Source organism: Orbicella franksi, chromosome 11 (assembly GCF_964199315.1).
Source record: "Orbicella franksi chromosome 11, jaOrbFran1.1, whole genome shotgun sequence".
Lineage (NCBI taxonomy): Eukaryota > Metazoa > Cnidaria > Anthozoa > Scleractinia > Merulinidae > Orbicella > Orbicella franksi.
The window spans coordinates 23,898,880-24,003,879 of NC_138155.1; the positions used below are offsets into that span (position 1 = coordinate 23,898,880).

General features: G+C 39.6%; 8 protein-coding genes across 11 annotated transcripts; 4 read left to right on the top strand and 4 right to left on the bottom strand.

Moving 5' to 3' along the window:
• Positions 1–16,962: 16,962 nt before the first annotated feature.
• On the bottom strand, positions 16,963–29,878 carry LOC145460468 (uncharacterized). Its single transcript, XM_081445300.1, has 9 exons — positions 29,777–29,878; positions 29,574–29,699; positions 27,707–28,184; positions 26,942–27,212; positions 25,765–26,667; positions 25,204–25,361; positions 19,520–24,313; positions 18,735–18,787; positions 16,963–18,372 (listed from the first exon to the last, which is right to left on the bottom strand). Exons 1-9 carry the CDS (start codon positions 29,869–29,871, stop codon positions 18,261–18,263), a joined length of 6,990 nt encoding a protein of 2,329 aa, XP_081301426.1. The 5' UTR covers positions 29,872–29,878; the 3' UTR covers positions 16,963–18,260.
• Positions 29,879–30,294: 416 nt separating this feature from the next.
• On the top strand, positions 30,295–38,422 carry LOC145460472 (queuosine 5'-phosphate N-glycosylase/hydrolase-like). The gene is made up of 2 exons (XM_081445306.1): positions 30,295–30,629; positions 36,127–38,422. The coding sequence occupies exons 1-2, from the start codon at positions 30,297–30,299 to the stop codon at positions 36,838–36,840; spliced, it is 1,047 nt and encodes a 348-aa protein (XP_081301432.1). The 5' UTR covers positions 30,295–30,296; the 3' UTR covers positions 36,841–38,422.
• Positions 38,423–38,450: 28 nt separating this feature from the next.
• On the bottom strand, positions 38,451–41,336 carry LOC145460470 (transmembrane protein 168-like). The gene has a single exon (XM_081445303.1). It carries the CDS (start codon positions 41,120–41,122, stop codon positions 39,056–39,058), a length of 2,067 nt encoding a protein of 688 aa, XP_081301429.1. The 5' UTR covers positions 41,123–41,336; the 3' UTR covers positions 38,451–39,055.
• Positions 41,337–41,346: 10 nt separating this feature from the next.
• Positions 41,347–47,624, top strand: LOC145460471 (S-adenosylmethionine sensor upstream of mTORC1-like). Its single transcript, XM_081445305.1, has 4 exons — positions 41,347–41,507; positions 43,595–43,877; positions 43,982–44,096; positions 45,195–47,624. The coding sequence occupies exons 1-4, from the start codon at positions 41,423–41,425 to the stop codon at positions 45,942–45,944; spliced, it is 1,233 nt and encodes a 410-aa protein (XP_081301431.1). The 5' UTR covers positions 41,347–41,422; the 3' UTR covers positions 45,945–47,624.
• Positions 47,625–47,751: 127 nt separating this feature from the next.
• Positions 47,752–59,806, bottom strand: LOC145460469 (uncharacterized). 2 transcript variants are annotated; one of them, XM_081445302.1, is made up of 8 exons: positions 59,269–59,806; positions 53,530–55,155; positions 52,679–52,912; positions 51,015–51,292; positions 50,244–50,364; positions 49,706–49,866; positions 49,064–49,301; positions 47,752–48,285 (listed from the first exon to the last, which is right to left on the bottom strand). In XM_081445302.1, exons 1-8 carry the CDS (start codon positions 59,360–59,362, stop codon positions 47,774–47,776), a joined length of 3,264 nt encoding a protein of 1,087 aa, XP_081301428.1. In that variant the 5' UTR covers positions 59,363–59,806; the 3' UTR covers positions 47,752–47,773. The 2 variants fall into 2 exon arrangements, with proteins under 2 accessions (XP_081301428.1, XP_081301427.1); XM_081445301.1 differs by having other exon boundaries at positions 53,530–55,158.
• Positions 59,807–69,890: 10,084 nt separating this feature from the next.
• Positions 69,891–86,317, top strand: LOC145502027 (uncharacterized). The gene is made up of 10 exons (XM_081481329.1): positions 69,891–70,118; positions 73,795–73,954; positions 76,923–77,062; positions 78,220–78,337; positions 78,979–79,037; positions 80,000–80,116; positions 81,299–81,385; positions 82,150–82,219; positions 82,858–82,944; positions 84,678–86,317. The coding sequence occupies exons 1-10, from the start codon at positions 70,008–70,010 to the stop codon at positions 84,776–84,778; spliced, it is 1,050 nt and encodes a 349-aa protein (XP_081337455.1). The 5' UTR covers positions 69,891–70,007; the 3' UTR covers positions 84,779–86,317.
• On the top strand, positions 86,318–92,908 carry LOC145502025 (uncharacterized). Of its 2 annotated transcripts, XR_014051282.1 has the most exons (4): positions 86,318–88,310; positions 88,766–88,862; positions 89,209–91,642; positions 92,824–92,908. XR_014051282.1 is itself a non-coding variant. In XM_081481325.1 (3 exons), the coding sequence occupies exons 1-3, from the start codon at positions 87,361–87,363 to the stop codon at positions 90,415–90,417; spliced, it is 2,256 nt and encodes a 751-aa protein (XP_081337451.1). In that variant the 5' UTR covers positions 86,318–87,360; the 3' UTR covers positions 90,418–92,575. The 2 variants fall into 2 exon arrangements, 1 of the variants encoding a protein (XP_081337451.1); XM_081481325.1 differs by lacking the exon at positions 92,824–92,908 and having other exon boundaries at positions 89,209–92,575.
• On the bottom strand, positions 92,665–100,086 carry LOC145502026 (uncharacterized). Of its 2 annotated transcripts, none has more exons than XM_081481326.1 (5): positions 99,530–100,086; positions 96,429–96,722; positions 95,770–95,986; positions 95,200–95,318; positions 92,665–94,700 (listed from the first exon to the last, which is right to left on the bottom strand). In XM_081481326.1, the coding sequence occupies exons 1-5, from the start codon at positions 99,665–99,667 to the stop codon at positions 93,735–93,737; spliced, it is 1,734 nt and encodes a 577-aa protein (XP_081337452.1). In that variant the 5' UTR covers positions 99,668–100,086; the 3' UTR covers positions 92,665–93,734. The 2 variants fall into 2 exon arrangements, with proteins under 2 accessions (XP_081337452.1, XP_081337453.1); XM_081481327.1 differs by lacking the exon at positions 99,530–100,086 and adding an exon at positions 97,083–98,508.
• Positions 100,087–105,000: the final 4,914 nt, after the last annotated feature.

The following is a 105,000-nucleotide window of genomic DNA, read 5'->3' on the forward strand; positions in this document are numbered from 1 at the left end:
TTGAAATTCGAAAGAGTACACCGCATGTCAACTAAACGCTCAGCAAAGATACCCACGAATAGACCAAGACCTATTATAGCCAAGCTTAGTTTTTACAAGGGCAAGGGCCGTATGTTTAAACAAGTGAAGAAAATCGACCCTTAATTAAAGATCGGCGTCGCAGATTTCTATCCCAAGGAAATAAATGAAATGAGAAAGGCGCTGCTTCCAGTGCTAAGGAGGGCCAAGAGCGAGAAGGGTTCAACCTTGTTCAACGTCGACAGACTTGTAATTAATGGTCAAATCTACCATGGTCTCGAAACTGAGAATTTCTCTTCCTATGCTATAGTTTTGTCTTCGTAAAATCGCTTTCTGATCTTATTTAAATCACAAGACAGCTTCGACAATCCAACTTGCACGATAAGCCGTCACATTTTCAAGGGAGTTGTTTACTCCCTTGCCTCCCATACTAATTGTTAGTAAAGTAGTCAAAAGTGCCAGTTTCTAGTTTTGCCGTCGTTAATTGTTTTGTACTAGAGTTTCCTAAATTCGTGCGGCTTTAGCTGGTTTTCTTGACAAATTCACTCAATTTATACTGGCACTTTTTCGTTTAATTGTGTTTGGGTTAGTTTTATTTTTAAGTGCCGATTTTCGTTTACATACCAAGAATGAGTACCCAATCAGGTCTTATAGTTTTCGTCTCATTGTCCACTACAGAAGATATAACAATTTATATACACCAATTCTAATTCTAATTACAATGGTGGCTTTGTCATAACTGCAAAAATATTCCAATTGCAACCAAACCAATTTATTAAGATTCCAATATGACAATCCCGTTTAAAGCATCTTTTTGCTCATTCAACGCCAGAGGTTTTTAAAGGTTTTTAAACCAAACACGAAAGAGACGACAGTTGCTTGGGTGGCTTCTTAGTTATAAATTTGACGTAATATTCCTACAAGAAACTTACTCAACACCAAATGTTGAAGCGATATGAATTGGGAGGGAACATTATTTACATTTACGGAACAAATCATTCAAAAGGTGTCGCAATCCTCTTTAACTCTGGCTGTATATATTGAAAGGTTTGAGGCTGACAAAAACAGAAGATATCTACTACTAGAAGCTTCTATATTTGAGTCTACATTTTTTGTTTTGTAACATTTACAGCCCAAATGACAATGACGGTCAAAATACATTCTTCTCAAAGCTCAGTGACAGTCTAGGTAGCACTCCGATATACAAATTGTCGCAGGAGGTGATTTCAATTGCGCTCTAGCACCTTTGGATAAAACTGGCGAAACGTCAACTGAGAGAAAAAAGACAGTAATTAACAAAATCAATTTGTGCACGAATTTCGACCTCCAAGATGTGTGGAGATTACAACTCCCCAAAACATCACAATACATATGGCGCAATAACTCGTTGAAAGTGCAATGCAGGCTAGATTATTGGCTGGTTTCTAAAGAGTTGTCAGTGCTTGTGACAAATTCCGGAATCGTCACTTCTACAATATCAGATCATTCTGCAATAACTCTTCACTTACAATCAAGGGAGTATGTTCAACGAGGTCCAGGTTTTCGGAACTGAGATAAATAAATAATTCTCTCTTAAGTGATGAAAAGTCGGCACAGGATCATTCGAGTAAGATACCCGAGTTCAAAACAAAGCACGATTGTCTGGACGACAAAGGACTACTGGGACATGATTAAAATGGAGGTGAGAGGTTTCTGTGTTCAATATAAAAAACGAAAAAAGATGGGAACGCCGAAATACCGAAAAGCACCTCCAACAACAAATTGATCATTTGATGAACCTGGTACAGACTGACAGGACAAAAGAAAACGTATCAAGATTTAACCGTCTCAGAGCAGAATATAATGCGATTGCTGAATACAGAACAAAAGGTGCTGTAATAAGAAGCAGGATACCCTGGCACGACTGAGATGGCGAAAAAAACACTAAATATTTCCTGGATATGAAAACAAAGACAACATTGTAAATCATACGTTTTAAACCTTAAGACAAGATATGGAGATCAACGATCCTAAAAACAATCCTATAGAACAAGGAAAATGTTCTGTAAAAACCTATATACTGCGGCGCCCTGTAATGACTGGAATTACTGATAAACTATTCTTTGAAAAAACTCGAAGCAGCTCAACAAGAAGAAATGAAGCGTCTACTTCTCATTCATATTAAAGCAGTGTTCCAAAAATAAAACCCCAGGAACAGATGGGTTTTCTGAAGAATTCTATTTGCAGTTCTGGTCTCTTTGCTAGGAGAAAAAAATGGTACAAAGTCTCAACTACGCGTATAAACACGGACAACTGAACATAACGCAAAAACAGGGTATTATCAAATTGATACCAAAATCAAGGAAAGACAAGTCATTCCTTGAAAACTGGAGACCCTTAAGTTTACTTAGTGTTGACTACAAAATCGCTGCCAAAGCCATAGCACACATGATTTCAAAGGTTCTTCCAACCAATGTCAAGGAAGATTAAAACGGATATGTCGAAGGCCGGTACATCGGTCAAAATATTAGGCTCATTACATACATCATGAAAGTAACAGAATTAGACAGTTTACCTGGTTTGGCCATTTTAAATTGATTTAAGAAAAAAAAAAATATAATACAGTAGATTGGAACTTCCTTTTTAGGGCGTTACCCTTGTATTCAAAAGTGGATTAGAACTTTTGCTACAGCTGTTTTATCAACAACGGATACGCATTTGAGTTTTTCAAACTAGAAAGGGGTGCCCGTCAAGGTTGTCCGCTCTCAGGTTCTCTTTTTGTTCTATGTGCAGAAATTTTAGCTAAGTCATTAGAAATGACAACACCATTAAAGGAACGAAAATTCATGAATTTAAATTGTCCCAGTATGCTGATGACACAACTGTCTTTGCGGAGTCTGACACGAAATCTGCAACAAATGTATTTAAACTTTTGTCAAACTTTCAAGAATGTTCTGGCCTGGAAATACAGTCGAACCTCTATTAAGCGACCACTCTCGGGGACGAGACAACTGGCTGCTTAATAGAGATGGCCATTTAATAGAGGTTCACCCGAAAACAACGCTGGGCTTGGTCCAGTTTTCAGTTTATCAAATGGAAGCACAAACAAATGCAAGTGGAGAAAAAGTAGAACAATGATGGTTATAACACGGTCCATAACGTTAACAAAAGCACAAGAAACAACTACGTTTTCACATTGTCATTCTTTTACCTTCCTTTGGCTAGAAACGTCCAGCTTCAAATCTTCTTAGCCGTTTATATCATAGAGGTGTAAAACAAAACAAAATCACACTTGCGACAGCAAGAAGCTGGCCGCGGCCGCTTGATAAAAGTGGCCGTTGAAAAGAGGTTTTTATTACAGTGTATAGTTGACAATTTTTCCGCGACTTTGGCTGCTGTTCTCAATTTAGAACGCTCTTGTTCAGTCCATTTAGGACGTTTGTATTGATTTAGACGCATTTTATGTTGAAAACACCCTTAGAAAAGAGGGAGAGCGTTTTTGATCTTGTCAAACTTCGGGCATATCAGAGATATCCTTTCCTACTACAAGTAATATATTCATATCGCTTTGAAGTAGAAACTTTTTAAAATACAGAGTAGCTAGTGGTAATCAAAGAATATGAGAGTGCGTTCGACGCCGTCACTTTAATATATATACACCTTAAATAAATGATTTGTCTATTCAACATTTTTCATCAACACCAACCGAGGTTTTACAGACAGATATATCAGTGTCAAAGTTCATGCCATTTAAGAGGTCCCCTGCAGGGTAGTACGTTGCTTAACGGTGCCAGTTTCCGTAGACTCACAAGTTGAATGGAACTAAAATATTTACATTAGCCTACAAATTTCGTGCTAACTATTCTCACATTAACTGGTAATGTTTAGGCGTAATAGCTAATATGTAAAAGTATATTTTTTTACATACATTATTCTAAGCTGGAAGGACAAATGTGAGCTAACATTTGCAATCGGTTGCTCGTTTATCGTAAACAAATTCCGTGAGACTGATTTGAACATTTCCCCTGATGAGTAAAGTAGACAGTATTTACGTTGCCGTTGCTTGGTTCAGGCTCACTCTAATGGATCTTGCCTTCAGAGAATTTTTCCACCGGTTCCAAACAATATTCGACCGGATAAAAATCAGCAAATGCAATCAAAATAGGGCACAAAATACAGCCAATGAAATATAGCTGTTCCCGCGGTTAACATCCCAAACCCAAGGCGATTCAAAGTCGTGTTGGTGAAGATACAAACTGAACATGGACAATTCTCTCAGATTTCGATAAATGCTACCGTCGAAGCGTTTAAATTCACCAAAATCCAATGCTGAGAGCACAAAATAGCGAAGCCTACGGAGCTCACATAGCCTGCTCACATGCTCATATGTCCGTGACACGTCATATCATGGTACCAGTTTACTGGCTGTGACATTTCCCTGCAAAAATCAAGCAGGGTGGCCATTTTGGTGTCCTTACAGGAATGTGGATTTTTTTCTGCGTGTAACTGTGCACAGGAAAATCAACTCTAGAAAGCCACAGGTAAAAATTAGGCTTGCGTTCTCCGTACGCAATGATCACGCACGAGCTGATCACAGACCTTGTAGGTTAGAGGGTAGTCGGTAGGCTTAAACATTTATTCAACTGCGTGGCTGGAGCGACCCGCATTTGAGGACAGTATATTTTTGGTTATAATTCAGATTTCTTGTTAAGAAAACTGCGCCTTAATTGTCAGCAATTAGGATACTGGGTGCATCCTTCCGCCGAAGGAATTGCTAGAAGACTACGGGGAAGTTTTGGAAAATGATATACCCAACCGCTGTTCATCCTAAGCAAAAATGAGAGAAAAGAAATGGGACAAAAAGTCCTTTACAAAGGATTTGAATCACGGGCCTCAAGACGGAAGACGAAAACTGCACTCTAGCGTCCTACCAACTGAGCTGTCGTAGGGTGGCATGAATATATGATGCAATTATTGACTGTTTAACAATGATGCATAGTTGTTAATTGCTCGGTTATAAAGTATTCAGTCCAAAAAAAAAAAAATGATACAGAAATAATGTCTGCGAAATTTGAGATCCATAGTTGTAATATTCGAGCTTCACGAATGATTTGTTTTTTATTACACACTTTTTTTTCCATAAGAATATAATTAATAAGAATATCGGAGCTGAACTTTGCGAAATTTTAAGGATATTTTAACAATAAACCTGAGGCTGAGATTTTGAAAAGAATATAATTTTGTGAGTTGAAAGTTTAACTAAACCGTACAAAATTTTTCCTTTCCCTAAACGGCATAACAAGTCAAAAAACAATAAAAAACCAGCACTAGCCGTATGTTCGATGCCAATAACATTTCTGCAAGACGTTATGTGACATATCAGGTTTTAATGCCAGCAGGCCTGCTCCAAAATTACTGTGGCACCATCCAGACACCAAATACATTCGAAAAGCAGGAATGACATACGTTGCTATCTAAAAATATTCACAAGAATATTTCTAGCCTAAAATCGACCGAAAAATAAGTGTCTATTGTCTAAGTGTCTATAAAGCGTCTATTGTGGAAGACGAAAATAGTGGTACCTTGTACGTACTGTCCTGTGATCATGTGATGAACGATGCTGATGAGTCAGGGATAATTCATCCAGGATTGGATGTCTACCTCGGTTGCTTACGTTTCAATTTGAAAGGATACAAAGATCGGATAAACAGAATCACTGACGTTGATCTCCAGCTACCTCCAATTTCAGATGACAGCTGCGAGGAAACTGAATTACAGAAGATATTCGATGACCTAAAAACCAAAAAAGAGATGCACGTTGACCCCAAAGGATGCCCCAACAGTGCCATGGGGCAAATTACGATATTCGAAAGAAACCTCGAGGAAGCTTTCGGTAAAAGACCAAGAGTCATAGCAAGCTACAGTGCTGGTGTCAGATGCAATGTGCGCTCAGAAATGAACAGCAGAGAACATTTTATCGATGCTGTCATTTCTGAATTGAACGACGACGAAGTATAGAATTTAAAAGCTGAAAAGTTCTTGCAAATAGTTGATACAACACATTACCCAAGCGGTATGTGTATCCCAGCAACAACAAATGCAACAATGGATGTTGAAGAGGTATTTAAGAGTGGCAGTGCTACAGGCTTCACCGAATCAAACCGTCTTCTTGGCATTTCCCAAAGAATACCAACATTTATCAAAGATTTTCGGCCAAATGGTGACTGTGCATGGATTGATGTGGATTGTATCAATTGCAAGAAAAGGAGAACAGCTCAATCCCAAGTTCAAGAGCTGCCTGATCCATGTGAAGAGTGACAGGAAGATAGATGGCTTAAGAGATACTTGTGCATCCAACAGCATGGACGGAAACCGTTCTCTGATAAGGGTGACTCTGGAGCTGTGATTTTTGAAAAGCGTAGAAAAGAGAACCGAAATGAGTATCAGCTTTCGTCTCATGGGTTTGGAATAATCTTTGCAGAACTTCCAAGTCAAAATGGCAATTTTTGCAATAGCCTTGCCATTAGAAATTGCACTCAAAGCACTGTCCCAGAAAGTCTCAGACTCGAGACCCAACGGTAAACCTTGCCAATTAAGACTGGCTTCAAGCTTTAGTTAATTAAAACAAACTGTTACTGAAGAGAGTATTTGAAGCTGCAAACTTCGTCAGGAGTGTCTGAAAACTCCGTCTTTTTGCACTAAATCAGCGTTAGATGCGCGTTCAATTTTAATGTAAGAACTCTTTTATCTTGTGTGATGTAGTCAGGAGAAGGCTGCCGTTAGTGACTGACATTTTGACAGTCTAATTGTGTAAAACTAAAACGAAATGCTACAGGATGTGTATAATTGATTGTTTTGTGCTCATCGACTAGTTTAAAAGGCTCCGAAAAATTACAGGTGCTGGTGAAATGGCTACAAGAATTTTTCATTTCGTTTAGAGGTACATTTTGTCCTGTTTGTATAAGCTGGGTTAATGCACTGTTAAAAAAACAGAAGAGCAGTCAGTAGGTGAAAATTAATTGGTTCTAAATCGTGGTACAAAATCGCAAAAAGCTAAACGTGAATACTTTAATTGATATTATTATGTTCGAACTATTAGTTTTCTTTTTACTACATTGTATTTATAATGTATTAGAATGTCATTAGAGTTTTGTAATTAAGGCCTGATGCCTTAATTACAAAATTGCTTGTATATCACGTTTAATTCATTAGTAACTGAATGAAAAGAAAAACAAATGATTAGCCCTTCTTTGATAAAAGTGCATGCCAGGAAATCGTCAAATAACGTTTGTACCAAATATATACCCGCACAGTTTACATCAAACCATTAATTAACATAAAAGTATGAAGGAAAAGTAGTAGTTAAAAATATATTGCTTTTGTTATAGGGCTTCTAGAAACCTTAGAAGTCACTAGACTTAAGGTAGGTATGTTCACTGTACAAACCAGTTTCAAACGGTAATAACTTGAAAAGATGTCAAGCTTTGGTGCACAGAGAGTACTTGTAAGACTTAGTTAGAAATTACTTTTCAAATATTTGTAGGAAGCAATTCTTAGCATAATGTTGGGCCTGTGTATCAGATGAAAGAAAACAAATTAGCTATATTTAAGAAATAAGACATTTGCTTGAAATAATCTATCCTTGGACACTAGCGAATCTGTAACAAAATACATGTAATTTATATGATTGAAAATAAAAGAAGTGCTTTTTAAGATAAAATCACATTGTGCTACGTGTAGATGATTACACTACCATAGTGAACTATGAAATATTCATGTAGCAGGGCCCGTAGAGACCATTTTAAAGTGGTAGGGCTTAAAAACAAACATAATGGGTTGACGACCACCGTTCCGCTGTTTTGTTACTTTCAATTGGTAAAATTCATACATTATGCATGTAATCTGGAGCCGTAAAAAATCAACCCAAGCGAAAAAGTGGTAGGGCTTAATATGGTAGGGGTGGGGGATTCCTTGGATTTCTGGTGGGTTTGTGCCTCTGGTTCCCTAACTTTTGACCCAGTTTCAGACTACAGGGAGCATCTGTTTCCCAGATCCTCTCCGGTGTCCATATCAGACCTAACTTCTAAACACTACTTATTTTCTGACCTACTACCACTATTGGAGAATCAAAAGTGTTAAATTAACTGTAATATTTTGAAGAGCATTGTTTGGTTTTTGGGAGGACAGAATGAGGGAGATGTAGATATATCCTGTGAATGGTTTACCCTTTGAAGAGGAAATCACTATTTGCATCATATATCCCTGGCGGTATGGGTGTGAGGGAACGGGGCGGTAGAATCAGAACTCTCCTATATGCTACTCTTTTTTACTGTGGAGATCGATACCCTGTTCCAGGCTCTCGGTCAGTAGAAACCTTTTTCTTTCCACAGACCCCTTGTTTTCTTTCGCCCGTCCGCTCTTTGGCGTCATCCCGTGGACTTAATTCTTTATTTGTCTTTGCGTGACTAGATCAATGACGTCACGCAGAGAATAGTTTCGTACTTGAAATATGATATTTTTAAATATCAGATTTCAAACGTCTGAAAACCTCTGAATTTTTGCATACATGAATGAAATATTCTGAACAGTTGATTGCGGCGGAGACTGCAGGTTGTGTACTAGCAACAATGGTATTTGGCTTTCCGCGAATTCTGAATATTAAGTAGCCTTTTTTCTGGGAAACAAGTAATTAACAGACAGCTCAACGGAAAAGCTCGTTGCTGGTTGATCGATCATCAACAAGCATGGCTGATGTGACTCCGTTGCGAACGTGTACAAATGTAGAAGAGTTCAATGCTTTCTAGGCGAAAATTGCAGATGAAATTACAAAAGATGAACTGCGTCAGATGAAGTTTCTGTGCATGGAACAAAACAACAATTTACCAAGAGGAAGACTTGATAAGATCACTGAACCACGAGAGTTTGTAAATTTCCTACGACAAAGAGGCCAAATTTCTCCTGAAGATGTCGGGTACTTGATATGGCTACTGGACAAAAGTGGAAATACCAGGCTGGCCGATATGATCAGGGAGAGAGGTAAGAAATTGATTCAAACTATTTTTATCACCTGTGCAATCAACCGTCGGTTCTGGGGCCCGCTGTATGCACAGGCAGCCCAAGCTCTCCCTATGAACCACACAAGCAACACATTATGGCATCGAATTATGAGGGTTTATATGGGATTTTCTACAAGATATCCATGGAGGTAGTTAAGAGTGAAAATTCTCAATAAAACTGGTCTACCTCATTCCATACGTGTGTTGTTTGCTCCTGGTGTGGTTATTTTACCGATTGAACTTGATTTAAGCGACTTTTTTGAATTCCGAGTTTCCCTTTATAAAGAGAGGACAAGGCGAAACACCTCAGTCGGAACAGCCTGTCGAACGAAGTCAAAAATCCCAGGCTAGAATGTACCCACGGCCACAAATCCACCGCAGAATTCAAGGGCAAAGGTTGATCTTTCATTTCAATCCTCTAGCCACACAATCGCAACCCTGCGAGCGACGCCAGGCGGCTCTTCATGTCCCCAGTGAAACGATAAAACTATGGAAGAGCGGGTGCGGTGTATTTTATCGAGATCGGAGTTACCATAGCAATCCAATGACGTCGTTGCTGTTTTTACTCACGATTGATTTTCTTGAAATCTAGAGGTTTTCTTTCTAAACTGTCTACTGTACTTGTAGTTTAGATAGTGTGCCTAATGTGTAGTGAGTTTAAAGAAATTCTATGAGAGTGATTTTGAGAAACCTTTTGCTGAAGTTTTCGACTGTTAACATGAAACAAATCTAATCGAGTCGCTCCAGTATATGTTTGCCGGGCTCACGGAAAGCGCATTTGGAGCACGTTATTTTTATACACATGAACCACATTTCCTGAAAAGTGGAACAAAATTGCTTCATTTGATTTCGAAAAATATGAACTTGAATAAGGTGGCTATTTTGCTTTTTTGTGAAAACTTGGCTATGTTTTTACACTGAGGCGAATATTAAAAAAGTTCTTGACGAATTTCTTTTAAACTCAGCCCTCAATGAGATAAATTCATATTCAGCGTAATCCAGGAGTTTCAAATTAATTAAAACATTTTAAGGCTGCTATTTTTCAGCATCAACCCGGGAAAATATTGCGCTGATTTTCACTCATGCTGGTTGTTGTCTTTATTATAATGTTCTTTTGTCTCGAATCACCATGCTATTGTACATTTCTGTATATCATGAATTCATAAAGCGCGCAATTGCTCTCCGGCGATTTTCCTGTAGCATGCTAAAAATTGTATGAGTGGTGAGTGCAAGAGGGAAAATCACTATGCTTGATATCTTGTTTATGTTTAACATAAACGTAAACAAGACGTATATTTTATTTGCTATTGTAGAGCTAGCATGGAATATTTTAGCATGCTTTGGAAAAGCGCCGGAAAGCAATTGCACGTTTTATGAATTCGTGATATACAGAAATGTACAATACCATGATGATTCGAGACAAAAGAACATTATAATGCATGCAGACAAGAAACAACATGAATGAAAATCAGTGCAATATTTTCCTAAGGAGACACTGAAAAATAGTAGCCTTAAAATGTTTCAATTAATTTGAAACTCCGGGATTATGTTGAATATGAATTTATCCCATCGAGGACCAAGTCTCCCAGTTTAATAATTTTAGGGGCAATTTTTGATAGAAAGCAAAATAACACCCCACACTTGTTGATATTCAAGCCAATGTTTCTGAAAGTCAAGCAGAGCAATTTCTCTGAGATTTTCACTCGAGGTAATTAGATGTTATAAGATTCATTTAAGACCAGAATACCATTTAGTCAAGTCTTGAAGACATAGTTTACAATTACATTTAAAACGGCTTTGTTTTGTTGTATTTCGACACCTTGAAATTATAAACTTCAGTCGCGATTTTCTCGAAAACGCTTTCATGGATTTTTTTAAAAATTTTGCCATTGTTAAGACAACTATGTCAAGTCTGAGATCCCAACTTCGCATTTTCAAATTTATCCCTGGTGGCAAGTTATTCCGTGTTATGTAAAATGGGGCATAGTGTCATTTTGTTGCTATGGTAACTCAGATCCTGGTGAAATGTACCCCATTTGAGACTTTCATCTTTCTCTAGCACACCAGTAATGTTCGATTTTCTGTTGGATTGATTATGGTGTTGCTTTAGTCACTCTAAGTTGAACGGTATCGTTACTCAAATTTGATTTAGCCACCTCAGAGCAGACATCAAGGTACGATGATAACTAGAAAAGTGAAAAGAACTTAGCCAATCCAGACCTTGGACTCGTGTGAATCACGTGATACTTCTTAATCGACATATCATAGTTTGGATTGGCGGAGTTCCTTTTATTTACTGGAATTAATTAATTTTTAGGTAATTAAAAAATTTGGATCGCCAGTCATTTAGTGTTTTGACGACCTCAACCAGCCACTAGTCATTAAGTCACAGTTATTTTATTACCTTTTCTTTAACTTTTATTTCTGAGCATATGGGTTAAGGTGGCCGAACACAGTTTTCAAGAGCCTATACCTAATTCACCATTACTTTTAATCTATTTATGCTTTTTCGCCCGTTTTTTGCAAGGGTCGAGGTTAACCACAGAAAAGTTTATTCTCGCATTTTGGCTAAGGTGTATGCTGTTGCCATGGCAACGGGGTTGGTTAAAAACAAGGCTTAACAAATGGTTTTTGTTTATTTAAAAAAAAATCCAGTTATTAGATTTTTTTCATCTTTTGCCCATTACGAATTGACATTAAATACCTTCTGTCAACACTGTTCTAATAAAATTTTGACATAGGCGATTTTCGTAATTCGCCGTAAACCGTTTTCACCGCATGTTCTGTATTATTAAAAATTCCCTATGTCAAAATTCAGATTTTTTGCGATAGATCATTCACGTGGTTTCTGAACTATTTTTTGCCAAATTTCTTGAAATTCTAACGACTGGATGGTCAGAAATCAGCAATTTTCTGCAAAAGTAATCGGTCTCAATTTTTCGAGCAACTGCGCATGCGCTGCATTTAACTGGGTTCTTTCGGTAACAAAGAAAAAGCTGAGAATTGCTGGGTTCTTTGCGTCGTTATCTTTTCTAACATATCTTTGTAATAAAAGACTAAAGCCATCAATACACTGCGTTCTGACATTTCACAAGTTCAGCTGCGAGCTAAACTGGTGGTGCTAAGCTCTTGTCACAGTGCCTGCGGACAGATTAGATCCGAGGGAGTGATTGGAATAACTGAAGCGTTCTTAGGATCTGGTGCACGCTCAGTTCTGGTGGCATTAGGGGCATTAAATGACGGAGCAACAGAGCAGCTGATGTGTCATTTCTATGAACATCTTGTTCGTGGGGAGAGTGCCAGTGAATCTCTTCACCAGGCCATGAAATGGATGAGAGGTAACGGCTTTACCAAGGTTTCTGACTGGGCACCGTTTACTCTGATTGGAGATGACGTGACATTTGACTTTGGAGAATAAAAGTAAGTTTGTTATGCTGCTTGGGGGTGTTAACAAGTCAATAACCCTTAACCTGAGGGAGTTAACTCACAATTTAAAGTGCGTAGGTCAGAATCCAAAACCCGGACTAACGTTTGTGCTTTTTTCCTTCTGCCTCCTAATTGGCTTCACGCTACAGAAGGGAGGGAAGCCATATCTTGTAGAAGCTTAGTTACTAGACAGTCTATTAGTGAGAGCTTTTAGAAGGAGTATAGTTTGGCATCTCATAGCAGCCTCCAAGCCTGAGCTCTCCCTGTTTATCAGCCATTGTTGACCCTGACTCTCATGCCTATTGTCACGTGCCATTTTTTCACTCAATATCTTTTCTTTAATCCTCATCCTAATGAGAACGTTACTGAATCACAAAGCGAATACCTTAGATGATCAAAATGGTTCAACATCTAATTAATATGCAAGGTTTAACTTATTTCTTGTGTCAATCAATCAATAGAGCGATCAATCTTTTAATCTTGTTGCTTAGGAGCTTGTGGGCTCCTTAAAAAACATAAGTTTCTTTTTATTTCAAAAAGAGTTATCAGCCTCAATTGATGAGAAATAAGAGCCTAAGTTAAGTTGAAAATTGTACAGGGGTGTTATTAAGGCAGTAAATTAGAAGCATGAACCCATTATTACTCAATAAGCTAAAGAGTTGTCTTTATGACATGGTGGTCAACGTTTTTTTCTCTTTCTCTGTGTGTGGCTAGCTGTTTTGATACCGCAATTGTAACAGGAATCCTGATTATTAGCTCATGGATGATGTCATCCATGAGCTTTAGCAGGCAGTCAGATGGGCACTCGCTCGCTCACTCACTCACTCACTCCATTCTAATTAAATTATTCATTAAACCTGGATTATACATTTTTCCCCTTCCTCCCTTGCTAAGTATTGTTTTTGTGAAAGAGTCTTCAGCCCATGTTTGGCAGGTTTTAGGGGGGACTAGAAAGGCATACATTTTGGTCCGATATCAGGGAGAGCCTGGGTACGAGGTTCTGGAAGGATCAGCCATTTCAGTTTCATGTGTCTCGCTTTTGTAAATAGGTAGTATTCTGCCTATGGGCTTTTGCTTGCATATAGATGAAAGCTGAGAGAGGTATTTATGACTATGATCCTGTATCGGTCACAACAGCGTGACCAACGAGGTCAAAGAATTGATACAAGACAAAGTTAGAAAGTGAGATTATGTTTAGCAAACACGAGAGCTTTTTTTTCTTGGCTAACTAGAGAATTTGATGGTTTCCACTTGCTTTCTCTCCTTGTAGAGTCCAAGGTAAGCCTAAGTTCTTGTTAAGTTTTGGCTTTATTGTTTCTGTATTGTATTGTTTTTTTGTACAAATTGAAATTCTGGCGGTGCTCGTATTGAAGTTTTTAAATTTGTATTTGAAAATAAGCTTACTTAAAGCAAAAAATTGCTTTATCATTTAATTTTGTTGATCACTCTACATTTCTGTATTCTATGCAGTTCGACCAGAGTGAACATTTCTTCACGGATGGTATATAAGTCAGCCTCCATGACAGAGTAAATATAATCTAAAATTTGAGAGAGGGATCTTGGTTAGACCAATGAATATCAAAGGGACTGTGTAGATCGAGCGTCGATAAAACCAGGAACCTGCAACATTCTGGAACATCCTGCGACATCGAATAGTTATAATAATTATGAGAAAAATATGTTAAACTAAATTTAAAAATTTGAATTAAACAAAAATAAACTGGTATCAGCTCGGAATATAAAAACAAAACAAAAACAAAAACATAAGAAAAAAAGACAGAAAAATGAAAATGACTGTTATGAGTGAAGGATACCTTCCAGTCATTCGCCATCAATTTAATCACGTGACTGTCCCTTAGTCCCATATTTCGTTCATAGAAAACCGAGATGGTGGCGTTCAAACTCTTTAATCAGACTGAAAAATATGGGTACCCGACTGTGATCTTTATTCAATTCATTACGTCAATTCAAAGATATGCGCATACACGATTTCTCATGAAGAAATAGTTTCTCCATGAGATAGAAATAGAAACTCTTTAGTATTGAGTTTCTTGTCTTATTAATAATAACTTGCTTGTTACTCAGGCTTCTGGAAAGGCTGAGTCTGCACTTGGTGGGTCATAGTGCCAGGCATTTCTAGTGGAGAGCACAAAACTGGGAATGATAACAACATTAACAAAGGAAATGCAATGAATTACCTCGCATTGATCGTCCGAATCGTCCATGTTTGTGTTGAAAAACAGAGTGCTGTAAAGCCACATGACGCAAATGGCGGGAAAGAAGAGGACCCTGTACTCATTGGACTCCCCTACCCCCAAAAATCTCTTTTCATATTTTGAGCTGATACCAGTTATATATATTTTTTTATTTTATTTATAAAAATTTAATTTTACATATTTTTCTCATAATTATTATAATTTTTTGATGTTCCAGGATGTTCCAGAATGCTCCATGTTCTGGGGTTTATTGACATCTGTGTAGATCTACTTTTTGCAAGAGAGATTTACTGTCCAATCATGTCAAACACAACTCGTGTCAAACACGCATGGTGGCTGGTGATGTATGTAGAGTTCTATTTTGCTTCTAGAGACAAGATATGTAAACAATTAGAATCAAAGCTCGAAATAAATATAAATAGTGTACCTGTCAACAATCGTTTTGAATATCTATGCATCGCTAGTGAAATTAACACAAACAATTGTAAAGATAGGAATAAAACACTCTGATTTCCATTTCCAGGAAAGAAAATTATGGTTATTTTTGTCTACATTACAATCTGCAATACCCTTTTTATTTTGTCATAGTTGACTGAAGGTGCACTTTTTAGGAGGAGGTAAAAAGGCAGGGATTTTAAACATTAATTGCAAATTTATTCATGAAAAGAGATGTAGTGGGTCTACTGTGGGTATGTGAAAGGGGTTTCAAGTTCGAGGCCACATGTATGTGACAGGTAACCTTTCTGGAAAAAACACATGGGCAGAGCCTCCTTGTTTAAAACTTTTTTAAGTCCCTTCCCTCCCCGCCTGGGTATAGCTGTATGGAGAAAACTTATATTGTAACTAAGAACATCCCCTTCACTTCAGGTTCAAGGTCAAAACCAAATTGAACTTTTTTGGTACAAGATTTAGCAGGGGGTTTTCATGGCAGAGTGTTATTTTCAACCAAACTGTTTCAAGTAGCCCTTTCTGGGAGGGATGCTGGAAACTGTCTGAAATGATTCTTAGAATATTTCGAGAAATACTTTTCTCTCTATTCCCATTTACCAGCTAGCTAAAACCAGATTGTTTACATTTGCGATGGCATGAAATAAACAAGAGTTTGGCAATATCTGCGTCCCAGTAAAGTAAAATTGTGCAAAATATTCTTGGCATTCTCAAGCTGATTGTCTTTAAATTATAACTGTCTAAACAATGTGACATACTGTCTGTATAGTTGCAATATAGCCATTTCATAATGCAACAGTCGAATGTTGACTGGACAAGGACCACGATCAAATTACCTTGACCCAAAATGCACTGCAGACTCACTAATACATGTATTATACATATTATAACCAACTCCTCTGACTGGGTGAATATGGTGAATTCTCATTGAATGGCTTCATTGTGCAATAGATTGTAGAAGTTATTTGACACTATTCTTGCAGATGAGAGCTAGGAACTATGATGGCATTTACAATAACGATGTTCCAGTGCCAATCAAAATAATATATTCCATTTTAAAATTTATAAACGGTCTGTATAAACAGCCTCTGATTTAATTTTTGTATACTTAGCTAGTTTCACTGTACATGTACTCCTTGAGCTTTCAGATAGGCGTTCAAAAAGTCATTTCAAAAATTGTCAACTATAAACTAACTATATGAACTAAATGTAAGCAGGCACACGTGTGCTCTGCGGACCTATATTTTGCCTTGCCGTGGGTTCTTCAACGTTCCAAATAACTTTCAATACTCCCAACCCACCAATTCCTCTTTATTATTCGACTATTTTTTCTAGACTAATCCAATTCATCCAGAGCTGGCTCACAAGAGCCTCTGATTCCATTTAACACTATTCCTGATGGCGATTAATTCTTCTATCGTCGTCCATTCGCGTGCTCACCTTACCCTCAAGCCGGAGGAGAAGTTACTAAGTGAGAATCTGGCCAAGTCCGATTGATTCTTTTCTGTGAATGGCTATTCAAATTTCCTTTTAAGTAAAGATGCGCGCGAAGGTTAAAACTGCTCGCTCAAATGTACGACTACTACGCGACCAAACGTGCGAAATGATTGTATTAGGTCCACTGTATTAGGTATTAGGGCCACTCCTAAACAAATTTCACTCTGAAGTTTACCCAAACAAGGAATGAAAAGCCAATCGAAAGAAGAGCCTGGTTGGTTTTTGTTGCTCGTCAGTTTATATTTTCCATTTCTCTTGTAATTAATTAGTTTAAATTCAGTATGCAACTTAAATTGTTCTTCAAAGGGATTACGATAGAAAACCACTTTGAATAAACTTAATTTATTTTGAAAAATTCTATACAAGAAATTAAAATGATACTCATGATACTAAGATGTTTAAAACAAACTTCACCCTTAAATTAACACGCCTGCTGCTTGCAACACTGATTGAAGGAAGTCTGCCATTACAAACCAAAACTATGCTTTGTAACAGGAAACAGAAAAACACGCAATCATTTAAAAACGTAAGTGAGGCTCATTAAAAGGAAAACTCAACGGAAAACGGTCATCAGCCTGGTGAATACAGTATTAGTTTGTTTCTACAACATTCCAATATGACTCAGCCTGTTGTCCAGTTGGAGAAGGAAGAACATTGCCCGAGATACAGTGTTTAATGTGAAGTCAGATCACTGAAAGATGTATGATTGCTTCTCACTAAATTTTCGCGGTCTGTTATCAAACTCAATTCACTTCGCTACAGCTCTAATTTGTTAGAGTACACTGACGTTTTATATGGATATTTTTCCATGGCCACAGGCGGCACATCTTGAAAACCTTACACTATATTTTTCAAGCTCGCCGTTTGTAGTCTAAACAATCTTCTTTAGTCTTACTTACGCTTGCTTAGGTATACATCTACGATCCCGATGTCAATTGTGATTAAAAAAATATTGCTAGGTTTCTTAACTCGAGAAATTGTGATCTCGGAAGCAAGATTTTACGGGCATTACTTAATTTGACGTTTGACGTTTGATTAACATATACTGCTGATTTCGCACCTTGCCTGCACTCTTCGAATGGTTCCTCTAGTCCCGTCGGGGGGTGGGGGGAGGGGGACTCTCATGTGAATACGTCGGGGATGCGCGTCGTCACCCTTAGGGGTGTAAATCACGGATTTTGGTCTCACTTAGGATGTTGACGACAAAACGCCACAATGCTTAGCCCTCAAGGTATCTTTCAGGGTTGCACTCGAAATAATAATAGAAAAACGCTGTCTGTCCTTTTCAAAGTGGTATCTTGTAGGGGTTAAATACAGCTCGAGCCACTTCCAGAGTGGTCTCTTTTAGGGGTTTAATTCAAATTGTCCGAAGAGCATCCCAACCTTGTCACATGAGAGGCTTCCACCAGTTGTTCTTCATGACATGGCAACTACACTCTTCGGATCGTTTAATGTCTTTAGTTGCGGTTACCAATCAATTAGTGTGTTCAACTGGACGACAAATAGCAACAAGGTACTGATCCTATAGGCCTAGACCATTTGTATACACCAAAAATATCTAACGCAGGACTGGACTACTGGAATGGAAAACCAAACATCTTCGCCAATAGAGGTAATACATTCAAGATCCAGGACGAACTTGTTTCTCCAACTCTTGCACGCATCTTCGTCCCATATCCTGCAAGCTACGACGAACAGCATTCTGTAAAAGTCCTTCCAGTCTTGGATCATTGCTGCAAAAGAGAATAAATCCATTGAAGACGTGAGCGGCTCAAAAAGGTGTGCGACTCCTCGGGCCTGACGTATTTTCGCCAATATGGAGGGAAAGGGTGCGGAAGGGCACGTCCTTCCTTCATCCGCCACTGTAGAGCATCCGTAGCGGCAATTCTGCTCCGAAAAGAACTACTCCTATGAGGAGAACGATTCCATTGAATGCTTAAGTTTTTACAACCTATATCACGCTAGATGGAAAATCCTACAGACAGTCATCGCCAATTCAGGCGGTTTTTGCAACTAACACAGTGGAGGTTGAGGAAAAGGCCCGCAGAGAATCAACGAGAAGACTCACTCAGTGAAGACTGACTCAACCACTTACCTTACCAACATCTTAACCACATTGACAACAGTACGACATTCCCTTTTGTACACCTACGACAACAATGGAAAAAAAGCGTCATGAATCCAATAACTGTAAGATGATCATGTCGAGTGTAAAGGAAATGTTAAGACAAACACGTGCCGAAAGACTGACAAGCATGCTGTAATGTACCGGAAGTAGCGAAAGTAGCGACCTCGAATGTAACTTGATAAACAACTCCCCCCCCCCCCCCCTCCCCACTCTTTCCTTCCCTCCCCCAGCGATGTTTCCCTAGCGTACGCTTTAAGAAGCGTACTGCGCTGGCGACAAAGAAAAAACTTTACTTTGTTGCGGGGTTAATTCGGTTGGACAAGCTATATCCTTTACCATTTGGAATTACCAGAATTTTCCTTTAAGCAATGCTACTCTCCCAGTAAAAAACCTTACAAGACCTAAAATAAAAGTACTGTAAATCCTGATGAATTTTCACCTTGTATGTAAAGATTACAGATTACTGAACCTGTGTTTTTTAATAATCCTCCACGGTGAATATGAAGAAAGAAATCAATGTTGATCAAGAGCAAAATACCTGGCCCAAGTTTTTCCAAAGGGGGATAACGCTGTCCAACAGATAAATCACTGTCCAGCAGATAGAGTGGTTAACAACCATCATCCCAAGAGCGACTTCTGGGAATATTGCCCAAAATGTCCTTATCAGGCCCCACCCAACCCCCTCTCGGTTTGTCAGGACATAATAACCACAAGCACTTGACAACAAGCACTTGACAAGTAGACATGGTTACCTGCTCTATTTCTTCTTTCTTTCTCCTAAGTCGTTCCATCCTTAAAGCGATGTACTCACTTTCGTTTCCACTGCAGCTATTTGCTTTCTTTTCCATGATATTCGTATTTTCATTGGACGTTTTATACGGCGGACTATGAGCTGTAAATGGTGACGTATTTCCGGTTTTACAAGTAGGGGGTGGACAGTCAGTTGTAGCAGGGGTACCGCTTACCGCGGGTGATAAGCTACACGCCAACTCCGCATTCTCGCTGTAAGTGTCTTTTTCTGTCATCGCAGTATATTTGTCACCAGAGAACTTATTGATGGATGAACCATCACCTTGCAAAATCTTCAAAGAGTTGCTCTCTGGAACCATATTCACACTTGCATGAGTAACTGTAGACGTGCTAGTTTTCTTGAAATATCTCCCGCGGTGAGCAGCTTGAGGTGACCTTTTGATATCGTGATTAAACAGTGGAGTGGTTGGTATGATAAGCTTGAGCGGCTTACGTGGTACTTTACAAGGACGAGATGCATCTCTTGTAGAATCGGGGTGGGTCCTCTTGTTAGCAGAGCAAGACGTCGAATTGGAAAGCGTTTGCTCATTTCCATGAGGTAAAACTTGCTGCTGAATTTCCCTCAAGCATTCACTTTGCGCATCTTTTTCGTTTTCACCTTCTATTTCTAAAACTGTACTTCCTGGTAGGACAGAACTCTTTGGCATCGACGTTCCCTGATCACTAAATCCAAAATCCTTATTCTCACCAGTAGACGCAAAAGGTCTCTTATCAGTAACATCAGATGTCCCTGGAATCTCACTCATGTTACTGACATTAGATCTTCCCCAGTTAGTCTCACTTCCTGTTATTTGACTTGGTATCTGGTCTGTGCTAAGACAATGTTCATTAGGCACATGACTTTGTCTCAAGTCCAATGGCGGCTGTGTAACTAATAACCCATCACTTTCTGGAAGATCTCCCGATAGAAATGTGTCTTGATTTGCTTTACAACACGAAGGTAACGATTCTTTGGCAACACTAAAAGCACCGCTTGTCCCACCACAGTCGATGCAATTATCAGGTCCTTCTTCAGACCTTACACTCTTGGGTGCACTGTTGATTTTGACGACTTCCTGGTCATCATCGTGAGCTACAAATTTCATCCTTTTCAAAGGAACATCACTAATGAAAGAACCATCTGGAAACATTGGTCTCAAGTGACCATCAGTATCTCTCCCATCCTTTCGTTTCTCTACTTCAACAGTCGAGATCGCTTCAGCAACAAACTTTGATTGCTGATCACAATCAACTGGGCGATTGTTAGAGTTCTCGCAGAGAGGCCAACCTTTTCCTAACGCTGTATCCAGAGATAGAGACCTCACAGGTCTAGCACTTTTATCATTGGTTGCATAAAGTATGCGGGGTTTATGTTGAGTGACTCTGTGAGTATTAAAGTCGTACGTCTTGGCAGCGGTCACATACACTACCTTAGGTTTTGCATCCATGGAGACAGTTGCTGGTAAACTTTTCGTTCTCTTTTCGCTTCTTAACAAAGGCTTTACATTGTGTTTGCTCCCTTCGTCTGTCATGGAATTATCTGAACAAACCTCACTATCTTTGGCAACACTCTTCCCGTCTTTATCGCTGGTAGCAACTATGTGATTTTTCATCAGGTCTTTGGTTGGCAAATTCCCATCAATGAAATATTTGGCTGGCGAAACGCTTTTTCTTGGAGCCCCAGATTTAGGTGATCTAAAATACCTGGAAGACCTTGGGGTTGTATCACTCATACTATCACCCTTGACTATATGATTGAAATGCAAAACCTCTTCTTCCTCGTCAGCAGCCCTGCTTCTTGATTTGTTCTTACATACTTCAGGATGGACAACTTCTATCGCTTCACAAATAGGTGCATCCGTCTCATGTCCACCACCCTGGTACGACACGTCCTCATTGGTAATACATACCTCAAAATCACCTCCACTCACGTTTGTCGGGTGACTTGGAGAATACGGAGATGTATCATTTTTAGGAAGTGGGGAACGATGTTCGTCACTAGTCCAAGTTGGGCTGCTCGGAGAATAAGGCTTACCACCATCACTTTCTATACTGCTGGTGCTGGTATTCACACAGACTGATGACCCAATGAAGTGATCTGGAGGTTCCTCCTCCGAGGATATCTCCATATCGACGTGCTCAAAATCTTCGGTAATCAAATGATGTTCTTTCGCTTGCGGATTGACACTACTGATACTAAAGAAAGAAGCGCTTGATTTAGTAGCATCAACATCAGTCGTTGAGTACTGAGCTTGTGCCGCACTCAAGTTGCAAGGTTCTAAGCTTGTCCAACTCGGATGATGTGTTCCAATATCAGCAGGTTTGCCTTTTGATGCTATTTCGCTCAGCTGAACCTCTTGACTACTGAATTTTAACCTTACATCCTCAGTTGTGTTGTTTGCTATGGATCGAGTCTCTTGTTTTATTTGAGCATCAGCCATGTTATATGAATTCGTATCCACGTGATAACTTTCCTGGTCTGTATCTGTCTCATTATCTCCTCCATTGATCTCAGTGTGGTTGTCCTTTCTCGTGTTATCTGACCGATTTCCATCGTTGGAGCAATACACATCCTGTTGCATGACACAACCATCCACCATGTTATACACTTTATGCTCTATGTCATCATATTTCCGTTGTTCGCTGATAAAATAACCGTTATTTGAAGTGTGCTTTTCTTTCTTTGCATTGTTAACACCATTCGTGACATCATTACTCTTCGCATCACAAACCTTTTCTGTGTTAAATCCATTAAATCCAGCATTTTCAGAGTTGTGTTTCTTGTCTTTCATGTTCCAAACGTTATTACTGTTTTCCTCTCTACGCATGACATCGATACTTTCTATGACACCGTGTTCTTGATCTAGGCCACTGGCATCAACCACAGCATCCTCCACATTGGTACCCTCTCTGTCAGGAATATCCTCGCCAACACTTACCTTGTTAGACAGGTTTTGTTGTGTGTTATTGACACTAGTGACGCAGACTTGTTCTGTGTTAGTGACATCAAAATCAGCATCATTTCCTTGGCACTCCTGATTTCTAGAATTACAAACGTGATCAATGTCTCTGATGTTATAAACCTCTCGTTTTGTGACCTTGGCACCTTCAAGGATATACACTTCTTCGATAATATACGTAACCTCCTGGCATTTGAAGAAACTAACATCATCTTCCAATTCATGAGCTTCTTGCACCGCACTAATCACATCAGTGATATCTTCATTGTCGCCATCGATATATTGAGGAATTACCTCACGGCATTCTGTTTTGCAAGCCCCAGTGTCGAAATTATTTACTTGGTGGGATTGAGTACGGTATTCATTCTCAGAGACATACTGCTCCTTTCCTACGTAGATGGCATTATCTTGCACTTTTTCCATGGTACATGCTGCATATATTCCACTGTTATTACACTTAGATTGCTCCGTGTTATAACCTCCCTGTTTCAAGGCCTTTGCATTGCGTACAATACTGCAAACATCTACTTCCGGGGGTGGGACTTCAGATCTTGTGGGACTGACGTTGTGACAATCATTACCTAATTCGGAGGTATTGTGCTCTGCTTTTGTAATATCAGGACTATCTTCCTCGCCCCTCTCAACCATAGCATTTTCTGTGTTGTTCAATTCCATAGGATGACAAAACACTTTGTTTGGTAAAAGAACTCCTGGCGAAGTCTCGTCAGAGGAAACACTCCTTTGCAAGTCCTTCCGACAGACACTACCATCAATTTCCTTGCCAACTTCAATTATGGAACTGTTACTTGTTCCAAGCTGGTTTTCGCCTTCTCCGCAAACACTAAAATCCTCTGGCAGCCACGTTTCTTGAACTAAGTCCAGTTTAGGTATGTTTTCTTCAGTTGAAGAAATTTCCATGTGAGCATGTTGCAAATTGGTTGACAATATCTCATTGGATGTGTCGTTTTCTGTGTAAATCTTACTTTCTTTCACGGGGCTCTGGCATAAGGCGAAATCGTAAGAATTAGGAACCGGTTTTTCAGCCGGATGAACAGGTTTTTCAGCCGGTTCATTAGTGGTCTTCAGTTCGTCCATGTGACAGTTTCCTTGCAAAGAGTTTTCTTTATCTTCCATTTCCGCCATAAAATCCGCTTTACTTGTCCTTTGAAAATCAGTTTCAGGAACCTCCACTCTGTCCGTTGTCTTAGGGTCATCTACAATAAAGGTAGAGTTTTTCTTTACATCCATAAAGTCATCGTTCTCTGTTGAGATGTCTTCAGTCCGAGCGTTTTTCTCGGTATAATCTAAATTCTCTTTCGACAAGTCATAACCGCTGTAATCTTCTTCAACCTCGCTCATGTCCTGATCTGAACTGCCTTCGCAGCAGGGGACTGCTAGGTGACTGGCGTTGTTGTCAGGGGTAGTAATGTTTCCTTCAGGTGTCCCTCCTACAGCCCACTCCTCAACTGGTGTTTCATTCGTACACCGATCAACCTCAAATGTATCCAGCGATTGCAGATTCTCAGTGGCCACAGGCTGGGCATGCTCCAGGCGACTCTTTTCACTGGGACGATATTCTTCAGATTGTCCAGCGGGCTTCGTGGTGTAACCTCTTACACTGTCAACACCTTTAAGTGCGACAGAAGTAATACTGCTCGATGTGCCTTCTTTAGAGGAACCTTCTTTACTTCCTGGTCTTCTCAAGAGTATCTTGCATTCTGTCAAAGTGACAGCTACCGCATTCAAAAGGCGATCTGCTCTTTTTTTGATGGAATAGTCTGTGACATGCTGTCTTTGCTGTGGACAACAAGAACACGAGCACAAATGTCAGTAGATTTGGAAAAAGTGGTTGTAAATACAAGAACTTAGGTTGTCGTGCTTTATCAATATAAACAATTTATACACGTAGCCAAATAATATGTCAGACCTAATCATGACGCCTAGCACAATTTTTGGCTACATGTGTTGTCATCAAGATGTTCAGCGCTTCTCCACCAAAACAAAACGTGCAAACGGTCGTCTTCTGTGAAGAGCACTATCTACAGGAGAATCTTCTTTTCAGTAAAATATTTGCCTCATCAGCATAAGCGAAACAGTTTCTGATGGAGTTGCAAAACATTAGTTGTGAATATTGAAAGGGCACAGCGCGATTAACTGTCGCAAAAAATTTGAGCCCGATGTATTGAATACGTTTTGTGCGACGCGGGTTTAGAAACTCAAAACTTGAATGTATGAGCTCATTAGCGCTTTTACCACCCAGAAATTCTGCAGTTTTGGAAAGCCAATTTCTCCTCGAATATTAAATCCAAAGACCCAAATATTTCACCAACTACTAAGTTTCACAAGCTCTTTAAATGTTTGTAGTCAATTCGTGTCTGGCGTGATGACTTCTCTGCGCAAAAGCGTAATTTATTGAGGAAAAATGTAAACAGTGATGTCAGCAAAGTTCGCCTGTTGAGAAACTGTATAGAGCGTTTGGACATGACGTCATGGCAGCCATATTGGTGTTCCAAAACAATGAAACAGCGGCCATGTTGGTCTCCTGGTCACGTGAGTGAAAACGTTCTTTTCCTGCAAGTGCACTTGCCATGTGTTATTGCTTGTTCGCACCATTACAAGCATTTCTGGTGCAACGTGGAGTGAGGGAATAGCCATGTATCATTGTCCAACTAAATTTCAATACTTACCTGTCCTGATTTTCTTTTTTGCTCCTGAGGAAGTAGTTTCTTGATCCTACTTTCATTTGTTGTTTTTAGCCTCTTCTTCCCGGTGGAATCCCTGTTTCCGTTTTCTGGGTCAGAATACGTTGAGGCATTATCTGAGTGATTCAGGCTCGTTTTTCGTCCTGTAAAGGAATAATTACAAAGAAACGAGAAAACATAGATTTTAATGCTGCGAAACTTTTGGTGTCATTCAGTTTTACCTGTAACTACTGAGAAAAGAGCGATGGAATGTTTTGTGCCATGTACATTTTGTAGAAGTATCATCACTTATTGTTTTTTCATTTCTTGTTTGTTCTTATCAGTTTTTTGCTTCTATATATTCGCTCTATCGATGACGGGTTCAAATTAAATTGTCACTAGAAAGACTAAAAAGGAATTTTTTTTCCAGAATGGCAAGAGAAGGTAACAGCAGATCACAACAACTTGGAGTACTTATATTTTGAAGTCATAATCACGTTTACCTGCTCTTAACCCAGAAATAAGAACGTTTCCAACTAATTAACAATAACCCAGAAGCGAACTTACTTCTTTTAATAGTCTCAACGTCATCTCGTCTTTTTTCATCATCGTACTTATGCCGTTTCCTGTTTGTACCTTGATTGGAAGAGGAAGACTCGGCCGAGCTGTAGGAACCCGGTGATTTATCACGTTTATCTGGAGAGGTTTTTGTGGCTCTTTCCGAATACTTTATACTGTTCTCTCTACTTCTCTCTCTTAATGAAGAATGTTTTCTTTGTTGGTGTAACATCAGAGAACGTCGCAGATCAGTCCCTCTTCTGCCACCATTTACATTTCCATTCTCGACACTTCTTTCTCTCAACAATGGCACCTTGGTATTTGGATTTGGGGAGTAACTGCGACTCTCCATTTTTCTTCGATCTAGCCGCTGTTTATTGAAGGCCTGACTTGATCTTTCGCTGCCCGTTGAGGTTCCCTGATGTCTAAAATCAGAACTCCTTTCTGCAGACAAACTTCTACTGCTTTCCCTTTTCGCCGAAGAGTGTCTATTTCTGGCTGGCGAAATGCTGCCACGACCTCTTCTTGAATGAGCAGAATTAGAAGTTATTTCTGGGGAAACTTTTAACGTTTTGTCCAAGAGATGGGGCTCTCGGTCACCATAGGCCTTCGGACGTACATTCACAGGCGAAGCACTATGACGACCTCTATCTCTGAAATGTCTGTGAGTATTGCTTACCCACTCATCTGATCGTGACCTTTCGTCTGACAATGCTGCAGCTCTTCTACCGGTGAACTCTCTAAGCTTGTTGCAGGATCTTGGGTTCTGTACCCACGGACTGTCTTTGGGTGTGTCTGTGATGACGGCTGGGTCAGATGGCTTCTTCCTATTTGGGCTGCTAGGTGTAACTGCCTCCCATCTTGGCCACTGCCTTTCTTTATCGAATGAAGGGAAACTGTTATGATTGCCCTCTATAGAAAAATGGTAAGTGAGATAGTAATGCTGTTACAACAGAAATGCGGAACCAAAATTTGGCAATTTTAAATCTGTAACTTCCAAGACTGAAAATAATCAATTCTCTCCGCTGATTTCTTAACAATCTCTTCAAATATTAGATCTGGGAATTTGGTGGTAAATCAAGAAAAAAAGCCTCTATTTATGATATTCAATATTCTCATAACCTGCCTGCTTGACAACATAGTGACACTGCAAAGAGAAATTAGATCTTAATAACCCTCACTGTACCTTGATTTCTGCAATCTTGTGTGTTGATGCACTCCCTGTCATCATACCACTGTCTGTTCCTTGGCATCAGATCTTCACCTCTATAAGGTGGTTCTTCCCGTGTATCTTCAAACAGTCTCTCACTGTAGGCATAATGGTTATCCTCACACTCTTCTCTCAGGTGATCTTGATATATCTCAGGATAATTGTCATATTGACCAAAATCTTGCTCTCTTTCATGATCTTCTTCCCTTTCTGGCCAAATATCTCCCTCATGAGCATGTGACAATTCCTAACGTACAAATACAATTTCAGTGGTGGATCTAGGGGGGAGCCCAGGGGGACCCATCTCCCCCCCTATTTTGGGTAAGAAAGAAGAAATCACAGAAGGAAGAAAAGCCGACAGGGCAAGCAAAACAACCCCCTTCCCCCCCCCCCCCCCATAGCTCAAGATCTAGTTCCACCACTTCCACCACTGAATTCAGATGGGTAAACATCACAATTAAGATAAAACTCATTACTCCATAGTACACTGTGGCACAAGATATCAGTGTTATGATGGTAATCACATCACTTATGAAATGACATCATTTGACGAATAGTTCACCGTCATTTACCTCTGGTGGAACAATATTATTGTATTTAGCGATATTAACAGGGATACTCGATCTTCCATGGAACATTCACATAACTGTTACTATAGCAATTAGTAAAAATTCTTATTTTGAACCTGGGACATTTCCATGTGAAAATGCACAATGTCTATTGCATGTAGGTTGCACAAACCTCTTCTCTGTCATAGTATTCCCTTTCCGAAAGGTTTTCATTTCTGCCGCTGAAGTCAGAGTCCCATCCAGCCCTGTTCTCATCAAATATTGGATAAGCTTCTTCTTCTCCTTCATCACCATTCCAGTATTGTTGTGAATACCCATTGCAGTGTTCTTTATAATTGAAATTCTTTCTTCTTTCAGCAAAAGTTCCTTCAGGATACCTTCTATTATCTTGATCAACCCTAAACTCCTCTTTACCATCATAACCCACAGATTCTCTTGACACTGTAGGCTTTGTATTAGTCTCCCTTGAAAAGTCGTTGTTATGCCTTGAGGATTTTTCTGTTGCTTCCTCAAAGCTTCTCTTGTCGTCCCATCTTCTGCTGTTAAGGTTATGATTATTTCTTTGAAATCTTCCTGATTGTGCCAAGCTCTTAGGTACTCTCCAAAAACTTATCTGTACTTTATGTCCCCAAAGATATTTTCCATTGAACCTTAATAATAAAAATATAATATCTCATTATAATCCATCAAATAGTTTCCCTCCTGTGCATTGGTCTAAGTGCATCACTTGACTGAATATTCCCCAGCTAAAACTGGGGAATATCCAAATAGTATTCCCCAATTTTCAAAATCATGCATGTTGCAAAAATATTTGAAGGATAAAATTATAAACAAATAACCTCACGCATGTTGCAAAAATATTTGAAGGATAAAATTATAAACCAATAACCTCCATCTGGCACGAAAATACGCTCGGATAATTTGTCCATACACATTATCTGTTCCTCAAAAGCTCACAGTTTCCTTGAGCTGCACTCTTGGAAAACTGAGTGCTTCTCGGAACAGATAATGTCCGCGGACAAATATCCAAGCATATTTTCATGCCAAATGGAGGCTATTGTTTATTTATTATCATATAATCCTCCCACAAGGAAACATAAAATATTTGTTAAGGCTAGTGTGTCCATTTTGGTGAAGAAATCATAGATCATGGTTTTAAAGCTAAAAGAAAAATTCCCATTTTCTACACTTCCAAAAATTGTAAAATTTCAAGAAAACCAAGAAAATTGATTAACCAGGGTGAAATGGGAAGGGCTTATAATTATTTTTAGCAGGGAAGGTCTTATTGAAAAAGATTCTAAAGATTCTACAGGGGAGTGGAGTTCAAGATGATGATTTAAGTTTGCTGGCAACAGTTTCTGGCACTTTGCAGTAGTTATTTATTATAGATAAATCAGTTTAGGAAGAATTTAGATAAGTTATGGGGTCTTTTCAACAGGTTGTGCTGTTACTATGGAAACCTATTATGCAGGAACACAACCAGACTTGTTCTGAGGTAACATCACTTGATATTAAAGAGTGGTAGTATTGATCTGTCAGAGTATAACTGCTGCGGTTGCCAGCGTCCAAGTGAATAAAGTTTTTACAGTCGTTTTACAATGTGACGTCGAGGGGCTTTAACAACAGTCTCTTGGGACAAGCAATATGGCTGCCTTAAACAACGTTGAAAACATCTTTCATTGAATGAAAAATTGGAAGAAGACAATAGTTAATCATTTAATAACTGCAGAATTAAATACAACATTGACGCAAGGCGATACAAGTAATAAATGTGTCTTCCTCAATAATGTTCATTGTAGGAAAACGGTTCAGCAAAAACTGCTGAATCTGACACTTTGCGAAAACCGCGTGGTCATTTTCACGAATGCATTTATTACCGGCTTAACGTACTGCAAACAACTAGAAATCAACTCGTTAATGAGACACTGGAATTTTCGTGAATTATGTAACCGTGCAAAGCGTATATTTCGATAAACAAAAGGGCTATTAGCCTTATTTCAGCCAGCACGTTCTGAAGTTTTACTTGAGCTCAACTTTACCTGTCAATGGCATCTTCAGCAAGCGCATTCGAGTCAAACTTGAGAGTGATGAAAGCCCAGCGCTTGTCCTTCGAAAGAGCAGTCATTTGAACGCAACATTTTCCGACTTTGTTTTCAAAATACTCCCTAAACAAAGCATAAGCACAAATCAACAATGAACAATATACATGCCAAAAATTGAGATGCGAGGCGCTCAGATTTACCTCACGTCGGAAACGTCGATTCCCGAGTCCGATGGAAATCCTTTGATGAAGACACAATCTCGAACTTCTAAGAAGTCTCCACCTATTGAGGGCATTATTTATAATGTCATAAGAGAGCTTGGAGTTGAACGCCAATGAACTTCTGGTCCGATCGTCGACTGCACAAATGAAACACGAAACTTCTTCACGCCGGAAGCTCTGGACTGTGTCACCTTTTATTTTTACGGATCGATTTTCACACGTACCAAACTCCGACTGATTTGCGCGGCCGATAAAACTAAATTCATAATTCTCCTTCTTAAAATAATTTTAAAACTCTCCCATAAAGAAAGTGAAATAGGGGGATTCCCAAATCTCAAGCTTTTTAATATAAAATCATTAAATATACAGATTGCTAATATCACTGATTACACCTCACCACCCCTCTCTAGAGAACATTTTTGTACTTAGCCTCCCTCCCTTAAAAAAGCCGGTTTTTGACTGCTTATGGGAAACCACGTGTAGTATTGTGCAAGTGAAAATGCGTATGAAACCGCTAAGTCCTCGAGAATCAGCTAAATTGATCTCCTATAAGAGCAAGGACGTTTCTATATGCCAAAAAGGCGTAGAGGAAGCGTCTAAGATCCTCTTTGACTGCTTCAAATCGAAGAAATACAGTTTTAAGATATGGAAATCACACGAATTGCACCCGAGCGAAATGACGAAGGAGACTCTAGACTGGATTGTTGTATTGGATACGTTAAACTTTTCTTTTTGGACCGATGAAGATATCGAGCCGTGGACGGTACGCTACGAAGGAAAGGATTACACAGGTTACTGGGCCCTTTGTGCCTCCATAAACAGAGCTCTTAAGGTATGAAGAAAGTAACTTTGAACAGTCTTAACTCTTATTAGTATGTTGTGTCAGGAAGAACATTGCGTCATCACAATTTTGTACATGTGAGTAGTAGGAGTAGTAGAGTAGGACTTTATTGAAGTGTCAAGGTCACTTGTTGTGTGTTAGTTATCTTTGCTTTTCTCTGTTCAAGCAGTTTAAGGCCTGGGTCAGAAATGTAAAGTAGAATTGTGGTTGGGCAGCTGTATCTCTTGTCAGTATAAATACTAGCGTTCTATCACGATCAATGCTGTTCTCGGATTGGCTACGCTACTCACTATCTATTTAATAAATAGATACCATATGCATGTTGCCGTGCATCTGTTCAGTAATAGATCACAGATGATGTCAAAATGTGGTAAGAATAAATAAGTGGCACACAAGGCGATAGCTGAGTGTGTCACTGATGTTCTTACCACATTTTGACATCTTCTGTGATCTATTACTGAACAGACGCACGGCAACATGGAATCTTTTTGTTTTATATAATAATGAAACAAACCACTACAGATAAAGATCTTTTTATTTCAAAATCTTTCAACATAACTCAAAAGCCAGCATTTGCCCACTTTGCCAAACATGAAAAAAGCCATTTGACATGATCTATTATCTATACAAAATGAAGCAATCTCACTGGTTGCTATGTGTAGCAAAGAATTGTGATTGGTCCAGGAAAATCATGCTACTGTCAAACTTCAGTCGAAAATCGCTTCTCGTGGATTGAAAACTTGCAGCAAAAGCAGAATTGAACTGCGAGATCTAGAAATGTTAAAGAAAGTGCCAAAAAGTCAAGGCAGTTTTTGTCATTAGAGCAGCCCTGTGAGCCAAAAAGCTTGGATGTTGTCTTGAATATTGGAGCTGGGATACAGTTGGCCGTGAGCTGGTAGTGAGCTCTACTTTTCTCGCTACTTTGCCCTGAAACGGACTGGAACTTTCGCGTTGGAAAACAAGGTTAAACTTAAGGTTATGTGGTTATTCATCAAACTGATGATGTTTTGATGTTATTTCCTGGAATCAAACCGTGTCAACAATTGTGAGACTGACAAAAGTTGAATTTTTAAATAAATTAATGACATAAACACTTTGCTTATTGGTTATGTTAAATTTGAGACAAAGCGATGGTTTCTTACCTTAAAGTAATTTCAACACCAATTTTGTGTTTGGGTTAGTCTTGCTCGACTGCACTGACTGAGACTGCTCGAGTATTTTTGCACGACTGAAAATATTGATGGATTATACTAAAACAATTAGATTATTTGTTCTCAATTTCTATGCATGATAGTTGACTTGGGCTGTGCCCTCATCAACTATCACATGATAGAAATCTCGAGCTCATAATCTTTTGACTATTATAATCCATGAAATATTTTTGCTCGCGCATGATTGGTCTAAACATGTCACGAGAATATTCCCCAGTTTTCAAAACTGCATGTGTTGCGAAAAATATTTGAAGGATGATAAACACAATAGCCACTATTTGGGGCAAAAATAGGCACGGATATTTGTCCTTGGACATTATTTGTTCCTTGAAGCTCACAGTTTTCTTTGAGCTACACTCTCAGAAAGCTGTTTGCTTCTCGGAACAGATGATGTCCGCAGACAAATAGCCTCCATTTGGTGCAATAATAGGCATGGATGTTTGTCCTTGGACATTATCCATTCCTTAGAGCTGACAGTTTTCCTCAAACTACGATCTCGGAATGCTGTTTGCTTCTCGGAACAGATAATGTCTGCAGACAAATACCTGGGCATATTTTCGTGCAAAATGGAGGCCATTGTTTGTTTATAATAATATTATTATTTGCTTCTCCAAGCTGAAATTTTCCCTGATTATAAAACTCAGTGCCCCACCTTGCCTGAACATATTATTTTGATCACGTAACCTGTCACGTGATCATTTTCTTAAATTTGGCAAAATGGTGGCAAAATTTAATTGTATTGATCAATAAATGAGCATTTACAATGCAAATTTAAATTATCTACCTTCCAACGTTTGGAATGATCTCCTTTGATTTGGTTTTAGAAGATATAAATGATCAAAGGTCAAATTTTGTTGGAAAAAAACGACCTTTGACCCTATAACACTTTTTTGCAAAAAGAGGAACGGTCATTTGGCCAAACATGAGAGGAAAAGCGTTATTGTTGGATGATTACTAAAAAGCTTCACCAATTCCTCAAATAATGGCTATTTTCCGCTAAACATCATGTGACACATCACATGACCTGTCAGAAGTACCAATTCTACCTTTAAATTTTGAGGATGTTAAAACCGAACTGTGTGCTAGGTTTGGTTTCACTGTCATTTATGTCGTCAGAAATATAACTAATAAATTATTTTTACCAGTAAAATTCTTTGATCCAGGCCTTAAAGTACTTGAGTGTACAAGGGTTGTTATGGAAGACACTGGGTACTATAAAACCTTTCTTGAGGCACTTGTCATTTGGCCTTTCAAGAGGAATGTTCCTCTCAATTTCAACGAAACTGCTTTCTCTTCCCTTCCCTCCTATTTCTTCTCTTTTCAGAAATTCTATTAACCACCTTTTTTTTCAACCTGCAATGGTCTTTACAAACCTTTTTTACCTGGGACACTTCCCCTTTTGATGAAAGGGTATAGTTCTGGCGGGTCTTCCATCTTTAACAGGGTAGTGTGTCAAAGGGGGGTAAAAAATGTATTTTATTGGTCTGTGAATGTATAGTTAACAAGTAAAGCCTGTTTGTCCAGCGAGGCTTAGGGTTTTTCAGTTTCCCTTATATGTTAGCTTTAGAAAATGTCCCTATGATAATATGCATGCTGATTGGTTTAAAATCTTGTCTCTATAACTGGATGGAAACACAGAACTAGCACAAGCCGTTGATGTAATGAGGGTGCAAGCAAAGGGAATTTACATTTTGATGATCAAAGTAAACAAGTTTTTTTTTTTTGTTAAAAAATTTTCTAAAAGAAATAGAGAACGTGTTCTCTGTGTTTCTCTTGAGTCATAGAGACACTTGTGGAAGTTTGGGAGAACTCAAAAAAAAACTGTGGAGACACTCGCCTGTCGACTTGTGTTCCCAGAGCATTTCTCATTCTCCCAAACTTCTACTCGTGTTTCTTTAGCTCGATAGAAACATGGTTCATGTTTTCTGTTTCTTAAATATAGGTATGAGTGGTCAAAGGGTATCCTTTATTTTGGCAAATACTGGCCAGTGAGGTACACAAATTAAAGGGATTTTCCAGTGTTTTCCCTTATTAAAAAGTGGAATTTGAAGCAGCCCTGTAAATGTTTATACAAATTAAAACCATTCATGACTATATGAGTTTACAAATAAGAGATGTGAACTGAATTAAGAGGTCTGAAAAAGGGTATTAAATTTTAGATCAGATCTGAAACTGCACAGCCCAGTCATTTTATTGTGTGCAAGCAAAGTATGAAGATGATATTGATAAGCTATTCCAGGCACTCGGCTGGCAAAAACTTAGTCATCAAAGGCTTAGTAGTAACCACCTCTGTTATGATGTTCAAAACTTTACATGCATTGACCCCTGAATATCTACAATCTTGATTCGCATCTAGAAATGATGTTCCTGCATATCGACTGAGGAATATAACAGCCCCGCAGCCTTTCTCATGAACTCCGGTGTACAGTTTCTTTTAAGCAAATTTAAACTTAAACTGTGCCATTACAGCTTTGAATGAGACACGGCATCCTTGAAAAGCAGCTTTAGTGATATGATAGGTTTTTATTTCCTATAATACTGTATTAATTACTAGTAAGTTTATAATCGTAATTGAATTGAATGGAGTGCAATTTGGTCTGAAATCATACGCGTGATTTCAAAATCGAACCAGCGTGCAGTGCGAGTTCGATGTGAAATCACAAGTATGATTTCAGACCAAAATTGCACGACCCGAAGTTCAATTGCCACTTTATTAGATCCATTTTTAAATTGCACAATTTTTTTTTAGATTTTTGGTGTATTGTTCCAGTAGCCGGTTTGTTTAAAAAAGTGGAACCGGAAACGCCTTTACGTCTCATTTAGTATGCAAAACGATGTCATGTGACGAAAACTCATTCAAGCATGACAAAGAAACAAGCAGTTCTGAAGTCAGAACAAAAATAGTCAACTTCAGGTATAAAAGTTCAATTCTCGTCGCCTGAATCAATTATGGAAGGCCTTCCTTTCTTCTGTGGTTGAGGCTGAGACTTTTCATTGTCTTTGGAGAAGGAATTTGAAGGTGCATATCCTGTGTAATTCTGCGATCGATTTCTTTTGAGTTGTGAAATTCCCTCGAATGTACAATGCCCAGTGGATAGTACGTTTTTTTTTTCCTTTTAAATACCGTTCAATGGCATGATTTTAAGGGAGTCCAGCTCGTTATCATCTCCGTTTCTTTTTGTGACCTCGGCGTAGGACTCAGTACTCAGCACCTTGTCAAGTTCTTGCAGCGCCATTTGTTTTAAGATATTTCCAAGATGGCGGGACTTGCACGGGCTTCCTAAGACATTCATTCATTCACTATTTGTGCAGTGTGGCGTATTTTGACTATGTTTATTCACAGCGACAGAGTTGAGCTCTTTTGTTGCTTCGTTTGAAACTACCGGAAACCTGGAAACATCTACCTTCTTGAGATGGCTCTCAATTTGTTGTTGTGTGGTTTTTGTTTGTTTATGTTTTACTGGACTCGGTATCATACGGATCTTGAGCAGATGTTCAAGAAAAATCACCAAAATATTCGTCAAAATGGACACTGAAAGTTGGAAGTTTCCATTAAAGTAGGTCTTCAGCCTGAGGGAGCTCATAATCGTCATTCAGAAACTGTAATTGATTAAATTCGTCAATTTTTTTGGAAAAAAACTACAATAACAACAAAGTTTTGGCAATAGTAGTTGCAAAATTCTCCACACAATGGCTTTTTGCCTTTCATTTTCCTGAAATTTTATTGATTACTTTAAACCAATCTTGAAATTTGATTGGTTGTTTTGTTTTACTGTCCCATTCTCATTAGCTGAGAAAAAGATGGGATTTAGAGCAAAAAATAGTGCGATTCGTGAATAAATCGCACCAATGAGAGCCAATCAGATTGCAAGGATAACCAGTGATTTCAAAATGGATTTAATAAAGTTAGGAAGACTTAGCCATTATGCTATTATCATAATAAAGTTGTCAACTCAACTCAACTCAACTCAGGTTTTAAGGTGTCCCCTATTTTGTTATACATAGTTGTAGGTGTCTCCTATTAGCAGAGGGGAGCATTCTAGACACATCTATAATAAATTTATTTTATTGCTTCTATTTCTGATGTAAAATGAAATATCTTGGTCTTAAATAGAACAAGCTTGTATGGAAGCACGCCCGACACCCCCATAAAAGAACTTAAGTATGCTGACTGAGCAGGGGAGTTAGGGAGTTGTGAAGTACCACCCATCTCAGGCACCTTTTTTTTTAATTCCACAAGGGTTAAAACTAACCTGGTAGTTTATTTGTGTTGTCAGGAGGGAATCCCCATCACGACACCATCATATTATGCTAACATCACCAAAACTCAGTGTCAGCACATCTTCAGATCAGAAACACCAACTGAAATACCTCTTCTGGAAGGAAGGACAAGCAATTTAAATGAAGTTGGCAAAGTGCTAGTGAAGGACTACAAGAACTCATTTGTAAATGTGCTGTCACAATGTGACCACAGTGCAGAGAAGCTTCTTGGCCTAATCACAAGCACCTTCAAATGTTTTCAAGACGAGTCAGAATTTGATGGTAAAAAAGTGTCTTTTTACAAGCGTGCACAGATTTTGGTTTCTGACATCTGGGCTTGCTTTGAAGGGGAATCCCTGGGGAAGTTCACTGATATTACTTGCCTGACCATGTTTGCTGATTACAAAGTGCCGCAGTCGCTGTTGCATTTGGGAATCTTGAAATATACTGACAAATTGATGCAAAGGTTACAAAGTGGAGAGATCATTCCTGCTGGTGACAGATTAGAATTGGAGATCAGAGGAAATTCTATCTGGGCTGTGGAGCTAATTTACCAAGAAGTGAAAGCAAAGGCAAAGATCGATGCAGAATTCAGTTTGTTGTCACCTGAGAAACTAAGTTTGATTATAAATTCTGTTATCATTGATTTTTACTTGTGGGACTTTGCCAAAGAAAAGTTGGAAGGGTCAACTAACTTGCCATGTCATAAAACAAGAACCATATTTTATTAATAGTATGGTCTTATATATGTTGAATTTAAATGTTCTTAAATCTGGTTAGCCTGCATTGCAGGTGTAAAACTGGGACATAAACAGGAGAGAGGCAACTGAAGGGAATTCACCGTTCGAGTTTCCCCGTCATGTTTTTCAGTTCTGATCCCCTACCTCCTCCCTTTTAGACTCCTGCCATGTGGGCTAAATGTTATTGTATAAACTAAGACTTCTAGGCCTTGCAAAGATGAAGAGTTTAACTGTACATGTATATGACAGATATTCTGTTATTTGCTTGATGGAACTAGTCAGGCTGTGACATCAAAACAAGAAGGTAGGCCTACATATCTTTCGTAAATGTTTACAATTTTGACCCAAAAATGGAATAATGCCTGATTACCTAATGCCTAGGATATTTCACTTATTTTTTCATTTGTTTGGTTCATTCTGTTCTTGTTTTAGCATCAAAGCCTGCCTAGTCCCAGTATTTAACCCCCCATGGTTTCTGGCTTAACCGGAAGTGAAATTTCTTGTTTTTAGACGGCTAAAATGTGGCGAAGAAAACAACAGTATCTTTTGTTTTCTGGTTTCCATATAACGATCTTGTGTAGATTCCATAAAAATTATAAATTAAAAAAATATACGTCATGTACAATTTAAGTTCTGCAGACATTACTCCCTCAGAACTTATAACCTACATGGTTGTTAATATTTGTGTTACTTTCTTTTGTATTCTTCTGGTGGTATTTTATACGAGTTTTAATTGAAAAAGAGTCAGCAAGTCTGATGTCATTTTTCCCAGCCAGCATTGATCGTTTTTCATTTTGTCAAATGAAAATGACATCTGTTCTGGATGTATTCTATGATCATGCAGTTGCTGATTGTAGCACATTGTAGAACAGATAAAAAGGTTTATGTTGAAACCCACTGTAATAAGCAGAGGCCTCATTGTTTGTTAATAAATAAGAGGTTATAAGTGATGGTTATTTAACAATACTGGAACTTTACTCTTGTTTTCAACATTTTATTTATTTATTTATTTAAACATTTGAAATATGGCTGCTATACTTTAATAATAATGTCAACCCCATGTTAAATATTTTTGTGTGCAATATCAAAGCATTCTCAGCTTACATTTAGATAACATCGTGAAAGACAGTGGAACCTCACCTTACGGCTACCATGTTAATATGACCACCTCATTATTGTGGCCACTTTATTCTGGTCAGAATAAAAGCTCAGTTAGTCGTTTTTGTATTTAAAGAATTTTTTTAATACAACCAACCCATTAACACAGCCGTATAAATTATTTTAGGCCCGTAGGTGACCAGACTAACAGGGTTCCACTGTATGCAGAACCTGATATAAATTGAGCATATATATAAAAGTTCAAACCATAAGTTTTTTTTTTACTTTAGGAATAACAAAGCATGTTTTCTCAGAAATTTCCTGTTTTGCAACCTCTAATGTTAAAATATCGGATTTCACACATCTGACTCAGCAGATAAATAATTATGATCTTCAGGCCTTTGTGGCCTGAAGGGAAAAGATATGCCTTGATATCAAGATGAAAAATAAACACAATAAGGCAATAATAATATTGGTAAATCACAACAGCTTTTTCCAAATCAATCTAATACCTGTCTAAACAGTGTTAATACCATTCTGTACAATACATGAAAATATACAAAGCAGGTTTTTTTTTTTATTAGACCAATCCTTCGTTTAATTTCCTAACAAGTTGTACTTATTTTTCCTTTGTTAAATTAAATAAACTGTGTTTTAGTTTTGGTCATGACTTAACAAACCCTGGGATTGTCACAATTTCTGTCATACCCTGATGATCAATGTCGTCCAATTTCTCCCAACAATACAAACACCTTTAAGTTAACAGGTGGTAGGAGTAAAAAAGATAATCAAGTTTGGAATGTTTTATGTAACTGATGCACCAAGAAATTCTCATAACTAGCATGAACATAAATGTATAACAATCTGTAAGGAGAATTGAGAATTTGACCAGAAAAGAACAAAAATGGCCTTAAGTGTACATGTAGCTCTTGCTGATTTTCAAAAAGCACCATTTCTAGGAGGCCAAAGGGTAACAAAAACTATTTTACGGCTTATTAGCATACGCATAGCCTGAAATGTCAGTCCTCTCCCACCCTCAGCATTACCCCAGGCTGATGGCTGGCATTTCAAATGTCAGTCAGTGACTAGTTAGCATTGGCACTAAAATTTATCGAACAAGTTTAAATCCGTGACCAGTATCATATACTGCTGGAGGGAACCACCGCATCTTCAGTCGACGACAGCCACGTGTAAGCCAGTCAAAGACACTGAGCACATTTGTGTTGCATGGCAAATGAGTGAATATCTTTGTTATTGGTTTGATAAATCTAGGGAAGTTTTGTTCCACGTGCTGAGCTATATCTTCCACTGTTGGTTCATGGAACTTAAAACAACACCATTCTCTTGAAACACCATAAACTGGTTTCACTTTCATGCTGTTCTTGTCCCAGAAGTCTCCAGGCTTGCCGCTGACAGCAGTAGTGTTGAAATCATCCCACATTTTGGTAAGTTCACCCAAAGGAAATGAATTCCCTAGCTCAGCGTCAAATGTGGCTGTCAGCTTTCCAGTTTGGATTGCTATAAAGTCTTTTTCAACTTTCCAAATATTGTCCACCCATTTATCTGAATGAGCAGTATCTAGAAACAACAAAAGTCTGGCCCCTGTTGTCGCATTTGTGTTCCTCCACCACTTCAAGATGCTATCAAATGAGAGGGTTTTGTCTTCTGTAAGGGCCCAGTCTCCATTGCTTATCACATGGCCACTGTAGTACAGAATGTAAGTGTCATAATGTAAGCCTGGAAGAACACGCTGCTCAAAAAATGACGTGATTTTCTTTTCAATGTAGTCAGCCGAAATGCCACTTGTTGAGAAGTCTGTGCCAAAGTTGTGAATCATGTGACTGGAAAAAAATCTTGACACAATAGTTATTAGTTCCATTGCTTTAGTGTTGACAGCTTGGAATGCATTCTCGGCAAGAATCACAACATCGCCAGTTGGACTGTACTTGTGGGCAGGTGCGACCATGGCATAACCAATGGCTGTTCCCCCAACAGATTTACCAAGCTTGGCCAGGATGTCGTACATGAGAAGTTCAACTGGAAGAATGGCCAAGAGCATTCCAATGAATACAGGGTTGGTTTCTTGCCATCCTGAAGCTATGACAAGAAATGTCGACAGCAGCGTATATAGCGTGACAATCTGCGACACCAGGCAGAAGTGACGGAGCCCTTTGGATGCCATTACCTCTGACATGCTGTTGTCACTAAATTCTCCCCTTGCTTTCAAGACATTGGAACATTCCTCGAGTTTTCCAACAAATCCCCAGCAAGTTACAATAAACATAAAATGAAACCACACCCATGGTATGGACAAAAACACAAATATGGGTAATCTGTAGACTGGCAAGTCAGGTTCTTTGATAAGCTGAGTACTGAATGCATAAAACATTGCTTCCAGAACTAATACCGCAAGAATTTGCAATCTGTGAATGCACCGTCCTTGGAAGATAAACTTTTTCCAGGTTTCCAAAAGAGACAACCTGGAGAAATAAATATCAACCAGTGATTCAAAGGAAAGGTGGACAATGAAGGCTGATAAAATGTACGGGTTGTAGTTGACATCACTGGCAGGAAAGAAGTAAACACTTCCAAACAAACACAAACAAATGGCACCCAGGAGAGAAATGCTAGACTTCATATGAAAAGCCATTAAGTGCATAGTTACTGCAAGGATTATTGTTACCATGCTACCAAAATGCAGCGTTCCCGTTGCGCCTGAGAGAAATCCTAGTAGGAACAAGCACTCTTCAAGAGTAAGGAATATCGACTCGTATTCTGGCGAGGAACATGTTCGTTGAACCAAAACCTTGAGACAATGTACACCAGTGCTCGCCATAATAAGAATGTCAGTGACATCTAAGTCGTGCAAAGAATCGATTAAATGGTCGAATGCGATCTCCGTGAAGGATAACACACTGAAGAGAACACCCATCCAAAGATGAATAAATCCGCGTCCAAAATCTCTGTACCCGTACAAACAGCTCACGATTGAAATCAATACTGCAAAGGCTACCGCAATGGCGAGAAAATGAATGCTTCCATCTGTAGTATGATGCAGCCAGCGCTCTCTGATGCCATTTGCAGCTCCGACGAAGAAAAGGAGAAAACAAAGGGCAGACAAATACTGCGAAAGCTTGCTTGAGACTGTCGGCAGCATGTTGAACGTAGCAAACATTTAAAATTTGAAGAAAAATCACATCCGTTGCAAATGATGCTTTCTCTTTTAAGATTGTGTAGGGCCTTCGAGTTTGATCCTGCCCCTTAGGCTCTATACGTGCAACTCGCCGTTCCTTCCTGAAATCTGGTGTGGTCAAAGCTGAAACACACTTATTCAAATCAAATGGTTCCTATTTTTGACGTTTGCTTTGACACGTTGAGCGTCCGCCATTTTTAATTATATCACTTCTGACTGCGCACGTTTTAGTAACCAGTGACTGCTGTACATTTCCTGTCGTTTTGCAGCTCATGGTCCAAGATGGCGGATGGTTTGGGCGATCAACAAAAACTTTCAGATATCGTGAAAGGATTGCACGGCAGACTAAGAAAACAACTAAGAGAAGGTTAGAAATTAGTTTTTTTAATTTATCAACTAACACTAAGATGCGGAAATGATTATCCCTGCACGAAATAAGAAGCGTTAAAAACGCTGAACAAACAGCATGGCTAGCCAGGACATTTCACTGATCATACTACTAACTACGCACTGATGTATTAGCAATAAGATTATGAGCTCGAGATTTCTATCGCGTGGCGCTCTCGTCAACTATCACGCGATAGAAATCGAGAGCGAATAATCTAATTGTTTTAGTATAAATCTACTAGTCGTTCAAAACTTTATCTAAATCCTCTTCACAGACACTTCAAAAGCGCCAAGAAGCGGCCGTCATTTTGTTGACAAGCACACCGCTACGCTACTCACTATCTATCACAGAATAGATAGTGGGTAGCGTAGCCAATCAGAGAACGGCATTCGTGATAGAACACTAGTAGATTTATACTAATGTCTGATAGAATGTCATGGTTTGATTATTCTGCTTTTCAAGAAGAAGAAGAAGAAGAAGATTCCCGACAAAAGTTTTAAAATTAAAAAATCTGGCTGATGCAAAGTAGTTAAATGCCATAAAGACAGAAATTCATGGTTGTTGGCCCTTTTACCAACCCCACCCCCTCCCACCACCACCACTCCTCTGTCTGTCATAATCTTTGGCATGAACCAAATTACATAAGCTGGCTTATAGATGACTCCTTTGGCACAGAACTTGAGAACCCTTGGGGTAAGGCTTCCTGAAAGTCATTCAGTTTTTGCTGAATAGCTACTTCCAGTGTAAATTTGAGCTCCTCTACCTCATGCCATTTGCACCATCACAGACATCTTTCTCTTTGCAAGCTCCACCTTAGTAGATCAACTTGTGGCTAAATTAACCTTAGCATTGGGGTATCTTGCATGTGGGTGTACATGAAAAGTAGCCCACCACTCTCTCACCCCTCGCCCTACCCCCCTCCCACTCCCCTTTTGTGTATGCACTTAAAAGGCACATTGACTCCTGAATTGTCTGAGACTGGATTTTCACAGTGCTACTCCGACTCTACTTGGGAGGAAAAATAGGTTCATGTGGAGTGTTAGGGTAACTTGATATGGGATAAAATGCCGGGGCTTGGGGAGAGTGGTCATCTGCAGTAGCCTACAGTGTTACAACCCATCCAGCATTAGTCCTAACTAGCTGTTTTATGCTATGGAGATCTGGATAAGCTGATGCTCCAATGGTGGGTTCACTATCACCCAAGTTTACCCTTTTAAAATTCCTAAGTAAAGTGAAGCCTTGGAGCCGACTGGCTCATAGCTACCGGAGCTTATCCTGGTTTCCATAGCATGAAGCGACTAGGAATATTTCTACTCCCCCCTGGATGGGATGCTAGTCCATCGCAGGGTTACCCCCAGCATTAAGTTTGCTGGTACCCATTTATACACCTGGGTGGAGAGAGGCACTGTGAGAGTAAAGTGTCTTGCCCAAGAACACAACACAGTGTCCCCAGCCCCCCAGGGGAGGGGTACTCCCTTATATGGGCTATATAGGTGTGTGCAGCCCCTAAGGGTATGGTTTTTCAGCTGTTTTGGTCATAAATAGGGTATCGATTTTAGCTTATTTTGGCCATTTTGGTCATATATAGGGTATGGTTTTTGCACTCTAGCCTTGATATGGGTGTGTTTTTAAAAAGAGGCCACTTTCTCGTCATTATCGAAAAGAAAATCAACAAAAGCCCTTCACAAATTATGTTTACAGTAATTTAACATTGGTCTGAACTAGGGGACTTATTATAACACAGGTCTGAAACAGGGTTTTGATTTAAGGGTTAGGTCATAAATATGGTTTCAAATTTTTGGTCAGGTTATAAATAGGGTAGGGAATATCGCAGATTTTTGGTCATAAATAGGGTAAGGGATTTGGGAAGCGGGCCGCACACCCCCATCTGATTTTTCTGGGAGTTGCCCCCCTCCCAGCCCCCAGCCAGGGCTCGAACCTGGACCGCTCAATCTAGGGATGAGCACACTAACCATGAGGTCACTGCGCCTCCGCTTTTTAAAATTCCTATACCCCATCTAAAATTATTATTATTATTTGTTCTCTACTGTCTGCTTCTCCTGAAGCTAATGGTGACCACAAAAAAGTCTGGGAGAACCACTGCAATGACAGGGAAACCCTGGAGGAGTATGCTTCAGCCATGTGTAAGCTGGCCGTCAATCACTGGACGAAACAGGCCCCTGAAGGGAGGGTTGAGTGGTGTTACAAGTCGGCAATTGAATTCTTTAAAGGGGAAGGACTGAAAAAGTTAATGGAGAAACAGAGGAGGAAGAGGCAGTTTTCTGGAGATGTGAGAGAGTGTTGCTGTTGCTTTGTTACAGAAAAGACTAAGATTTGTTCAACTACAGTGTAGGTACATTTTGTTTGTCCAGTGAACAGTCTGTTATCCCAAAATGATAACCTTTGTCCCAAAAGTTTGAGCTAACATCTTTTCCTGATGAATCTACCACCAGATATCCGGCAGTCCGTGAAAAACTTTTACTTCTTGATGTTGGAAGCTGTTTTGATCCTTTTTCCGCGTATGAGGTTGTTTATTCAGTTGCTATAGACCTTCAGCCGGCAGAGAAAGTAAGTTAAACTTGAAAATCACACTACGAGGGGTTAAGGCTGGTTTTTACTAACGAATGAATATAAACATAAGCCGATATACGCAGACATTATAAGATGTTGGTACCTTCTTCGATTCACGCCTGAGCATCAAGCATAGCCTGTGTACATCCGGCTGTACACAGGCTAATCAAGTACTTCTTGTATGGGCATTTAACGGTTGCTGTTAAAGATCTCCTTTCCAGAAGAAACGTTAACGTTGCTGTGATCCTCGGTGGACTAACTCCAGTTTTGTAGCCCTTGGATAAGTCATCAGTAAGCCGTTTAAAGCGAAGGTCTGTGCGCAGTATGAAGCTTGGATGCTGAAAGGCCCGTTTACCTACACGCCTTCCGGAAAGAAGCGGGCGCCCAGCAGAGGTCAGTGGCGGATCTAGGGGAGGCCTGGGGGGGGCCCCCGGCCCCCTCTTATTTTGGGTAAAAAAATCGCAGAAAGAAGAAAAGCTGGCTGTGAAAGAACCACCACCCCTCCCCCCCCCCCCCCCCCCCTTCCCAGCTCAAACTCTGGATCCGCCACTGGAGGTGGATCGATCAAGCATGGAATGAAATCCCAGCAGTGCTGATTTCCAAATCCTTCACATCCTGTGGTATCACTATGCTACTGGCATTACGAGGACGAGGAGGGAGAAGAAGCAGAAGATCCAGAAGACGCAATTGACAACGAGTTCGATACGGAAAGCGAAACCGAGGAAAACGAAGGTTCTTTTCTGAACCACAAATCTGAAAAAGTCAATGACCAGCAGTATTTGTTTTATGTTTACGGTATTTAGAGTACTTGAGTCCTTTGACAGGTTTAATCATCAGGGAAATTTGGCAAATTTTATTTTTTGTGGCGCGACCATACTCGGCTATAAGACACACCCCGAGTTTAGAACAAATTTCGATTGAACAGGCATATTTTCACAAAACGCTGCGCCATATAACCGAAAAAATACAGTAGTTAGCAACACCTTACCGAGTCTGTGTATGTTGTCTATACTTATGCTAGTGTGCTTGTGACAATTAGCTAAGGGTTGATATTAGATATTTGAACGTATTACACTTTTTCTTTTATCTGCACAGATGGTATATGAATGTGACTTTCTAAATCTGGAAATTCAAGATGTGCCACACTCACAGCAAGACTTACACTCTGATTGTGGGGTTGATGTAACAGAGACAAAATATTCCAAACATCAGTACTTGTCAAATGAACGCTCTAGACTTGTCACGAGCCTTGAAGAAAGCAGGATAATGCAACAGGGAAGTACTGTAACTTCACATCCAAATGATGAACATGAAACAAACTCATGTAAGTCAAACTTAGCGGATTCTCCTCTTATAGACAGAACAAAGATTGTGTACTTGGAGAGCTTTTTGACAGAAGGAAAACAAGTCAAGATTTTACCATCTGAACTGTTCCATGTTGTTGTATTTTCTCTTCTGCTGTCCTATTTTCCTTCTACTGAACAAAGATGGAACTGTTGCCGTAAAGCTCATCAACTCTTACGCCCTAATGGGCTCTTATTGATAATAACACCCGACTCAAGCCACCAGAATAAGAACGCGACCATGATGAAATCATGGAAGGCTGGGATTGAGTCTTTAGGATTTGTGCGATGGAAATATCAGAAACAAACTCATCTTCATTGCATGGCTTTTCGTAAGGTGGCTCCGTGCCACTCCTGTAACCGTAGCAACGGTAACGCTGAAATGATGTACATCCCGCAAGATTTCCAAGAGGAAGAAGATGGCGGCTCTTGTGTGAGTTGGCAAAGAGAGGATGACGAATCGGTAGTAATGGAGTGTTTTAGCGAACTTCCGGATTTATAATTCTAGCTGCTGTGAGCTGATTTTGCGCTTTTCTTTCCTCTGTTCAGCTAGCTTGAAACAACCCCTGGGGGACTTCCATATGAAAAGGACGGGGGTGCTTGTCGTAAGGCACCTTTTAAGGGTTAAAAACGCTGTTTTCGTACCTCTTAGTGTGGTCAGCCTCAAACGGTCCACAGCGGGAGCTGTTGTGGTACTATTGAGCCGAAAAAAATATGACAGGCGATATTTGAAAACAAACTGATTTTTAACTTCGTCTCAGAGTTGGTACCTCTTAGGGAAGAAAAAAATTTCAAGCCACGCCCATAAAACAGGATCTTGGTACCTCTTAGGGGTTCTTTTCAAAATTATCCGACGAGCAACCCCGTCCTTTTTTTTATGGGAGTGCCCCCCGGGGAAACATCTTTACTTTCTTTGAACTCTTGTCTGTTGCATTGGTTCGCATGTCAAGCTCTGTACATCGGGTAGCCGGGATATAAGTATCAGCTGACGGAAAATTCCGATCTCCAACACTGGATTGAGCCGCAATCTTCTTCCTGAAGTAACTAAGCAACCGATCAAACCGTGATGACGTGACATACCTTCGTGGCACTCTCGTATGGTCGTTCTATTCTTTGAATGAAGAATAAAGATCCGAAACCGTAGGAGTACTGAAACGAAGATTTAACAAAAACTGCAATTCTTCTCCTGACTTTTGTATCACGTGCGCGTTTTACAAGGAAACGTTAACACCCGAAGAATTGAGCTTGTAGATAGAGGAGAAAGACTGTGTCGCAAAATGTTGTTAAAATCACAAAAGATTCAGCAAGTCATCTCTTGTAGGTGTTACTCCTTATCGGTACACATGCTAGGTGTCATTAGGCGAGCAACGTTGAATAGAACGGTTTTCAATGGAGCGTCGTTCTCAGAAACTGCCCCTGATTTTGTATATACAGAAATTAAATACATGTTGAAATTGTTGCGCGCAAAGTTGTGGAAGTGGAACGTTTCTGCGATATTGCGCGTGACAACTTAAGGGATGGCAGATAATGAAATTTAGCCATTACTTGCAATGATAGATGGTGGACACATTTAAATCGTTGCACTCAGTGTTGTACGCGTAGATTTCGAGATATTGCGTGCAACAGCTTTAGGAATGGACACATGAAATTTGGCCATTATCTTGCGCGTAACGTTCAGACAGCGGACACGCGTTGAAAACGTTGCACGCAAAGTAAATAAAATCAATTTACAATATTTAGAGAGGAAGCCACATCAGCCCTACCTGGTTTTCATGCAGGTCCTCTATCCTGGTCGAATTGGAATTTGGAGATGTTGGTTTTTGTGGAGGGAGGAAAACCCGAGAACCCGGAGAAAAACCCTCGGGGCAAGGCGAGAACCAACAAGAAACTCAACCCACATATGACACCGGGTCACATTGGTGGGAGGCAAGCACTCTCTCACCGCTGCGCCATCCCTACATTCTACGCGCGAAAGTTTTCGTGATGGACAAACATCTGATGAAATGTAGCCTTTGCACGTAATTGTCAGCCCCTTCTACTTGCGAAATGATCGTAATGACAAAATACGCCGGCGTAGAACATAGTAGATTTTTTATTGAATATCCAGCATACAAAGTATTTATTGTTCTCCAGCCTTAAAGAAATAAATTTACATCAAAGAGCAGAAATTAGCAACATGTTTACATGTATCTTGATATTGTGTTTTAATTAAAATGTTTGAAATTAGGTTGAAATCAGAACATTTTTCTATCCAGCAGAAATTGAAAAAAAAACTCGCAGGAAATAATTGATTTATTGGAGATCAGAATCAAGGTCAAATCAGTTCAGAGTTTAGCTATGGTTTGTAGACCAGTACAAACTCAGGATCGCCAGAAATAGGAGAAGGTTATGATGAAGACGAATCCGGTGACTTTTGTTGAAAAACGGCTCATGGTCATGATGACCGTCTCGCTTCATTAGCCGTTTAACCTTCAGTGACTCGGCTCTGGGTAAACCAATCCCTTCCGCGCGGTCTTTAATGACAGCGACAGCAAGCAGCGCTTTGGCGGGCTCCACGTCACTTTTGGCGGGAGAATTAATGAACTCAACAGCTTTCGTCGCCACCTGCTTGCACGTGTCCTCATCCTGGGATGTGATTGGTTCGTAAACCACTGAAATGTCGTGGGTGTCCACAAGATCTATGGTCAGCTGACACATATCAGCATGACTTGTCTGGTCAAACAGGTTTTTTAGGTCGGTGAAGATAGCATCGACTCGGTTAAGGTCTTGAGGTGGTTGCACTTTGGCGTTCAAGCTGATCATATCTTTTGCTGCAGTGTCCAATCGAATGCTTATAGCAGTGCCTGTTTGAATGAAACTAGTTAGAAACGACTACAATTGAGTATTCGCTTTAACGCCCATCTACACTACGCCGGAAAATTTTAAAAAGGCGTTTTCATTCTGAAAACGCATCAAATGTTTTCCGTCCGTACTACACCGGAGGAATTTGATAACGCAACAACCACCACCGGTCATTGTGGATTTGTGTTTGAGGAAAACTCGTGCAGGGATTCACATGATTATTGTGATGTAATTGCTTTCGAAAAGCTCCCTTTTCCAAATATTTTCCGTCCACACTAGAACACAAAGCCGGCATTTCCAAATAGCCCCGTTTTCGAGACGGGTTGGTGTGGACGGTAGGCCTAACCATAAAAATAAAGCTGCCATTTCAAATTTCTCCCGTGTAGTATGGACGGGGCCTGAGACAAATGTAGATTACATTCTGTGCAAGAGGGTTTTTGAAATGGTTAGTAGACTCGACACAGCTTTAGTTGCGCGCATGCACTCTTTGGCTAAGGAAATATAGAATATAAAGGAAAAATGGTGCTTTATGCTTTCAGGTCGGTATACATCTCTATCACAAAAATCTAAACAGACCAACTTTGGCAATTGGAAACAATTGAGACAGATGAAAACTTTTACCTTATGATTCGCGCTTTTTACATTTCCCTCGCGTTGTAGAATTCCTGCCCTGTTTTATGACCAGACCAGTTTAATATCAGCCCATGTCTTTGGCTTGTTAAATTTGTCGACTATTTTTATACTATTTTTAAATGTTCACTTTTGGGATGAACTCCTTACCACATATGGGACAACAGCTTCCCTCAGGAATGACAGGATTTTCACAGGCTGCTCCAGGACATCTAAGGAGTTCTGAGACAGTTTTACAGCGAGCGTTGAAATGCCCCCCCAACGCGCTGTTCTGAAAAGGGTTGTTCGTCCGATACACTTCGTCACACTGTCCGGGGTAGTCTACGTGACTGTTGTGAAGAGATGCGTGACAGGAGCTCTGATACGTCACACCATCTACACCACACACCTGAGAATGAAAGGACGTGTAAAGAATTTAAACTCAATTTAGAAGTTAGTTCGAATTTCACCCAGAAAATGACAAGAGCTTTCTAGCGAACGTGGAACGTGAGAGTATGAAACGTGCGTGCGAGACACGAGTATTGCGCTAAGGAACAAGACATCTCTAGCTACCTTGTTGCACGTCTGCGGACTAGGCCACCAAATATTTCACGCGTTTGATTAAAAAATTCTCCTTACAGGTACTGTAAGAAAAGTATAGATACAAACAAAGAGAATTTTGATATTGGATCAGCTCGTCAAGCGTTATAAACAATCTCCTTTGCAGGCGTCTGATTGACTTATTTGCTTAGTATTGTTGCGTGACTAATCTCCGTGACTCACGCAAGTCGCACATAATGAAGATAATCTCACCTTTGCTTCAGTTTTGAGACATTCGTCTTTACACGGTCCGTAATAAGCCAATGCCACTCCTCTGCCGAACATAGAACACTTGCTCATGTAAATGTTGTGGTCCTCTCCACACATCTTTTCCACCTTCGCCATGCTGCAGTTTAACTTGTCTTTGGGGGTGACTGGAAAACAAACAATACGAGAAGTGTTTCACATACGGTTGCGGCCAATCACGACAGACTGAAGTTACGCATTGAACCAATCAAAACTCTCAGCAAAAGTATGCAAAGAGCCGGTGCTAATACCAGTGTTAATATACGTGCGGGAAAATATGTAACTGGTTCTAAGCGCGAGAAAAATTACAACCGGTGTGCCAAGCGCGGAAAAACGCGCGTCAGCCAATTCATGATTGGTTTCAGTTTTTTTCTGTGATGTGATTGGAAGAGGTCACAGCATGTTTCTTCTGATTGGTTAGAGTATTGCGTGTGTTTTATGAACCGGCAAGAATTCGAAGCCGACGCAAAATTAAAGTTAACGCATAACTTATCTGATTTCTTACCACACCGATGTTGTGGGCATTCAATAACATCTCCATCCCTTGAGGTAGTCGCTAGGCAAGGTTCTCGCCTGTCTATAATGCAAATCTCGTGGTCTGCACATTTGATACCATCGCAGGGGTGCTGAAATAACAATTTAGTTTTGAAAACATTCAGGGGCCAATTTAAAACAAAGAAGAGACCAGACTTCCTAAATAACAAAAAAAATCCACCAATATTTCCTTGGCCAGCTTGTTTCAAGAGTAGTGGATAAACTTATTCAGAGAATGAAATTGCAGCATTGAAACAACGCCATAGCAAAATTTCAGTCGCTGGTCAAGGGTTTTCTATGAACAACTGGATGATAGATAAGCGTCCTGGTGCAGTTCAGTAAGCAAAATCTGAAAATCTTGAAGCTGGGTCCATAGTCAGACAAATTTTTCTATTTTTCTTTCTTTCCCTTTGAGTTTGTGGCGCTGTTGCTCGTTCATTAACTGGTAAATACGGCGAAAAGAAGAAAGAACTTTCTGGTCAGAACTTTTGTTACTTAAAACAGACCCGCCTCAGTGAATACCGCAGAGTGATCTGTCTTAATTTAATTGGGTCTGTTCGCCGTCTCTAAACGTTTCTGTCTAGCCAGTTTTTCTTAATATATAGAGAACAGACAAAAGGTCGCATTTGCAATCTGTTTTCAAAAGAGAACGAAGCAGCAACGGTTTGGAAAAGCATTAGTACACAAATAAAACAGACCGTGTGTAGCATTAGACTACATTAACAAAAAAAAAAACACTTACGAAATTCTCGCACTTTCCCTGTCTTACATCCTCGATGCTATATCCTCCGCAGTGGTGAGCATGGCAAACTGATCGATACGTTTTCCAATTAGGGCCACACACAGGGGAGACTAGAACATTATCGCATTCCATGCACCAGTCCTTGCCTCTGACGACCCCTTCGTTCACAATGGCCAGGAGCAGGTTTTCCGGAGTGCTTTTATTGTCGGAACCCGTTCGGTAATTGGTGTAGTTGTAATTAACGGCGGCGCAGCGAGTACGGGTGCATAGCAGCTCGCCTGAAAATATATAATTGATGCCCAGGATTAGAACACATCGTTTGTATTCAAAATTCAGGTCGTTTTCAATACCTCTTCCAGGCCATTAATTTCGTTTCCAGACTTGGGTTATGAATCTACAGATCAGAGGTACAAAGCTCAACAAACGTTGAACCTCAATGTGATGGACTGCGAACGCACAGTAACCGTGACACAATGGTCAATCTCTAACGGAGCAAATATCAAAGGGGTGGGGTGGAGAGGGTTTTTGAGTTTCTGCTATTGACCGTTTAGCAATTGACCACTCAACATTTAAGCCCCGGGGGATACTCCCTACAAATGGCTATACGGGGAAACTACGCCCTAAGGGGGTACCTTTTTCAGGCTTCAGGTATATAAAAGGTTAGGGATTTCACAAGATGAGGTGTATGAAAGGGTAGGGAAATCTGTCATTCACGTGTAACGTTAACGGGAACTGAATAAATGATACTTATCTTTTGGTTAACATCTTTTCTGGTATTGCTTGATGTTCACCTGTAGTTTTGTTCACTGACTTGCAAGGATGCAGTGTTCTTAATAGGTACGTGAGAGGGAGACCTTTTTTCCATGAAAGGTATAGAAAAGGGTACCTTTTTTGTCTTAATTGTGGTATACAAAAGGGTAAGGGGTTGGACCTAGGGGTGGAGCCTCCCCGAACAAAACCTCTGTAGAGTACCCCATCCCCCACCCCCGGGTATTTTAAGCACTTGTCGCAGTCTGGAAAAGAGTCCATACCGGTCATTATCGTTATGTTCCATACTCTTTCCTGGTCTAGGTATCTTTTTTTCTAGTGTGACAAGGTCACTTTAGTTCATTTTCAGTTCTAATTTTCAAACTTTTTTATTAGTGTTGTGTTATTATTTTCCTTCTTACTATTTGGGTTATTTTCCTACATTAGTTTGGTTTCCTTACACACCTTATTTTGGTATGTGTTGGTGATTCATTCCCACACACTTCTCTTAGCTAAATCCTGTTGTGTAGGAGAAGTTACCTCCTAGTTCCCTTAGGTAAATCCTGTATTCGTGGGCAACAAATACACTCCCTAGCCTTATTTGGTTTAGAGTTATTCCTACAGTTTCCTCAAATCTGTTATAAATTGGCAACCATTTGTTCAGCAAATTCAGTTGATTCAGTTGGTTTATTCTGAGCTATACTCAACTTCTCAAGTCAAGCACTGGTTTAGTTCGAATGCTATATTCTCAATAACCCTTGTGTTACTCGTTCCGGTTTATTTTGTTCCTGTTGTTATTGTCTCCGCTATTTTTGTCAATAAACTCGTAAATCGTACACTCGTATTTGCCGTTGTTACGTCGACCGTTTTGGCCGTCTTACACTAGTTTAGATTCCAACGATTTTTACATCTCTTACCATTACGACAAACGCAGTTGTTGCATCCATCAAAGTGCCTTGCGCCATCGAACAGTTCTCCCTTTGACATAACACACGGCTTAGCAAGATGTTGATCACAACGTTCAGGCTTTGGATTGCAGATGAGCTCACCCATTTTACACTGGCACAAGCGGCATTCCGTTCGAATGTAGACTATGCTTTGGTCTGCTATCTTCTCACCGAGGGCTTGGTGAGAACAGAAGGTCGAGGATTCTGTCGCAGAAATGAAATCATGGTTCAATATAAGAAGGCAACTATCAAGGTAAATTTTTTTCAAGGCCTGGAAAGACATTGCAATATTGCTACAAGGTCTGAATTTCACAATGTGTCAACCCCTAAAATTATCTCCCGTAGAATCATAGCTATGACATTATGCGCGGCATTTTCAACGCGTCTTCGCAATCTTCAACATTGCGCACAATAACCTGGCAGAATTGCTTGCCTTCTAGCTATCCAATCTCTACCTTTAACACCACTATCTATTTTTCGATTTTTCTCCTCTGAAAGGAAAAGTACCAAGCTTTTGAAGCTTTTTGTTTCTCTTTGTTAGTTAATCCAACTTCGATAGCGATTCTGGCTACGTGATTTTTAACATTAGGATTTGCCTACTGCGTCAAAAATAACGGAAAATAGAACATCTTGTGTTAACACGCCGATTGAAAACACAATGCGTAATGTGTGTTGGTCTCCCACAGGCATCGATTGTTAAACAAAACCGTTTAAACCCGTCGTAGAACGAATTGAAAGAGTTTCAAGCCAGTGCTATTATTGCTTAATTACTTCGGAAAACTTTTCCGAAAAAAAAATCATGTACCAAATATGCCACTGACCTGGTAAGGCATTAAAAGGATCACTCATGTTCATGAACTGCAGTAGATGTCTAGAGTTGCCTCTCCTGAACTCCTGACCACGCTCAGCTTTGCCATCTTCAGTCTGCGCTCGTTTGTTGATCTTTCGATGTCCTGGATTGGTATTCTCGCCATGGTCCTTGTCGTTCTTGACGTCTTGCACCTCAACAGCAAACATTCTCTCTTTTGGTTTATCGCTTTCATCAATGTAAAAGTCCTCATCGTTGTTTAAATCGTTTTCTGCTCCTATTTGAGATTCCACGTCCCTAATCTTCGGGGTTTTTCGAGTTTTAAAGACATAAATTGCATCTTTCGGTTTTTTGCTGGTCTTTCCTTTGGGAAATAAATGGTTTTTCCTGTGCGAGAGATCGATTTCTGCGTGAACTTTAAGCTTTTCAGATTGATGCGAGATTTGATTGTTAACTGCAGGACCTTTCTTTTTACTCGAAGAGGGTTTTTTCTGTTTTTCTCTGATAATGTTTTTCTTCGGGATCTTTGTTTTGTTACCGAATTTGTTCCCCTTCCTGTTGTTTTTGGTTTGCCGGTGTGGGTCTACTTTGTTCTCTTCTGGGATCCCTTTTTTGCCTGATTCCTCTCTCTTCTTTCTGGCTTTTTCTGCTTGCAACACTGTGTCTCCGTCGTCCTCTTCTAGGATCTTGTCTTCGTCTCTAACAGAAAGGCCTTCTGCCCCGGATAAATTCACCACATCTTCTTCGTCTTCGAAGATTAAGCTCCCCTCATGATCCTCTGATTCATTGTCTTGCTCGATGGTTTGTAAATCCCGCCGATCGTAAATCCTGTTGAGACCTCGGCCGTCTCCGGAATGTCCATCTTCGACTTCCTCGTCCTCTTCTCCCACGATCTTGCCCATCACGTGACTATCACGTGCGTGTTTCACCTGCTTCGATCTGCGATGCACGTGCAAGGTTTTGATGTGCGCGTGATCGTCGTCCCGTTCACCTGAGAGTGATTCGTCGTCGTTTTCTTCAGAATCATCTTCCTCTTCTTCATTGGTGATATAACCAAACTCATCGTCGTTCTTTTCGTGGGAATGAAGATGCATTTGAAAGTGTTCCCATTCGGTTCTTGTGTCTTCGTCGTCAACTGGGCCATGGCTGTTAAAGTCACGGACCTCCTTGCCATGGACATGAAGCTTTTTTGGATTACCGTCTTCTCCAGAGAATTCATGCCCACCATCTTCGGGGTCGATCTCTTTTCTTTCTTCCAGACGTTTCTCTCCACGAGGATCACTTCTATGGATATTAAAATGAGCGTCTTTGACCTCAACACGGCTCTCATCGCCAGAATAACTCTCTTTCTCCGCTCCCTCTTCTCGCCCAAGCCTGTCCGACACTTTCACATGAACCTCTCCATCTTTTTCAGAATGGCTTTCATTTTCGATGCTATTTTCGTCATGTTTCTCGCTCCCCAGGCCTGGCTCCTTAGCATGGTGAATAACCAGTTTTTCCTGTATCTGACGTTCGTGAGTGTGGTGATGTTTCGCATGTTGAAACGCAGCGGCTACGTCACGAATCAGCTTTGTTTCGTCGTTTTGTTGAAATGCCTTCTTTGACGAGCCCGCTATGACACTGCCATCTTTATCAACATCTGCTTTGAAAATAAGGTGTATTTTAGCCTCAGGAAATTTTCTCCCGCTCGAAACGAGCGTCTGAAATTTGGCCCAAAATTCCTGTACTTCTAGCAAAGTTGTACAGGGATCAGTGTCCCATGACTTGTTATTAAGAGGGAATCCACCAGAAGGTCGTGTAACAAGTGGACAAAAACTTTGTACCAAGATGATTTGAATTGTATCGCAAAATTCGCTGAGGCTGTTTTTAATATCTTCTCAAAAGAGATCATTTCTAACAACACTAAATGTAGAAAACAAATTTTGAAGTTCATATGAAACATTTGAAAGTATTGGTGAAATGACACTGATGATGAAATTTTACCTGCGGTTGCACACTTTCTCTGAACTTGGAATTTATTTCCTCGACTTTCCATGAAATTATTTTTGGTGTCATTTCAGGCAAATATTTCTATCTTTAGCTTTTAGAAAATTAAAAAAAGGACTGTTATATACCTAAAATTATTCTAGAACAAGGTTTTTGTTCACTTAAAACTGAAATTGTTCGATTTTCTATTGGAGTTCATCTTAAAATGTAAAATTCAAAACGGATGAATCGCTAGTCAGAGACTCTGCACCAATCCCTCATGACCTAGCAAGGAGACGCACACCTCTTTCCAGCCGTGGAAGAATATGAACTAGCGAAAAAAGACTTTCGACAATAGGAAAAGATAGGATTGGTCAAACTCAATTACTTAGAGATTCAACTATATGATTGGAATTTTCCTTAGTTCCCTTCAGAAATAAAAATTAGGAGATAATGATATCTCGGGGAGATTGAAGTGTCATTCGAATTTCTTCGCTTAGGTTCCCCGCCATCTCGGTTGATACAAGTACTTATTCGGTTCACGAGATACGCGGTAAATCTAAAAAAAACATTAGTCAGGTTGCGCTTCAAAATTTCTCAACTAAAAATCGCAAGATAAGGACGCAATCTATTCCAAAGACGTGGCGTAAAAATATTTTCTTTTCTAGAGCATTTTGGCATGTTTTTTTACCAAGGCTTCCGTAGGAAAACCTGAGTCTAAAAATGCAAGCCGTTCGTCGTCGTCTTCGTCGTATTTGGTCGCCAAATAGGGGTCATGGTCCCAGGCGTTCCTAGCGTAGTGCGAGGAAACTGGGGATGAGAATGCGGCAGCTCTCGCTCTTCGTGAGAATGCTGTGATTTGCAAAGAAAAAGTTTGGGATTGTTCGGGATTGTTTTCGGAACGGGTTGGCCCACGAATTATATTGCTTGACAGCCTGCCGGATAAGCAAAGTTCATGCTCCTTCTCACGAGATAACAAAGGAGCCATTTACGAGTTCAAACTAAGAAAACACAGACAAAAACAAATCATGATGCCTATGATTTAACGTTGAATCCATGAGCCACCGGTTATATTACATGGTACATTTTCTAGCATAGCATTTTAGTCATATTCTGCACGTATTTCTTGTGGGTGTTTTGTTGTTCACATCCTACAGTAGGAGCGTACTTTGTACTAACAATGTTAAGTATAAAATAAGTTCCATCTTTGTATCTTGTAGTTTAATCCTGACGAAGTCTCACTAGCCGATGAAACCGGTCGATTAATAAACTCAGTTGTACAAGATCATTAGTTGTTGCTCTGTGCTGCCCCAGAAGTATTTTTATTTTAAAATTGATTAGGCAACGGACTAAAATGTACTAATCCTCCACCTCTCTGGGAAGGCAACGCAAAAATATGAATTAATCCCCCACCTCCTCGGGCAAGGCAAAGAGTCAAAGACCCCACAAAGCCCCACCCATGCCCCATGATTCCCCGGGGTAAGGGGCTGGGGGTTCACAGTGACAGGTGTATAACTGTAACTCTTTGTGTTAAAAAAGTATCCTGATCTGATTCTGTTATTTGTTTTTAACCGGCAGCTGGGAAGTGTTTTCGAAAAGCTAGAGACCTGGCAGTCTGAAATTATTATAGAATTTCCACGGAATAATTCATCTAATTCTTAGAATACAGTAGAATAATAGATCTGCCGTAACTAAGTAGGTCTTGGTATCAACAATGTCACGCACCGTGTGGCGGACTTTCGATGTGATGTGGTCAATTGCAGTTCGGAAATCCATTGGTATTTCTACACAGAAATCGAGCATTCTCAGCAGGTTTGAATGGACATTTCGGTGGAAAAACAGAAAGAATTTCTGACTGCCGGGTATATATAGTTTTTTTGAAAACCGTGCCTGTGAGTCACACAAAGTTCATCGGACAACTTGCCAACTCAAATCATTGAATAACATGATCTCGTGATGTTTATGACCAAAGATCAAAATACTCAAATACCCGCTGGAGGTTTCAAATAATAACGATAATCTTTGTGGAAATTGATAATCTATGAAGTTTTGACCGCCGGGTAGCTAGTATTTTGAACAACCTTGCCCGTGAGTCAAGATTTTTGTAGTATGGCTGGGAGAATTCGTCCACTACAAAACCAAAACATTATTTAGAGTCGCTTGGCATTTCTGAAAAAAAAAAATATTTTCATTGTGGACAAAATGTCAAAACATCGAGATTTTATATTTTGCCCAAGCTCGAAAATTTCCTCAACTACAAAAATAATACCTGGAATCGCTTGACATTTCTAAACAAAGATCTACTATTCTAAGCAATGAGTTATTTCGTGGAAAGTCTATAATAATTTCAGACTGCCGGGTATCTAGTACTAGTTTTTTGAAAACAGTTCCCGGCTGCCTGGTATCTAGACACAATGTAAAGTTTTTATTGTGTTCGGTACGCTTACTTGCGGTACGAAGCCCGAGTAAACGCTCTTAAAGCGTCAAGTTTAAGTTATGAATGCTATCCCATTGTCGTAATTCAAGGCAATTTGAATCTGAACAGAAAGCGACTGTTTAGAGGTAAAACTATGTTAAAATATGCATTTTGCATTTATCTTTTTTTTGTAAAGAAGTGTTATTCAACATCACACCTTATATTCATGTGCTGATTCATGTGTTATTTTTGTGCACTTTTCATATTTTATTATTTTTGGCGTTAGCTGGTGTTTGATTTTTGAGAGATTGCTATAGAATTGTTACGAAACTATCTCATTACTTGTTACGAAACGGTCAAATTGTTGGTTCGAACTAGTTTCGTATCAAATGAAGTTCTCGAAACTTTGGCTTGATTGTGCTTCAAGATATTTCAAATAATTGTGGTTACTCCGGCGTTTATTCAATTACGATTAGGCAGCAAGAATTTTCTAGTTTCTGCTATAAGGATTGTTCCGTACATCAACAAATAACTACAAATCAAAGGCCGGGTTTCTATTACCAAAAGAAGTATACGAGAGACTTCTCAACAGAAATGCAAAAATCGTATGCAAACCCAAAGTAAGCAAGTGGTAATTTCTGAAATGTCAGCTTTTGAGAGCATTTTTTCAGGAATACAGTATTAGAATATCGATCCCTTCCAGTTACTTAACTTGTGTTTGTGTTCCGCTAAAGGTATATTTTCGAAAGGTAGTTAGAAAGCAGAACGCTGAAAGTGGTTTCAGGAAAACTTTTTACCGTTTTCTTACTTTGAAATTGTCATTCGCAGCTAAATCCTTCAATATTTCGTTTTTTGGCCTTTAAAAACAACCAACGTCTCCAAATCTCACACAATTTATCTGATTAGCTTATCTTTCTTGTCAACTTTCTGCCATTGCTCAAATTTGAATGGTATCTTGTAATTGAATTCAGTTTGCAATATTGTTTCGTGAAACTTGCAGTCCACATAGATGAGCCTCTTTTTTAAAACAAAATTGGGCAGAAAATGGATAATTTAAGAATTCCAGGGTAAAAATAAGCCACAAGCCATTAAACATAAGCTTAAGGCTCGAATAATTTACGATTTGGATTGAAACTAGCTATTTTTTTTAACGCCGGTCGTTGGTTTCGATTCCGACAACAACGACAAAAACAACTGGAAAAACAGCGAATCTTAAGCATTGTATTCTGCATCTATCAAATTTGGACGTGAATTAGGCCCGACGTGAAAAATCTTATCAGAAAGAAACCATTTAAAACCAAAGAGATATATTTTCTTCAATATCTTTACACGCAAAAGCGTGTGGTTTACTAGCCAACTGAAATAGCTCACCTCGAGTTCCCCGACTTCCGTCGCTGTCAATTCGACTCGGATTTAAAAGGACCACAATAAGAAGAAGCGTGGTTAGGCGTCGTCCATGTAACATCTTGTGGTTAAATACTATGAACCAAACTAAACCAAAAACAAAATCGGCGGATTACTCTCGATGCGAAATCGAAATTGTCCGTTTCCTTGACTAACGTCAGCGTGACGTCACACGCTGAATTCCCGCGGCTACGCGAGCGTTTTCTTCGGGGGGGGGAGGGAAAGAAGGTTTTTTTTTTTTAAAAAAGAGTTTTCTTGCAGTGAAATGCCTATCACAGAGAGCGATTTTCCTGTGTCGGCAACGATGATAAAACAAGTCATGGAAACAACTTTTCATCAATGTCTCACTCACACTGTTGTGTAAAATCCAGGGGGAATTAATCACAAACCTCAACTATCTCGTCTACTATACTGCGCGCGCATCAGCCGTTTTGTTTGCATACGCACAACGCAGGACTGACGTAACGGCTACCACTCTAGGGCTGTATGTATATTATCGCCAGCCATTCACAAATCTGAAATTATTATTTTTCAAATGGAATACCATTTGAATGCGCGGTTACATGACCTCATATTGCTTTTACACTAAAAAATTGTCTAGATTTCAATCAATTAAATTAAAATGCCTCGATAATCATATTTTACAATAACTGTCAAATTTCTCGCGCGCTGATTTGCTCATTTTTATCATCAATAAGAGTACAGACGGATAAAATGTTAATTTATGCAAGTAGTACTGGGACGAGAAAAGAAAGGGCCTCCACAGCCATTGCAGGCCAGAGTATGTAAAGAGCCTCTCAGACCTAATAAAAATATTAGAAAACTTCCAAGTGATCCTTAAAACGTTCATTCAGTTGGTTACTTTATGATGCTTAAGTCGAAGAAGATGGTTAAGAAATGAACCAGTTGTTCAAAGGGTGAATAGCGCTATCTACCGGATAAATCTCAGTTTAGTGAATGAGTGTTGACAAAACAAACTACGCTATCCAATTGATAGAGACTCAGCCAGTGGAGAGTGTTACCCACCCTTTGAACAACTGGGACCTGTGTATAGTGCACGTGCAGCGCGCGTTAAATCATGTGACGTTCTCGTGATGCCGTTGTTGCCTAAAATCTCTGTGGTTCTTTTTACAGACATACAATTGAGTTCTGAAGTGCTGTTTTTGTTACTGGCTACATCAAACGAACAGGTTGTTGAAGTTGGCCAGTCTGAAAGTGACACCGGCTAATTGAGCTTAAGTGACTTGCAGGTTTGTAACTACAGAGTCAGTTATCCTGGCTCGCTTACATATAAGCAGAATTTCAATCAAGGTTCTAGATAACAGTCATTTGTTTATGTCAAGAGCCGAGAAGTGGAATTGGACGAAAAAAGACACATCAAGACTGTTTTGTCATTAAAATTTTATTTCTACCCGCAAAACCAGGATAAACACGACAATTTTCTCTGAAAGCGACCAGAAATTACACACGCCTTCCCGTTTTTAAATTTCCTCCCATTCTTTGGTCTAATAATTATAATTAAACCATAAAAAATAAGACAAAAAACACCGGTCATATCTAAATGTATTAACAAAATGTAAAAATTTGTGAATTAACACGTACAAGTTACAATTTGGAAAGCAATATGTCTGCTCTGTGATACAAAACGGAATATTTCGACTTGTTCCTATTCTAAAAATCTCTAGGGCGATGTAGTTTACAACACGATGTTAGCACTGTAAAATAATTCGAAAACTATCGTTATATCTTAATTTACAAATAAATTTGAAAAAAAAAACCCCGCATGTTCATATTTACATCAATTTCTCTAAGGTGTGGTCGCTCGAAAATTTAGACGCATCAAAACTGCAAATACGAATCTTGACATTTCTGCTCCCAAAAGTTGAACATTTCTGCAAACGATTATAATATTTCTCGCAAGTATCCTTTGCTAGCTGGCACAATTGTCTTCAAACTCCAAGAAGATGGTTTGTGTGCCACGAAGTTCTCACGAGAAATTCTCCTTTTTGTTTGCAGTGTTTTCAACTTCTAACTACGCACCGACAGCCATAAAAATGTTCATTACCGTTGGCTTCTTATTGAAGCAGAGCTCAGCAAATGTTTCTTCACTGTTGTTTATTCAGTCCTTTTTTCTAAGATGATGGTGATGAAAGTCAGCTAATAAGTTTAAAATTGAGGTCCATAAGGATTGTTACACTAATACACAACAGCAGCCCTGCTCCTCTTCTTCGATTTTTTTCTCTTCGTCTTTCTTTTCGTCGCTAGTCTTGTCATCCGTAGATTCAGTCGGTTTCTCCTCGTCCTTTTTCTCTTCCGCTTGGCCGCCGTCTTTAGCATCGTTATCCCCTCCGGCTTCTTCGTTCGCATTTTCCTCGGCGGGTTTTTCCGCTCCACCTTCCTCGGCGGCAGGTTCTGCAGGCTGTTCTCCTTCGGCCGGCGGCGTGGCTTCAGGCTGGGGTTCAGCTTCGGCGTCTGCCATTGTTAAAACCTGAAGCAAATATGGCCACTTCTAAGAACTTACGACTTGTCGACTGCCTTATTCCAATGCTTGTTATGTTGTTTATAGTTGAACAGCTTCGTTATGCTCTTCACCCACGCGCGAAATGACATAAAATATTTAAAAAGCGTTCAGTCGACGGGTTGCTATAGTAATGCTTCTCAACACTGGAAATATGACAGCCCGTGCAACCTCTTTACCAATCACATTGTGTTATTCAGCTTTCTGCATGGAGCTTACAAGGGACCACCTGTTATTTCTCTCTGCATATATGGTTGTCTAAGTTTGGCGCGAGAATGAAAGCTTACAATGTAAACTGTTGACATAGCTGTTCGAGCCAAGTTTTCACCCACAGATACTTTTGTCAACGACTGCTCTTGAAATATGTCACTATGAAAATTTCACAGTACAAAAACTACTTTTATTAGCTTCTTGAGAGGTAAAAGAAAACAATTTTGTTGTATTCTAAATATACGTGTTACCAACCATTCAAAGTGGACCCCTGCTATTAAAACCTGTTGCATTTTATTTTGCGATTAAACTCCTCACCCAAATTAAATCGAACTGCAAAGCTATTTTGCCCACGTTTGCCATTAAAATAGAACGTTTATTGGTGAAGTATCTTTCGAAAAAGCTAAGTGAACTGCTATTAAAATAGCTACTAGTCTTTGAAAATATACAAATATCTATAATTTATAAGTTAGTACTTAATTCAAGGGCTTATTTAACTTGTTGGGTAAACTAATTCGGGTCTTAGAAATAGTTTTGCTGGATAATTTCCAGTCAAAGTTTTTATTTTTTGAAATTCAAATTATTGATTGCTTGCAATCGGCACTTGATTTTCACTGGTCTTTTCTATCATTAAAGTGTTTTCTATTAGGAAAGATTAAGTGTTTGTTAAATAATGAGTCAGTGAGAAAGGGCGTATTATTTTCAAACGGTAATGATAGATGCACCAATCACGTGCTTTCTGCCTTTTGCTGTCACGTAATCATGTCCCCAGTCCCTGGGCGGTTACTCTGATCTCGTTTCCATGCCCCTATATTTTTGTCGAAGCAAACACGATTACGTGAGCTCGCGCCATTAGGATGCGTAGGGTTACTAAGCAACCCCGCTGCCGAAACGAAACGCGGGCCCAGTATTTTTTCTCTGAGACGGTCTGATGTCAAAGTATAATTTCGACAAGTGTTTGGTCGCTTTTATGGCATATGTCATTTATTTTATTTGCATATTATCGCATTCTTTATAGTCACTCAAGATAGACAGCTCCTACAGACCTCAATTTCCGCTCCGCGATAACGGGATTGATTACAATAGAACCACAGAAGTCATAGGTTCGCAGGTCATTAAAACCTAATTCAGTTTTTAGGCTTTCCTACCAATTGGTTTCAACAGTAACAACAACTTAATTGGCAAGTCTTTCAGGCGTCCTAAAACCCATTTTGCTAGTTAAAGATGTTTTCTTGAGAAACAAGCGTCGATCACGAGGTTGCGTTACGCTTGTTTAGGATTCCCGCTGCCCTGTATGTTGTGCAGTCTTCGCTCCATCTTTGTCACCGATTTCATCAAGACACTTGGCTAACTGGTAGTACCCAAATGGTTTGTCAGGCCTTAACTTGGTGAGCTGAAAATCAAGCAAGATAACTCAATAAAGTAGAGAGTAGTGAGTTCTAAGGATCGGTCAGAGACAGGCTATGTGATGATGGAAATACAAATTGAGTTTAACAAGTATAGGACGACAAGTGAAGCAAGTGAATAAGATGAAAGACTAGTGTTGTATCGTGTTGCAGCAGTGACATGTGGTAGCTAGCGTCTCCTCTATTACTGTTTGACCTTTCCGTTCGGTTTACAAAATTTAATCTAATTACCAGTTTTATCTTGTTCGTGAATTCCTTTGGGATTTTTAGATTGCTTCGAGCAAAAAAAGAGACTGCTCACGGTCTAAAACCAACCCCGAGGACTGAATAAGCCCACGTAATTTGTCTGTTGCTTATCAAAACGCAACATCGTTGCCAGACTCTCTCTCCTCTGCCCCCCTTGTACGGAATTGGATTTTTCCAGCGCTTTTCTAGTCTTCACTACTCAGAAAGATGAAAGAGGAAAAACGAAGGATTAGAGTTTAGACTCCAGCTTTTTGTGAGAAGTTTAATTCGTTTATATACTTACTTGTCTGTATTGGCTTGCTGCCTTTCCATAATCACCCTGACAAGACAAAAGGAAGCAATTCAAGAACCTGTTTCTCGCTCTTTCATTTACAAAACTTTTCATAACTACTGACGTTAAGTCTGAAAAGGAGTCAACGCGACAATTAAACACACACTTTTAACTGAGATTATTTCAAACTGCCCATTGACGAGGTTAAAAAGCGATGAACTCGAACACCTTGTCATAAAGAAATTCTCCATGGTGAATGTGTCTATCAAAACTGTCAGGATGAACTTCAATGGCTTCTTCAAATGTTTATTCTGCTTTTTCGTCGTTTCCATGGTGACTGTAATATCTGGCGAGGTCGAGTTTGGCTATTACAAACAAAGGATCCATTCGCACAGCCTTCTCCAGTGTCTGTAAAGGAAACAAAGGAGGGACTTACTTTCTTTGATCATTATGTCAAGATATTTAGGGAGGCCTCCTAGGTGGGTTAGGGAACAAGGGAACGCAATCATTTATTTCAAGGAAATAAGGGATATGCTCACTTTGTCGAAATATTTCAGAGACCAATGTGATATCGATGGGAAACAAGGGGAAAAGTGCGAAATTTTAAGGGATCAAGGGAACACGTATCCCCCTAGGAATGCCCCTAGGAGGTGCTCACATAGCCTTGAGATTCTAGCTCATGTTACAGTTTACTCCAGTGTTTTGTCCGATTTCTAAAATGGCTTTTATCGAGTTCACACAACTGGGGGCTCCCCGCTTCGTAGTCCGAGGTCGGGATGTGGAACAACACCCTGTGAAAAACATTTAGAGCTACTTTGGCTATTAATTTTACAACATGCGTCGCTTTACCTGTCTTCCTTTCTTCTTATTTTCCCTGGTATCCTAGCCTGTGTACATCCGCCCCTATTCCTGGTTTTTTTTATGGGAGGGGGCGGATGTACAAGGGCTATGGTATCCGAAGGACAAAACGAGTTCGTGGAAGGCTAACATGCGCCCGCGAAGCTCCTCAACTTAGTTTACAAAGATTGACATGGTGCGCATTCGAAATATTTTTTGGTCCAAGCTTTATAAATTTAGGTACAGCAGGTATCGTGTCGCGTTTCGTGTAAAACAGAATTGGACAAGTCACATATAAGCTACTACTACTACTTAGCAACCTCCTTGCTAGCCGAGAAGAGAATTGCAGGGTCAATTCTGGGAGCGGAAATGCGTCATCGGGACCGACTAACTACTTGCTCTTCCAGTTGCATAAGAATAAAGGCAAGCTTCAAAATAACTGCAAAACCCTTTTCAAATACTTCCTTATTCCTACTGGACTTACCAAGTAGAGAATTTCCCCTTCTTCTTGAACACACTGGTAGCTACTTGGTAAGTCCAGTAGGAATAAGGAAGTATTTGAAAAGGGTTTTGCAATTATTTTGAAGCTTGCCTTTTTTCTTATGCAACTGGAAGAGCAAGTAGTTAGTCGGTCCCGATCCACTGTTTTTTTTTTTTTTCTAATTTAACTCGTTTTTGTTATGTCCCCGTATTAGTAGGGGAGTTTTTCCCCAGCTAGGTGGTTGATGACATTCTTAATAAAGTTTCTATCTATCTACACACTCAAATGGTTTGTATTTCGGTGGCAAGTTAGGATAAACTTTATTGATCCAATCCAGTTGAGAAAAACTTGGCCAAAAACCTAAAGTAATATTTATGAACCGAGCTAAATTATCCTTCATAAACTGAAAAATTCATAAAATATTGTCAAGGTTACAGAAGGTAACCTTAAGAACAGACTCGTTTCTGACCGATGGGCCAACCAGAAATTGATGTTTATGTTTTTGGCCCGCTTCGGGTCTCACCAGTGACCACTGAGTAAAGTTCCCATTTAGCATTTAAAACTTGATGATGAAAAGCTTAAGTTGACGATGGTTACCAGAAAAGAAGGTATTTGACTTTTGTTTGCTGTTCGGGGTCACTTGACTTTTATACCTAATCGTACGTTTTTTGTACGCTTCGGCGGTATATCGGGCGAATGGTTGAGCCATGGTTCGTATTTTAGCGAGACGCAGTCGAGCCAAAATTCTCATGGAGAGACCAAATGAGTCTGATATGCCACTGAAGCGTACCCAAAAGGGTATGATTAGGTACTTACCATACCCAAATTCGGCCAAGTGACCATGATATCGTAACCTTATCAGGTCAGTGACTTGATATCACAGGATATCAGCACAGTAGATACGGCTTCTAATTGGCTAATTTCGAATTTGGGTAGGCTAAAACTCCTGAGGATCCTAGTAAAAGCCACAGGTAGATGATAACTTTCAACGTTGTCTGCTACATGAGTGCGCGCTCCACCTTACCTCCTGATGGTGTTTTCTGAGGTGGATAAAGAAACCAACGTTTTCGTCCGAAAATTACACCATTCCAAGCGTCCGCGTGCTTATGAAAACTGACGCCGGAACCAGATCCACCAAGAAAAAATATACTGGAGTCCACTTCATCCTGAAAAGAAAGATTTAAACAACAAACAAATTTTTTACAATGAATATACCGTATTGATCGATTAAGTGCCCCCCTTCGAATAAGCACACCCTTTCTAATAAGCGTCCCTCTCAAGCGCCGTTTTTTTTTTTTTTTATAAGCGCCCTTATTCCAGTCAGTGACAAAGAATAGGCTGAGTACACGAATCAATTATGAAGTCTGCTTTATCTGAACGTAATATTGAACATTGTGGCTATCAGAGAACCTGTTGTTATAGTTCTTGAATTTAAGTATCCGACTGTTGTTTTCCATTACGTATTGTACCGCATCAAGAGACGATAATCTCTTGACCACACTCAGATGCATATGCTCAAAAAGAGATAAGCGCTAACTCTCCAATTAACCGCCTCCCTTGAGGTACCAAAAGTAAATTAGCAGCTCTTCAGAAAGTTGTGCAAGACATTTGCGACTTGGAGAATGGAGATCCTTTTTTTCATGTGGTAAGGGTTATGTATAGATAGATTTATTTGGATGGAGTGGAGTGTTGTCTATAGAACCAGCCGGTGGAGGCCAGAAGGGCCGAAAAGGAACTGACGGTGTGGAGTGGTTGAGAGAGAGGGGGGTGGGGTGTGTGATTGGATTGGGGGTTGGGGCGATCCCTCCTCTCTCTTCCATTCTCTTTCTCCCCGCTTTCTCATCGTCCCATCCTCATTAGAGAGATTGTTAACAGGCTAGAGAGGGATACACCCTTTTTTTTTTTGTTAGGGTCAGGATAGGAGAAGCATTGCATGTGGTTAGTACCGGTTGTGCTTGTAATCAGTTGAGGATGACCTCTACTACGGGGTACCCTATGGCCGGGCTTGTTTTGAATACCTTGATGTTGAAATAGTCCGGTACTTTGATACTCTTAGGTACATCAGAATCGTTATAGAAACCCCTGTCAAAGACGTACCTAAAGAGATTAAAACAGAATTGCGAGTGAATAAACAGCGGGTTTCAAAATTAATCAGACTGCGAGGGCCGTTTGCTAAGCCGTGTTACCGAATGACGTCATCTGTCATGCTCGTCTCATGTGTTTTATCTTCAATCATTTTTGAGCCTACTGCTCTCTTGCCTAAAATATCTGAATTTTCTCATCGACATTTACGACTTTCCTTCCGATCGAAAGTTTGGGATTTGAGCCGAAAACTCTTGTCGTGATGACTTAGCGCCGGCTCACGCATTTGTGCATATGTACTCTCTGATTGATTGACAGGTTCTTACTCGCGAAAAATTAAAACATAGTGTAACAATCAGTCAACAGTTAACATTGCAAAGATCTCTCTCGAGCTGCGCCAAAAGTATAGAATTCTTTTTAGCTTCATTCGATGTTTCTTCTTGTTTCGTCCTGCAATTACAGCCGAAACCCAGGGTTTTTCCTTGAAATTTGAATGGGACGCCCCGTCCAAACTTTAATGGAAAAGCTCTGGGGGCCAGCGAAGTCATCGATAGTAGTGTACGTAAAACAATTGCGAGCTGCATTTGGTTCCTTTACTTCAATAATTTTTTAAATAAAAAATTGAAGTTTACTTACATAGATTCGTCATTATGTTACTTTTTATGCATCATGTCTAAATATTCCTTAAACGATGTTTGTGTATCTTCATTGCCTCCTCTCCGTACAATATCCTCTGATGTCCCGCTTAGAATAGACCACTGACTGTACAACCTTAACAGACTTGACTTTGTCCATTTCATGGGATCTGTACAATCAGCGGCGCCGTTTCTAAAGTGCACTATCGATGGTTTCTTACTTGCCGCGTCTCTTCTTTCAATCGTGTAAAAGTTGTGTTGTATTTCATGGCCCCCTCTTATGCTAACCTTTTTCTAGGTTATTTCGAAGCCAATGCTTTGGAAAATGCCCCATTTCAACCCCACACTTGGCTACGATATATCGATGATATTTTTATGATCTGGACCGGAGTTCCAGATAACCTAAAAATTTTCATCGATTATCTTAACAACATTCACTCCACCATTAAATTCACCAGTTCACACTCTTCTACTAACGTACCTTTTCTTGACGTTAGTGTCTCTTTGACTAACGACGGTAGTATATCTACTGACCTCTACACCAAACCTACAGACAAACACCAACATCTACTCTATTCATCTTGTCATCCCCTACATACTAAAAAAGCCATTCCTTTCAGTCTCGCACTCCGCTTACGACGTATCTGTTCTACCGACGCCACGTTTAATACTCGCGCTGCTCAACTTACAACTTACCTCCTTAAACGAGGTTACAACCGTAACTTCGTCACCAAACAAATACGACGAGCCGCCAACATCCCCCGCAGACTCACTTTACAAACCAAAGACGTCAACAAACCTAAATGTATACCATTTATAACTACCTTCAATCCATCACTTCCTCACATCTCTAACATCAACAAAAAAACATTACAATTTGTTGCTCTCTTCTAACCGCTGCAAAAACGTTTTTCAGCATTTGCCTGTTGCAGCCTTCAGACGCTCCCTTAACCTTCGTGACTTACTAGTTACAGCTAAACTCTCTTCTAATTCTTCTAATCCCCAACTCCCTTCTGGTTCTTTCCGTTGTAGCAAAACTGTGCTACTTGTACCTACATTTCTCACGAACTTACTATATATACCTTCTCTTCTACCGGGGAAATTCACCCCATAAAATCTAACCTGACCTGTCACACTAAAAACCTCATCTACATGATTCAGTGTAACCGCTGTAATTTAAAACACATAGGAGAGACGAAACGATGATTACAAGACCGATTTAATAAACACCGCCGTACCATAGATAACCCTAACAACAAATCTAAACCTACTACAGCCGCCGAACATTTCGTTTCCTCCTCTAACCACACTGCTAACGACATGCAATCAATCCCCATTGAAAAAATTTTTTCCAACCGAAAGTCTATCCGTAAGGCCAGGGAAGCTTTTTTAATTCAAAAAGGCAGAACAATTGATCCTGATGGTCTGAACATCCGTGAAGAAACATATTAATTGTTTCCATTTGTTTCCTTTTATTATGTTCTTTCATTATGTTCTTTTATTTTACCGTCTGCTTATCTTTAATTTACACTGTCAATTAGCTTTACGTATTCCCGGTATTACGAAAATATCGGCCACATAAAAACACGTCCCAATGTAAAATTCTCATTGTACCTGAAGAAGGACCTTCAAAAAATCATCCTACGTTGCGTCGGTTTCTGCTTTTGTATTCTTCATCTAAGAAAATACCTAAATATTTTGACTGCAAACGTCCTTTGAAGCCCCTATCTACATTACCTTACGATCCAGGAAAGGTGATAAAGGAAAGATTTTCCTTATAATTATGATATGACAATGATGAAAAGTGGTACAATAATATTTCTAAGCTGCACGTTTTGGCAAGGCGATATCATGTTCAGACATGAACGCATTGCGGACCCACGTTGTAGTCAGCCGCCTGGGATCTGGTTTGGTTTATCCACGTGACTAGTCACGCTCGTCACGAAATGTTGTTGCTGCACTGAAAGCTGCACGATTTTTTCTGCCTGGGAAACCGAGAAGAGCAAAGGTGCTTGTTAGGATGTTAAGCTCTCGTGACCAGATTGTTCGGGAAGATGAGGAAGAAACAGATAGCTTAAGATGCTCTGAAGACAGTCTTAAAGAGAAAACGACTGTTACAACGATTGGAAAGGTGAATCAAATTTGTAATTTTCAATATATCCATTCATGATACCAACTACACATGCAGGGATCGGTGGAAGCACGACTGTTTCTGCTGTTTACATGGATTTGTAACCTAACATAACTTAACTCCTTCGTTGGGTATTTTGTAGCCATGTAGGTCGATGTATGTGCTGTTTCGATTGCGATATTTACATAACCATTATTATAATTGAATATTTGCAATTTTATAAGTTTACTTCTTTTAGTCAAAACATAATCTTAGACGTAAAGCTCACATGACTGGCTCACTTTAGAGTCTATGAAAATTGTATTTTTTGCCATTCGATCGCCAAGACACATCCCTGTATAAATGCAAAGGCCAGTGAAGTTGAAGGGATTTCATTATCCAAACTTCCACTTCCACTTTCTGTCCGCTCATCCTGTGCCTCTCATAGTCAGAGTTCCCTGCTCCTTTATCCCACCCGCCGGACCCTACCCCGATGCCTCGGTACAAGCTTGCTGATGCTTCATACAAGAAATATTTGCGTTATATTCTAAATGTTGTGATACCAGGTTTTTTCTGTCTACACACAGAATGCAAGACTGAATATCAAAACATTCCACTTTCACAGCAAATAAAGTTAATTTTAATTTTTTTTTTTGGAAAGTGAAGTGCAATGGTAATTCAGTTTCAGATGAACGCTCATTGTTATAAGGAACATAATTTATTTAGGTCACAGAAATTTGCCATTTCTTCCTGTGCAATTTCAGTTGAAAAGTGTGGAAAAGTAGGATAGCTATATTTGACATGAAAATATAGTTTTATAAAGATATGAAATAATTTAAGCAGAAGGTTGACAAGTTAGGGACCGTTCATTTTTTATGAGGGAGGGGGGGCTGGTGGGATTTGGGAAGCACCATTTAAAAATCGCATGACCCCCCCTCAGCTTACCAATTTTTTCACATGCCCCCCCCCTTTATAGCGGTCATTTTTTGGGATGACCCCCCCCAAAAAAAAATTGAACAAACAATATTTAGATTTCAACTTTTTTAATATTTCTGTATTATCCCCCTACTTCACGTTATTGTGCTCACTATGAAGACAATATTTACAATCTCTATACGACAGAGAGCTGTTGTTTAAAAAACAAATCAAAAGAAAGAGAAGTCAATTTCGGATCTCGTAGTTATGGCTCGCCCTGAGCGTGTGGCATTTGGCCTCTCATTGGCATCTTCCTCATCTGAATTGATGAATGCAAGAATGACGTCACTTGAGTCATCTTCTCCCCCAGAGTCAATGGCATCACTGTCATACTCATCATTGTCACTTTCATCCGTTTCACTGCTGTCAGCACTTGCCCTGTTGTCATTTTGTGTCAATGTCCTGGCATTTCTCAGTGTTGGTTGGCCAGCTCTGAGAGGACTCTTCTGCTGCAAGCATGAATGTCTTACAATTGCCTTTACTTTCTCACTCTTGCTGCTTTTCAAATGCTGCTTCAGCCCGTGGTGGTTTGAGTACTTGTTTAGTTCTGGAACACGTAGCTTTTTGAGCTTGGTTAGATCTTCGCACAACTCAGTCCAAGGATAATCCTTCTCCCTACTTAACTTTGCCTTTTCTTCTGCTCTTTTTTTCCTTTTAAATTCCAGCACTTCAAGATGCTGAAGATAATCCACCACAAACTTCGATTTGACAATAAACTTATCTGCAAATAGAGCAACGCTCTCTGGGTCAGATAAAACCAGCCTGCCACTTCCATGCTCTTTCTTCTTTATATTGTTAATCCAATCGGGGAAAGAGCGCATTACTACATGAGCATCATGAAAGAGGATCATTCCAAAATGCACAATAATGGCGAAAGCGACGAGTCGTTTAAGAAAAGGTTTACAGCTGAACGATCCAGGCAGTTTGACATCTTACATGCAAAAGAAGCAATTTTTCTAGGTGCGGATGGCTGTTCAGAAAGGGCGAGTGAGTTTTCCATGTAAAGGTACCAGTTGAAGCCCAGTGATGGAAGAAAACTGAACTTCTCCATCAAAGAGCACAGAGCAATGGTGGAAAAGTTGAATGTCATATTGAAAGATGTAAAGGAACACGATTCCACACTCTTTCAGTCCAGCGGGCTTGCTTTAAAGCAGGGAGAAGAATTTGCCCCCAGTTTTAATGTAAAACAGATCAAATGTACAGAAGCTAGGTTGACGAAGGTCACGCAGGACATGGAAGCACTAGAAAATAAGAAGAGCAATTATAACAGCATATTCAAAGGCATACTCAAACAGCACATCAACAAAAGGAGAAGGAAAAAAGAAAACCGCAGAAAGTCAAATGAAAGAAAGAGGAAGCGGACTGAAAACAACGTCCAACGAGTCTATGGAATCTGTGTTGGAAACCCGCTAGCAAATGATCTTCCACAATGCCTTGTGTACCCTCCTAGAACGGCCGTCCCGGAAGAGTGTCTTAAAGTTGAGGATGTTGCCACGTCGATATTTGGAAGCGATGGGCCATACATCGCACAGCTCTTGGAAAGGAATTATTTCACCAATGCTGCAAGAAGCAGAATTACCACCAACCTTGAGCGGGAAGTCAGAGATTATGTTTACACCTTCATGTACCCTGAAGAGTACACTCTGACGGAAAGCATTGCTGCTTCTTACAGCATTGGTGAAACAGACTCCCATAGCAGCACAAGCGGCGACGAAGAACTCGACGACAGCGGAGATGAAGATGAGTGCCAGTGAAAGTTGCATTTGAAAATAACAGTGTTAAATACTTCTTTTCAGTAGCTACAAATACTTTTTGTCGCCAAACGTTTTTTTAAAGCAGAAGGAAAGTTTGTAATAAATTTATATCCTGCCTTCTATGTTTATTCTATAGCAATTTTTTTGATATTCAAACATTATGCCATTTTAAAGTTTTACTAAAATATTTCATGTGACCCCCCCTTTTTCCCTTATTTTTTTGGGATGGCCCCCCCTTGAAAGCTATTTTTTTCGCATGGCCCCCCCCCCCAAATCCCACCAGCCCCCCTCTACCTTATAAAAAATGAACGGTCCCTTAACTGAAAACATAAAATGATCCATTTAAGTATGCAACATTATTCTTGAATTGAAAAGTGCTTATTATATTGGTTAATAATTATGTTTTCTGTGTTAACTGTAGTTCAGTCTAAATGACATATATTTGATACTTGATAATAATTGTGTTGTTCTCTGAGAAACAATTATCCTTACCCACCCCTAGGAAGGTCATTAGAAATTTCAAGAGGGAGAGGGGTCTCAGAAACGAATGATGCTTAACTGGAATTTCCAGAGGGGGTGGGAGAGGGGGGATTCAAACCAACATTGTCCTTCTATGGGGATAAGGGAGATAATGATACTTTTTATATGGCTAAATGTAATTTAGGTAAAGTTTGACTCAAGCCAATGCTGGTTAGTGGTCAGCACGACCATGCTTTGAAGGGTCTCATACAGGGTTTTGCAGGGCTTACGTGTTTTGCTTGCCAGCTGTGTGAGAACTAGGCTTGATTTCCGCCACTCTCCCGCTTCTGGTCTTTGTAGAGGAATGCGGGCTTGTTTCCTGAAAAGTAGCTGAAAATCAAACCTATGTGAGAATGAGCAATTTGCCTTGACATTAAGTGCCATTCGTGCTTGTAGCATGCTTAGTTTGCACATTTTAATATTTTGTTACATGACTTTGATGTTTTTAGGTGAAAACCTTTGCTGGGCTGGAGGTCGATGAGGTGGCATTTCTTATCATCTCTGTAATAAATGTGTTGGTTGCAATTGGTCTCACAATTGACAGATTAGTGGAACTAAAGAAAGATACGCCAGACTACACGTTTGCCATCATCCTCTTCATCAACATAGGTACGACTTGACTCTTAGCACCTCTTTACAGCTATAATAATGACAAAATAATTATAACAGTACTGTATTTACACGGTTGTACTACAGTAATTGGGGACTCTGTAAATAAATAAAAAAATATTACAAATAGAACATAAACTATATCAGTAGATCAGTTGGCTATTTACACAATGTGGTAGAGGAGTTGAACTCGTAACTAGTGAGAACAAATCTATATAACAGTGGGGTGGGGGATTTGAATTAGGAACCTCCTGATTTCAAATCCAGCACCCTAAACTACTCGGCCACGCTGCTTTCCTAATTCTTCCTCCCTAGCTAATTATCAACTCTTTATTATATTAATCAGTGGTAGATGTCTCTCAGTTTTTACTAACATGCTCTTAGTGTAATAGCCATGTTGTCTGTGTGATAATTAATGTGCATTAATCCATAACGACTCTCAGAGCTTTTTGTCTAAAATGCATTTTTTGGACACTTTGGAGATTTTCAGGCTGGATATGGGCCAAATTAGCTCCAATCTACTCAAAAAGGCATTTTGCAACATGACAGCATGCCTTTCTTTCCATTTAGCATGGCATTTTACAACATTTTTGCTTGGGCATGCGCAGAAATCAAAATTTTGAGTTTTTTTGGATGAGAAAGAGACCTACATCTTTAGGCTTTTCTTTTTTTTTTTTCATTTTTTTGCCTTTCCTTTTTCTCCTTTTCTTATCTTTTTGCTGCAGTGATTGACCTTCTACTGGGCTTGGTTCCAGTTCAAAAAATTCTGAGAAAGCATCATCAAGATGGGCAATTTTTACCATGCAGTAACCACTTGTAGTTGCAGGAAACTTTGCTCTAAGTTTTTCACTCAAATTTCTGAGCACTTTTGTGCATATTTCAGGCTCAAATTGAGCCAGTCACTCTGATCTGGGTATCATTGGAAAGATCTCTTCCTCCTGCAGAAGTTGAGTATAGATGATGTCAATTTTGGTCAAAGATGATGATGCCAGAAGTGGAACAAAGGCCAAAGCTTTTCACGGCTGGTTACGGGCAGCACAGGGGTCAATGGGTTAAGGCTGGATCATTTAAGAACAAGATGTTGCAACAAGAGTTCTGAACAAATCAAACTCTTGTATTCATTTGAACACCAAATGACTAAAGGTCGACACACACCAGGAGAATTAGGTTGTAGGGACAATTGGCATATAATTCATGGTAGGCCACATATAGTTGCCCTCCCTTTCACCCCTTAAATCCTAACCGCAAGCAAACAGCAGTAATAAAATGTTAACCGCAAGCAAACAGCAGTAAATAAATGCTAACCGCAAGCAAACACAATATTTAAATGCTAACTGGAAGCAAACGGCAGTAAATAGAAGCAAACTGCAGGGAGACTATATGGGTGGCCTAACATGAATTATATCCTGGACAATTGAAACAGGACTTGTTTTCCTCGTTTTGCAACATGTAGCATAAGATTCAGCTGGTTTGAGTTTGTGTGTCATGAACCAGGTACAAAATGGTGTAAGTTTTAGATGTTGCATCGTATGTGTTGTAGGTCAAAATGAAATTCAGGTTAAAATGAAATTCCTTTGTCTCTTAACCCTAATTATTCATGGATCATGAATAATTGGGGTTAGAAGACAATTGAAATTGAGAATCACACGAGGTTAAAATCATTTTAACCTGAATTTCATTTTGAACTACAACATATGTATGCACTGCTCTTGTAAACTGTCCCTGTTACAACATAGAAATCAACCAATATTTTCTTTGTGTGCACCAGCTTGCATACTGCCTCAGTAATGTGCATCCTACGCATACAGATGAAGAGCTTGTTGTCTCTTCACACCCCCACGACATGTCCCCTAGTTTATGTCATCCTTAATACATTCTTGTTAACTTTGTGGCCTGGGGAAGAGTGCAGTTCATGTTTTACATGTGCTTGGGGTTTATCTTTCTCTTTTTCATTACAAGGTTTAGATTTCAGCCTGCTAAGTTTAACTTACATGTATGTACAACTCCTCTTATTCCATGGCTTCAAAATATAATGATCACATGACGGTTATTCTTGTTACTTGTATGGTTGACCCAGGGGTTTCATTAAGGGCCGGGCACCCTACAAATTGACTGGCTGTGAGGACTATTTTGCCCAACTGGTTTGATGTCTATCTAACAAAAGGTTTTTCTTATCAAGAAATTCAGTTTAAATAGTTTTGCCTGCCTGTGAAAACCAGTAGCACTCCTGCTGAAAATGTTAATAAAACCCCTGGTAACCAATTTTTGAAACTGTAGAATGAAGTCAATAGACTAGACAGTGTGATCGGTGTTTTTACCGTTCATGAAGTGGTCATATGAGATCAATAGCATGTCCTTGTCATTTGATATTAACTTGTTGATAAGCAATGTTCAAAATGGAGGGTAGGTGCCAAATGACAGCAAAGCAGGCAATGAGCGAGCAAGTGTGGGCAAAATACAAATAAAGGGGGCAACCCACGGGTCACCTCCCCCTGGCACCTGTCACACTGAATTCTCAGTAGAGAATGAGTATGTATACTTACCTGGACACAAGGGTCCACCATGAACCAAGAGACGGGTGGGAGGGGGCAAACCAAAGGCAAAGCGACAGAGCTAGGCAGAGCAAGACCACGAGGGCAAAACTACACAGCAATGACACAACTATGCATGCCCGTGGCAATCATCCGCTGGCCAACAACAGATCTCCTAGTTAACTTTGATTATTGATAATCTCATTTAACTGGAAAAAAAAAACATTTCAGTAAGTGGCTTGAGTGGATGGGTATTCATCTGGTGGTTTGTTTATTGTGGATGTCTGCATGAAGTTGCCAACAGTAGTCTTTTCAGAAATTATGTTACCCTCATTGATACCTGGATGATCACACTCTAGAGATGAGCAATAAATTATAATGTCTTCTACATGTAGAAGAATGGTTCTTGAACCGTTAACTTCAACCTTTTTCTGCAGGTTTCTGTCTGTTTTATGCAGTTCATGGTGTTTTGAGGGAGCGGGAATTCGAGCTGTATGCTTATATGGTGGGAATCCTCGTGCTCTCATGTTATATTATTATTGATCTCAGTGTCAATTCCCGAACAACTCTGAAATGGGTGAGTACAGTCTAAATGTAGTTAATTGTACACTCAAACCTTACATGTATGTCAGTAGACACCCTTGAGACTATGATAAAGTTTGTCTTAGGAGAGCTGTCTGTGTATGGAAGAGTAACGATGTAGTCTTGGTATGGTGCTGGGACCAGTGATGACCAAGTGTCTGTGCAGGGAGGTGTCTGCTTGTAGCTTTTTGACTCATGGCTTTGGTTTTCCCTGGGACAATACTATGTGCTTAATTTATCTTGCAAGGCTTGTGTGATTTAATAATGTATTGTCACCAAAATAATCTATACCCATCCCACAGAGGAGTTCTTGATTTGAACTTGCCCACTCTGATCCCTCTGGGTTCAATTGGAGCTAAATTCCATACTTCCCTGCCCTTCTCTTCCTCAGAAATCCCTGTGACAGGTTTTTTGGATGAATGTAGATATTCCTTGCAACTGGACTGCACAATTCTAGTTTCTTTTTCATTGATAAAACTACAAGAAATGTCATTCCCCCATCCATAAGATGTTCCTCCCAACCTGTGGTATACATGTATTTGCTGGGCTACATGCCAGTGTGCTGTTAAACTCATGTTTTAACAAACTGCTTTCATTCAGTCCATCCACCTGTCTGTCTATCTGTCAGTCTGTCAGTCAGTCAGTCAGTCAGTCTGTCTGTTAGTCTGTCAGACTGTCAGTCTGTCAGTCAGTCAATCAGTCAATCAGTCAATCAGTCAGTCAGTCAGTCTGTCTGTCTGTTAGTCTGTCAGTCAATCAGTCTGTCAGTCAGTCAGTCAGTCAGTCTATCTGTCAGTCAGTCTGTTAGTCTGTCAGTCTGTCAGTCAGTCAATCAGTCAGTCAGTCTGTCTGTCTGTCTGTCTGTCAGTCCGTCAATCTATCATTCTGTTAGTCTGTCTGTTTGTCTGTCTATCTGTATCTGTTCTCCTGTCTGTCTGTGCATCTGTCTGTCTTGTGTGTCTGCCTATCTGAATGTGCATCTGTTCTCCTGTCTGTCTACCCACCTGTCTGTGTGTCTGTGTATCTGCCTATCTTGTGTGTCTGACTAACTGACTGTCTGTTCAACTGTGTGTCTGTCATCCCACCTGTATACCAGCCATACCCTTCATATCTTCCATTCAGACACTTATTTTTCCAAATTTGTTTTAACAGGTGAGATTTGCAGCAATTGTATTTCTTGGTTCTATAAACATCTACTTTGTCATCAAGGTTGCTCAGGGTTTTGGGTATTTGGCCTTCAAGACTATCGGAGCTTCAGAGGAATTACACAGTATGTGAGGTTTTTTTGTTGCAAATATATTTATGTCTTCAGTTCTTCCAGGAGTATGGTCTGATGCACTGAGATAAGGTCTTACATTCTTTCACATTAATAGGGTTGCCTCAGGAAATTGAAAGTTTGGTTTGTTTACCTGATTTCTGAGGTTGGATTGATAAAACATCAAGCTTTCTAACCCAAGATGTCTGATCTGACAAATCTTTTAATCCTTAATTGAAAGAGGAAGAAAGAAAGACTAGAATTGGAGAGGTAGAATGAGGAAGCAAGTAAGGGAGGTAGTAGGGAAGGAGGCAAAAAAGAGAAGAAGGAAGAAAATTACAGTAATTCTACAAGAAGAGCAAGAAAGGGGAGAGAAACAGGGTGGTTAAGAAATAATTTATTGAAGGAAGGAAGGAAGGAAGGAAGGAAGGAAGGAAGGAAGGAAGGAAGGAAGGAAGAAAGAATTAATTAGACAGACATACAGATAGACTGAAACAGGGAAGTTTTATGTTGCCATTATTGTGTACTGATTGTTATGTCTTGAACCATTTAAAAAAATTAGACTTCCACTGTTATTTTCATAGTTGATCAGTTGGCTTATACATTCTGTTTCTCATATTAAAAGCTTTTTTTTTTTACCTCTGCTTGTATTCCAGAAATGTACCGAAATGCTGGGATGTACTCATGTCTTCTTAAATTTGATCTTCAACTTGCAGTGAGTTTGCTTTGATATATTTTACAAGTGCAGTCTGTTGCTCTAATTGTAACTGCTGTTGAGCTCTGTTATTTTTTTATAGATTCCTGTGGCTATAAACACTGTATGTTTGAACCCTGACTGTCAAATGTTTTCACAGATGTGCTAAGATTTCCGATGGTTGAAAGGGGACACTGGGCTAATATTTAGTGTGCAGGTTTACCGTCAAGCTGAATTCAAATGTCTCAATGTCATGTTAAATGTAACTTACCTTTAGGTAGTAGCTAACCATTTGTAAGTCAGTGCTATTTAAACTAACGGAGTGCTACTTGGCTGTTTGAAGCAGTTAAGCCTGGTTCACAGTAGTGACATTAACAACTTAATTTGACATAAACATAATAACAAAAGAAAGACGTTATGTCATTATATTTTGCAGTGTGAACATCCTGACATAATGACACAATAGCAACATAACAACATGAACATAACGGCATAAGGAGAGAAACAACTGATCTTTTCCCTTATGTCTGTAGGTCGATGTTTCACATTACTGACATAAGTGATTACAGTTTTGTCATTGTGTTGTTAGATGTCATTTAGTATGTCATTATGTCGCTAGTGTGAACCAGGCCTTACTGTGTTTAAAATCAGTAGAAATGAGCATAAAACAGAACTTTTAGAGTTGAAACCAGCTACTATATTTGACTCTTCCAAGAGCCTTTTCAATGTCTTATTTACACTAATGTAGCTGATTGTCTCCTCGCCTCTTCACCAATCAGCATCATTGAATTCAGTAGGAATTGATATATTCCTCTGTTCAATCAGCAATATATTATGACTTGGGTATGGTTTTGCTGTCAAGTGCAAAGTTTTGTGCACATAACAAAATATTATAGTAAATACAGAGGATTCAAACTGGCATTAATTGTCAATTAATCACAAAACGTTTGAATATGTTTATAATAATTCTGTTTTGTCTGCAGGTCAGTTTGGCTGTGTTTGTAATTATGAATGTGACAGATCTTGAACTGCGCGATAAAGTCACAGTGGGTGTGGGTGTTCCTTTCCAGTTTGCTTGGAGCATCTTGGGCTGGTGTGCGGTAAGTATCAAAAAGAACCTGCAATGAAGAGGGTCGTACAGGGGTATTCTTGTGATACGTGATTAGCTGATTTTATTTTCTGTGCAACATGAATTTAGGAAATTATTCTTTGTGATCTGTGACCTGAAGGTTTTGCGTAACCTGTGAGTAACTTGAATTATTAACTGGTATTCTTGATTTCACCACTCTATTCTTTGTGATTTTGAGATGCGAGTCCTCTGAATGGCTAGAATCATCTATCGTGAGTGACTAAGGTAATACGATTTTGCAATATGGAGCCTTGACTTGAAACACTCTTTCTAGTGTAAGAACAGGTTATGAAAAACAGTATCTTACTTGCTTATTTTCGTGTTTCAGGAAAATGAAATTTTCATATCCATGATCTGTGATTGCCTTTTTTTTCATTTGTGAAGCATGCCAGAGATCCCCTCAGTGTACGACCCTCAATGAACTTGACTTTGGGATAGAGCAGTTTTCAATTCGGTAAATTGTAAAACCAAAATCAAAGTAATCACTCTAGCCAGTCACAAAGGATATAGTCAGACAATACACTGAACAAATCAAACTCCAAGTTATTTATACATGTTGCTGATGCAAAGTGTGGAAATGTCGTGTGAGTGAGTCACCATTGCATTTGGTTTCACTTCTCATTGGGTGACAAAGTGGAACAAATTCTTTTAAGCCAGTCGCTTAGCATATGAATGCAATTATACCAATGGAAAGCAAGTGCGGTCGAATTACTTTTGACACTCATACAAGTGAAAACTGTTGTGTTTGAAATAATGTTTACCTCAGTTAAAGACGCTTCAGTGGTTAGTATTTTACCATTATAATATTATTATTAAATTATGAATTTGCAGTTTTTTGGTGAGCCTGCAAGGCTTTACTTCCAAAATGCAAATTATTGAGTAGTAGCATCCCCAGAAGCTATTAATACAGTACAAGAGTGCAAAAAGAACAGATATCACTTGCAGTACTTCAATCTGTTATTTGAATTTTCTCTAATGTTTTTTTCCCCACAAACTTCACTTGCCTGTTGGGCAAGCAGCTGGGACAGCATCTGCTGGCTGAATTGCAAAATCCTCTTGACATGACTTTCTTTGCACATTGAATACTTGTTCAATACTAGCGTGTTAAAGCTCTAGGTGTGAAAACAGTATTTTAAAGAGTCCTGCTTTTCAGATGAGGAGAGAGATGATGATCCTGGTGTGGATATTTATCCCTCTCAGTTTTGTAGAGCCTGCTTATTTAATCTACAGAATAAATAAGGTATGTTTGCCCACTGTCTTGTATTTATTTGACGTATTTTTAAATAAGAAACATTGTACAGTTGGACCCCGCTAATTCAAACTCGGTTATTTTGAATTCCCAGTTATTTTGAACTTAAAACCATTTCCCTTGAAATTGCTCATCAGTCATTTGCTATCAGCTATTTCAAACTCCTGCTATTTCAAATTATTTTTTGTTTCCCCAGAGAGTTTGATATGGCGGGGTTGAACTGTATATGAATTACTCTAGACTTACTTTTAATTACTCTTACAATGCAGCTCTCTTCACCTAGGCCCAGGTTGTTTGAAAGGTGGATAATGCTATCCACCAGATAAATCACTATTCAGTGGAAAGTGTGGTTTGTTTTGTTAACACCTCTCCACTGGATAGCAATTTATCTGGTGGATAGTGTTATCCAGCCTTTGAAAAACTGGGGCCTGGTGTATACATATGTACTGGCAATTGACCATTTTCATATTATCAGTGTTGGACTGGGACTAGCTTGTGACTGAGGCAGGAGGAGTCTTTTCAAATGGAAAGGACATCCCTTTTTAATGATCTTCCCCACATGAACCTCTAATATTGAAAACGGAGAGTACAAAAATGGTTTATTTGTCCAATCCTGTGATGGACCAGTATTCCATCCAAGGGAGCAGATACGCTCCTAGTTGCTTATTGCTATGGAAACCAGGATAACCTCTGGCTGCATGGACCACTCAGCCTAATGCAGACTTTAATTATTATTTTGTTAATTATAATTGCAGGTGGCTGATAATTGGACGGAAGACACTCAAGATGGTAAAGATGTTCTTGTTTATTCCTTTCTTGGAGCAGGTGTGTTCTTTCAGCTCTGCAGTTTGTTATTACCAGTTTTAAAAGATCAAGGGAATTTGGTTATTACTATCAAGGAGTCTGTCCATAGTTTGGTATTTCAATGAGGTACTGAATGGATATTGTCACAAAGAATCACGGTGACTCTTGAGTCCTGGGGTGGGGGGAAGGGTGGGGGGACTCCCAAATTAAAAGCTTGGAGATGCTTGTCATCTTGCTTAGGGGTATAAATCAAGGATTCTGGTCTCACTTATGGTGTTGGCAATGAAGTGCCACTATTTTTAGCTGTTAAAGTATCTATTGGGGTGCACAAGAAATACTAATAAAGAAATGCTAACTAAGATTATTTCCATTTTAGGCTTAATTTCTGCCTGTCTCTTGAGTCCGGTCTACTGGTACGGACTCCTTTCCTGAAAAGCAGCTTGTAGTCGAGCCAATTCCATTTTAAGTGGTATCTTTGAGGGGTTGAATAAAGTTTGAGCCCCGCCCAGATTGGTCTCCATTGGGGGTGTAATTCAAATTTTCCGACAATCATCCCCAACCTTTTAGTATTGTAGTCCCCCACCTCCGGGCTCTTGGGCAAGTTTTGTTTGTCTGTTTTCTTGTTTATTTGTGTTATTTATATTTGTCTTTTTCTCTAGCATCTTTGGCCTTTATTGTGAGAGTGCTGGTTTTAGTTACCTTGAAATTTGTTGTAAGCAACTTTGGAAAAGGACTCAAAGAAACTGGTGAGTAAGTCACTGCAACCAATAAAATACATCAGATACACTTTGACACTTTGACACAGAGGGGTTGGGGAGAGGGTCAAAACCCAAAATCCTTCCTACTGGGGTATTGTAGGCCCGATTTCCACCACTCTCTCATGTCTGGTCTGGAGCAACGTGGGCTCTTTTCTCAAACAGCCGCTGGGAGTCGAGCCTAGGGGTATTGATGTTTTCTAAAATGACACAACATGAAAGTGTTCTTAGGATCTTTAATCTATCCTCTGCTGATTTTCTTACACCAACATGCAAAGCCAATCCATTTTGCTTCAGTTGATACATGCATCTAACAGCCCTGTCAAGATGTTTTATGGTAGTAAGTAGCATAACAGATTAGTAATATGCATCTACAAATTAGTCTTGGTCCCCCTGACTAGAAGGGGATCATGAGAAAACAAAGTGTTACATAGCAAATGATTAACAATTATTGGACGAGGTTGAGCAAAATATCGTGATTTGTCAGTGGGGAGCAGATCAATTATTTGTTGAAGCTGAAGGCTGAGGCAAATAATTGATCTGCGATACACTGAAAAATTATGATATTTTGTGATGTGAAGTTTATATGAAATAATTCATATATGAACTGCGGTTGTAGATGAAAGTGAAGAATGATCATCGCAGTAAATTTTCCAATTTAAGCAATTGGAAAGAAGCCTGAAAAAATCAGGGCTTCAACGGGATTCGAACCTGTGACCTCCGCGATACCGGTGCGTTGCTCTACCAACTGAGCTATGAAGCCACACATTGGGAGCGAGGCCAACTAACTGAGTTCATATCTTCCCGTGAGGAGTGAAATGATGTGAAGTTTATATGAAATAATTCATATATGAACTGCGGTTGTAGATGAAAGTGAAGAATGATCATCGCAGTAAATTTTCCAATTTAAGCAATTGGAAAGAAGAAGCCTGAAAAAATCAGGGCTTCAACGGGATTCGAACCCATGACCTACGTGATACCGGTGCAATGCTCTACCAACTGAGCTATGAAGCCACACATTGGGAGCGAGGTCAACTAACTGAGTTCATATCTTAAACGAGTGCAATAGTTGTTTTATCATTTGATCACCAAGTTTGTTGTCATATTTTTATCACTATCTGACAGCTCAGGGAAGCGATCTGCCATTTTTCACTTGAGAAACTGGTTTCAATAACGAATGAGCTCAGCAGGATATTATTTGCAGAAAAACACATTTAGACAGTACTACACATGAGCAGACCATTATTTGTAGGCAGTTATTTGCAGGTCACAGGGTGGTCTCTCGGCCAATGGATAGGAAGAAAAAAAAAATGCATCAAATGATAATATTGACTGTAGGTTGCAATATTGCTGCATGCGAGCACAGCTTTGGTGGAAGTATGTCAGCAAGCATTAACTTTCGTATTTGGCCATGTGAAGTGTTCCCTTTCTTACTAAAGATTCTTTCTATGGTAAATGAAACTTAAATGCCCATTGTGTTGTTCCAGGAAATATCCATACCCCTCCCATGGTGGATTTTTGGTTTGACTCCCCACCCCGCATCCCTCTGGAAAGTTCAGTTTTGGTTAATACTTCTCTCTGAAAATTTTGCTTTTGAGACCACCCTCCCCCAAGTATTTCCAATAATCTTCCTTGGCATGGGTATGAATATTTTCTGGAACCTGCACATTGACAGTTAGTGGTTTTTCACTGTCTGGGATAATATTATCTTTCTTCACTTTCAGTGTTTAATCTGCCTGTGACTGGAGATGAGCCACCACTTTTTCCAAGAAAAAGAAACACCGCAAAGTTTTGTGGAATAGTTCTCCGTGGACCACTGGGGTGAAAACCACTACAATCCGGCAGCTTTAGATATTGAATATACCATATTATATTTAACAGTCTAGAAACCACTGTGTTAGTCAAAAGCCTTGGGACACTTCAACTTTTTTTCCTTTGTCTCTGCCACCCCACCTTTCCCCTCTCCAGCCGACTGTGGCAATGTTGTGTTCAATGGACAATAACTTCTCCCTTCTCAGAAAGACTTTAAGGGTTGCTCGTTTGATATGTATGGGTCAAGTTTTGATATATATGGCCAAGTTCTGTTTCTTCATGTTAATGGAACGAGATGGAGGCAAGGTCCTATAAGCTTGCAAAAAAAAAAAAAAAAAAAAAAAGAATGAGGATACTATTTAGCCGTCTCGACCGAACAAGTTTGGGGAGTAAAATATTTATTATATGGCTTTCGGGGAAATTTTTCTTGTGGGACACAGTGAGCAGTCTCGAGTGGGCTAGGTGGCACCATCTTGCCTGCTCAGGTAGCCAATCACAGCACTGCATTTGGTTCATCTTGCCCACTTGCATAGCTAGCCATATAATAAACTTGCATAGCATCAACCATTAAGTACAGTTTTTATTATGGACCAACCAGTCTGTACAAAGATGTTGGCGATCCTTGCATCACATGGATGAAAGCTTTGCCAATGGGCGGTGATCTGTGATGTGTCCCAAGGATATTAATGTAAGTTATACTTAGCAGCTCATAAAGTAAAAGAACAGTTAGTGAATTAATGAATTGAATTAATTAAGTTGACAAGATAAGATACCAGCATAGAAAATTCAAAGTTGTGTTTAGTGGGCCATAGTTGGTTGTCAGATAGTTTTTAGACACCTTGGGTATAATCTTCTTTACCTGCCTTCGAATGCAACACTGATAACTGTTGCTTTAGAAAAATGTCTTCTTCATAAAAGAAATATTCTAGTGTAGCCTAGATTTTAGCATTATTGACCTACATTTTAAAATAGTGTGGTTCGTGAATGTACATGTATAAATTTTCTTTTCCCTGAGGTTTCAGCTTTTGTTTTGGTTTTCTTCTTTTTGGTCTTCCTTGTGGATGAAAATTTGTTACTAAGACTAGTAGATCTATATCCCAAAATATTCTGGGCTCCCATACCGCTCTGAGAAAAATATTAATGTAACTGTCATTAGAATTCATTCGCCTAATTAAGACCCAGAGGCTAGTCCATTGTTGTCAATTTTTTTGAGCCTCTGGACTTATAAGCAAGTTCTACTGAATATAATGTAGCTTTCAAGGAAAACAAAATTAAAGAGGTTTTGTACTTAGATCTCTATTTAGATGTTGTGTTGCAGTTTTCATGTCTTTCTTAAATCATGCATTTTTTTTATTGTGATTAAGTTTAGATTATTTTCATACCAAAACACAATTTGTTATTAAATTGTTATTATTATATTGAGCATAGATTTATATGGAAGTAATTTGGCTAAAATTACAATTCAGTTTTGTATCTGAGATACAAATAAATTAAAGCATGTCATAAAATAAACATGTTCTACATGTAAGTTGTGTCGTAATAATATTAACTAAGACAACTTAAAAAGTTAATTTAGAGTCCAATTTCTATAATAAAGATAGATTGTAGAAATATTTCACAATGTTTTTTTTTTTGTTCCAATGCATGTTATTAACAACTGCAGCAATGGATTAATTTTGATTGGCTTAGCAGTCATGGGATTTCAGCCAATACAACATGCTTGAAAAAGGTGTATGGAAATCGCATACCATCTCACACTTACTGGGTAGGAGATGGCTGGCCAACTTGCCATCTAATATCTTATGTGCTCTTGGAATAAGTGTTAATTATTTTAGAGTTAATGTGTTTATCTGTGTCATGATAAATATTGTTATAGTGAATCAGTTATGTAATGAGTGTTACAATGAGTTGCTGTTTTAAACACAGCAATTCAAGTCATCTCAAAACTGAGACTAACTAACAACAAAAAACGCTTTTGCAGGACATGTTCAAGACTCTTTTGCTGTATTCTCTAGAGGAATGTTGTTTGTCATAAATAAACGATAATCTGCCTAAATTTATGATATTTACAGTATGGCTCCCTTCTCTTCTTCTCTTTTTCACACAAATTACTCACAGTGAAGAAAGTAGTCTGTGAACAGGCTCTCTAGCTGATGGGGCGAAGAGAAAACAGGAAGAAAGGGGAAAGAAGAGAGAGCAGGGGAGACGATGCACCAACCCCCACCCTATTTCCCCCTCGGCAACTTCAAATTTCTTGGCTACTTCTTGGCCCCTCCAGCTGCGGTCATACCCTTTGAGCCGGAGCCTGTTCACGGGCTAATCTAAAGTTAATCTATGCAAATTAAAAATAGTACAAATTAAAATAGTAATATTAATTACAAACATACAGGTGATGATACACTTCTTATTAAACCAAATAGAGGAATGTTTACATTGTTTGGCTTGTCACGCAATGTAGGAAGAGATTGCGTGACGAGCATTCGTCGGAGTCTGGGCATGAGACTATTCTGGCGGACATTTTGAAAGTTCAACAGTTCAAAGCCGTTTGCTTTGTATGGTCGGTTAACGATATTGTTTGTCTGGTAAAGAAGTTCAATGGCCATGCAAAACGGCTCTAACAGCAGTGGAAAACTGTGGGAGCGAGCAAAAGAACTCCTAAGGAAAGAAGATTATGAGCGACTCAAAATCGCGATCAAGACGTTCTCGAAGACTAGATCGTTGGAAGGTCTGTGTTCGGATCTCCTCAAGATTGTCAATTCACGTTCGAAGGTTGACATACTGACAGAGGTCAGGAGATGTCTTCCAGAGAATCAAAGGAACAAGTTCACCCGTCATTGCAACGAGCTGCTGAAAAGCGAAGCCGGGCTTGAGCGGGGAGATTTGGAGAAAAAGAGGAAAATAGAGGGGAAGAAATTGGGTAGAGAAAACCGCGCAGCAAATTTTCAAGGAAGTCCTGCTAAGAAGACCAGGCAAAACAGCGAGAAGCCACCGAGCTCTAGATCGGAGAAGACGGAATTACGAGGAAGCAATCAACTGGTTTCTGATTGTTCAAAAGAATCGCAAACTTTGGCAAATAAAGCTCGAACGATTGCTGACGGACTCAACACTGTAAAACCTATTTTTGGCCCTCACGGAGAAGAATACAAAACTGTTGTTCTTGAAAGAAAATCCTTGAATCAGGAATTTGGCTTTAAGGTACGCGGTGGAACGTTTTATCAGCCAGCAGTAACCGTCGCTCAAGTAGCAAAAGAATCGATCGCTGACAGACAAGGATTGAAAACCGGTGATAGAATTATTCGAGTCAATGACAAACTTTGTGGAAGAGGTGCTGTGGACATTGCTCAAGTCATTGGAATAATCAAAGCAGCCGAGGAAATTCACATGCGAATTGTGTCTAGAGGATTCCCCTCCAAAGATGAATGCAATGTCCATGGAAAAAGAAACAAAGTCGTTGGTGCTAAAGCAGAGAGAACAGAGCAAAAGAGACTGTCAATAGTCTGTGTGTATCCGAATGAAGATGGGTTGTTGGGATGTTGCATTAGAGGGTATGTATCGCGCTATCTTAATCATTGTTTTCCAGTGTGGTGATTAGTTACTGGCCTAAGATGCCAGAGTGACAGTCATTCCCTACTCAGGGATTGCAGTGGGTGGTAGCCTGTGTAGCAGACATCTCTGAAACAAGGAAAGGAAACATCTGCCACGCAGGCTAAGTGGTGGTGTTTCAGCTGTCTAGCTGGGGAGCAGTGCAAAGAACAATGAATGACAACGGTCTAATATGAATCATAATGTTCAGATACTGTTCTTGACGCTGCTCACCCTGACTGATGGGCAACGACAACCTGACCGAATTGCTGGTTGGTAACTGTCGATGGACCTGCATCAATCTGATGACTGACACTGATGATCATACCAGGACCTGAGTTTGATTGCTAGTTAGCAGTAATAGGGTAGATCATTGCCCAATGGCTGACATTGTTATTAATACTAATTTATTTTTCAGTGGTATGGATTACGCCTGTGATGTGCATGTTATCTCAGTCGATAGCTGCTCCCCTGCAGAGAGAGCTGGTGTAAAGGCAGGAGATGTGATAGTGGAGGTGAGCATTTCTCAAATCCTGTACTGCAGTACATGTAATTGAGTATTAAATTGTTACCTGTTCCAACTGATTACAGTAGTACTGGGTTCTTATTGAAAGAAGGAACTGTAAGGGGCTGTAAGTATGTATGCAAAAGGTAAGAGTAGCTTTGAGGAGGAGTGGGGGTTAGTATCAATAATATTTTTCTCATAGGTGGTGAGGTTTGTAACTGATTCAATCTTACCACTGCATTTGTCTATGAATGAGCTTTTTTAGGTTCACATGTGGCAAGGAACAGGTATCCTGTTGGTGATTTGTCTAAACTGGATTGATTGTGTGATACCTTGTTTCTCTTTGTCTTCTTTAGGTTAATGGAGCTAGCACAAAGGATTTAACACATGTTCAAGTTGTGAGGCTTGTTGTTACATCTGGTCCTTGCGTTACATTTTCTTTGAGGTCAGGTAGCAAACAGAGGAGACGTTCCTCGAGGCTGCAGCCAGTTGGAGTGCAACCAACCCCTCTAAGAACCCAGCATAGAGGTTCCCTTGATGAGACTCCCCTGGGAAGCCCAACTTTTAGACGATTTCATCTTCCTGGCTATTCACACATGCGACGTGGGGCAGCAGTGGATTCTCCCTCCCAGCTTCCTATGGCTGTAATGAGGCTTGATTGTATGCCCCCTCCTCCATACACCCCTGAGGTACCATCGAGACACAGATTATTAGCAAAGGGAGGGGAGGGACATGAACCACAGGGAACCCCTAGTCAAATAGAAGTACTAGACATCCCTAACCAAGAGGAACAACTAGACATCGCTTTTCAACAAGAGCTACAGGGAACCCATCATCAACTAGGGTCACAGAACATCACACACCAACAACAACCGCAGGACATCCTTTACGAAGAGAAACCAGTAGAATACCATTTCCAAGAGTTTGCCATGGAAGTCAAGAATGAAAGGCAGCCATTAAATACAACTTACTTAATAAATCCAATTATCAATGATGACAACAAAGCCGGTTTTAAGGAAAATATGGCAAATGCTTTTCAGGTTGGCAACATAACAGAACAAAATTATGCACCAAACCCAGTAATGAATGCTACACCAAGAGAAGAGAAGATATCATCAGAAGAAAATGAAGCTTTGATCAATGAAACCACCAGAGAAATGTCAACAGGACTGGATCCAGCTACTGGTAATAACAGCTTGCCCATATCTACAAGCAGCCAGTTGCCAGTAGCAAGGACTGAAAGAGAGTCATTCCTGAGCCAGATAAGGCAGTTCAACAAAGCAAAACTGAAGAAACAAGCATCATGTCCCGAAAGTAATTCTTGTTTGCAGCTTCAAAGCATCTCCAGTGAAAGTAATTGCACTTCAGATGAATTACGATGGGGAGAGGATGGAAAGGAAAGCATACAATGCAATGATGAAAAACAGAATGTAGATGCTACTAACTTGCTGTCTGTTCTTAAGCGGGTCATGAAAAACAGGGCAAGATCATTGCACGACACCTTAAGTAGCACAGATGAAGGCAATAGTAGTAATGATGATGACGATGACGAGTGGGAACTGTGATAAGCCATTAATCCTTTATTGGCAATCAGGGCAGGGGGAAAAAAATTGAAATCCACTTGCCCAGTATGCCAATCAGTCTGGCCATCCATCTGTCAGTCATTCAATCAATTGTAATCAAATTTGTTAATAGGATGGTTAAAAAATTAAACTATTTTTTTAGTGAAAGGAATAGGGGTTGTTTTTTGGGGGTCAGTAATGCATCTGAACAGACCTATCTTCACGAATGTAAACCTTATCAAAGTCGAGCCAATCAAAGTCGAGCTCAAATAGCCCCAGAACTACCACGCGAGGTATCCACTGCGAGGAGCACTCGAGTTTCATTCTATCATGGAATCTAATTTGCCAAAGAGAAACAAAAGTCATTACATTGCAGAAATCATTTCTGGCTCAGGTTCGCAGACATTGCATTAAACAGGGCTTCATTAATGTTTTCGCAGGAGAGCAACTAGTTTGCACAGGTGGGCAAACCTTTTTGCACTGAACTTCTTAATAAGAAAAATTTTCCTCAAGATGTTCATTGAAACCAGGCAGTCAATTTGGTCAATTTACTTGGTGCCTGGCACTTAATGAAACCCCCTCGTTAAATAGAAACCACATGACTGTGTAGACATGAAACAGAAATAGATTATTAGTTTAACTTTTTAACTTTTATTATTAAAATAAACTTGGGTATACCAATAAATTATTTTGGTTTCTCAAGCATGAATATTTTTTCAGTAACTGTCGTTGGTTCTTTTGATTCAGGCTCATTGAAAGGCATGAGAAAACTCTGTTTTGCAAGGAAATAAATCTACCTGGCACAAGAAGTGAACAAATTTTATTTTTATGCGATGATCCATTGATCAAAAAGCAGCTGTCCCATTTTGAAGGGCTAGTATTCTAATTTACTGGTACATAATTATATTAACTAAGCATAACACAGATGACCTAATATGATGAATAAACAAAAAGGGGTATTTACATGATAAAATTGCATAAAGCCATTGAGGTTACTCATATGAACTGATTACAACTCTAATCATAACCATATCAAATTTCTTGAACCTGATTGGTAGTCAGCAGGCTCTATGTCTGTGCTATATGCATCATGTACATTTACTGTTTTAGGGCAGTTGCACTTGATTGGGTTTCCTTTCTTGTGGATCTCAAGGACAGTTCAATTATCACTAAAAGTAACTTTCATCTTCTTGTCAAAAAGTTAATAATGAATAGGCAGCATGTCTTTGTGACTTCCAATTCAGTCTGTAATCGTAACTTGTACTCACTCTGGTGATTAACTTATCAGACTCCTGCTTTGTGGTTGTACAATTTTGTTAATCACTCGTATGATCTCAGATCTCACTGGATTCCAATCAGTTGTGTTACATATACCATCATGTAGAATTACTTGAAGTTCATTTTGATTAAATAACCATATATATTTTTTTATGCTACAGGGTGCATTTGGTTATAAGATGCACAGCTGTATCAGTTGAATCAAGTTTACAAACTGAAAACTACTCCTAAATACTCTGTTATAAGGCACAACCTGAATTACAGGTTGGAATTTTTTGATCACGTTCACTCACCATTCCCTAATAAATCACATTCTGGTCACTATGTAGTCTAACTATTATCCAAAAATATTGTAACCTGCAACCAACAGAAAGCTCAGTATATTTCTTTATTCTATTTCTAACTATTAATAGTATTGACTAAAGTATTACGAGAAATTTGTTCTGATTGTAGGATCAGAGAAGCCCTTTGGCTAATAGATGGGCCCTGCATGGATGGGATATGCATGTTACATCCAGCCTTTTTACCTGGCCAATCCATTTATATTCCTGGCTGGTGATGTATTCTGTATAGTTTCTTGTCTGAGAATTGTGAGCTCAACACATGCTTGCCAAGGTAACTAAATAATTCTAAAAGCCTACAAGAACTTTTAATCTTTTTTTTATATAATCTGGAGTCAGCGCACTAATCAATATGTTACGTACTGTTTGGCTGACCGCCTGTTCAATCTAGGGTATGTTGCTAATAAGTAAAACCAAGTTCCAGCTAGCAACAGCTCTGTAAGCTTCAGGTGTAGTTTTGAGAAATACCATACTTTATCCTTGCTAATTGGTCACTAAGAGCACTAACTTGAAAGACAAGTTTTTTGGCAAACTCAATCTTATGACTATATTTTTTGAATTTTTTGGTGATTACACATATATATATTAAGCTCACTAGCCATAATTAGTAATAATACATTATTATAACTGATTTATATTAAAGTCTTAAGTGCCATTACACAAAAGAAGCTGGTGCTACTCTATACCAGCCTCCTATGCAGATGCTCTTTGGGCTCATCACGCAATCTTCCCTGACATGCCCAAAAGAGCGTCTGCGTACGAGGCTATGACTATACATGTCATTTGATAGACTACAAAGAACTATCAATCAGGTAAACTATGTGTATCATGAGTCTTTCATTTGAAAGTACGTTTCAATTAAACTTTTATGAAAAGTAAAGGCTGGAATAATTATTAATGCATAATAATTGTTTTGGTTTCTGCTCATGAGCTGATGAACAGCATCTCATAGTTTTGTGTGACAATTCTTTAGAATTGTAAAGTGACCATTTATGCTTGGAAATGCTGTGCCATTGCTTTTTCACGTCCAAAACTTTTGCAAGATTAATGTTTCTATAACTTGATAGAAACAAGGAGATGTTTTCTTTTTCTTTTAGAAAGCACGGCAAGAAAAATCACTTGTTCATTTTGATCATCAAAATGTAAATTATCTTCTCATGCCTACATTGCATATGTCAACAGCTCCTACTAGTGCTCTCTTTCTGTCAAGTTATAGAGACAGCTTTTGAGGCACATGCTTTTGTACAGGTTGTTTTCTAATTCACTGTACTGAGTTTATATTGTTTTGAAGTGGAATAAAAATTATACAAAATTATAATAAAAATATATTTTCATCCTAAACATTTCCATTCAAGTGTTCCTAATATAGCCTTAAATGTGATGACAATTCCTTATATTCATGCTGGCATTTTTACCAAAACCCTTTGTTATTTTTATCCTTGAAGTTTACTCAAGGCACAATACTCATAAAGACTTTTCAAATAATTAAACCTGGTTCTATTTTTGTAAAGCACGCTAACTTTTCATGTCTTTCCAGCATTCTCTGTGAGCTTAGAGAACTAAACTAGTTCTCTAAGTTCACAGAGAATGCTGGAAAGACAACATAATTCTACAGAAAGAGGTGTAGCTAATCACACTACTGCAGTCTCCCTACTAGGTAATGTAAGTACTCTACACCTAATTACTCACAAAATCTTTTTTTTACACACAAGATTCTCTTAGATTTACTTGTTGGTATTCAAAGTGCTTTGTGGAGTTTTCTGCCCAGCTTTGCAATAACTGCCACAAGTCATGCCGACCCATTTCAAGGAGGACATCCAGCAACACTTGGATGGTGGCCCCATCACCCTTTCGTTTGATCCATGCACTTAAGAGATCATGGGTAGGTTGATTACTTCTATTGAGGTTGGAAATCTCCTGTCTAGGAAAGCCAAGTTTCTCACCCAAAAGGCGGTAGTCATCGTAGAAACAGGATATCATGTCGAGCTTTGTGCAAAGTGAATGGTAGGTTTTCCCTGGAATATGTTCAATAGTTTGTTCTCGCTTGTCAGATATAGTACTCGGCAAACAGTTCTGGCAAACAGGCATGTCTTGGTCAGTTGGTGTTTCATGATCATGTGGCTGTAAGGACACAAACAGTGGAGTGCCTGGTTCCTGATGAATGCCACTGCACTCAAGGTCATTGATTTCTTCATTAATTAATCCTTTGTTATAATCTGATGTTGTAGGCAGGGACCCACAAACAAACAGAGGTTTGGGTTTGGCATGGTAGACAACATTGCTTGTGGCTTGTTCTTTTTGTTGACCTGTCAAATCAATGCTTGGCAACTTGTATGCTTGAAAACTGTTGGCGTAATGAATTTGTCCTTCACTTAGGGATTTATGTAGAAATCCATGTTGGGTCTCTACAGGCCATGTGGAGGAACTTTTGCTTGAAGGGAGGGAATTTCCTTCGTACAAAAAACGTGTGGGTTCCTCTATTGATAACACCACTGAAGTTTTAGCTCTCTCTAGCTTGGTTTTCACCTCATGGAAACTGAGACCTTTAACTGCCTGTCCATTGATTGCTGTTATTTTGGATCCCGGGTTCAGGTATGGGGACACTGCGGCAGGAGCGTGACCAGCGACAATTTGTGTGATAATTGCACAGGGCTGTTCAAGTGGATTCTGTACAAAGATATTTGACTTTACATTAATTAATATTCATTTGATAGATGATTGATTGGCGGCTAATGTGTTGAACTCAAGACTGAAAGGTCTGATTTTAAGCATTCTTCCAGGCTGGTTTAGGGAAGAATGGTGATGTCATGATGACGAGGACCAGGGTGTATACTGGAAAATTATAATCGTGGCGTATGAGGGCCTAGTGCTAGCTCCACTTCTGAAATTTTGCAAGGATTCACGTAGCCTGATTCTCAGACAGTCCAGGTTGCTTGCAGCCACGCACTCACAGGAAGAGAGAGTGTGTGGCCACGAAGGACTATCAGGCCAGGATTCACGAGACCTGGAAATTTGAAACACCAAGCTGTTACTTTGGTTAGAAGTTAGTTGTAAAGGAATAGGTATTGATAGGTGAAATATTGGGAGATCAGAGTTCTCAGACTTTTAATTGTCGTGGTCCTAGAAATATACTCTTTATAATAAGATTCAATCATGTATTAAGTACCTCGACAAATTTAAAGATAAAACCATAATTCATCTTTGAATCGCTCTTTTTCAACTCGGCTTGCAGCCCTCTCCACCCACAACCTGCTGGTGAATCAATGGCATATCTTGTAAGGTATCCTAAAAAACCAGATAACACAAAAAACATGTTAGGATGTTACTTGATATTTGTTTCAATTTGCAGTTGCATTTTTGTATGGATGGCAGGCATGCACAGTTTCATCCCACATGTCATTATTTCCACCGAAGAAATAAGTAATTCAAATTCTGTTTGAAACTTGACACTGACAGCTCTTCACGAGATTAGAAGCAGAATAATTCTGAAGTAATGATAACTAGCATCATAATCTACTGCCACTTGTTGTGTTATACTTGTTGTGTATGTTCCAGCTGCGTGTGCAGAGCCTGCCTTTAATGCTGTACTGATCAAATAATTTCATGGCATATATATATTAGGCAGGTAATACACGTGACTAACTATGTAGTTTTAAACTCGCAGGACACATATCATATGCTTTATAATGCTGTTCAATGCAGATCATATTTAAATGTCCTTTATTTAGAAACATACCATACTGCCTCCATTGCCTACTTTCAATGGTTAACATGATTTGCTGTTGTGGATGAAGTCGGTGAATGATATGTTGGAGCTCTTTGTAGGTCTTGTCCTGAAGTATGTGCTCATTGATGGCAATGACTTTGTCCCCTCGTTTTAGTCCCTTGAGGTCTATCTTTTGTTGAAAAATCTCATCAACTAGTGCATATGTTTTGCTTTTGTCATTTAAATCCTGAAGAATACGGAACATATAACTGCTTTCAGTACTGGTAAAAGTTATATCTCAGGAACCATCTGAATTGTCTATTTTAAGGCATTGATATGTACATTGAGGCCCTTAGGCATCAGGGTGGATCCAGGATTTTTCTTAGGAGGGGTGCACCACTAAGAAATATGTATTTTTTTTGCAGAATACCATTTATATTAGAAAGCCGCATGTCATCCTGGGGGGAGGGGGTGCACACCCCCTGCATCCTCCCCCTAGGTCTGTCCCTGTGTGTAGAACATTTTATGGTTGTATAGTTTGACATGAAGAGTTTTTGCACTTTCCCAGTTAGATTCAAATGCACATAAACATGGCAAAAATAGGAGGCAGAAGGAGGGGACCCTTAAATCTACATACAGTTTAGTTCAGACAACACACAGTGCTAGTATTGTTGCAATAGCACAATTACCGGGTGAAAGATGTCAAGACTAAAAGGCAGCTCCTTGAGTCCTGCTCTAATGCTGATGGTCACCTGGTTTGGATCCCAGAGATTAAATTCTTGGTATTCTACCGGTTTTCTTATGACAAGGATCAGAAAATCATTGTAACATGCATATTTCACTCTCTTGATAAAGGTTTTGTCTTTGTCAAAAGTACTTGTTCCATTAATTGAAGTAATCCAGTCACCACTTTCCAACTCATTTAAAGCATTTTGCATGCCACCCACAATCCAGTAGTAGTAGGGTGGAATTTTGTCAGGATCCTAACAGTAAGAAAAGAAAATATTTGTTACTGTTCATTGTTAAATATATAGTTTCTTTTTGCATGGTAACAGCATACTGTGCCTGTCAGTTTTTTTTTCCAGTTATACACAATGCTGTTTTAATAATAAAACCTTTGTTTACAGGTATGCAATGCTTTGAGATATATGAAATGAAATGACGTCCACAAACATTTTTGACTTAATATATAGGCTAATAAATTAGTACATAAAAGATTTATATTCAAAACTTAAGTCTTGATCACATGCTTTTTTCTTTTATATGAAACAAAGACTGAATGAAGTTAAAAAGTATACTTAAAATTTCACTCGTCAGACAGTGTAACTAAATTTCTAGTTTACCTTACTTCTCCAAAAAACGGAAATGTTTGTAGACGTAGTGCAGTCTCTCAGGAATCTCCCCCAAAAGAGCGTTGCGTGACGAACCCAATAAACCTCTGATTCAGGCTTCGTTCTGAGGCCTTTGCACGTATCCGCATAAAATGTTTCGTTTCAAAATGAAAGCCGACAAAAGAAACATTGACAAAATAACAAATAAATAATTCCTAGTTTTTTGGAAACACTAACAGACCGCTGGATATCTGGGTAAAACGATAAAAAAGCTTTCTTTTCAGTTTTCAATTTTCGTCTATTCGCAGACGGCCAAAGTTCAGTATGTTACGCAACGAACGATTTTGATACAGATTTTGCGTGGGAAACTCACGCTATGTTAATTATTACATTTAAGAAATAGAAAACATGTAACGTGTTTCTATCGAGTTTAGTATAAATCTACTAGCGTTCTATCACGAATGCCGTTCGCTACCCACTAGATTGTGAGCTCGAGATCTGTAATTCGAATTGGCACCCGGGGCGCTTATTTAAAATTTAGGAGAAGACGGGGGCGTTTATTCGAGGAGCGGGGGTGGGGGGAGGGGGCGCTTATTTAATTTTTCTCAAATCGTGGCCTGACATGATTATTTTCTTAAATACTTCATCTGCGCGTAAACACCAACATAAGCTGTTTATTGACAAAAAGCTGATCCTAAAGTTTAAATCGCGGCACCGTTAGTACCTAACGTGTTCACAAACTGAAACAATGTACAAATTTAATACTAAATGACGAAAACTATACACCTTTTGTTGTCTCATTACTCGTCCACAAAATGAGGGGGGAGAAGAAGGGGGCACTTATTCGAGGGGGGCGCTTATTTTAAATTTCGGCCGATAGGAGGGGCATTCGAAGGGGGCGCTAATTCGAGGATTTACGGTATACTAATCTGCGATAGATAGTGAGAAGCGTAGCCGTGTGCCCACGTTAACAAAATGACGGCCTCTTCTTGGCATTTTCGAAGTGTCTGTGAAGAAGATTTAGATAAAGTTTTGAACGACTAGTAGATTTATACTAAAACAATTAGATTATTCGCCGTCGATTTCCATCGCGTGATAGTTGACTCGGGCGTACTCAGCGCCCTCGTCAACTATCACGCGATAGAAATCGACGGTGAATGATCTAACTGTTAAATAGAAACACGAGTGAAAGTTTGGGAGAACGAGAAATGCTGCGGGAACACGAGCCGTTAGGCCGCGACGAATAAAAGAAAAATAACTTGTTTACTTTGATCATCAAAATGTAAATTCTCTTTGCTCGCGCCATCATTACGTCAACAGCTTGTTCTAGTTGTATAGAACCACGATTTTAAACCAATCAGCGTGCGTACTGTCTTTGGGGTATTTTCTAGCATATTTAGGTCACACACAACGCTCGTTACGTAACACTATAGGTTTACTACATCTTACATACTACATACTACTTCTTTGATGGGAATACAAGCTGATCCCTCCCGTGGGTAGCCTGTGGTATTTTTCTCTTGTCGGTGTGCATGGTCTTTCCTCGAACTAGTGCGTTGCCACGTGTTTGGCTCCGTTATTTAGTTTGTCAGATTTCTGCTGGATCGTAATTGTCTTGGTTTTTGTTTTGTTTAGTTTTGTTTTGTTTTTTACTGAAGCGGGTTTCGTAATTTTGTTAACACTGGTTATCTGAATAAAACAGAAGACCGAAGATTAAGCCTAAGTACTGATGATTTACAGAAATTCTTTACCATTATCCCTTGAAGAAGCACTTGAGATAATGTAAGAACTGAAAACAAATTCGGTGAATAAAACAGAAGACCGAAGATTAAGCCTAATAACTGATGATTTACCGAAATTCTTTACCATTAACCCTTGAAGAAGCACTTGAGATAATTTAAGAACTGAAAATAGATTATTCGGAGGACTCGAGTACTCCCTTAAGGAATAAGAATAAGAGAATTTCTTCCATTTACTACCAGTAAAGGGCTTAATGGTTCTTTACACACTTCCGGAAACGTGACCCGGTTCACGAAGGCTTCAATGTCGGTAAAAACTATACTAAAGGGACTATTGCTTCTCAGGTTAGCTTTACACCCGAGTTACGCGAGGATGATCGAGCGAGAACTCCAGAAATATAAATATACTTCTGAAGTTCTCGCAAGATCATCCTCGCGTGACTCGGGTAGTGCGGAGCGACAAGCATAATTAAAATCATCGCAAATAAGACAAGGGGCGATCAAAAGACTGCAGGAAATTAGATGGCTTTATGAAGTCTATGAAAAGTTTATGGGCCAGAGTGGATTCTCCATGCATTGTGCATGGGTTAAAAATTTCCCAAAGAAACCATGCATGAACATCAACCTTATTCGTAACTGACGTCTGTAACTGAAACTTACCAAACTGTTATTGAATACAGTAAACGGAATTTGTAATGGCATGTCATGGTTGAAACTTACCATTTGCACTGTAATAGAACAATTAAGGCGACGAATTTCCTGGGTTATTTCTGGGCCAAACGTTGTTAGCTCGAGATAGTAGCAGGCATTGTGCACTCGGGGTGACTTCCTGTCTTCATCTGAAGCCTCACTTGCCATATTTTATAAATAAGAGCAGTTAGCAATATAAAAGGTGCGAAAGAGAAGAATATCGTGGAATTCGTTTGCTCATATGAGCACACATTTCATGATTTGCATATTGACGCAAAGAACAATTGTGAGAGATCATTTGCATATCGAAAATTGGGGGCAACCCCTGTCATGGGTCACCCCCTGTCAATCACAGAGAGTATCAATCAGATCTAAATCTGGATCTAACTTGTCCCCAGTCGTCTTTCGATATTTTGGTTTCCAGTGACCAGTGGGGCAAATCGTTTGTCACCAAGGCGTTCAAGCAACAGACCTTATCACGGTTTTGGAAGTCATCTTGATGGGTAGGCAACACGCCTTAGAAATTACGGTGTTTGCATGGAAATTAGTCCCTTTTGGTTCGTCAAGCATTCTGTCCTGCCAAAGGAACGCCGTTCGTTGGTGTTCGTTGCGTGACGAACCATAAGAACGACTGTGTAGGAGGCTATCTTTATAGAGGACCACAAGTTCATTAGTTTTTAACTATTAAGGTTTCAGTAAGGGGAAAATTTGCAATTTTGCATAATTTTACTTTTTTAAGCGGTTGGATAAATTAAGATAAAAAAAAAAACTCCACGAAAAAATCTTATATCTGCCGCTAGTTATTGCGCGAGAAAGATTGTTTTGCATATTAATTACTTAATTGAGAGTTGACAAATTCTGTCAAATGAATTAATTATCGAGGCAAGAAGTCACATGACATCAAGATCATGCTGAGTTGACACGCGATTCGCGCGCCATAATCAGTGGCGGATGTCTTCGAAGAAGACAGAGCGATCTTGCCCGTTTTCATCGGCTAAAGGTAGGCCAAAGAAGGCGAAAAACACTTTCAACAAAGAGTGGGCCGCTAAATTAGCGGAAAGCGGCAAAGGATTCGTTTTACAATCAAGAAAAATTGCTGGATGAACGCGACAACGATCGCGATCACGAAGCCAGCGAGCAAGACGAAATGAGCGCAAGCCACGCTAAAATACTGTTGCAAGAAACTGTCGAAGCAGAGGAGATTGACGAAGAGAAGTGGACGAAATTGAAAGGCAGATCGATTGTACAAAATTAGAATCAGCAGTGCAACATTTTTTTTTCTTACCCAGCTATTGTCATTTCTTCCAGTATCTTTGCCTTTGCATCAACATCAGTCGATGTAGTCCCGTTTACGACGTCCTCTCCAGCGTTTCCCTTTGTGCGCTTGCATTTTCTCGGGAACCTTCTACGGGCCTTCGGCATGTTAACAGTGACATGGTCATAATTTTGAAGATTAGTCAACCGATACGTAAAATTTCGAACGCTAATATAGTAGATCAAAAGATAATTTCACGTTTACTAACTTTGGAATTCTGACTTCACACATGAAAAAGCGGTTTATTCACTGGTGAATAATTTACCGCGCGCCGTCGCGGAAATTTGTACCTGTTCCATGCTAACTGTCACAGTCCTATTGTTACACAGAAAGTTGATTCCTCTGCGGTGTCTCCCTTGGTGTGATAATCTCATAACACTTGGATGCCGCCGAATTTTATTTTTTCTCTGTTTCTCGAAAGTAAAAAATAGGCGAGTTGTACGTGCATTTCGAGTTCCAGGTCGGCAGCCCCTGGACCAAATTGGCTGAAATTCGGAGAGAATGTTGTCAGAACGATCGCCGACAAAACCGTGTCTGCGAATTCTGATTACTCTTTTCATTAAAAAGTTATTCGCGGGCAGTCCTATTTTTTTCCCTTTTCTAACTTTATCCTCTTGTAAAATAATAACAAACGCATGTGCCAAAAGTCTGAGACACGGTTTTTGAGGTGAATGTGTGAAGAAACGGATGCCATGTTAATCGTTTTCTCCGACCTAAATTTAGCGGGCGTATACCTTGATTTATGGGTTCGTGAAGCTTTGTAAATATATTCACATTTTCGAAACACGGTAAATTTTTACCGTTTTAAACAGATCAGGTCATAATCTGTAGTTATTAAGCTTCCAGTAAATATACGGTTTATATGGGTTTTTGTTAAAGCCACGAACGCTAGAGCGGGCCGCGCGCGGATGGTCAAATGGGTACTCTCTTTAAATAAAGTTTTATTTATTGATTGATTGATTGATTGATTGATTGATTGATTGATTGATGGGAATCCGATGGCAAATACTTTCTTTAAAAGTAAAGAAAACTCTTTAGAAATGGCTTCTAGTGAGGGAAATGTAGCTTTGTCAAATTGCCATATACGCAAATGCCTGTTTAACTTCGCAGACAAGAAGTCGCGCGTGTCACGGATTAAGAGGAGACATATCTCAAAAGTGTCCTTCATTCTTTAATCATCGATACAGCCTATTTTGGCAACCTCTTTTTTGCATTCCTCCAATTATTGCCCAGGCTCGTCGGCATCTGCACGATACTAATTTGGAAGCCATCTAGCGAATTCAAAGAACGCTTTGAGGATCTCAGTCCCCGATAGGGACAAGGAGGAGGCTTTTCTACTTTCTCATGACAATAAATTATAGTCCAGTTCTGGCTCCCTCTCTGTCAAATACGCTACCCTCTTGAGAGAGGGCTTCCGAAGAGCGTTGTGTTTCGTGACTGAGAGGGGCCTGGAACTGGCCCAGGTTGTTCAAAAGGTGAATAACGTTATCCACCGGATAAGTCACGATTCAGTGGATTTGTTAACTCTTAGGAACGGACCATTAGAAAAGCGATTGGGTAGGGTAGGGGGGGGGGGGGAAGAGAGGACTTTTTCAGCTTGCAGGATTTTTTTTTCACGTCCACTGCCTCTGCAGGATTTTTTTCTCGGGGTCAAGTGCCCTGCACGAAAGTTTTTTTTGGAGGGGGAATATTTTACTCTCGTAATCTTAATCTTGACACTCGCCACAAACAGATTGCCTGGAACAGGTTTCAAACAAATAATTTTTTATCTTTCACACAGTCGTTTTGCTCTACTGTCAAAATTATACTCCGGGGGAAATATAACCAAGTGTCAGACACACTGTTTAAGTACCATTACCTAACTGATAGGGCTGCATTGCATTTTTTGTTTGATGTCAAGGGAAATATCAATTTTATTTGTTTATTTGGGTCCCTTGTAGTAACATTCATTCTTGGCATACAGTGAATCAAGGTTTTAGTTAGGATTCTGTGAGTGGCCGTCCAGTAACAAATATGGGGCCAAAGGGCCAAGGGGGATCTGGGGGCAAGTCCCACCCCAGCCGAAATTTTTGCAAAATTGAAGCGTTTTGGGGGCGTTTTCCACGACTTTCAGACGATAAATTTAATGTATCGATTGGACTTGAATGATAATGCGTCATTTACTTTTTCAAAAACCTAAAATGGATTGAAACAACCCATATTAGACGCATCAGTTGTGCCAACACCTTCATGATCTTTGATTACAACGTTCGTCCAGCGTTGATCTCAGCGGCCATCTTAGGGAAGTGTTACAGTTCGCCTTGGGTGTGCACTTTTTTGTCCACAATCGTCATTTATACACGTCAGTTGTGAATTCACTCCTATATTTCGATGCTTTCAAAGCCCGGTATGTGCTTGCTTAATTTCAGTTAATCAGGCAGGATGGCTGTTTATAGCACATGATTTTTATCACTTTTAAACCACGGTTATCCACAAGGGTTTTTCTGCAGTGATGTTTGGCTAACAGTGTTCATGATGAAGTTGCTGGGCGCAAAATGTGTCAGCCTTGAAAGGGGAAAAATGTCTGTTTTCCTAATCGTAGAGAAAACCAGGTGAATGGGGATTCCACCGGGACCAAGAAATTAAAACTGCAGTATAAATTAAAGTGGTTGCCAAGTTGCAATTCAGACGGGTACAGTTTGTAAGCCCGATAATGCAATTCACTCTGCAGGAATTTTTTTCTTCACTTCTTCTTGGCACGATTTTTTTTCAGTCACCCTTCCTTGTATAATTTTTTTTTGTTTTTTCCTCACCACCCCCACCCCATCACTTTTCTAATGGTCCGTCTCTTATCCACTCGATAGCGATTTACCCGGTGGATAGCGTTATCCACCTTTCAGACAAGTCTAGTGGAGCCTGGACTATAATTTTACGCGATCATGATACAAGAAATATAATTCTGCGAATGATTCAAGAGAATATCTTCCGAGTGCACGGCAACTAAAGAAGTTAGAGAGTGTCATAAGGCTCTAGTTTGAAGCGTCGCCGTGCGAATATAAAATAGTGAGCAGTTTACTTGCATCTCAGCTGCTGAATTAAAAGAAATCGAGTCGAACAGTTTGAGAAGAACACCTGATTTGGCGAAGTAATCTCCTGCGTTGACACACGCAACTCCTTGCCTACCCCGGTTAAGAAGACTTTCGGAAAAAAATAAAGTCTAAGAAATCGATTATCTCCCTTTAGCAAATTCTCTATCCATACATACAATACAAATTAAACCTTCGGCTTTCTATTTTTGTACGTTTCACTGGAAACTGGAGTTTTCAGAAATTGGAGACCTTAAACAGCCGTTATCACAACAGTAACACTAAAAACAGACTCACACACACACTCCATATCAAGCGCACTATAAACCTCTTTATACTGATAAAATTGATATTCGTCCTTCGAAGATGACCATGACATTAGTTGTTGGATGACTGGGTACGATGTGTTCGGACGTGGCTGATTAGGCCAATCCGGGCGTGGAACCCTCTCCCACAGGTTGGGCACATGTGGTTGGGCGTCAGATGCTGGAGGCATCTTACGCGTCACTCGCTGTTCTCTGCTATGGCGGTTCTACGTTCTTCAGCTGACCGAGCTCCAATGGCAATCAGGCTGCACCAGGCGGGGCGGTCAGTAGCAAGGCCCTCCCATGAATCTGTCTCAATAGAGAGGTCTTCAGAGAGAACTTCAGGTATCTTTGAAGCACTTACGTTGCCCTCCGACAGAGCGCTTGCCTTGGCAGAGCTCACCGTAGAACAGCTGCTTTGGGATGCGTTCGTCAGGCATGCGGGTGATGTGGCCTGCCCATCTGACTTGGGCATTACGCATGATGAAGATGATGCTGGTGGAGTTAGCTCGTCGGAGGACTTCTGTGTCTGGGATTTTATCCTGCCAGGATATGTTGAGAAGTTTCTGGAGACATCTGAGAAGGAAGTGATTTAGCAGTTTCTCGTGTCACCTGTAGGCGGTCCAAGAGGAGGGGGCTATCTTTAAAACGGGGAACGGGGAATCGGGGAATGGGAATGGGGAATGGGAATGGGAAATGGGAATGGGGAATGGGGAACGGGGAAGGGGGAATCTTTAAAATGGGGAATCTTTAAAAGCGGGAATCTTTAAAATGGGGAATCTTTAAAAGCGGGAATCTTTAAAACGGGGAATCTTT

What these genes read in the sequence shown, in the direction of transcription:
- LOC145460468 (XM_081445300.1), bottom strand. Translation starts at nt 29,871, where the DNA reads ATGCCCTCAATAGGTGGAGACTTCTTAGAAGTTCGAGATTGTGTCTTC. An exon ending in ATCGACGTTTCCGACGTGAG is followed by an intron (nt 29,700 to 29,776) that starts GTAAATCTGAGC and finishes TGCTTTGTTTAG; the next exon opens with GGAGTATTTTGAAAACAAAG. An exon ending in AGAAAGAAGAAATAGAGCAG is followed by an intron (nt 18,788 to 19,519) that starts GTAACCATGTCT and finishes TTGTTGTCGTAG; the next exon opens with GTGTACAAAAGGGAATGTCG.
- LOC145460472 (XM_081445306.1), top strand. Translation starts at nt 30,297, where the DNA reads ATGCGTATGAAACCGCTAAGTCCTCGAGAATCAGCTAAATTGATCTCC. An exon ending in CCATAAACAGAGCTCTTAAG is followed by an intron (nt 30,630 to 36,126) that starts GTATGAAGAAAG and finishes TTGTGTTGTCAG; the next exon opens with GAGGGAATCCCCATCACGAC.
- LOC145460470 (XM_081445303.1), bottom strand. Translation starts at nt 41,122, where the DNA reads ATGTTTGCTACGTTCAACATGCTGCCGACAGTCTCAAGCAAGCTTTCG.
- LOC145460471 (XM_081445305.1), top strand. Translation starts at nt 41,423, where the DNA reads ATGGCGGATGGTTTGGGCGATCAACAAAAACTTTCAGATATCGTGAAA. An exon ending in AAGATTTGTTCAACTACAGT is followed by an intron (nt 43,878 to 43,981) that starts GTAGGTACATTT and finishes ATCTACCACCAG; the next exon opens with ATATCCGGCAGTCCGTGAAA. An exon ending in ACCTTCAGCCGGCAGAGAAA is followed by an intron (nt 44,097 to 45,194) that starts GTAAGTTAAACT and finishes TTATCTGCACAG; the next exon opens with ATGGTATATGAATGTGACTT.
- LOC145460469 (XM_081445301.1), bottom strand. Translation starts at nt 59,362, where the DNA reads ATGTTACATGGACGACGCCTAACCACGCTTCTTCTTATTGTGGTCCTT. An exon ending in CAACTGCGTTTGTCGTAATG is followed by an intron (nt 51,293 to 52,678) that starts GTAAGAGATGTA and finishes ATATATTTTCAG; the next exon opens with GCGAGCTGCTATGCACCCGT. An exon ending in ATGCCCACAACATCGGTGTG is followed by an intron (nt 49,867 to 50,243) that starts GTAAGAAATCAG and finishes TTTGTTTTCCAG; the next exon opens with TCACCCCCAAAGACAAGTTA.
- LOC145502027 (XM_081481329.1), top strand. Translation starts at nt 70,008, where the DNA reads ATGTTAAGCTCTCGTGACCAGATTGTTCGGGAAGATGAGGAAGAAACA. An exon ending in CATCCTCTTCATCAACATAG is followed by an intron (nt 73,955 to 76,922) that starts GTACGACTTGAC and finishes CTTTTTCTGCAG; the next exon opens with GTTTCTGTCTGTTTTATGCA. An exon ending in AAAAGGACTCAAAGAAACTG is followed by an intron (nt 82,945 to 84,677) that starts GTGAGTAAGTCA and finishes CTTCACTTTCAG; the next exon opens with TGTTTAATCTGCCTGTGACT.
- LOC145502025 (XM_081481325.1), top strand. Translation starts at nt 87,361, where the DNA reads ATGGCCATGCAAAACGGCTCTAACAGCAGTGGAAAACTGTGGGAGCGA. An exon ending in TTGGGATGTTGCATTAGAGG is followed by an intron (nt 88,311 to 88,765) that starts GTATGTATCGCG and finishes TTTATTTTTCAG; the next exon opens with TGGTATGGATTACGCCTGTG. An exon ending in CAGGAGATGTGATAGTGGAG is followed by an intron (nt 88,863 to 89,208) that starts GTGAGCATTTCT and finishes TGTCTTCTTTAG; the next exon opens with GTTAATGGAGCTAGCACAAA.
- LOC145502026 (XM_081481326.1), bottom strand. Translation starts at nt 99,667, where the DNA reads ATGGCAAGTGAGGCTTCAGATGAAGACAGGAAGTCACCCCGAGTGCAC. An exon ending in TAGGCAATGGAGGCAGTATG is followed by an intron (nt 95,319 to 95,769) that starts GTATGTTTCTAA and finishes CTGGTTTTTTAG; the next exon opens with GATACCTTACAAGATATGCC. An exon ending in TTATCTTTAAATTTGTCGAG is followed by an intron (nt 94,701 to 95,199) that starts GTACTTAATACA and finishes ATCTTTGTACAG; the next exon opens with AATCCACTTGAACAGCCCTG.